This window comes from Mytilus edulis, chromosome 9, assembly GCF_963676685.1.
Source record: "Mytilus edulis chromosome 9, xbMytEdul2.2, whole genome shotgun sequence".
Lineage (NCBI taxonomy): Eukaryota > Metazoa > Mollusca > Bivalvia > Mytilida > Mytilidae > Mytilus > Mytilus edulis.
The window spans coordinates 66,906,214-67,032,599 of NC_092352.1; the positions used below are offsets into that span (position 1 = coordinate 66,906,214).

The 126,386-nt window shown below is 31.5% G+C and overlaps 1 protein-coding gene and 1 long non-coding RNA gene across 2 annotated transcripts; both read left to right on the forward strand.

Annotated features, from left to right (window-relative positions):
* The first annotated feature begins 8,380 nt into the window (after positions 1-8,380).
* LOC139488886 (tachykinin-like peptides receptor 99D) lies at positions 8,381-76,618 on the forward strand. Its single transcript, XM_071274844.1, has 5 exons — positions 8,381-9,383; positions 62,358-62,555; positions 65,115-65,265; positions 66,213-66,406; positions 76,307-76,618. Exons 1-5 carry the CDS (start codon positions 8,995-8,997, stop codon positions 76,542-76,544), a joined length of 1,170 nt encoding a protein of 389 aa, XP_071130945.1. The 5' UTR covers positions 8,381-8,994; the 3' UTR covers positions 76,545-76,618.
* On the forward strand, positions 50,100-56,212 carry LOC139488889 (uncharacterized). The gene is made up of 3 exons (XR_011656106.1): positions 50,100-50,470; positions 53,539-53,627; positions 55,441-56,212. It is a non-coding gene; the product is annotated as an uncharacterized lncRNA (long non-coding RNA).
* Positions 76,619-126,386: the final 49,768 nt, after the last annotated feature.

Sequence of the window (126,386 nt, forward strand, 5' to 3'; positions counted from 1 at the left end):
ATGATGTTAAATAACATTGAATGAAACTAAACATCAAATACTGGTTTCTGTAAATTTTCGCAATATTCAATTTCTATAAACGATGATAAGCAATTATAGATGAAATGTATTAATTGTCTCTTTATCATATCAATATTGATAGAACTTCTTGTTAAATAGGTTGGCATAAAATTGTAATTTCATAAAGATTAAATCTATAACGGGAATGCAGGCTGTGTGTGAAAAGGCCTTACATACAAGGCTGGGTTTGTTTGTACAGTGGTGTAAGCTGATTGTTGCCGTAAAGTCCCTGTATATATTCAGACTTACTTAATGTGAAGTTATAAGATGAATCGAAAGCAATCACGTCTGATCAAGAATATAAAAAAATGTTAATAATAATAACGATAATAATGATGATAATAACAAAACCGATTTGACAAAGAAATTATTGAGAATTTATTATTACAAATTCTACAGTATATAACTGCTTGTAATAAAGAATTGAGTTCGTCATCTATATTATTCCGCTTCGTTATAACTGAGTTAGTTCGTTATTTCACTCCTTCGTTTTGTTGTAAAAGATTTATAATAAATTAAGATTACGAAATCAATGTACCTACAATAGTTAAAAAGAAATGATATATCTAATGACGAATTATAATTGTCATTTTAGTTTTTATTCGTAAAGAATAAATCTTTGAATTTAAAATTTTATCAAAAAAGGTTTCAATTTAGTGCCATTTAAATTATATCAAAAAAGGAGAAAAAGGGATGGGTTATATGTAAAGCCGTAACTTCTTTTTATGAAAATTGCATTCTTAGAATCGCTTGCCTGTTAATTGAATGATAAAATCATTTTCAAAATTCATTGGTAACTATAGCAATTAAAAACACGTAGTCATTGAATTGTCAAAGAAAAGGTGGAGTGTTTTCTTATGATTCAATTTCTTTTTTGTGTTGTTGATTCAATATTGTACAGTTTATAGACGAATTTATTTGCTTGTTAGCTACGTTCTAATCTAAATACCACATGTTAATTAAAAAATGAAGTTAGGATAAATTCGTTACACAGTGTACTAGCTACCCAATACACTATATATGGGTCCATTAATTGCATATAGGGATTCAAGCTTAGCTCTCATCCCATATCCAATTTACTGACCCCATATATATCGTATTAGGTCACTATAGTACACTATGTAACTAAAATGTGATATGTGTTACATGTGATAAGAATTAGAATTTAGAACCATAATAGAATAATCATCACTAAGAACCATAACAAATTATGTTACCTGTTATATTTTTAGAGCCACAATAGAGCATAATTTTGTACAACCTGTATTATCAACTACAACTATAACAGATTCAGATTCAGATTCAATATTTTATTAAAGTCTCACTACTTGCAATACATAATTATACAGTACATACAGAGTTTATACACACTATAAAACAGACAATACACAAATATAAATTACAAGTACCATTCTATTAAGAATTATGAGAGACTATAAACCAATTTCTATATAAAACTAGTTAAAATACATACGAATATTAAAATAATTTCATTTTAAGAATACAAAAAGGTGTTTCTTCTACTTAAAATATCAAAGCAGGTTTTGGCAACCATATCATAACAATTAATGTTTTTAAATAAATAAACAAATTTATCATCATCAGACAAATCATTAAAATCTACATTATATTTCATAGCTTCGCTATATAAACAAAAGCGCAAATCTGCATATAAAGGACATGATAGTATTACATGTTTTTCGTCTTCTATGTTATCATTACACATAAAACACACTCTTTCGTCTACATTTTTATTTTCATACCGCCCTGTTTCAACAGACCATTTGTGTTCTCTTTTATATCAATAAGAACAAAACCAGATATGTAATAGCTATCGGTACAACACCAGTACACATCCGTTACTTGTTATCGATCAGAATATCACCATATCAAATACGTTAATTACTTGTTATCAATCAGAACAACACCAGTTTACTTGCGTTGCTTGTTATCGATCGGAATAACATCAGATCACATGCGTTACTTGTTATCGATCTGAATAACATCAGATCACATGCGTTACTTGTTATCGATCAGAATAACACCAGATGACATGCGTTACTTAGTATCGATCGGAATAACACCAGATCACATGCGGTACTTGTTATCGATCGGAATAACACCAGATCACATGCGGTACTTGTTATCGATCGGAATAACACCAGATCACCTGTGGTACTTGTTATCAATCGTGAAAACACCAGATCCAATGCGTTACTCGTTATATCAATCAAAATTACACAAGTTTAAATGCGTTATTTGCAATATCAATCAGACCAACACCAGATAAAATACTTTTTTTTTGTTATCGATTGGAACAACGCCAGATCTAATGCGTTACTTGTTATCAATACTAAAAACACAAGATCGAGTGCGTTCATGATATTAATTGTTAAAACACAAGATCAAATGTGTTACTCGTTACTCGTTATATCAATCAAAATTGCGCAAGTTCAAATGAGTTCTCGATCTTGATATCTATATCACTAATGGAAAGCTGAATACTAAAATTTATGATAAAAGGGATGATTTTTCATTTCCTATCGTTAATTATCCGTTTTTAGATGGTGACGTTCCCTTGTCACCATCTTACGGTGTTTATATATCTCAACTTGTACGATTCGCTCGTGTATGTAACAATGTTTTAGATTTTAATGAGAGAAATTTATGTATTACTGAAAAATTATTACACCAGGGTTTTCGATATCACAAACTAGTCAAAACATTTACTAAATTTTATCATCGGTATAAAGACATCATTCGTAAATATAGCTCAACATGCAGACTTCTAATACGTTCAGGTATTTCACATCCAATTTTTTATGGTAATATTCTTTATAAAACACGAAGGTGTCAGTATATATTCACCTCAGAAACTTACAAAACCTTTGAATAGACTTATTAAGAAGGGATATAATTACGATACTGTTGTCAAGTCATTACAGATTGCATATGTTGGCGTTAATATTGAGTCACTGATAAGGTCTTTGCATCGGAACTAAACACATTTATTCTAAAAACAGTTGTTGACATGACACGGATTATGTTTTTCTCATATATGTTATGATGGTATGATACTAAACCCCTAACGGGAAGGATTGTGCCTGATGTTCATATGATGAAATCATAATCTTTCAGTCAGTTTAATTAAAGTCTGGAGCTGGCATGTCAGTTAACTGCTAGTAGTCTGTTGTTATTTATGTATTATTGTCATTTTGTTTATTTTCTTTGGTTACATCTTCTGACATCAGACTCGGACTTCTCTTGAACTGAATTTTAATGTGCGTATTGTTACACGTTTACTTTTCTACATTGGTTAGAGGTATAGGGGGAGGGTTGAGATCTCACAAACATGTTTAACCCCGACGCATTTTTGCGCCTGTCCCAAGTCAGGAGCCTCTGGCCTTTGTTAGTCTTGTATTATTTTAATTTTAGTTTCTTGTGTACAATTTGGAAATTAGTATAGCGTTCATTATCACTGGACTAGTATATATTTGTTTAGGGGCCAGCTGAAGGACACCTCCGGGTGCGGGAATTTCTCGCTACATTGAAGACCTGTTGGTGACCCTCTGCTGTTGTTTTTTATTTGGTCGGGTTGTTGTCTCTTTGACACATTCCCCATTTCCATTCTCAATTTTACTTGTAAAACTAACTAGAATCACACCATACCAAAGGATTTACTTGTTATACCAATCACGACAACACCAGATCTAATGCATTACTTTTTATCAATCAGAGTCATAACAGATCGTGTTCATTACGTTAAATCATATACTACAAAAAATCACATTTGTTGCATATTAATTATATTATTCAGATCTACTGCATCAGGTCAAATACTTGAAATGTAATATCAACCAGGTCATGTACCATTATATGAACATCCCTTACCTGGTAAGATCTCTACTTAATGACATATATTGGCTTTATTAATATTCGCTATTGAGGCGAGACAGTTTTTCAAATAAAGATTTTATGAATATCAGTTAACAAATATTGCATTTTGTTATCAACAAAGCTTTTTTGAGTATATCAAGGATTAAATGTTAAGTGCTAATTTATCTTTTATCATTATTATTGATATGTCACTTATTCTGCCTCATAACTTCATTAATCTATCAACTATCAATGACTATTGTTAACAAGAAAGTTATATTTGTCAACAGATGTTATCTATAGTTCACATTATTGTGTACATTGTAATATTTACAAAACCTATTAGATAAATATAAACAGCATGTCACGAAACTGCTGTATAGCATGCTTAAGTATGAATATGTGATTTATATCAATACGGTAGCGACCAAACGACACAATTCAAGCGACATCTAAAGGTTAAAACACACACATACTCAACATAATTTGAGAAAAACGGACACGTGTTTATACAATAAATAATGTTTTAAACTACCCATCAATGGTGAATAAATTAAAACAGAAATACTAAATATCTGTCATCATTATGACGAAGGACATTATTTTTTTTATAATACATGTATATATATACAACTCGTCTAAACATCAACCCAACAATGTTAGATCTGTAAATTTTTGGTTCTTCCCTCGCCGGGATTTTGCTTTCGCAAATTTTTGGTTCTTCCCTCGCCGGGATTCGAACCCATGCTACTGTGATATATATACATAAAAAATAGCACTGAAAGAGAAAACATACAGTCAAGTATTTTACATTTACAATAGGGAAGAAGAAAACAAGTCTTTTACTCAGTATTAAAGGTACATGGACTATTTTAAGAAACTTTATCTGCATTAGTGTTTTCTTATTTTCAGTGATGGAAACATTTGAAACATCATTATCATTACAAGTAGATACTTTCGAAAACTGCAAAAGAAAAACCAACAACATTGAAAACAATTTGGTTGGTATTCTTAAAATGGAAAACAAACCCAGTAGAAATTTGAAGAGATATTGAAAAAAAAAAATAATAGAAGAAACACATACGTCATACCCGTAGCCATGGGTGGGGGGGGGGGGTCGGACGAGCCCCTCCCTTGAAAACAAATAATGACTGTTAAAGTCAACGTTCTGTTCGAATTGTGACTGTTAAAGTCGAGTTTTTGAGGCCAAATAACCCCCTCTGGAAATTCCTGGCTACGGGCCTGTACGTGTACAGCACGCACACCGACATGGACTGACAAATTAAAACGACTTTATGATAAATAACATAGAAAACTAAAGCCGCATCAAAATAATGTGCACGGGAACTGTAAGACATTTATTTTCTAAACCAGCTCCTGTTGTATTGTCAATGGCAAGTACTTTATAAAGAAAAGTGTTGAATGCAGGGATGTCATAAAGAAGGGGGAAGCGAAACATATTCCTTTGATACAAAAAAAACCCCACAATTTAACAGTGCATTGTTTTAACTGTAAAGCCTCGGTCACACCTTCACGGATATCTCGAACGGATGCCTAAAGCCTCGGTCACACCTTAACGGATAGCTCGAACGGGTGCCTAACGGCTAACTTTTTTTCAATCCGTTCATGTCCGTTAGACGTCCGTTCTTATCTGTTAGACGTCCGTCCATATCCGTTGCATGTCCGTTAAGCAGTTTTATCCGTCGACGTCCGTTCTGTCCGGTGGAAAATTTTCAACATGTTCAAAATGTCTAACGGATAAAACGGATGTTGAACGAATGTGCATGAAACGGACTTCTACCGGACGTATAACGGATAAAACGGATGATCAACAGATTTGAAACGGATAAATGCCAATTGAAAATTTTGCGTCAGAAATGCCAATTAGATTTCTTAAGGTTCATGAGTTCTTATTATTCATAATCGATCTTAGAGTAAGGGCGCGTCTTCACAATCAAGCAGCTTTTATTTAGGCCAGACACTGCCCTTTGGCGGCATTTTGAAGAAACTATCAAAACCAGTTACACAGAACATTTTGAATATTAATGCAGTTTACATGTATTATTATTGTCGCCATTAACTTTTCCGTATATCTTGTTCATCTGTTTTATCCGGTACGCTTTATTTAAGTGTCCGTTTTATGCGCTACTCGTCCGTTGGATGGACGTTCGGCATCCGATCTACAATGTATCTGTTTCGGTACGTTTCCGTTTCTCGTAAGTTGCATATCCGTTGCATGTCCGTTATGCATTCGTTAAGTGTCCGTTTTATTTGGTATGTACATCAATGGACTCCCAAAGGATAACAGTTTTGTCAACGGACAACTTTTATGTTCATCCGTTAGCCGTCCATTCGTCTTATCCATTAAGTTGTGACCGAGGCTTTTTGGATAACTTTTTTTTTCAATCCGTTCATATCCGTTAGACGTCCGTTCTTATCCGTTAGACGTCCGTCCAAAATCCGTTTCATGTCCGTTTAGCGCACGTTTTATCCGTCGACGTCCGTTCTGTTTGCTGGAAAATTTTGAACATGTTCAAAACTTTGAACGGACGTCCGTTGCACGTTCGGTAGGCGTCCGTTTTGTGCGGTACTCGTCCGTTTCGTTTCCGTTTTGTATCCGTTAGGAGGTCTGGTAGACAAATTCACCAACGGACTTTTACCGAACGTTTAACGGATAAAACGGATGTTGAACGAATGGGAAACAGACTTCTGCCGGACGTATAACGGATAAAACGGATGATGAACGGATCTGAAACGGATAAATGCCAATTTACATGTATTATTATTGTCGCTTTCAATTTTTCCGGATATCTTATTCATCCGTTTTATCCGGTACGCTTCGGTTAGGTGTCCGTTTTATGCGGTACTCGTCCGTTGGATGTCAACATACGTTCGACATCCGTTCTGTCCGGTACGTTCCCGTTTCTCGTACGTTGCATATCCGGTGTGTGTCCGTTATGCATTCGTTATCGTCCGTTTTATTTGGTCAGTACATCAACGGACTCCCAACGGATAACAATTTTGTCAACGGAAAACTTTTATTTTCATCCGTTAGGCATCCGATTTCGTTCGTGCTCTCCGGTAAGGTGTGACAGGGATGTAAAACATTGTCACTGTCAATTCTTATTTGAGGCCCCTCATGGGGGGTCCTAGTAATCACATAATCACCATTTTTTTGCCAATATAATCACATAATCATTAAATATTTTCTTATCTTTAGTAATCAAATAATCATAAACTAAAAATACAGTCCTAGGTAATCAAATAATCATGAAATATTTGGCTTAATAATCAAATAATCATTAAAAAAACGGCCAAGTAATCACATAATCAAAAACCCCATGAGGGCCCTCTTATTTATTTGACAGAAAATAATATTGATAAAAGTAGTCATAAAATTAAGAATGACATGGGGAATATGTCAAAAAGACAACAACTCGACAAAAGAGCAGACAATATATACATTATTGTAATTTATTAAAACTTAGGTTCACACCTATTTGTTAGCAAAACATTATATTTTTGATTGTTTTGGAAAAATATGAAAAATACAACTAGTAGGCCTTATGTTGATTTTATACTTTTCAACATGTGATCGATTGACACAATACAGGAAATGCATTGAGAGCGAATTGAAATTATTAAAAATATAGAAATAGCTCATTAGAACGGGACCGAATTTTATCCGCATTTTACCAATTTTACCTATACTTTATATTTTAAAAACAAATTGCTTTTGCTACTTAAATTACACTAAGTATATAGATAATAGTGAAATGGAATCAGAGTCGTTTAGTTCAATCATTAACCTTTTATGTCTGGAATATAAAGTTATAAAAGTGTCAAGTACCTTTGTATCGGGACATTTACTAAAACTGACAGGTACACATAATTGCAAAATAATGCAAAGGGAGTCAGACTTACATTGTGTTCATTCTTATAGCAAAGTAATTCACTAAGTAATTCATTTTGAGAAAAGCGGTTTGATAATTTGATTAAGATGGGATATTTTGGATTGAGAATTAAAACAAATACATGAATTTAAATATATATCCCAAAACGAAAAACAAACTGAAACATTTAAAGTTTAATATATTTTTTTTTTAAATGCTGCTGCTATACTTATCTTTTCTCATGTTTTGGACTTGATTGAGTGAAATATCTATTTGATTTTGGATGAGAGACAACAACAATAAACATTAACTAAACTTGTCAGACAAGACTATATTTTATCGTTAAAAAATCGTATAACAGTAAACAAAAATAATCATTATTCTCTTAATACTGTCATGTTGTTAATTAGTTCATATTTGTTAAAACTGTTAAAAACATTTCGTCGGAATTCCAATCCTTAGTATAAGACAACGATATAATGTATTGTTCACCGCTACATAGATGATAGTACTTACACTATCTAATGATCTGATATTAGATGTAGCCATTCATATCTTACCAGATGTTAGAAGTTATTGCAGGCTAACAATTTGATTGGCATTCAAAATTCAATAGCGTGTAGTATTTAAGTATAGTGCTATTGCAGAGCACGTGGTTATACTCTGGAGCTAATTGTCTGATATGGGGTGAATCTATTGCTTTTTAAAAGGTTAATAAGGATAAGAATGTAGTTTTATGAATTGTCTCTCGACGAGATTTTAAGACATTAGTTTGTTTTAACTAAAAAAAAAAATGACGTAAAAAAAAGTATATACAAATGCGGATAAAGAATCGATAAAATAAAAACAATTGAATGGTCTGTTCGGTGGCTTTATAAATAATAATTAATAGAAAGAAAAAAACTTCAGTTGGATTAACTTGGAAACGAATTCTTAAAACTTTGTCATTAAATCGAAGATGTGATTGATAAGGTCTTTAATGTACTGTCATATGAAGATGTGATCGGGTGGACAAGATACTTTTCACTGTAATCAAGGACAGTTGTTATTATCAGATAGTTTTCTATCGCGGATTATTAGAATCTGTAAAAACAATTAATGGACTTGTACACAAATTGTGAAGTGAAAATTCTACGTAAAGATGGTCCATTAAAAGGGTAAGAAGATGAATAGTTCACCAGAAAATTTTGCCGATACTGCACAGTTGTTGCCAAACGAAACTTTCTATGAAGATCCGTACATGATGCCATGGTGGAGTCAACTTATTTTCCTTACTGCTTTTGTAATTTTGATAACTGTGGCTCTAGGTGGCAACCTTATAGTTATATGGATAGTCATGGCACACAAAAGAATGCGGACTGTGACAAACTACTTTTTAGTCAATTTAGCAGTGGCAGACACTTTAATTTCTCTTCTGAACACACCATTTATTTCAGTATTTTTGTTGTATCAAAATTGGTGGTTTGGTGACATTTGGTGTAAATTTGCCAATTTTGTGGCAATCTGTACCGTGTCAGCAAGTGTCCTTACCTTGATGGCGATTGCTATAGATAGGTAAGTTATTCTATATTTTCCTTTTCAAGACTCGCTTACCAAATGATAGTAAACTGTTTGCATTTTGCTATGAGTAAAAGAAGATATGTCAATGAGACATTAGTCTAACGTCAAAAATAACCCAAAGACAGCTACAGGCCTATATACAGTATAAACTTTAGCAATAATTGTATTAACAGTACAATTATAATGTATAAAAAAGTAGATATATTATATCGACAGAGCCATCAGCATCAGTCATATTGAAAAAAAACTGTTTAAGTTTTCTGTTAATATTAGTACATTGAATGAACAATAACCCTACTCATCTGGTGTAGCGCTTGTTAAGCAGCACCTTCAAATTAAGTTTATATTTCTCAATTGAACAGATATTATTTAGCTATCGTACTAGGATTTTATTGAGATAAGATTGATGATAACAAAAATGTTACTGAACCATGGCTCCGTAATAGTATCTTTGCAGTCATCTCTTCGGAAAGTTACCTACATAAAGATGGATATGAACCCAGATGGGTTCGTAGCCATACTCTCCTCGTAATTTCCTGGCGTATGATTATATCAATGAAACGACTAACAACTGTTTGTTATTGACCATGAGAAACATGAATAGTGCAGCAAGTGGGGCAGTAACATATCACTCTTTATGATTTGATCTTAGAGGGTTTTTTTTGTTGGTTTTGTGGCCCTCACTATGTTTTGTAATCAGTGTTTATGAAATTCTTAGTCCTTTCATCTCTTTTCGACTGTTGTCGGCACTCCTTTTAACAAATGATTTTTCTTTGGTCCTTTGAATTTCATAACTTGTGTATTGTTATATGTATTAAAACTTCACTATCTAGACAATATTTCACAAATCACTTATAAATTGCATGATATTAGATTCCTATTAAATTCATATCACACGCATAAGTAAGTCCTAGGTTCTCTGTGGAAATATGATTCATTAGACAGCTTTTTATTACTTAATCAGTAAATTTAGTCTTTTTTATATTAAAACATGGAGCACTAAAACGTAAATTGTTCTACAGAACAATATAAGACAATATATAAGTAAGCAACACAACAGCCCAGCGTGTTCTATGATAGACTGCGAGTACATGCAAATAATATGAGTTCGGATTATATGATACTCTTTTGAATTACTGTGGATTCATTTATTTCGTGGGTACCAATTTTCGTGGATTGTGGAAAACTTGCATGTTTGCGGATATTTGATTTAATAGTTTTTGGCGAACGGAGCTGATACCTGCTGAAGTCTGCATACAAGCCAATAGAAGATTTGTTATTCGTTGAACATTTTATTTCGTGGTTCACCTCTACTCACGAGATCAACGAAAATTGGTATCCAACCAATAATATTGAATCCACAGTATTTCAAATAGTTATCATGAGGACAGTTGTCTGTGTTTTCCGATTGGCATAATTTATACGATATCTTTTTGTTTATGTAGAGCAGAATCTGGTCGGGTTCGTGTTGCTCAGTCTTTAGATTCGTAGGATAATCTTATAATCATAGGATGCTTATGTTAAGCAGAATCTGTTGGGAATCTCTACTGTAGTTTGTCTTTTGGTCTCCTTCTTTTTATTGCCACTGTGTTGTTAGTTTATTTTCGACGTATGAGTTTAAATATACCTTTGGTATCTTTCGCCTCTCCTTGACAAGAATGCCCTAAACGACAAATGTTTATTTTTTTACTTAAAACCTGGTTCATACTTAACAGACATAGTTAACTATTGTTGTTGATTTGGTGAAATTAAAATTGAGATGCAGTTTTGTAGCAAAGTGAGTTGATTATTAAAGTTGCAGAAAAAAAGAAACGATAAACTTAAACGATGAATTTGAAAGAAGATACTTGGATAAAGACGGGCTATGTTAACGCTGAAATAAGTTGTGGCTTCACCTTTGCATGTAAAAGTAAAACTATGTTAGTGAACATTATTTAAAAAACCACAACCAGGTCCTTTTGTTATTTTAAAAAAATGATATCTAAAATATATATATAGATAGAATTAACCCAAATAATTCAGATCTTCCCTGTGATTACATGAAGATGAAGCCATCGGAGAGCATAGGAATACCACTATTAATATTCCTAGAATGAATAGAAATTGAGAAATGATTGTCATATAAGGGAGGTTTGAAAAACCTAGTTCAACATATATGACCTTCGAAAATGAAACAGCTTGACGGGATTGATCAGAACTAGTCAGTATAATTATATTGAAACTGATTATTTTGTAGAAAGTATACATTGTGTATCCTTTCACTTAGTGAGAATATGTCTTACAATATATAGATACGAACTTTCAACTTTAATTACTAGTCGAGATTAGACCTCGTTAGATATTTTTGTTATTACATAATCCTTAAAGTGCAATGAATTTACTTTATCAACGTGTGAAGCACACGGTCTTATTAAACGGAAACGGAAATAACTATTACGTATAGATCAAACGAAAACCCAGTCACAGAATAGTTTAAGACGCACTATGACGTCACAGTACCATAATGAATGTCATTAAAAATTTTTAACCAATAAAAAATATTTAAATAAAAGCTTTTAGCAAAGTTCAAAGATCTTATAAATTACACTAGTCTTCTCGTAATTGTAATGTAAAGATGTCAAACGAGTCTATGTTAGTGGTCGTTAAAATGAAGGTATATCAAGATGCTTCACATATTTGTTTCAAAGCATACATTAAGGCTGTGGATTTCTTCTGAAATTTTTGCTATTCCAGTACCTCCTTGCTATACTTGGAATCTCTGGAATAGATTTCATTAATAGCATTATTTGGCAATGTTGTTTTTTTTCTCGGAATTTTGGATCCTCAATGCTGTTCAATTTCGTACTTTATTAGGCCGTTTTAACTTTTGTTAATAGTGGTTAATATGAAGATTGAGATCGAACCCATGACTTTATGCACCTACATCAATTTGTTCGGTTAAGTAGTTTCTATCAACTGTGCGTGCTTTATATGTTCATATAATTTCTGAACATTCTAAATACATATAAGGTGCGTTTATCATGTAAGACTAGAATACAATTTCATTTCATATAATTATTCAAAAAATACAATGATAACATAAGATATTTCGTTTTCTAATTTGTAAAAGGATTTATATGAGAATAAAAGCCCAAGAAATAGTTTATTATAACCAATATAGCAATGGAAGAATGCTTTTAGTACTAATTTATAAAACTAATTGTCATTTAAGCAGTTGTCTAACGGCTTTCTACGATACTTTAAGTGTAGGTGACACCTTATAGCAACACTGAGACATGTAGTTCTCGTGATGGAATTAGATTAGACTGGACTCTCACGGTTGGACTCTCCACGAATAAATGTCCAAAATAAAACTATCATCGAATTCCATTATCATGCTGCCAAATTAAGATTTCATCATATCATTATACTAAGAAAATGTATCTCCACACAAATGTGGGCTATAACAGATAACTTTTAAATAAATAAAGGTTACTCGAGGAACATTATTTTTATTCTCTTGGAAAATATATATAAAACAAAACTTTAGGTCGGAGTTAGCTATCTGTTTCTTCTATTGCTCTTGATATATAGCTATTAGGTTGGTGTACAGTGCGTTTTTTTTTTTATATATATGTTGTATCTTGTTGTAATACTAGTTTAAGGGTGTAGGGTCATAGATTGCCACTATCGGATCTCCGTGTATCGGTACTCCCTGGAATCAAACGATTAATATACACAAATAAAAAAAAAATGCGCGAATATCTTATTCCAACATCTTCAGTATTTTTTAAAAATATTTTGCTCTTTAAATATTTTTGATTCGAGGAATTAATACAAATATATCATGAGAGGTACAAATTTCCAGAGACGTCAGGTATCATATGAAATTTCGACTTAAATGTATAATTTTTGTATCACTGCAGCTGTGCTATTTGCGCAGTCAAATTGCATTGACCGTAGCAATATTTTTGATTCAAGGAATTACCATTTTAATTCCACCTTATGTAATAATGCTGTATTTTGATTGGATGAGAACCATGGTATTTTTCATCAAAAATTATACATTCAAGTCGAAATTTCATATGATACCTGATTATAATGAACTTTCTGAGGTGGAACATTCGGTTGAATTAAACAATTATATCATGCTTACAAGGGGTATTTGCCAAAAATACCAGTTTCGAAGTAATCAAATTTCCCTCGCCTAACGGCTCTGAAAATTTGTACCTCTGGCAAATACCCCTTGTAAGCATGATATATTTGTATATAACTCTCTAGATGTCTTTTGGCTTTTTTTTTTTAGGTTCCGGTGTTGCTGTCACGATACTGAACATACCCTTTTATTTATTTACAATTGGTCACGCTTGAACATCTTTGATGTATAACAATATTGGTTATGTACTAGTATGTTATATAATGTGGGGTATCTCCCCTTTTAAGTCAAATTTTACATGTTATAGAATGGTTATCCGCAGTTTATACATCAGATCTACTTGCAGCAATACTAAATACTTTTTAGTTTTCTGTGTGGTGTTTTGTGATCTGTTTGTCTTTTTTACCAGGGTTTTGTCCATTTTTCTTTGGCTCTTGGTTTTGATTGGAGCTACATGTCTTCTCAATACAACTAATAAAAAGACCGTTTTGTATTCCAGTAAATGCAGCCTGGTTTGTTTCGATGATTGTTTCTAAGCAGACACAGAATGTTTGCAATTTTTGCCAACAATCCAGAAACCACGAACTCCCGATTATTAAAATTTTCTAGTCTGGTAAAACCCCCAAAAAAGCTTGTATTTCGTGAATGAATATAACCTAGTAATATCAAATATCTTACTCAGATGATAATTATTCTAGACTTATATTTAATTTCAACTTGTGTAACTTGGTTGGTTGTTCCAACAGTTTATATGGACTTCCCCGTTTTGAATTTGCCTTGGAGTATGGTATTTTTGCTATATTTTCTTCTTTCAACATTTAATATATTTCATGCTACGTTGTACATTCTTATACTTAATATATAAAACTCAAATCCTGTATTGAAAGAAGGAAAAAAATGAAGTTCTTTTGTCATTTTAACACAATCAAATCCAATCTGAGTATTATTTTAATAATCCGGGAAAATAAAATTCTCAAAGAAAACCTCACTCTTATCGATCAATTATGACATTTACCGAATATTTATATCCAATATGTGTTTGCTTTTAAAAGATTATTACATTATATAGATTGACGTATAATAACCCAGTTCATTCCATCAAAGATCAGTGAGAGTTTATTTTTTATGATTTAACGCTGTTGTCAAGAAAATAACAGAGAATATCACCTCTTGTCTTTTTATGTTTAGTTAGAGGCTATATGAGTAACGATTATGTGGTGTGATCAATATCATATTACCAAAATGTCTGATTGATTGAGTATTGATTACTAAATGTATAAAATAGCTGATAACTAAATTGTAAAGATGTTATACGCAATGTTTTATATGTATATTGGAATGTATAATGTTATTCAAGTGGTGAGACTTTAATAAACTATTGAATCTACAATAAATTGAAATTGTTAAGGACTGAGTAATGCAAGTATGATTGATTATTTGTTGGTGTTTACGAAACTGTCGACACGCTTGGCTATATTTTTGCGGCTATGTTGAAGGACACCTGACTACCAGGAGAGAACCATTAACCTTTGACAAGAAATTGGCATTCCTAGTCCATAATAAAGATATGAGTCGAACGAACTTGCCGCGAATAAGATTTGAACTCACAGTCAACATTCGTGTTGAAAACTCACAGTCAACATCAGTGTTGAAAACTCACAGTCAACATCAGTGTTGACAGGCTAATAACCACTCAGGTTTCAGCAACCGAGGCCCTCAATAAAAAGGTTTAGTTGTGCAACCTGTAGCGCCATATCTTTTATCCACAATAAGGGAATAACTAAGCTAAACAATGTGAACATTGTCCTCATAGCCACATTCAGCACTACAACATGGCGACCATTTTTATAGTAGTGAAAAAAAATTGGAATACTCGGATAGAAACACCGACCTTGGGCAAGAAATGGGACAATCCCAGCAGTATATAAGTAAGGATTATGTCTACATCAACAGATTAGGTGTAATAAAAATGGTTATATATAAGCAGATTAGGCACTTTAAACCTTTTGATTACTGTTTGTTTTATACGGTATTATAATAATGGATTGAACTTGCAGAGCACAATATGTTTTTTATACGTGAATCGTTGAAAAGGAGGACACTGTTTTCTGTTACACGTAAACGACTAAACGAGAAAATAAAATAGTTTAGTACCAACCTTTTTATATTAGTTTGCTTATCTTAAGTCAGAAATCTAGCCAGAAGTTGTCTTTGTTTTTGTGCATCAAAGTACACCGCGTTGACTTTAAGCAAGAAACAATCAACGATTAAAGTACTTTAGTATGTGGAATTATTTCCATTCGAGCTTTAAATTAAGAAGACAATGTTTATAAAATATAGACAATTGCTGTGTTAACTTTATGTCTTGCTCAAGCAAGTATGATTTTACAAAATGATGTTGCTTAATAATACGAGCAATGGGTAGATATTATTGATAGACCAAATGTAAAGTATTATTCTAAGTCTTTCATCCTTGTCAACGTCAATACACAATCATATATCTATATAAATAACAAGACTTAACCACATTTGTAGTTTTCTTTATTTTGAGTTCAATTGAATAGACACAGTCAACACAACCATCAAAACTTTGTTTCACAGAAATTGTTTTGTACTTGACCTAGTGAAATAAAATAATGCCAGAAAGCTCAAACTACTTTCAATGATTCAAATAAAATCCAACTAAGAATCCTAATAAAAATATTAGTAAGGGAATTATTTGAGAGCCTATAGTTTTACCTTAGTTGATATCTGTTTTATGACAGATATTTTAATACCTTAAGTACATTGCACTATTTTACAAATTCAAAATTAATGGCAAGTCTATCAAAATGAATCCTCCGTTTTTTTTTAAAACGTATTGAATCTTTCATAATATGTTTGACCTAAACAATATTTACATATCTATTAGTTGCAATTGAAGAAAAGAATCCAGTACAACTAAAAGAAAGCAACTAATGGTCTACTAACGGGATTAGTGAAAACCATTGTAAACAAGTACACATGAACTTCAACAGCATTGCAAGACTTTTTTTAATGAATAATTCAAAGAATATATACTTTTTAACAAGGTGAACATTCATTAATTCATTTCTTTATGATATATCACACCTAAGCTGTTATAAAATTACTTGATAGGCATACTTAAGTCTTTGAAACCTTTCAATAAAAAATATGGTTCTTTGATAAATCGTGTCGTGCGTGTCAAGATGATAACAAAAGTATTGAATGAATGTATGTACTAGATGTCGCGCTAAACTGAAAGATGTTAGGATCTTTTCTTCAAATATATTTAATATCGTACACATATCTAATTCCTGTGATAATCCTATAATAAAGCGTCTGCGTCGGAGACGAACCTAATTGTATTTCGTGACCTATCAATATCATATAAATATATTACAAAAAGGTATGCTTTGACCTAAATGACATCTACAGACAAACATCTACAAAATTGATGAAAATAATTGAATTATATTTTTGAGTAAAATAAAATCAAAAACATTCCAAAATTTCTCTCATATAGTTTTATTAAAAACTTACACAATGATGCTCGATTTACGTCTATAAAAAGTCACTTAAACGATTATTTTAAGATAATGTTATGGCAATTTCATAATTACCAATTAAACACTGAAATTATAAACACGTGACGACATTTGCGATTTGTATTATGCGAAAGAAAAAAGTTCAAAACAAATAAAATCAACAATGCACACCTAAAACTTCAGATATGTATGTACATGACGAAAGCATCTAAACAAACACGACCGACATGTTAATATACCATATATGTACAATGTCGTAAAATACAAATTCTATTTATTCCAGCTGTAGAAACAGGACGAAAATCAAGGCTCGCCGAGGTTTCCCCCTGTTTCATAGCGAGTAAATCTACATTTTGTTTTTGCAACGATACACACATATTGTTTTTATCCTGTTATTTTCACCAGACACTTTAATGTACAGTTGGTAAAATCCCCAAAGTTGTGTCTGATTTTTGTACAATAGTTTGCTGATTGCAGGATACAACTATTTCCAATGTTAAATTTTCATGAATAAAGTTATCTAAAAAATTTAAAGAATGACAAGGAAGAATAAAAATTAAAACAAGAAAATTTAAGCTCACAAAGGATCACATGATAAAACATTCCAGCCCCTACTAAAATGGATTAAATATAGCACTACTTTTAAAACCCTTTCACATCTGCATGTATGTCAAATAAATAATCTCCTGTAACACGCCAATAACAACGTCACAATTGTACATATACATTTGCAGTAATTATTAAACAGATTTATTGTATCCATATCTTTTGATGATACTATAGCATGTCTCATAAGTGAATCTGATTATGAAAATCCTTTTCTGTCGTACTATCCCTGAAGACAAATAAAATTGTAATGAAAAGACAATTATTCTAGGGAAACCTGTTTTTCTTTGCTATTAAAGTTGAAAAGAATGACTCAATTCGATTCATGGATTTTTTTGTCTGGATTTTATATGCAATATTTTCCTACTTGTGAAAAAATCTAGAAATTCCCTTATGACACCCTTTATTAGTTTGTTTAATCATTACTAAAAGCATACGATTATCATCAATATCAATGAAAGTGACAAAAATATTGTGGCAAATATTTATCAACCCAAAACCTTCCCTTATTTTACGCAGATTACGAATTTGTTTATTTACTGTTTGATTTAAAAAGCATATTTCATTCTAGTTTCGATCATCATTTTATTCTTAATCCAGTATATGATTTTATATGGCTATACAATAGGGTTATAGTTTCTGTGAAAATAACAAATTCGGGTAAATATACATAAAAATGTCCTATTATAGACATGCAGGATCTGTGATAAGTGTTAACATAAGAGGTCCTTCATTGGGGGATATATTGTGTTGTTCGAAAGTAAAATTGATTTAAAAAATGTATAGCCCTCAAAGGAGTAGGAGCAATAAGGTCCTTATTTGGCCCAAAAATTACTGCAAATTTAAAAGTTATCATACATATTTTTAAATTACTGAAAAGTATCTCAGGTAGAAGGTATTCAGAAAAACAAAATAATTTTGGACATTGAATAGCGCTTTTTGTTCTGTCGTATTTTTGTACCAAAATTTAGGAGTCTATTGGTGAAGTAAACGAGAGATTTGACGTGAAACATCATTTTCCTTTACGAGAAAAAATGAAATTAATATATGATAAATGATTATAAAAATAAAACACACGACAGCAATATTTAAAATTCGATAGTGTACTATGTTCTCTGAACTATCTTTAACCAAAACCCTTTTTACCCATAGGTAAATTAAACCCTATCCTTAACCTAGAACACCTAACCGTACCATAGTAACAATAGATGAATTCTTACCCAAAGTTTAGAGCTGTATATAGAGACCTCTGACGCAAAAGTAGGCCGATTATTTTCTATTTTGCAGTTTAATATCTATCATTAATTAATATGAAGATGAGGAGAGAAAGAGAGAAAGAGAACAAGTTATGACATCTGCATTAGTCTGATTTATTGCATTCACCCCTTTTATAAAATTAATTAAGCAATTTATAAACCATTATCGCGGTGAAATAGTGAAATTTACTTCATGTTAGATTGAACCTCTATTTCTGGGTACAACATCAGTAGAATTGTTAAAATTAGTAATATTAGAATTGTTACAGTCATGACATTTCATAAGAGACTAATGAAGGGCAATACTAAATGACCTTACTTTAAGTTCTCTATAATTTAATTCAACTGTTAAGTTCAAATATGCCCGCTGTAATACGCAAGATTATTTTCTGGTATATTTTTTAATTATAGATTGCAAAACGTATAATTACATCAAATCTATTACTGAAAGACTGAAATTTGATGGGTGTTATATATGTATGATCGAAATCCACTCATAAAATGAAAATAACAAGTAAAGAAGGTCGAAAGACATCCATTAGACTAGGCCATGCATAATTTGATACAGACTGAATGTGGATTAGCAGTGTGCTTGATATCTGCAATGTAACATGTGCTTACCGCATCTGGTCCCGCCCTTTTTTTAGTTCATGCTATTCCTCAGTGTTTAATGTGTACCTTCATTTGTTTCCTCTTAGTGGGTTTATAATCGAGATTCGAACATCGTAAAACTGCTGTTGCCTCTAAAATATCATCATTAACATAATAATAAATAAAAAAATTAGTGTCTACACAAAAGCTGAAATGAAAAAAAGGTTGAAAAGCATCCATTAAGGTTGGGCTAAATTTAATATAATACCGATTGAATGCAGATTCTCAGTGTGCATGATGCCTGCATATCAACAGATGGTTATCATATCGACGCACCTGGTATTGCCTCTTTAAGTTCATGCAATGATCCCTCAGTTTTTGTTTTGCGCCTTTATTAGTATCTTCCTAATGGATTTTTGATCGAGATTTGAACACTAGTAAACTAAATTTGTTGCCTCTAATCTATTATCATAATAAATGATGAGATTAGTCTCTTCTTAAAATCGACTGTATGGGAAAAAAATCTCAATTGGTGTATAAAATGCGCATTTCACTCCATTATTGTAACTTGTGTATAAAGTAAAAAATCAAAAATAATTAACTCGAAGAAAATTTCAAAACGTAAAGTCCGTAATCAAATAGCTAACCAAAATTTAACAAACATATCAAACAACTGACATATTGACTAATCAGGTTGTTATGAAAAACTCATAACTGATTTGTATGATATTTGTTTTCTATTTGACTGTAAAACTGAAAGACACATTTAAGGTGTAGTTTTACATATTTGTTGGTAGTACTTTTTGTTGAATATACAAATGGAAAAACCGTTTAGTGTTTCTTTTATGGGAAGAGAACATACGATAGAGCGTAAACGGCAATACTCTTTCAATCATGATGAAATTGCAGAGAAAAATGCAATCTTTCAAATATAGTTGTGGGCTGAATAAGTATGGGTTAAGATGATACCTGAATAATGAGAATAATCACTAATGTTGATATTACGTCCATCTGATTTTATTAGTATCAGTTTACTTAACCAATAAAGTAACCAATTAATGAATTAATGTAGGTTGTTTTGCTATGTCATATAGACAATAAGCAATTGTAACCAACAATTGTCTTAGTGACAAATAGTGAAATAAAAATGTAGGTTGATTAATTAACAAAAAAGAAAAAAAGGAAAGATAAATCACCCGTAATGGTCACTGACATCCGAATGGTAAAGGCTTCTTTGCCAACTACAACAACATGTACAGTACATGTCTTCAATTAGTACTCGTTAGGTGGATCTCAATCCTTTTTGAGAAAGTTTTCCACGCAAGGGGGGAATTGAATATCGGTTTTGCATAGTCCTTGCAATTCTATGCATGGAGTATTGCAACGTTTTGATGAAGGTTGTATGTTTTTTTGTATATCTATCGCTACAACTATTTAAACACGGTTGCCTTATAGCCTTTTGTTCCAGGAGGTATGACCGAGTAGTGTTTACATAATGTTTGGGATACTTCAATTGCAAACTTGAAATTATATTTTAAGGTAAAAACTTAAAAGTTGCTATTAATTGATTTTGTGACATGTTGAATATCAAAGTATGTAGGATATGTTTTATAAAAAATACAAACATTATGCACAACGTGACGGACAGTTACTAGTAATGCAAGTTTTGAATTTCAGTTTTTTTTTATATGATTGTATGTTATGCTCACACGTTGTCGGTATAATGAAATTTTACGCGAAAGTCATACAAGTAAGAGGTTTTCTAGCTTTAATACCAGGGTTAATCAAACATTTCTATATAATGGAAAGCCTGTAGCAAGTCAAATACATAAAAGTTGTTTTTCATTCGTTTGATGTGTTTGAACTTTTGATTTTGCAACTCGTTAATGAATGTTCCATTTTGAACTTTCCTTGGAGTATTTTTGTTATTTTCCTTTTTTTCTACCAATCTTTCACATTGAATGATCCAAATGACAGTTATTTTGAATCATGCAGTCTGTATATCAAATTAAGTATCGCAATATATTCATTAATGAAACCATCGTGAATAGTTTTCGTTTGTACCTTCACGATAATTGAGTTTGAAAGTACTTTAGATTATTAATATCCCAATTTTGCTCTGCAGTTCCATACACACATTCAGATGTGTTATATGAAGCTTTCCCAAATGAAATCTTAATTTCGGTAATACTAGTTTATTCAAGGACATTGCTTATCTAGACAGAATCATCAAATTTATATGAACAGGGCTCATTTCAGGACTAAATGTTGACGTTCTCGTATCTTTATGAATCAAATGCATATCGATTTACACTTGATAATTCAATCAAAATCTACAAATGCTCCTTATTGTTATCTTGTATTATTACCATTTTATTACATTCCTAGTAGGACCATGTCAGGTATACGAAATGTTCAACTTGTAAAGTCAACTGTAATAATTATAATCTGAAAAGAAAATAATTTGTGTTCCTTTTTGGGTATTTAGCTCGCTATATAATTGCAAATATTTGATTATGATTTTCAAATATTTTTGAATCCAGTATCACTGATGAGTCATTAATTGTCAAAGGGCTTATAAAATAAAACGACTGAAATAAATGCTTTTAGAATAGTAGAAAATATAGTCTGGAAAAAAGCTCATATTGCTATACATAAAAAGTGAAGAAAGTAATTGCTGGCTATCTCTAGTTAATGAAATACAATTTGTTTCTCTCATAGTATTATATGTAGACTATTAAAATTAACGAAGAGAATCATTCAATCATTGATATAAGTGACACATAAGAAGTACATGTATCATCTATGTTACAAATGTCTGAACACAATGTAAAACTACTATACTCATAATCATTCCTGTGTTTTGATAAAGTCAGTCATCATCATTTGCTTGATCGTTCTTCTACATTACATCTGCATAAGATCAGTTATAAACGATACAGACTTTATATAGAATGTCATGTTGCAATATTCATCAAGTAGTGTTTTGACAAAATGATGGCCAAGTTCCACGTAAGATGATGGCTTAAAACTTGAAATCTAATGTTACCATATAACATTACCGTAAACATTTGCTGATGTTAAATCTAAGCTCATGATTTAAATCAAGCTACAACACTAACAATTTCGAATGCTTCGTCAAACAAATTATATATGTATTTTTCTGGAAAGGTAATGCCTTGTTTTGAATCATTAGTTTAGTATCATTTTATCCATAAAGAAAGGGCTCTTCTTGATTATCAGTTATAACGTTACTATACATTTCAACTGAAGGCGTAATATATGTTAAATATTCTTCGAAGGAGATTCATATACTCTCTGTCGTAATTGTAGTTTCTTTTGATTCATGTTATCGTGTTTGTTTGATTGTTTAAATTTATGATTTTAGATTGGTTTGAGTAAAACATTTCACTAATAACTTATTTTTGCTTCTGCAATTAAATAAACACTGCTTCGGCCAGTGAAACCGATGTTTGTAATGGGTGATCCTTTTTGGTTGGCAATTCGCTGGTTTAGACTTTAACAATCAGTGATAATTAAAGACAACTCGACTGTATAGCATTTATTATGCAGTAAAAACAGACGCGGTTGACCAGTACTATGTTTATTGCAAGAAATTTCTCAACAATAAAGAAGGATAACATATGAGAAAAATAGCGAACTTTAACAAAGGCCTTAATATATTATAAGTACGTCTGAACCATTGACAACTATATGACATATTTTATCCATCGGATCACCAGTGACGGTGATAAGACCGAAAACAAATTCTGTATATATAATTCGTCTAAGTTCAAAAATGTTAGATCTGTGAATTTGCGAAAGACGATAACATATAATATATATGCATTGCAAAAAATTACAGGTTCAAATTGACAGTTTCACTTAAATCAGTTTACTAGTAAGACAAAGTAAAGTTTTCAACGTGAGATTTGTTTGTAGAGATGGTTATTGGAAGATATATCATTTCACGTTTTCTAACTGACGGGTGAAAGTGACTAGTTATCAATATAACGATTGGTCATAAGTGTCCTTTTCGTACTTTAGATTTTTCAAATAAATCAACGAAATTATTTCAGGCAATATATTAGCAGAGAGTCTTGATAATTAACAAAAAGTTATTTAACATAAATCACATAACTTTTATTTCTTTGGATTTAAGCTGGCTCTTTTAGTTATACCTCAGAAATATATAGATTTTTCGTCTGGTTTAATACCAATGCAATTCAAACATCCAACAAAAGTAATGATCAAATAAGTTAAAATATCCCTACCATTATTTTCTTAAAAAATAATATGCGTCTTTTTCTAGTGATCTGTCGTTTGTAAAACCACTTGTCTGCCATTTAAAATCTAGCTATTAACCGATTTAAAATGTGAAAATGTGTTGTACGATCCGTTTAATTATATGAAAATGCTTCAAATAAAGGCAACATTAGTATACCGCTGTTCAAAAGTCAGAAATCGATTGAGAGAAAACAAATCCGGGTTACAAACTAAAACCGAGGGAAACACTTCAACTAACTATAAGAGAAAAACAACGAAACAACAGAAACACTAAAATGCAACTAAAAACAAACGACAATGCAACATATATAGAAACGAACTGCCAAATTCCTGACTTGGTACAGCAAAGAACAAATGGTGAGTTGAACAGCGGCCAAACCAAAAAATATTAAAATAGGATGCAGATTGAAGAACTTTTTACTTTTTGAACATTGGTCGCATTTAATTTTGTATGTAGAAACTAATTGTCATAACAACAATCCAGTCCTGTTGACCTCGAATATGACAACTACATTTTATACTTCCACAAGCAAAATAATGGGTACAACATTTAAAACAGGATTTTGTTTGGTTGGTTTCGTTTTATTTAGTCTTTTGTATTTTGTGTTGTTTGTAGATTATTCTGTGTCTTATGATCATTTTTATTTTTATTTTTTCGACTTGAAGTTATCTGGGTTTTTTTATTCGGCTTATGCGTTTGAACGTCATATTAGTATCTTTTAAGTTTGTTTTAATTCCCAAATAAGTATTTCTGTCAAATGACGAAATAAAAGCAAATAATAAAACGAAAATAATATGTAAAACATAAAAATACCTGACTATCATGTAATTTTAGTAAAATTGTGGCCGACCTCATGACGCTTTTTTTTCAATTTCATATTAGTTTGTCTTGCTTTCTCCTTGAGATGCCTGTTAAATATGCAAATTTTAAGTTTAATAAACTTAGACTAGATCAGCGAAGATGGTCTTTCTATAAAAAAACAATCAGTTTTGTATAGTAATTATATGATGCAGAACAATTATTGTCACTTCTACATTGTAGCTGGTTGATAATCTGACGAGCCTCGCTATGAGACTTATCATCATTAACTAATGGTCAATCGGTTACAAGTTGATTACATCGTCATATACAATATTCAATATTGAAAACACAACAAGACCAATGATAAAATGATTGTTCAAATTCAGACATTTTTTTCGCTAAACCATCCGAGCTAGGCTTGCATTTCAATTAGAACCAAGGAGTAAGTATTGAAACATATTTGTTCGATACACTATAGTTATTATATATATTATTTCAAAGAAACAGATGAGTCATTATTTTTGAAAGCATATATCAAAATGTCTTGATATTTGACATGTAAAACATCCTTGACAAAACATATGCAACCAAAGGCGTTACAATGTTTTAATTTTTGATGTACGATTAATAAAATTAACCCCAATCCTTTAGAATTTAGATTTTGAAACAGGGATTTGTCAGGGGTAACGTGAATTTGAGTAGTGGTTTGATTTAACTTAGGCAATATAGTATGTGTCCATTCTACTTGGGATCCTCACCTTTGACACCTTTATTAAAGTTTTGTTCTCAAGCAATTAGACAAAATTTGCACAGTGCCGTTAAATCAAACGTTATTAAAGCACAAATTATACCCATAGGAGGGCAAAAGCTATGACAATTAAATGTAATAACAACAATATAATGATGACATTAAAATTTACATGAAAATAAAAATAAACCAAAACATTAAAAACAACAAATGACCTCAAGTGCTCCCTGTCCTCAGTTTTATAGACTTTATAATAAAGGAGCGTAAACATTTCACTTGATGACTAGTGGTGGGATATAGTATATATTTCATTTTATTATCAGAAAAATCTTTGTATTGAGTTTTTAAATCATTAATGAACGAGACTGTTATCACAGGCACAAACTGACAGATATATTGGTTCCATTGTACTTTTTAACGATTTCCAGGGAACTATTGCACATGTCATGTATGATATAATACGAAATAATAAGCCTCAGACATACATGTCAGCTTGCGAAGACATTTCAATTTAAAAAAAACAATAATAAAGTAAATAAGTAAACGGCAGACAGCTTATATTTTTAGAAAGAAACTTGCAAAGAGAGACACACAATGCGTAATATAATCATATATGTGATGTTTATTTTAACTGAAATAATAGGTCGTTTCGATCGCATCAGCATGACTACCAAGGGAAATAATTAACGCAACTAAGCCTTTCAAGACATGATGAACCTTTTCGTACGGAGTAATAATTAAATAGCCTATTTACTAATATATAGGGTTGTGCGTACTCTACATAGATGTATACTTTCTCGAATATATGCAGCTGTTGTCAAAATAATGGCCATGGGTTACTGTGGATTCATTTATTTTCGTAGGTATCAAAATTCGTGGATTGATGAAAACTTGTATTTTCGTGGATATTTGATTACTTGGTTTTACCTATCTCTGCTTACAAACCCTTTGCAATAATTGTGATAACTTTAAATTTTGAATTCGTCGTTCAGTTATACCTACAAATCCAACGAAAATTGGTAGGCAACGAATAATAATTAATCCACAGTATATGTATGCACTCACTAGCAAATAAGACTTAAATGGTCACTAAGATGACAATGCAATCTAAAATGTCTAAACATGAAATTAAGTCTAAATCTGGTCTTGATTAGTAGTTGGTACTATTGTGCGACTGCAACGTCTAGTATGACGCATATTTTTCGAAACAAAGGAGGGGTATTACACATGGTCACCAAACTTTCTTCTGACTTTAATTTTCGTTCAATTAGGCCAATGGTGTGTTTGGTCTAATAATGGTATCGGTGGTCGCTTCTGAAATTCTTTTTGTTAGGATTTACTGGTCAAAATTGTGTTATCAATGTTGGAATATTGTACCATCTTTAAAACTGGCATAAAAAAAATGTCATGTCTAGTGCATATGTCCGCTAGTGTCTACAAATACCAGCTTTCCTTGTTTGTTCGTTGTGATCTTTGTGTACGTAGGGTGTAATCTGTCTGATATAAGCATTGTTTTTATTTCTGCTAAGCGTATCTTGATCTCTTGTTATATTATTACTGAAGATAACGTTACTCGTGTTATCTACCAATTTCAAATATAATTGATGAGGTTATATTTAGTTGTGGTCACGGAGCAATAACAATAACATGAGTCTTGTTACATGATTTAACTTATAAGCTAAATTTAAATTCTGTCACTTGTCATGCAATCGTTAAGAATTGAATAGCGTTCAACTCGGTGTGGTCACTTGTAATGCTAATCTTTAAGACGATATATTCATTCAGTCACATTGTATTTTCTTTTCAATCACTATCCTATGATACTGAAGGAGTTACTAGTAGTTACCGTCCAGCTCGGTTTAGACACTGTTCATGTATTTCGTACATAATTGCATGCTAGGTGTTGGTTGAATTTTCATGTTCGATTTAGTAACTTTAAATGCAAATTGTGATCATTCAATTTGTGTAGTCCTTAGATCTAAGACTGCTTAAATACGTCTCTATTGAGTTGAGATAGACACATCAAACAGGTCAAGCAATTCGTCATTGTAAGCAATGCGAAGTGACCATGTAAGGAAAATACCATTTGATAAATGTCGTTCATCCGATACACTTTCCTAGTACGTTTAGTACCTTCATCAGAAATACCCAAAGCTTAAAATCAAAAATATAAATTGTTCTTCATTATATTGCTGGGGAAATTTTGAACATGAAGCACTGTCCTTAAAATATCAGCTACAGCAACGACTCATTATTAACTTAAATGTTATTGGTGCTTTATAACAACCTTTCAATACGGGGTTTTCCGTTCCTGTCAATTGCACGTTTTAATTGAATATGCTAATTACAATTTATAAAATCAACAGGAGATTTATAATATTGCACAATTTCAGTGTTGAGGAGGCATGCATGATTCATATTCTTTGGATGTGTATTTCACGCTGGTACATACACAAAACAATAAAGGAACTAAATACAAACATTCTTATTGATCAAAGTGTACACATTAAGGCAAATTTCCTATTTTGAACTTATTCTCTCTAAGGTCACAGTGACCATCAGCCCTTTGAAATATCATGACCTTCCGTATACCTGTCGGAAGATAATATGTGTTTTGCATTTTCGATAGTAGAACAACTTTATTAAATTTGCAATGCATTTTACAGCCGTCAGACACGAAATTTCTTAATGATCCATGTCTCCTTATGCATATCTGAATTTCATGTATCATTAAATGAAAATAAATTTTGACATCTACATGACATATTAAAGATATTTTGATTGTTTTGGCAATGATTTTACTATCAACTGTTCTTAAAATCAAATATCAATTAACATATTTCAGCAACAGACCTTAAATCATCGCGATAACAGTTCCTTCTAGCAAGCACGTAATATGTAGTAATGATAATTATAGTTAAATTTACTGAACACTATAATTTGCTCGCTTCAATATTTTTTAAACAGATAATATCTGATAAAGCTTGTGATTTTTAAAACAAGAACGTGTACTTTAAAAATTTTCTAGACTTTTCTAATTCAGAGGCGAAACTTTTATGAATTTTTGGTTCTCAATGCTCTTCAACTTCGTATTTATTTGGCCTTCTAACATATTTTGATTTGAGCGTCACTGATGAGTCTTTTGTAGACGAAACGCGCGTCATGCGCAAGTACTAAATTTCAATCCTGGTATATATGATGAGTTTATTTAAACCAATCAATAATATATATTAAAAAACATATTTTATAATCAATTAATACTTAATTTTAGACATTACCAAAAAAAGAAGAGAAGATTATTTAATGATCGGCTTAATGAAGACCGACAATATTATGGAAAAAAGAAAAAAAAACATAAAAAAAGAACAATCTACAGAAAAAAAGTTATAAGTTTTAAACATCCGTTAACTACTGTATGAGTATATTTTGTTTCATGTAAGATATAGCGCGGATGACCTGATACTTTACTTTAGATTACCTGGACATGCTACTTGTTCATATGTTTTGATGAGGAAGTAATTTATATCTCAAAGTTCTGAAATATAAGAAAATTTATGTTTGTATTTCTTTATTTTGGCAATATAATGAAACTATGAATGTATGTCATAAAAGTGGGGTAAATCTAGCTATAAACCAGGTTTAAATCCACTATTTTCTTTGGAAAACACCTGTTCCAAGTCAGGAAAATGACAGTTACTTGTCACACGCTCCATTGGTTGATATATAACGTTTATTTTGTTCCCCTTTTTATATACCTTGGAGTTCATTTTTTCAGTTATAATTTTATTCTTCACCAGAACTGTACAGTCAATAAAAAAAATGATCCTCATACACGTGTTTTAAACAATATATACTGAATTGCCTGAAATGGCACTGAAAAAAGGTTAACGTTAATCACTTTTCAATGAATTGCTGATCAAGTGACTGCATCAAATTAAATGCGTACATGTTTCAATGCTTTTATAATAGCAAGATAATTAGCAGCACCAAGTTAAAAGCTACTTTATTCTTAAAAAATTACATGTAAAGTAACTAAACGAACACGAAAAGTAACTGAATACATATAAATTCTCTAAACATTGCATGAAAGTGACAGTTCTTATTCATTATGTTTTCCTACCGCCTTCACATGTGATCAACACAACTCAAAGTATAATTTGAAAAAAAAAGGTTTGAGCTTACATTAGTCGACTATTTATTGAAAGTTGGATTGCGAAATAATAGTTGTTTCAAATAAAAAAGAAGTTATAAATCATCCAGAACTACTTAATACCGTGGCATTTAGTAAAACTATTATAGGGTTAATTGAAAGAAAATAGACAAAAAATATGCTTTTACATGTTGTTGATTTTATTGAAACTAAACAGACTAGGTATTTTTGTAATAGATAAATTTGAATATCAAAGTGCACTAATAAAGTTCTCACCAGTGTCATTTTGCAATCATAATTTGGCATGTGAAATTTGTAGAAAAGTTGATCATTAGTTTAACAACCGTTATTTGTTTTTGTAATAAACATCTTCTTCACTTAGACTCAAAAAGCAACTTACTATAAATTTAAGTCATTTGGTGAGGTAAAATGTAATGTAGTTGAAACAACTCAACTTCTGCATTTTGCCATAAAGTGTGTTGTTTATTACCTAAACTTGTTACAAAGTATGACATTTTCATGTATTATCTGCTGCGATAGAACATTGCACGACAATTAAGTTATCACATACGCAACACGACGGGTGCCACATGTGGAGCAGGATCTGCTTAACCCTCCGGAGCATCTGAGATCACCCATAGTTTTTGGTGGGGTTCGTGTTGCTTATTTTTTAGTTTTCTATGTTGTGTTATGTGTACTATTGTTTGTTTGTTTGTCTTTTTCATTCTTAACCATGTCGTTGTCAGTTTATTTTCGATTTATGAGTTTGACTGTCCCTCTGGTATCTTTTAAAGTGTGTAACATATGCATGCATGCTATTTTTGATTATCAGTATGATAAGATCGATCAATTGAGTTTAGTTTCCCCCTCGAAACACAAGTTACAAAATCTTATCACAAATACATGTGGTATTTCATCATTTCGAACAAAACATATCTGAAAATTACGTGAAGTTCTCTAATTCTAAACTTACAATCAAACGCATGGAAATAAATGCTATTTACGATAATTTAATAGCAATTAGCGTTTAATCTAATTATTGCTGCCTTTTATCTCAAATTGATGTCATTACGGTTTAATTTGCAGAAATTGAAGTAACAGATTTTTCCAATAAATATGCTAAGAAAGTTGCTTTATTGAAACAAATGATGTAAGAAAACCATCAAAATATCATAATGGGAATTTTTATATGTTCCTGATGTATGTAAACTACATTGCAACAGCTAACATAGCAAACAGGATCGAATAGGTAAGGCCCATTGTTCTTGAATTTATTTCACAGGAAGGTAATTTTTCAAAATTTCATCATACTTTTACTATAATTCAATGAATGTTAGATGCACGTGTGTGTTCTTTGAGATTGACAGCACTATATGGCAATATATGGACACCTTCTGCAATGTCTATAGTAGGACGAAGAGTGCACTATTGATAGATGTTGTCACAATTTTGTTGACAAATTTTGAGTGATAATTGGATTTTGTTTTACATTAATCATTGGCATTATTACTTAGAACGCAAGATTATAATTAAAGTTAAGATATTAAAATGTTGTTTTTCTTTCAAACATATATTCATTCATATTGATTCCAAATATTTTTGATGTCCTTTGAAGTAAAGATTCACGAAAACCGGAGTATAGCAATGTCTTTCCCTAACTAAAATATCTTGTTTTCGTTGAAAATTTGAATGTCTAGTCCTTCATCTCAGTAAACCAATGTTGCAGAAATTACCTTTTAAATCTAGTAATGAATTAACCTCATTTTGAATTTGCCTGACATATTTTCCACTGACCGTTAAGCTCATATTAAATAATCAATACTTTTTCTCATGAAACACCAGATAAAAATGGCACATTGTATATATAGCTTATAGCATAAACAATGTAGGACGTCTTGATATTTTAAATTCAATGTCTTTATTAATAGCCATTACGGAAAATTGCCCACTGAAAGAAGATTCATACTTCAAAAGCAAAATACTTGAGTACATAATAACAAATGTAATTCCAAACAGATCAAATTTATATTTCTTTGAAGAAACAAGGATTGTCTTGCATTTATATTAAAAAATTCAAACTACGCAGTATTATTGAGTTCTATTTATTAGTGATTGCAAAATTATTAATTTTTTCTGAATTTACGAACAATCTAATATACTAATGAAATGGTTTTCAGACTGTCATGCTTTATTTAAATTGTCATTTATTACAATCATACATCTTCGAGCATTGTCTGATAGTATTTGACCTTGATCTTAGATCGTGACATTACATATAAGACCCCATTTGAATACTTCATTATTCAGCTTTTGAGTAAATGACAGCAAAATATAAACATGACAAGTCAGGTTCATGTATTAATCGTGCTTTAGGAACAATATACATTTTCATAAGAATAAACAAAATTGGAAATATTTGTAGTAGGCAGGCTATCAACAATATATTGTGTCATTCAGTACAGAACGAAGTTTGTTATTATTATTCAATTTGTCTTAAATATATTCGATTTTTTCGGGGAGTAAGATGTGCTCGTTACAAAATACTCATGGTTACAATAAGTTTAGTTCTATAAGATGCATTCATCTGCTGCTGACGATGTCAATTAATGTATCGTAATCTTTGAAGTAACTTTTGTTCATAAAAGGGTTCGTAACTAAAGAATGCCTTTAGTTTGCTGATTTTTGTAAGTTAACTCGAAGATACAAGTCTAGGATTATACTTTTTAGCTACTAGAACATGTAGAACCGGCGAATAAAATGTTATCACCATCATTTCGTAGAAGCTTAAAAGTGGCTTCGACAATATCAAGATGCATCGTTCTTACTTATAGCCTCTAAATGTGGTAATACATGCTACTGTTTGATAAAAAAAACATTTCAAATCCTCAGATTTTCTACACTGTTGACTGCCTTGACCACATTCAAGTTAAGGCTTGCTATAATGGAAACCTCTCCCCGGATTTATTTTTTCTGAGAAACATTTTCTTCATTATATGGGGATCATGTACATGGTTGCAGATACCATTATAAAAAGGCACATTATTTCGGTTATTTAATCTAGACGTTCTTATTTTATCGAAGCTGTTAATTAGGATGTTAATTATGGAAGCCTGTCGGGTTTTTTTTCTTTGTGAGTTTTAGGAAGTTAAGTTTATAGTCGATGGTTCAAATTTTTAGTATTTGGCACAATTTTGGGGAATTTTTGGATTCCTCAAAGCTCTTAACTTTGTACTTATTTAACTATATAAATATTTTGATATTATATGACCGTCACTGGTGATACTTATCTAGACGAAACGTTCGTCTGGCGTACTAAATTATAATCCTGGTACCTTTGATAACTATTAAATGAGCCATCTTATATCAACTTGATTTAATAGTGGAATATACTGTCTGATGGACACCTCTTTTTCATATGTTGATTAAAGGAAATTAGTGTTCGCTGAACATCTCGGTGCCATTCATTTCATTCATTGTTATCGATAATTGAGTATCCGGTATGTTTAGTTTTTTTTTATAGTAGTAGTCTCCGTTCAAAGCCTTTCAGCAAAGTTTCCACTATAATCGACAGTATTATGTTTTCTGTGGCACCAATTTGCCTTGATACATGTGAAAGTAGTTTGTTCAACTTCAATACAGATGAATATCAATTTGTTATGACCTCGTCTTATACAATTCCGCAGAATTGCTGTCATATCATGACGTAACGGTGATTTCACATGTTCTCGTCAACAGCGTCTTTTTTTAGGGCTGATATGTCAACAGAATGTCGATATCTAAATGGGTATTAATTGTGCACCTGTACTGACTGATTGGTTTTTGTGTTCACTGAAAGCAGAATGTATGCAAAACTCTCTCAAGACGGAAGAAGACTGAATGTCGTTCCAAACAATAGCCCACATTTTAGTGACTGCTTGCATCTCATATAGGTAACCTGCGATTAAGAAACTAGCAGGTCAGCTTCATATTTTGACAGATGACAACACTAGTCAAGAATATATGACAAATGTGATGATTTCAATTTTTCAATTGTCAACTTCCATTTTCTTACTTCATTAACATACCCTTTGCCAATCGTTTGTCATCTATATATCTCAAATCAGTTACACTTGTGCATGTCCACGCTATACAAACTCCATTTAAAGGTGTGTGCGCGTGTCTGAAATATAAACCTCTCTATTAGGGTATCGAGGATAAAAAAAGAATTATCATCACAAATCGGTTGAACACGGGCGGATCCAGCCATTTTAAAAAGGAGGGTCCCAACCCAGGATAAAAGGGGGTTTCAACCATGTGTCCCCATTGAAATACATTGATTGTCCAACACCCGGACCCCTCCTCTTCTGGATCCTACACTAGAACGATACAATGTGTTCGTGTCTCAACTCAGTAGCGAAATGTTTACGGTCTTGTATCTTTAGATACCAGAAATTTCGTCTGATATGTTAATTTACCGATTGTGTTCTATTTTTAATTGTGACTTAAATATGTGTTGTATAATAAATGAGGGACAGCTAATCCGTATTACGCTGTAATCAACATCTTCAGTGATTTATTGTTTTAAATTCAATTTAGTTAATCCAAATTTGATACCGTTAAATTATTCATCAACGCGATAGTCTAACAAATTTCAATAAGACGCTTATTCCAATAGAACTTAGCTTTGTACATGCTTGAAATAATTGAATGGATTTTAGGATTTGCAAATCGCAGTTACTATTTATAAATAATTTAATTAATGTATCATGCATTAAGGACGGTATTGTTTCCGTAAACTTGCATATTAGTATGTCAAGTTCTTTATTTTGCGCAGACGATATGTAGGAACTTCTTATGCAATAAATTTATAAATGATTAGCATGAGCAAAATGATATTAGAATAAGGCCAAATTAGTTCTTAAGTCTTCAGTAAAAATATAAATAAAAGCTATCCTGCTATTCAAAAAAAAAAAAAATAATCTAATCTTGTGGTCTGCTGTATGTCGTAAACTAATAAAATATTTGTTTTTCTTTTTTGAGACGGGAAGGACAGATACATTTTATAGATTAAGACCGGGAGGACAAGTATATTGAAATAAAACGTGTTCATAATCATTCAAGTTCTATAATAAATTGTACTGATTTCAGAACGTTCAAACCGTGATTTCTACAGTAACTGTAAAACAGTTATCTGTTGTGATATAAAATTTGATTACAGTTTTTTTCTTCAAAAGTTGCTTCTGGAGAAGTAACAAGTAAAAATTATTCAAGTCAATGCTGTAGATGGCATTTTTAACCGACTGTTTCACAAAATTGAGCCTGAAGATTACATACAATTAAGTTTCTGAACCATTTGACATAAAAGCATTAAAATATTACAGCACTTGCACTTTTAGTATTATTTCATGACAAAATGTTTCCCATCTGTTCTCGCACTCTTTCCATATATTAAGATAATATTTAAGTAATAAGTAATTGTTGTAGATAAAACGAGTTTAATTTGGCACTGATTGACACTTTTAACCACATGTCCTGAATGTTAGTCAGAATTTGTTTTCAAATAAAAACGACAGTATTCTGCCCTAATTCAGTCATTCCGCTAAATACTAATAATTAACTTATATCTACTAGTAATTTAATCTGGTGACGACTTATTAACTTAAAGATTTCACATGCTGTGCTTTCGCAGGATGCATCTACATTTTGTTTTGGCGCACGGTGCTAAAAGGTTAAAATCCAACGTTGTAAAATGTTTTACAAAACACTTTAAATTTGTTTTAAACCATATAGCAGCTGGAACTACGCTTGACCATACATCTTTTGGTGTTATTTCAAAATTATTTCTTATGTCCCTGAATTAAGCAATTAATAAGACTGGTGGGATAAATGAAACAAAGCAATGTTTTACGACTATAATAATTCATAATATTTCGATTATTTTGATTTTATAGTTAAAAAGTTAATTGCTAAAACATAAAGTATAGGTTATATTATTTTAGATACCATACAGGTAATTTGTAGCATAGTAATATCAAGCACCGAACTTGATAATTCTCATGACCAGGGTATTTAACTACTTAGAATATGAGTTCTTTTTGTGGCCGGTATTTGGTACATAAATGATATAAATGCATTCCAAACAAATGACCACAGTAGGACAAGCAACATCATGAAAGACACAAAAACGAAATGACTAATTACTCCAAAAACCTAATCATAGGTTTGTTTAAAACGGTGAGCGATTTCTTCGGATTTATCTATACCATTAATGTACATTGTTTTTGCCTTTATCTCGTATTTTTTATTAGGTTTTGGATTTTTGAAAAAGTTGGGCTCGATCATTCCCAAATACGCATTAATTGTTGAAATGTGAATCTGGTACTGTACCAGTAAAATTTGTAACGTTAATGTTATTGACATATAATAGCCTAAATTATAATGCTTAGATTCGACAGAAAATGGTAATAACTTCTGACTGTAGAACTCTTTCTATATTTGTACATGTATGTGGGTGTGTAATGGTTAGTTTCAAGTAAAATGTTCATTACTGATTCTTCGGACGAATATCAGATTAAGCTATTAACCTTGTGATTTTGTTCTGATTGTGGTGAAAAATGGGCAAAACACGATATTTTTTTTGTTATTTCAAGCAGTCGCAATGTTCAATCGTAACATATATCAACTTAATACGCTACTTTGACAATTGGAGATGTGTACAGCGTCAATTTGGCAGAGCCTTATATTACAAGTAACCGAAATCGATATCTAGAGGCCACTATTTCGACAACGAACAAGTACATTGTATATATGCCAAACAAACATTCATCCCTTTGTTTTACAGATATATACTAATGAGCTCGTGTTCTCATATCCGTTAGTTAGTTTAGGCTAGCAACTTTTAAAAAATCTGGATTTATCGAATAAGAAATTATTTTGTATTTGATGTCCTTTAACAACCTTTAATCCCCACCTCGAAAAAAAATACGTTAGGTTAAACTCAAGTAGAAACATGCACATATAAGGCTTCAGAAATATAGGCTTGTCGGGCACGTACATGTTTTGACATTTAAAAAAACCCCGAGAAAACAATGCACACAATTTGGTTTAGATACTTTATCATTAAACATGAACTGAAAGTTGCAATTTTTAACTTAAAGACATAAATAGCAATATGAAAAGAAGGAAAAAACTCTGTTTAAAATGCCATATGTGTCAGTAACATATTATAAGATTTATGTAAATTCAGCTCATATTTATACCAGCGAAACAGTCTGAGACATTAAATATTTAACGTATGTAAATAATGTAAATGTACAGGCAAAAAGACATAACGGATAGACAACAATGAGACAATATCCCAACGAGAAAAGACAAACAAATGAAGGTATTAAACAACAGAGAAGTAATAAAACTATGTTTTGCCTTTAATCGCACCAAGTACAGAAAAGTCTTTGAGAAGATTTCATGTTTGATAACAAATTATCATGATAGAAGTTTTTTAAGACGCATGAATTCAGAGTTTAAATCCGTATTAGAATTGAGAAAAATCTTTTGTTCAATTATACATCATTGAAATCTTGTATTTTCTGTTCTTTACATTTGCATTTGCAATTGCTAATTTATACGAGAATGTAGATGCTCTACAAATCAGTTCCTTTAATGAAGAATTATTATTTACCTATTGAGACAAAATATATGCAAATCTGGTTATTTTTTCTCCCTTTTGATCGACATACGTCTGTACAAACGCTTCCATCAAGTCTATTAATTGGCTCTACATTTTGTTGCTTTTATTCTTAGAACCTGACATTGTGACAAAAGAACGGAAATAAATTTACATAAGTAAATGGAATTTGTCTTTCTCATGCTCTGTCAAATTGTTAGTTGTATACTTATTCTGTAATGAAGATTATGTGTTGAACAGTATCGTGTATATTTTACATGAAATACAAAAGAAATTCTATCCAATATTTTAAAGAATTATTAACATGTTCATCATATATCTAAGTAAATCTGAAATTATGGATTTTTCATTGACTAAATTTAAATCGGAAAATTTTCTTTTTTTTTAAATGTCTATTTTCTTTTTTCTATGGTTTAGAATATAATTCGTTAACAGCCTTTACAATTTATGTATCTGTACTAATAAGCTATGTCTGATCATCCAACTTGACTCCGTTATAGTTTCCGTTGATACATTTACACTGTCGCATAAATCACGTTCCCAAGACACGGGGTAAGTGCCAATGAGAATAGAACCTAATAACCTGAACCAAAAAGACCTATATACAGTCCAAATCCCTCTGTTTATTTATGCATCTTAGTTTCTTGCTATTTTAAGAAATGACATAGAAGACCTGTAATCAAAACAAGGCACGGACACATTTACAGGAGCTGCTTTATATTAACTTTTCTTGATGAAAAATACCTACTGTGTGTTGATTAGTTTTTATTAGTAATTTTGAAACAATATTCCGATGATTAAGAAGAAAACCCAAACAACATGTCATAAGATACTTCCGTGAATCTCTATTGTCCAGCAATACAATGCGTAGTTTATCTCTCCAATTAAACCCACAAAAGTAAGTATCGCACGAACTAATGAATCCATATATATTATTAACTCTGAAATGAAAAAAAAAATTGTGTGCTTTCTTAAGATTATTTTTTTAGGTGTAAATAATCATTGGTTTCTTACAATAAAAAGTATAATATAAATTCAAGTTAATCTCGTCAGCCGACACTTATGTCGATAGAAGTATATACTGAGTGCCAATGAAAACGCAACACTTTTGTTTTCCAAAAAACCCTTATAATTTTTATTTTATTTATATTAGAACTTTGTATAGTTGGTTGAAAATGACTTTTAAGACAATTGTCGACAACTTTACGGTAGAGTGAATTTTGGAACAAATGCGAAGCAAGGGTTATTTTGAACGGACATAAACCGAGTTCACCGCTTTTCACCATACGCACCATTTTCACGATTTTGTAATTTAAAGATTGGCTAACGTCGTGAATTTTCCCGCCCTTATTGTTAAGAAATTGCAATAAACATCTGAGTAAATGCCAGGACGTTCTCATAACTAGCAACATGCAGTTTTGGGCATGATCCAATGAAGCCTTTTATAGCATAAAATTACGAGAAGACTGAAGTTGTAGCCTCTACAATAACCCAAAATCATCCACAAATTCAACCAAAATGGATCATTTAATAATAAGCCACATCCCGGGGTACAAAAAGCATGAAACGCTCAGCAAAATCGATACATTTGGTCTTTAACATATCCGAAATTGACTCTGATGGCTGTCCAAAGGTCACGAGAGTTCAATGGTGGTCACAGTAGAACCTTATGAGCAATTTAAATTATTCATTATGTACCAAAAACCGTCAGTGGTGGTTATATGTACATGGACATTTGGCACCCGCCTCGGCCAAATTCATGCTTTTCGCCGGATTTTGGTCCGATCGAGCAAATTTTACATCAGATTTGACATTGTTTAGACGATGAATACCACCACCAACATCATAAAGTCAGCTTGAGTTTGCTTTGCGGGACAAGTGAAATAACATTCCTCGGGATCACATTAAACGTCCGGGATGACCAATTCCACGGCGATGTCGGGATTGCGCTGCAACACGGGGTTGTAACATTTTTTGTCAGAACTGTGAGTTGATGATTCGACATTGGATGTTTCGTTAACCTATTGCGCCCGAAAGATGACAATGAAACATTTTGGTTAATATCGATCTATTGTTAAAATTGCTAATTTTCAAGAAAAAATTATTTTGAAAGATTATCATTTCTAATATAAATTTTATTTTTGAAGAACAAAGTGTTGCGTTTTCATTGGAGTCAGTATATTTAAAGAAAGAAAACATCGATATGCCAGGGACACAGATACAAAATGTATAACTTCTTCTTAATTTTGTGAAAATCGACATTCGTATAAAAGAACTTAGTAGTAGCGCCAAAAAGGTGGCATGTAAAAGTAAAGTTAAAACTCGGTTGTCAAAATTTGTAGCTGCAAAGTCGATGCCTTCTTTTCCTTTTTTCCCGTTTCCCTTCGGATTTTTTTTATATCTTTTTAGCAAACCTTATCTATTGTTCTTTTTCAGTTAGTTCATACATAACATTTGTTGATCATTTAAAATAAATATTTTTTTATTTGTGTACCCTTATAAGGTTAATTTAAAGAAAAAGTAAATTATAAATACTTTACACTTATAATTCAAAAAAGGATCCATCTTGATTTCTGGTTAATTTCAGTTTTCATCACGAAAGTATGAAAAAGCCAGCCAAATAGGTGTTGAAAAAACATAGTGTAATAGATTTTTAATGCGTTGTCGCCAATTTATGAATGGTTCCCAAACGCTTACGTTAGAGCGCTGGCTTGTATTCGTTGAGAAGTATCCCCAAAGGTGTCTGCAACTCGAAAGGAAAATTTCCCAAAACAAATTATATCTTTAGAAATCAGATTTGGTCCCTTGCGATCTGATTTAGTTAGTGTAATGAATTGCATTATGGTTTCAATTGCGTCGTTGGTATTTCAAATCTGTTATTGTATTTACAGAACCTATCTAAATATTCAAGTCTTGACATAATGTACTTTTATTTCATTTTTTCCAAGTCACAGGCTGCTATAAAGATAAACATTTGCACTAAAAATGGCCAAAGTGATGTTTGTTATTTTATATAAAGAGATTGTCTCTATTGTCATACGACATAAATAGATTGAATGTTGTTTGATTAACGTCCAGTGGCAAATATTCCATGTATATTATGTACGAGTTTTAAAGTAAATCTAATAGTTTTGTCGACCGGGATGGAGAAGGAATTTTTGACCGCTACAAAAAAATAAAGTTGAACCCAATGTTGACCTTGCAACAGGGCACCTATAAATCCCTAAAACAGCTTTATGTGGGGAGGGGGACAACAAAAGTGTTAAAATTGTAGTCACATAGAGTCCATTAGCTATTTGACTACTCTAAATATACTTTTAGTTGCTATATGCATTCATATGTTTCTATTCAATTTATCACACTTCATTTTATTCAGTTTTCAATCATATATTCACATGGCCTTAAACTTAAAGCTTGTGTTTTCATTCAGCGTTGTAAATTTATTTCGAAACACATGCAATTGTTGATTATATGAAAACAATAGATGACGCAAACATATTCTTCAGATGGAATATACATATGCGTAAAACAGATGAAAAAGAGATATTGTCTATAAAAAACTGAGAGCAGAATAAAAAAGGAAAAAACCAATTTTCCTCTTTTTTCACTCTTAATTCTGACAAGTGCAATTAGAGGCCAAATTCGGACCAGAACGTAATAAATTTATTCTATAACCCATGTATTAGAGAAAAAATCATGAAAAACAAAGACAATTCTGTTATATTAGTATTTATTTGTTACATTTCAAAATAAATTTATACTGAAATCTACACTTAGCTGTCCATTTTTAGTCAACTCTCTGTAAAGGATTCAACATAGAATAAATTTATTCTAAATGCATGGTGCTTTCTGTATATGATCATTTATAAAATAAATTTATTATATAGAGCCATAATATCTATTAGAAGTTCGAGAAAATCATAGAATAAATTTATTCTACATTCAATGTCATTTATGATTATCACAATATTTAAAATAAATTTATTTTCAAAGTCCAATAATCTGTATGGTCAGGCTGAGACACACAATACATTTATTCTACATTCAATGCGATTTTGGATTGTAATAAAATATAAAATAAATTTATTTTGAAGTAAAGTTATCTGTATGGTGAGGCTGTGACACAGAATAAATTAATTCTATTTGAATGCGATTTCGGATTATTATAAAATATAAAATAAATTTATTTTGAAGTAAAGTAATCTGTATGGTGAGGCTGTGACAGAATAAATTAATTCTAGTTTCAATGCGATTTCGGATTATAATAAAATATAAAATACATTTATTTGAAGTAAAGTTATCTGTATGGTGAGGCTGAGACACAGAATAAATTTATTCTACATTCAATATGACTTTTGTTCTATATAAAAATAATCTTAAAAGTATTACATGATACAAAATTAAAATAATTTAAAAGAAAATTCCAACGGTCTTATTTATTACAGACAAACTGAGAGACAACTTGAAGCTTCGTTATAATGCATCTGGTACTAATCGTTTAGTAATCTGATCTTTAGTGACTTGCAGATCTGTAGTTGGAATTATTCATCTTCAAACTCTTCTTAACTTTTCGAACCGAATCATCTTTGTAAATGTAATATTCCCAAATACATGTTTCCATTTTTCCGTTCAACCAAAGCTATCTGAAAGATCAAATAAAAAGATGCAGTTCATACAAAAAAAAAGTGTCTATGGGCTACAAATGATCCTGCTCGTAAATGTGCACGTGTCAACTTCCACATTCAGATACATGCACAGGATTCAAGTAGTTAAGACAGTTTTGTAATTTTAACATTCGGTTGAGGCAAACTTAAGTTAGAGAACAGAAACATCCAGCATTTTTTATGGTTATAAATGGTCATAACTCAAGATGGTAAAAGTCTTGCAACATCTTACATTAACCTTATCAAAAACGAACTGTAACTTGTAAAGTAAGCAAATGTTTCAGAGAGATGTACAAGGGCTGAAGGAGCAGCCGGATCTGATCGCCGTATAAATAAAATGTGCAAATGATTGTACAACTGAACATCACATATCAGGCCCTCGCTCTAAAATTCATAATATATTCCTTTTCATAGAGTAACCGATACATTGCACGCATTCTTAAAATAATGAATTTTAATTCACTAACAATTCCGACCGAACTACAATTGTCAAAATACATGTATGAATTATATTTAAATTAGCACTTTCAAAACCTTTAGCAATGAGATAAGAAAGAACACTTTTTAAAAAACAACAATCATGAATCTTAATTTCAGCATTCTAAGATACTTCTTTTTTTTTTTTTTTTACCTCTAAAGATTTTCCTCAAAATGTATCCTTCACTAATGTTCTCTGTGGTTGTAGTAACTTCTGCCATTTTGTCTGCCTTCTAAACTTTTGTGTTTCTTTAAAAAAAAAAAAAACTTTTGATAGTAGTGCTGGTGACCTATAAAGAACAGCGTATTATATTTTGACTGAAATGGTCATGTTATCCATGAAGATGCAGGCTTTTTGTCAATTATTCTGTGTGCCAAATAGATTGCATAAGAGTGCGAGTACAGTTCTTTAGGTACTTATGAAAATGTTCAAAACTAGTTTTTTTACATTAAATAATCTCTAATGACTTGCTCGTTTATTCGTTTTTCGCAATGATGTGTTATTTTTTCATAGACTTATGAGTATAAATATCCTTTGGATTCAGTGGCGGATCCAGTTAGGGTTCTGTGCTTTGAACACCCTTTTTTTTACGATCATTGGTTTTAAATTGGAACAAATGTTTAGAACCCTCTTTTAAAAATGACTGGTCCCGCCCCTGGTTATCTTTTACTTTTTGCTAAAATAATAGGTACATTTTCCATCTTTCTATGCAACAATTTTATAGCTAGTATGCCCTACATGTAACAGCTGTTCTAAGACTAAGCGTAAAGAAAGTTAACTTTTTATACGACCGCAAATTTTGAAAAAAATTTCGTCGTATATTGCTATCACGTTGGCGTCGTCGTCTGCGTCGTCGTCGTCCGAATACTTTTAGTTTTCGCACTCTAACTTTAGTGAAAGTGAATATAAATCTATAAAATTTTATCACAAGGTTTATGACCACAAAAGGAAGGTTGGTATTGATTTTGGGAGTTTTGGTCCCAACATTTTAGGAATTAGGGGCCAAAAAGGGCCCAAATAAGCATTTTCTTGGTTTTCGCACTATAACTTTAGTTTAAGTTAATAGAAATCTATGAAATTTTGACACAAGGTTTATGACCACAAAAGAAAGGTTGGGATTGATTTTGGGAGTTTTGGTTTCAACAGTGTAGGAATTAGGGGCCACAAAAGGGCCCAAATAAGCATTATTCTTGGTTTTCGCACAATAACTTTAGTTTAAGTAAATAGAAAATAATGAAATTTAAACACAATGTTTATGACCACAAAAGGAAGGTTGGTATTGATTTTGGGAGTTTAGGTCACAACAGTTTAGGAATTAGGGGCCAAAAAGGGACCCAAATAAGCATTTTTCTTGGTTTTCTCACCATAACTTTAGTATAAGTAAATAGAAATCTATGAAATTTTAACACAAGGTTTATGACCATCAAAGGAAGGTTGGTTATGCTTTTGGGAGTTTTGGTCCCAACAGTTTAGGAAAAAGGGGCCCAAAGGGTCCAAAATTAAACTTTGTTTGATTTCATCAAAATTGAATAATTGGGGTTCTTTGATATGCCGAATCTAACTGTGTATATAGATTTTAAACTTTTGTCCCTTTTTCAAATTGGTCTACATTAAGGTCCAAAGGGTCCAAAATTAAACTTCGTTTGATTTTGACAAAAAATTAATCGTTTGGGTTCTTTGATATGCTGAATCTAAAAATGTACTTAGATTCTTGATTATCGGCCCAGTTTTCAAGTTGGTCCAAATCGGGGTCAAAAATTGAATAAATGGGGTTCTTTGATATGCCAAATCTAACTGTGTATGTAGATTCCTCATTTTTGGTCTTGTTTTCAAATTGGTCTACATTAAAGTCCAAAAGGTCCAAAATTAAACTTAGTTTGATTTTAACAAAAATTGAAATCTTGGGGTTCTTTGATATGCTGAATCCAAACATGTACTTAGATTTTTGATTATGGGCCCAGTTTTCAAGTTGGTCCAAATCAGGATCTAAAATTATTATATTAAGTTTTGTGCAATAGCAAGTCTTTTCAATTGCACAGAATGTCGCAATAACAAGAAATATCTTATTGCAAAATATTGTGAAATAGCAATTTTGTTTTTAATTAGAGTTATCTTTCTTTGTCCAAAATAGTAAGCAAGAAATATCTAATTGTAAGATTTTTTTTTATTTGGAGTTATCTTTCTTTGTCCAGAATCAACTTAAATCTTTGTTATATATACAATATACAATGTATATTCACTTTTTACTACCAACTGATAAATTAAAATAATCTTTACCATTCAGTGATAACAAGCAGTTTTTTTACATCTTAATATTTTATGATGTATTTAAATGAGTAGTTATTGTTGCAAACTCCATTAGAAATTTTAATTGAGATTAGTTTTGGAATAAGGGAAAGGGGGATGTGATTAAAAAAATTGGGTTCAATTTTCTCATTTGAAATTTCATAAATAAAAAGAAAATTTCTTCAAACATTTTTTTGAGAGGATTAATATTCAACAGCATAGTGAATTGCTTTAAGAGAAAACAAAAATGTTAAGTTCATTAGAACACATTCCTTCTGTGTCAGAAACCTATGCTGTGTCAACTACATGTATTTAATCACAATCCAAATTTAGAGCTGAATCCAGCTTGAATGTTGTGTCCATACTTGCCCCAACTGTTCAGGGTTCAACCTCTGCGGTCGTATAAAGCTACGCCCTGCGGAGCATCTGGTTAATTTTTTAAATGTTTGAAGATTACTTCAACTTTCACCAGTAGGAAATAATACTGAGATTACCAATTAGAAACATTATTGATATCATAATAATTAAACTTAAGATAATAAATAATATTTGTCTAATAACTTTACGTTCAAACTTATGTTCGCATGTTTTCAGATACCATCTCCAATATAAAAAAAATCACATCATGAAAAAATTAACTTGTTATGTGTTCCTCTTCTACTAGCTTCAAAATGTATCCAAAATCAAGAATGTGGAACATACTCTATCTGACATAATCATTTGGTAACTGATGCAATTAGTGTCTCGAGCTCTTTTATGCCCGTCTTGAACATAAAAAAACTGAATATAAAATAAACAACTCTGCTAATGCTCAGGTTGGTTTTCACATCATGCAACATAGTTAATAATATAGAAACCAATGGGGATAACAAAGAACTTCTTTAATCATACAAAACACTGTCAAAAACCCAAACATACTATCCACATTGATCTGTGTCCACACTTGTAGTATATAAATTTATCTTTGTGATATAACAAATTGTCAGAGTAGTAAAGTCAAATTTAGTTACAGCATTGAGCTTTGCTTCATGATACACCTCTTTCTTTGATGATATGATTATCGTTATCATAATCAGTTTTTGAGTTCCATAAATGTTTTATTCCAAATTGTACTTGTTTATTCTGGAGTGATCGATATTATTCTTATGCAGTGCTATCGTAAAAAATATGCAAATTGATTCGCAGATGCGGATTGATCGAGGATTTGAAAAGGGGCATAAGCAGAGACTTATTAAACGTCTAGTATGCATTGAGCATATATGTCGGGTATCCATGAGGGGACCCCAGTATCCTTGACCCCACCCCTCACCCCACCTCTAGTAAACTGAGCAAAACTAACCTCCAATTTCTTGAACTGTGATGAATGTTTCATAAACGAAACTGGAAAACTATCCCGTCTATGTTTAACTTGTCTTTTCTCCTTTTGATGTCCACTGTCTGTCATCTTCGTTGCACGTACATAGAGAGAAATACCAAGTGATCATTTTATTCAAAATTACAGATCAGTGTCATATAAACTGGTCCGCCGTTCCATCTATAGCTTCGCACCGTCAGTGTAACGATAAGTAAACACAACAGGGGTCCAGTTTAAGTGTCCTATGTCTTGTCATTAATTATCTTGTGTTTCCATTTGAAGACTTCTCGGCATGTGGTAACACTAGGGGGGCTACAATCAACGTACGCGTGCATTACATAAAATTGATCAGGCTTTTAAGCCGCGTTTGTTGTAATTAGTAATAATTATTTTACAACTTTTGATAGATATGCGGCACTTGTTTGCTAACATAAATTAAACAAATCGAAGGTTGTAAATTATTTGAATCTGTGTCATTTCATAGAGGTTATTAATGTATGGTCATTTTATATCTTTCAAACAAAATAATATGTTAAAAAATGGACAACTACAATTTTTTTTATAATGGTCTGGATGGATGGTCCATCGATTTTGTATTCTTTTAATTTTTAAAATATTTTTTCTATTCTTTATAATTTTGCTCATTATTCTCTATTTGATTATCCTTTTATTTTCTATTCTTTATACATATATATTTGTGTATATGCTATATGTTTTGTCCTTTATTCTGCGTTTCCCAGTCGCGTGATTTGATATTCTGTCAACTCCAACAAGACCCTAAAGTATTATTACCGATAAAATAGGCGTTTGATAATGTGTATCATTTTGCCTTATCCTTTCTTTTATTTGTTTTAAAAGATTGGAAAGTAGATATATATATATATGTATGGGTGCTGCCGATTTTATGGACACTTAATGGTGACTTGGAAATAGAATTGTCTTCATCCGCCAAAATCGAAAAAATGTAAAACCCGTATAAAAAGTTTACCGAACTTCATCCTGGTCTACCCTTTATTACAGGTATTCCCCATGGTATGTATTGTTTTAAAATAGCTTTTCGTTCCGTGCATGCATGCATGAACTATTTGACACTGCACGTTCTACAACCACCAATCTGTCAATCTATCGATTTTATAGAAAAGATGTATCATATCTTACATCAAAATAATGTATAACGCCACCCGTTCATCTTTTTCTACAAAATGATATATGTGCAGATCACACTGCTGACATTACTAGACCAGGCCACATATATGACATTCGTATATACCTGAGGCTGTGTATGGGGGTTTACAGAATAGAGAATAATGAACAAAAAATAGAAAGAATAGTATCGGAAGTATTGGAACAGAATATAAAGAAACAGGAACATAAATTGTACGGCTTCTAATTAGAAATGATTACAGTTCAAACACAGCTGCATCATACATTAAATTTAAGTTAACGGTCAATCAGACAGTCTGCTAAAGGTCACGAAAACAATAAATCTACAAATACTTTTAAACACGCTAGGCCAAAGCAAATTAATCTAGGCAATTAAATACCGATCTTAGATAAGAAATAAATGTGCAAGTTTCACCCTATGACAGTTTTCAGATAAAAAAAAAAGACGATTTTTAAGTTTGCTGAACATGTTGTGGCTAAAATTACGTGCATATTCAGGACTTGAACAAAATAACAATAAATCCAGTAGATATAGGTTCGTAATGGAATGTCTTCATTGACTTTGTCTTGTGTAAAAAGCTCTCTTGAAATCCCCGCGGGTTTAAGCAACTTTGAAGTAAATGCTTTGGTACTTTCACAGTTTATATATATTTTTTAATTAATTCGCCATTTATTATTTTATAATTTACATGTGAAACAATAACCCGGATAAATCATTCCAGAAGCATGATAGTGCTTACATTTTATAAGAGGATAACGAAATTATATTTATTTAGATTGATACATTGTATCCATGATGGAGCAAAGTTTCAACCACTTTTTATGTCCCTTTTTACCATAAAATACTCGCGTCATTATCTATAATACTAAAATTACGAGGTCCAATTTGTCAGCCGTCATCACGTAAAAACGATGAATCAAGGAATTCAACCTTATATTTAACCAATATAATACAAAGGTGTAGATTAAAAATTACGCCACTCCAGGCCCTTTTGTTTTCCACGTAATTAATATAGCCAATAATTAAGAAGTTCCGGGTCGAGTCCGATACCGATACCAATAGTATATTCACCTGTTACCTATTACCTTATCTGTACGTTCCGCATCTGACAGGCGCACCACCAAACGGTGTATTCAGGATTAATATGCTATATACACGGGTAATAATCACAGGGTTGACACTACTAAGTTGTCAAATTGTTACCTAATGTAGTATTTTAATCAGTAAGACTTTCTAAGATAACAAATCTGGACTAAAAATAAGGCGTATAGGTACAGTTTTCAATTTCTTTGTGGGCATGCATGACATAAAACAGCGAATCAAAGAATTCAACTTTATTCATAACTAATATATATTACAATGCTGTTGAATAAAAAATACTCCATTCCAGGACCTTTTGTTTTCCAAATAATTAATATTACCAATAATTGATAAGTTCCAGTCCGACAGGTTCAAACAGAAAGATTTGAAAGCAGATAAAACTGTGTATCTTATAATCGACATGACTTTTATATCAGATGACAATACTAATACTAAAATAAGGCTTGCGCATAGTTATATAGTTTTACAAATAATTAATATTACCAATAATTGATAAGTTCCAGTTCGACGGGTTCAAACAGAAAGATTTGAAAGCAGAGAAAACTGTGTATCTTATAATCGGCATGACTTTATCAGATGACAATACTAATACTAAAATAAGGCTTGCGCATAGTTATATATTTTAATTCATTCACAGACTCGCGATATCACGGGTGTGTTCTAGTTTATATAAAGAATGATGAGGATGACGATAATAACGATGTCTGATGTCCAGTGGTAACTATTACATACATACACCCAGAATGACAACATGCTTTATGTTATTAACACGTTTTGTACTAGACAAACTGAGTCAGATGTTTTGACGCATTTTTCAGCAGATACAAATAACTTTGTAAGAAGACGTGCCAAGACGCATTATTCTAACTTTAATCGTACCAGTATTCAAATGCTTTCATTACTTATAAACGAATGTTTTCTTAACCTTCATTATTTGTTTGATAAGAGCAATGTTACATGTAATATCATGGAAACACCATTGTTTTTTTACGGAAAGCTGGAACAAGAAGCTAAGTCAACAGTGTAGTATTCCGGACGTCAACACAAAAAACAGCATGCAAATATATATATGGGGGATAAGTATACCATTATTTACACATCAGACTGTACTAGTTATATCATAACTTTGGATACACCAAACTAGGTACTTCATATCTGAGTAACAGGCAACGTACGCCCTCAATTTTATAGAACTAATTCATAACTATTTGTTTCATTTGTATTCATCTGTCAAATGTGTGTGTTCTGCAAGGTTCAGCAGTCCTTACCCTTTCATTTGATACATGTACAATGTATCTATATAACTTACCAAAAATTATTCTGCATATAATAGTTTGATTAAAATACGTAAGAACCACTAAATTTTTTAAATACGTACTTCTATCCTTTTTGAACGCGCCCAAAAAGGTTGGTGTAACATCTTACGAAGTCTATTCATTTTTTTTGGCAAACTATTTCGCTCTGGCTGTTGCTAGTGGTCGTCTTACACGTGCAGTGTTGTGAGATACTTTTCGTTCCACGTTGAAGGTTTAATATGACTTACAGCAATTATATACAGCGCTGTTCCTTTGCTTAATTTTTTAATGTTTTTTTTTTAATGTGGTTAAATTCATTTTCTGTCACGGGTTGATACCCAATATTCTTTTGTTTTTCTATGGAAAAAATGTTCCTTTACAAACAACAATATTGGTATATTCCAAACTTCGATTTTTTTTTAATAACGTAAATGATTTTTAATTTTAACAAGGAGGTTATTATGAGATATTCTAACCTAACTAAACGAAAAAGAGAATTGTAATATAAAATCTAACGATTCTAAAGTTTCTTCGAACAAGATTTGTAATCATATGCTAATTACCCATATCATATTTTAATGACCACATACTGTGGCCATCGTGATCATATAAACCCTAATAAATTATAAACATTCGAATGTAAAATTTCGCACGATAGATAATGACAAACAAACGACGGAAATTACATAATAAATCCACAGCGTGTATCTTAATACATTTGTCAGTACATGGATAACCCGAATAATCCAGTCGTTATATTACGATCACTTTGATCACTCCATTAACCATTTTCTCGAGAAAAGTAGTGGATAGGGGCGCTGAATTATTCGAGTTAGTACATAGAGGAAAGATATTCAAAGATTAGGAGCGACGATTCAATATCCATTTGTGTATTGAATTTGTCGTAGTTGAAACGGCACCAGGAACATATCAGGATAGACAACAAAAGTCTGTAAGTATCTATTTTATGTATTTATAAATATTAACATAGATATTATAAGCCTTTCATGCCTTCTGTTGACAAATTTTCTTAACTATGCACAATTTTAGTAGACCACCGATGTCCTTTTCGAACTAAAAGAACCTCTCTGAAAAGACACACCTCAGTCGAATCTTTCTTCTCAAATGAATGCCTGAATGGTCATCAAATTTATACTTGTTATGGGCAGGCATTTTCGAATAATTTAAAAAAAATGTATTAATTCTGACTGCAAGGAATTTTAAATGGTAAATAATATACATTGTATCTCGAGGGAAATGTACACACTTAGACAACAGTGAATTTTTCATAAATATTATATAATGGTAAAAGTGTAGCATACACATGATATATATCATGTGTATTAACGATTAAACTCTGGAAGAAATATAGTCAAGCATGAAAACAAATTAATGGGTCCTATTTGGAAAAAATAAATTTTCTCAGAAAAGTATCTCTTTCTTAAGAGGTTTATATGAAACGTTGATGTCTGTTGTGCAGTGATGTTTTTTTCTTTCTCCGACGCTTGTATGCGAGACATAGTAGGTATTGCAACCCAGCGGCGCCGGCGACGATGGTGTACACTATTTGTTTGAAGCATTATATTTCATAGGTTAGACAATCTAAAGGTTTCATACGATATGTTACGAAATTTCCGTCTGTCATATATCATTGTCCCGGCAACCTCATTTTCATGGTTCACTAACTGCTTGATACATTTTGTTTCGTTAAATAAAAAACTCAAGTTATATATAAATAATGAGTAATATGATAACTATGTTTGGTATATGGGTTCCTAGCAACATTTACATGTTCGTCAGCTAGGTACATGAAGGGTTAACCTGACCTCGACCTTATTCCATGGATCATTTATCAAAGTAAAAGTAACTTAAGCAAGACTGTATCTAGATACTATAACTAGTCAGTCATCTATATTTGCTGTATTGATTATTGAAATGATTGTAAGGTGTACATATCCACCCGATAGGTTCCATCTGACCTTGGCCTCAATTTCATAGTTCATTGGCCGATGTATGGTGTTGTGGTTTGGTCTATTTCTCAGATGCCTTAAGCAGTAGGGGCATTATATAATGTGTATCATGTATGGAATCATTGTCAGATGGAAATGTCCGTCTGACAGGTCTCAATTGACTTCGACCTCATTTTTATGGTTCATTGGACAATTGTTAGTTGTGTGGTTGGGTCAATTTTTCGGGCATTATAAGCAATAGGTCAATAATATGTAGTGTATGGAACAACCATGACAACTGTGGTGTCATGTCTATCTGTCGGGGTTAACATGACCTTAACCTAATTGTTTGATGATAAGATGTTGTATTAAGATCTGATTCTCAGGTATTATTAGCAACACCAGAACACACCCACAAAATCGCAGTCATATACAGCTTGTGAACTGGGATGACTTTTTGTATTAAAAATATATTATGTATGGAGAATTTCATAAAAGGTATCAAAAGCCCTCTCCCTTTTTTCAAAGTCTGATATTTGTTTCCTTTCTGTTAAATTCAATATTTTTGGTGTCTCCGGTCTCAGACCACACTTATTCTTCTCCTTTGCTACAATGCATCTTTTGGTAAAATTTGCACAGCTCCAAACATTGCCAAACATGAAATAAATGTAACTGCTTATATATAGACCATATTAGTCTAATAAAATATGCTTCTAGGACAATCCATCAGTGCTTTTTCTTTTGAGGGCATTATTAACATGTCAATGGTAGGATATGAATCTTGTATAAAAGAGGGACGACAGATACCAAAGGGACAGTCAAACTCATAAATCTAAAACAAACTGACAACGCCATGGCTAAAAATGAAAAAAGACAAACAGAAAAACAATAGTACACATGACACAACATAGAAAACTAAAGAATAAACAACACGAACCCCACCAAAAACTAGGGGTGATCTCAGGTGCTCCGGAAGGGTAAGGGAATTGACTGACCGACTAAGGCTAATTTGAGGGGTGGTCGGAGAGGTCCTGATCCCGAAATCCCGGGCTTAAAAACATGAAATCCCGAGATGCAGAATTTAAAGAAATTCATATCCCGAAATCGAAAAATATATTCCCGGATCCCGCAAGGGTCAATCCCCAAATCCCGAGGTCCCGAAAAAGTCCTGATTCCCTCTTATCCCTACCCTACTCTCTTTTTTGCCAACTCACTACTTTCAATTTCAACAATAAATTTTATGCCCCATCTTTTGGCATTATGTTTTCTAGTCTGCAAATCTGTGCGTTCGTTCGTTTGTTCGTCCTTCCGTCTGTCCCGCTGCAGGTTAAGGTTTTTGGTCGAGGCATGAGGAATAATTTATCGTGGTGGAAGGAAGAGAAGCGACACACAAAATGAGGTCTTCTTGTTTAATAGTATACATGACAACTATCATACATTGTAGTTGTGCATTGCTAATGTTAAGTATACGTGATATTTGTAGTAAAACCTCCATACTAAAGACTTTCAACATAATTTGAATGAAAAGTAAGAAAAAGGCGAGACATTTGCACTCATATTTTTGTAATAAAATGAAGTGTTGACAAAAGGACATGTACCTAAATTTCAATATATTTTTGTATGAGTGCCGAAGGCGCATCTTTAACATTTTGAGAGGAAAATGGATATTTTGTTGAAGGGGGAATGTGTTGGGTACATTACTCATACTTTTGCCTGAGGAAGCTGCTGTTCTTTTTGAAACATGTCTTAATTGTTTTCTGGTATGTTGAATGGGATAGGTAAAAGTATTGTCAACACCGGTCCTGTGTTTTGTTGAAAACTTAATGAAACCTGTTTTTAATTGTAATTTGTGTCTTTAGTTCGCTGTTTCCTAGGCATGAACCATTCATCTGTTTTAAGACTCTATGATTGATTGATTGATTGATCATGACTGACTGAATGTCCAATGGCAAATATTACATGCATATTCAGGAAGTTGGGAACGATTCATGCCAATCCTGATAAAAAATAAAGAAATGTGCCTGAAGAAAAGTAAGTGTTCCTGCATTTTAACTTCAAATATTTCTTGTAGAGTGAGAAAAATGTTATGAAACACCAGCAAAAAAGATTAGATTGTTATTCAGTCCTGACTTATACAGTGTTTCTGAAGATGGAGATTAGGTATGTAATAATGAGTTTTTAATTTGATAGAGTGTTGACTTTTAAATTGTAAAAGTTTAATGAGTTACTGTACGTTAATCCCTTTATTGTATCAAAATTCAACAATTGCTGTTCAAGTGCATAGCATAGCCATCTTTATCTTGCTGTATCCAGAGGCAATATATATATACTAGAACACACCCGCGAAATCGCGGGCATTCAGAGCGTATTTGAAAGGATGTAAAGTGGTGTAGGAAGAATTATGTAAAAGATTTAATGACTTGAGAATTTCAGGAAAAGAAACAAAAGTCATAGGTACTTGTGGACAGGAAAATGTTTTTTTAACCCTCCTCCTTTATTTCCAAAATTCCCATTTTTTGTTTTCGATTAACTTCATTATGAAAATATATTTAGTGTACATGTATTATGAACATTCCAGTCAGGAGCCTGTAATTCAGTGGTTTAGTGATATTTGTTTTTCGTTCATTTTTTGTACATAAATAAGGCTGTAAGTTTCTCATTTGAATTATTTTACATTATCATTTCACGGCCTTTTATATCAGACTATGCAGTATCGGCTTTTGCTTATTGTTGAAGGCCGTAGGTTGACCTTTGAATGTTAATTTCGGTGTCATTTTGGTCTCTTGTGGAGAGCTGTCTCATTGGCATTCATACCACATCTTCTTTTTTTGTAAAACATTTAGTGACTTGAGAATTTCAGAAAAGGTATCAAAAGTCATAGGTTATTTGGGACAGGATAATTGTTTTTCTAGCCCGGCTCCTCGATGCTTTTTCCACAAACAAATCCTTTTTTTTTTTTTTTTTTGTTCTCTATTAATTTTAATGACACATGAATAATTTTAGCGCTTATCTGTATATTATGAACATTCATTTAAGGGGGGTCGGGGCAGAGGCGGATTTAGGGGTCCCTTTTCTGGAAAATAATATGTTGCTTATATAGGGAATCACTAAAGCATGACAGGAGCGGGGTCCTCTTAGGCAGTCAAAGGGCCCCTGCGTATGAAAATTTCTGGATCCGCCACTGCGGAGGGGCCCTGATCCCAATACCCCAGGCTTAAAAATATGAAATCCCGAGGTTCTGAATTTATTATACAAATTAAATATCTCGACATCCCGAAATTCGAAAAAAGAAATCCCGGATCCCGAAATGGTCAATCCTGAAATTTTGATCTTAAAAACACCCGTTCCAGACGTCCCGAAAGTGTATTTTCTTTTAACAGTCGATTCTCAGTTTAATAATTGATCCACAGCGGTCATTGATATTTTATTCAGACCCTCTCTATCAAATAAACCCTGTGACTGCCGTGGATAGTAAACTTGAAAATGATATCAGACAGAAAATACACTTCGTAGTATATGTACTTGTTTCAAAGTAAAAAGAAAAACGCAAACCGGTCTAATCTGACTTTTAATGACGGATATCAGACAGAAAATACACTGTATTCGAAGATGTATCAATGTATGTTCATAGTATACAGAAAAACGCAAATCGGAAGTCTAATCTGACTTAAAATTTCGCCCAATGACGGAAATATATCCGGACATCTAAGAAGATGTGGTATGGGTGCCAATGAGACAACTCTCCATCCAAGTCACAATTTATAAAAGTAAATCATCATAGGTCAAAGTACGGACTTCAACACGGAGCAAGACTGTTATTAATGACAATTAAGAGAGTGAATAATACTATATAAACAAAATAGACATCATAATTAAAAGAAAGACAGACAGTTTCTTCATCAAATATAATAAATTTTGGTATGATAACTAAAAATGTTTGAAATTGTTTTGAATTTGTCGTTACTTCTTTCAGATCAGGCCTATCCAGAAGCAAGAAAAAGAACAATTTATAGCACGTACATCTACAGAGAGAGACATGTTTTAAAAGACAGATTTATTTTCAATTTTAGAAAAACCTGTTCAATATCTGTTTATTTTACATTTATATGTTGATATTTTGTTTTTTAAAATTGCTGCATAGTATTCCTATTCAGTCCCATATAACAAAATCAGCTGAAGAAATTGACATTTTCATATTTCAAGGGAGTGTCCTTTTGCATTGTTGATAGCAGATATATAAGTATTGTCTTAAGTTGGGTTTAAAAACAGTCAGATCGCAACTTCAAATAAAATACATTTTTATGAATGTTATATGTCATTAAATAGACATGAAAGATGGAAAATTATATAGGAACACATTTTTTAATACCTAAATGTATTGTCAAGGTAAATTTATTATGTGAACATATCAAATATTATCAAAAACACTGCTGGTTTAAAATAAAATTATTCTATGTACATTGTAGCCTAATGTAATCATACAGATCAGTGTATTTTTTCCTAAACAAATTTGACATATATTTATAACCAGAATAAATTTCTTCTGTGTCTCAACCTTAACATAATTACTGTACTATCAAAATAAATTTATTTTATATATCATAATACTTTTAATCCACATTGAATGTAGAATAAATTTATTCTGTGTCGCCTCCTTTTATATGATAACTGTAATTTCAGAATAAATTTATTTTATATATTATTATACAAGACAAAAATCACTTTGAACATAGAATAAATTTATTCTGTGTCTCAACCTGACCATACTTTACTTTCAAAATAAATTTATTTTATATATTATTATAATCATAAATGACATTAAATGTGAAATAAATTTATTCTGTATCACAGCCTCAGCATACAGATTACTGGACTTTCAAAATAAATTTATTTTAAATATTGTTATAATCATTAATGTCATTAAATGTAGAATAAATTTATTCTATGATTTTCTCGAACTTATAATGGATATCAAGGCTCTTTATAATAAATTTATTTTATAAATGATTATATACAGAAAGCACCATGCATTTAGAATAAATTTATTCTAAGTTGCATAATTTACGGAGAGTTGAATGAAAATGGACAGTAAAGTGTAGAATTCAGTATAAATTTATTTTGAAATGTATCAAATAAATACTAATAAAACATAATTGTCTTTGTTTTTCATGATTTTTTCTCAAATACATTGGGTTATAGAATAAATTTATTACGTTCTGGACTTATTTTGGCCTCTAATTGCACTTTTCAGAAATTAGAGTGAAAAAAGAGGAAAATTGGTTTTTTCCTTTTTTATTCTGCTCTCTGTTAAAACTAGATTTAGACTTTTTAGAAGAGTCGACAGTAACAGCTGAATAATGTTTAGATATTTTACTCTTTTATTTATCATTTTCCTTTCAAACTTTCAAACTGCTTCAGATTGGCCCGTCTTTGAGGCCTGCCTGATGTTTATACTTATATATCACATATTATAAATAAACCGTTTTCATTCAGATAAATAAACTAAGAGATGGATATATCTTAAGGTTACCATGTTACTGTTTACAAGACAGCTTTCATCGATTGAAATCATTACACGCGACCTACCGCTTGAAGCGATGATGTGTTTTGTTTTCGTTTACCCCTTCTGTTTATTATATCTACTGCATGAAGACATACCATTGAAATTATAAAGAAATTTATTGTCAATAAAGCTTGTTGATGGATGTATTGAATATACAAATGTAGAGTAGGTCATTCAGTCAGTTCTATCGTTAATTCTCTCGACATATCGTCGTTGGGCTTCCAAAATGTTGTAAATTACAAATTTTTCAAAAAATAAATCCCTCACAAATAGGCTTTGAAAATTTGATAGAATTTCATGCTTCCAAAATGTCGTATGTGAACTTGAATATTTTTGTAAATGGTCGTGATATAAAAACTTTGAAACTTCTGGATTAACCTAAAACTTTATTTATTTTCACAAAAATATAGAAATGTACTAGTGTTGGACTCTCAAAGCCATTATACAACAATTTTCAAGTTTAAATACAACATTTTGGAACCAAACTTTACAAACAACTGAGATTGGCAATTTTGTAACGTGTCTTATTTCAAATGTTTTGATTGGTGTAACTGTATGCTATTTTGGAATATCAAAGATTTCCTTCCACCATTTGTGTCAAAAAGTAATTTTATCCAAAAAAGTCGTATACGACATTTTGGAAGCCCAGCACCGATATGCTTCGAAAAAATGTTTTCGAAACAAATCTGTACCAAGGTTTAGATTATCATAAATTGACCCGTAACATTGTTTATATACTGACCATCCCATCAAGCAATACACGTCTAGCATAGACAAATGTTCTTATATCAATAAGATGATAGCGCAAAGTAAATAAACTAAGAGTATTTATCTGATAACCAATTACTAAATGGTGTATGCATTGAACCTGCAACAAAAAGAAATTGGCTATACTGATTAAAACCTGCTGTGGTGGAAAACCAGTAAGAAAACATCAAATGCCATTATCAGAAAAAAACCATATTGTGATATTTACAGCATGCTTGTATTGATACACATGTATGTAATCAAAGATAAGCGTAAGAAAACAATTTCGCTGTTCGGTCTATGACATGCCAATTATAACTTCAGTTTTCTATTTATTTCGTATTTTGACAAAGAAAACACAGTTTGAAGCAATGATTTCTTTAACATTTGTTAGTCGTGAAAAAAAATAACATAGATGAGAGTCTCTCTTTCACAATGATAACCTTAAAAATAAAAACCCTTAGGTGTCACAGAAACATAGGATACTTAGAAGTTGATTTTAATTAAATTGTAAATGCATGTACTCTTGTACATGAGGGAAGTCTTAACGCCAATAAGTAGCCCGGAAAAAAAGTTCATACTTCTTTATTTGTTGATAAGTATTACTTTGATAATTACACGTATACTTTAGTCTAGTATTATTCTACTGTAAAGCGAACAAGAGGTAATCGAATAATCTCTATTCCTACAAAATCGCCTTCCTGTAAAATCTATTGGTAATTCAAATAAAAATGTATTACAGCAATCTTATCACTGAATAGTTTAAATAGAATTAAGGTGAACAGAATTAAATCGAGTTGACACCTAACGTTATGACGCTGGCTAACTTTCCTCGACAAATTGATTCCTTTTAAGGATGGTTTCGGAAGTGATTACCATTTTTTGACGCCTTTGTCCTTATAGTACTTTAAAAAGACACCTCTCTCTGACATTTATTAAAAGAAATGAGCTGTCGTCATTTTCATGTAGTTTTGATAAATACTAATATATAGTCTAGACGCTTGTACGCATACTGCAGTCTGTGTCCACGGTCTTTAAAAGATTATCCGTTTCAGATATATTCGTGAAACGTGTTAATTCCATAGCAAGATTTATCTATAATGTAGGCAGTTTAAAAATATGCAACGTTGTACTTTTTCTGTGATTGAAAAATCATGAATGAATGTTATTGCTACGACTCTGACGATGTCTAAGCCAGGGGATTGATAGTTCCCTAGAGTTGTACCATCCCGATATTCAGTACTGTGGCAATTGCATGAGAAAAAAAAAGATTTTGAGTTATTAAAATACAATGTATGCTGTTACAAAATTTTGGAAATTAGAATATATCTCCCTCATGCAAATATCGGATTCCTTGCCCCACTTTGGATATTATATGTTATTCAGGTCTCAGACAGGGTATATACTGTGACATTCCCGGCTTAGAGTTTATATCCCCTGAGCCGAAGGCGAAGGGGATATAAGCCCTAAGCCGGGAATGTCACAGTATATACCCTTTCTGAGACCTGAATTACACATATATTACGGATTACCCCTGACTTAATGTTATTTTCCAGTGCAGGTATTTGTTGACAACACATATATATTGAAAAACCCAACCTGATATGTTCGGCATACGTGAAGGATTTTCTAATTTGCTGTGAACATATTTTTATCGTGTATGTAATAATTTATAATAACACTTTTAACATTAAATTTAAGTATTAAAAGTGTAAAATGCGTGATTTTGTATCAAAAATGTATTATTGACTGAAGCACGTCATTATTTTCCCTCTGTGAGCCTCTGACAGTCTGATAGCTTTTGACTACGTCACATAATAACCGGTGTTATGATGACGTTATTGAGGTTCCAATTGGGGATAAAAACGTCGTATATACCCCGGCAGTTTCCTGAATATATACTGACATCTCTGTGTTGTTATCCAATCACAAACCTCGACACATTTGTAATCCGTAATATACTTCTTTGTCCCTTTTACATTACACACACACACACACATATATATATAACTCTTCATATTTTTGATAATCTTTGAATTTTCAAATACTTTGACCTTGAACATCACCGAAGAGACATAGATAGTAAAAATGCACAGCTAGTGCAGAACAAGTGGTACCGTGTATGTTTTCATTGTTCAAGTAAGAAAATAAGGTGATGTGACCCCAACTGAGAAAAATGTCTTTCAAAGTTTTCAAGACGACCACTGTATTACGATTTGTTTACACATCTAAAGGTCACCATACGGCCAATAATGGTCAAAGCCCCATTCCTTGAACAAATACATAAAATACTCGGGTGAAAAATATAAAAATGTCAGATTATTCCAATAAAAGTCAATGGTTATTAGACCCTAAAACGGTATATTCATTCAAGAGAATGGGGCCAGATTCTATTTATTAAATGTCATTATATAAAAACATTTACCATGCCATCGTATTACATTTACTTTTCTTGTGTTGATGTTTATTCAAGACCAGAGAATCATTAATAAGGAATAAAAAGACAATAAAAGACTTGACTTGTATACTTCTGCTTTCCCGATATTCAGTCACAGAGTAAATACTTTTACGGATAACAGTATGTTCCAATCATACCAAACCTCACTTGTATTATCACAATGAAATTCCAGCGTTCCGAAAATATTTTATCCAAAATATTTGAAAAGGCCGGGGAATTTTTTAATAAGCAAAAACAATTAACTGATCCCGTTTTTAAGGAACAAGAATTATCATAAGAAATTTCTGATTTTAGAGTATACTACATGTAATGGAGAGGTACATACATGTATATATAACCCTTTTTTCTAATTCACAATCAAATTGCTATAAAAGAGGGACGAAAGATACCAAGTCAAGCTCATAAATCGAAAATAAACTGACAACACCATGGGTAAGGATGAAAAGGACAAACAGACAAACAATAGTACACATAACACAACATAGAAAACTAAAGAATAAGCAACACGAACCCCACCAAAAACTAGGGGTGATCTCAAGTGCTCCGGAAGGGTAAGCAGATCCTGCTGCACATGTGGCACCCGTCGTATTGCTTATGAGATAATAAATCCGGTAAATAGTCTAATTCGGTAGGTCACATTTATGAAAGGGAAGAGGATTGTAGTTACGACGTAAGAAACATATCCGATATCATTTGTGAAACGGTTATTCCATAACGGTCAACCAACTCGTGATGGCGTCCGTAAAATTTACGAAGAAATGATTTCAACTTCACAATCGGAAAGCTGAAATTGTTACCACATGTAATGATACATTTTTTAATTTTTTTTTAGATTGCGTTTCAACTAATAACACAAGTATATTTCGAACATTTTGTTTTCAAATCAGCTAATAGAGATATAAGAATAAATGCGGTGTTATGTAATCAAAACTGTTGAACAGAACTTTTTAGTTTTGACTCAGTTTACTTATTTTCAGATAAACCCTGACAGTGTGTTGAAAATTTTGCCTTTAATCATTTCATTTTTGAATTGTTAACATGCACTTTTGACAGACAATCCACTAAAAACTTTAAAGGTAATGTGAACACGTTGCAAGATGTCGCCACATCATTAATCTTTATCTCTTTTTCTCTGATTTCAAAGTATTTGTCACAGTTGTAAACACGGCGTGTACTTTGTAATTATGCAGGATTCAGTCTAAATTACTAAAACCGTAAAAGACAAACTGAGAAAATGTATAGAAACCGAATAGTTTGCGAGACGATTAGTAGGCGGTATTCAGTACAAGATTATTTTACGTTCCGGTTCACCAAGTTTAACTGTAATTAACGAAGAAACCTTTTCAGTGATTCTTTTAATTTTCTTTAAAAACATTCCAGTTGGAATTGATGATAGCTTTTTATGTTTCAATCATATAATCAGATTAAAAAGGGTATCAGATAATCAAATCAGTCAGTCAAGAAAGATTTAACCAATCGAACTTTTGAAAGGTATCCTTGTTTTTGTTTATACTCTTGTACTTGAGATGTAATGTTAACAGAAAGTGCACTTAAACGCAAACAAGATCATGTTATGTTATTTTAGTACGTAGACAGCAAATTCTTAATGTCATGCTTATATGCAAAAAAATTTAATAATAATTATTTAATTATTTTATGCATATATATTGTTTGCTTCCGCTTCCGTTCGGCGTAATGATGACAATAAAGAAATGTCTGGAATCTGCCTGTCTGTAACTCGTCAATTCGTGTGTTGAAAAAGACACCTGAAGACACAAAAACAAAAATGCATGCATATCTGTAGGTATCTTTAATAGAAGGAAAATCATTCTATTAAGATGGAAAAAAGTAGCAACACAGATATTTCTGCAATCCCATCCCCTCTCATTCTAACAACATTCTGAAAAAGGTTATTAGAGAAACTTTCATATCTATTAAAAGAACTTTCAAAGCTTTGAAAAATGTAAAATTTTAGACCTTTAAAACTTCTTTTGTTTTGCTGTTAAATAGGGAGCAGAGGAAGATATATGTTTTTTACGCTATCTTTAAGGTGGACCAGATCAATTTCGTCTTTGTTTTTGTTCTAGTGCCTTTGTTAACCTTTCTTTATTTGTATTTGCAGGTATATGGCAATTATTCACCCGCTGAGACCAAGAAAAACCGGAAGAGTAATTGTCGCCATTATTGTCATATGGATTGCCTCGACAGTGTTGTCATTTCCAAATTTGATATACTCAACTACAGTGAACTTTAATTACACTGAAATTTGTACATTTGAATGGCCAGATGGCAACTCGGCTAATAGCAGGATAGATTTTTGGTAAGATATTTTTATTGCGTTTCACCTACTTTTTGTAAACTTTAGTATTTGTAGTCATTTTATTTATTCTGTCGTAGTAATATTTGTATTTTACAAACACAATATTCCTTATTTTTATTAAAAAAGCAACCAGCAGGATACCTTTGTCAAGAGAACAGATATATACTAATCTAACAATTTTGTAGAATTTCAAAGAAATTATGAAATTCTTTATGACGTCGTTCTTAAAAAGTTCAAGAGAAGTCAGAGATAAAGCACAGCAATATGTAAAAAGACACAAAACAAATTGAAAACTCCATGTGTATTGAAAATTCTACTATATTATGACGCAGCCGAGGAAATGTGACCATCTTTTTGAAAGAATGGCACAGAGAAGTGACATAGTTTTTATCATTTTACAGCCATAATATGGTAGATTATTTTCTCATATTGAATTGAAAATGAATTTATAAAAGGGATTGTGGGTTTAAAAAAAGACTTAAGAAAAAGATAATGAAAATCTGCTGTTGGAATAAGGTTCAACGCACTATTTCATGGTTAGGCTTTTTGGTCAACATTCAGGAAAATATGGCGGAGGTCGTTTGAGCGCACCGATAGGACACATTGGCGAAAGATCGCATTCCCGATGAAAATAATAAAATGTACAGACATGACAGTAACAGGAAAAAACACCAAACGTGCTTTATGATTTTATTAATAAGTTCAGATATTGAATAACTTGTGGTCTTCTATCGAATCATGGTTACTATCTGTATAATTTACTCTTAATAAAGGGTTGAAATATTTGCACTTCGACATATATGACTTGTTCACATGGTTGTCTAATGATAAATGTTCACAAAAATGGGAAAATATGCCTTTTTAGAAATTATTTCAGATTTAATGTTAACTCACTACACATAGCACGTGTAATTTAAGATATGAATCGTGATGGTACACATATTCTCACCTCGTTATGCCTCTATGCATTCTCCTTAAGTGTAATCGGTATGCACTGTACCTATCTTCACCCCGTATTGCCTCTTTGCATTGTCCTTCACAAGGAAGTGAAATCGTTATGCTGTATATCTACTTGACACATTAAAGGACACCAGAGTATTACGTAATTAAAATAATTTCGTATTCTGAATAGAGGAAATATGAATTTAGAAACTTCCTCTGGGAGAAAACATGTCATTTATTTGTTTTCTTTCTGAAAGCTAATGCGAACGGATTTTGAATAAACATTCATTTTCACAAAATGTCAACATGAGAAATTGAAATTTAGGTGCAACGGGAATACATTCAATCGAAGGGCATTTTAATTTGCTGTTTACATTCCATGCAAACGGAAATTAGACTGCTATGGCTTGTTGATTAATTTAAAGAAACAGTCAGGCAACAATCACACTGATTGTTTCAGTTAGAAAAAATAAACGCCCACAGACAAACGGACACAGATTGCCGATCGAACTCTAGACTGAAAGAACAACGAATATACAAGCAAAATGTTTTGTTGCTAAAAAGACTTTTAATTAGTTAATGCTTCTATGAAATTGGTGCTCACAAAGGGAATTACAAAATAAAAATGAATAATCAAAATATATAAATTAATATATCACATAAGCTAGATTGACATATATAAATATTTCAGAATACTGATTTCAAACGATCACATATTCAATTTACAAAATGATGTATATAGTTCTAAAAAGATATATTTATTTTTTCAGAGATCGCTATCCTTATTTGCATATAAGTTTACACGTTGTTTTTAGGGTAATTTTAGATAAAACCTGGGTCTTTTTTACAGAGGTATTTTCAGACTTTTTACAATGCACAACTCCGATTGTACGTTACATTGTATCCGAAAAGAAACCCTATTCACAAAAATTTACACGGGGCATAAACTCCAGTAAATTTTAAGAAAATCAAATGAATAGGGATTGTATAAATAGCGCGGCACTATTTTTTCTCACAACAGCTTGTCTAATGATAAATGTTCAATTTATACTTTCTGTTCTTTTTCTAACACTATTGTGTAACAAGTACAGTCATAAACATAGTATCACCAAGTACCATGATACGATGTAAGAACTTTCTTACGTATTTTATGTTGTATTGCACACACTTATTAACGAACACAACACCGTGTATGGAACACAAAATTGTATGAACAATATCGAAATAAGGAAACGTGGTATAATTGACTATGACACAACTCTCAACCAGAAAAATTATCAGTAAGATAAAAGGTAAAATCACAAAAATACTGAACTCAGAGGGAAATCTAATCGGAAAAACCATAATCACATGGCAAAATCAAATGACAAAACACACCAAAAACGAATGGACAAGAACTGTCATTTTCCTGACTTGGTACAGGCATTTTCAAATGTAGAAAATGGTGGATTAAACCTGGTTTTATAGCGCTAAACCTCTCACTTTGATGACTGTCTCATCTAATTTCGTTATATTTACAATGATGCGTGAACTAAACAGACATAATAAATAAAATAAATGATTTAAATTTCTTAATCTTATTCGTCATTGATAGTCAGTATATTATTTCTATTCCAGGTATAATATCATTATTTTGCTGGCGACATACTTGATTCCAATGGCTACATTGACAGTAACCTATACAAGAATTGGTGTTGAGCTCTGGGGTCAACAAACAATAGGTGAAAATACACCAGTGCAGTTTGAAAGGATGAAATCAAAAAGACGGGTACGTTTTACAATATAAAAAAACTTTATTCAGTCCAAATAATTTGCAAGATACTGGTTGATAAACTATTGCTATTACTATCTTTTATCAAACGAAAAACATTGCTTGAACTATGTAAACATATTACATGACACAGGCGCGGTTGATTCCTTATAAAGTTTTCCGACGTGGTCGAAGTTGATAACAATTATTAACATGAGTATACCAGGTTGATAACTGACATGGCAATATAGGTGAAGTTAAAATCAGTTAAGTTGAAATCTGACGTTGTCGAGGTTGATAAACGATGGGTTTATATATTGTATTTCTATACATCTTTCCACTTAAGGGACACAACTATCATCACCAACGAATATTGAGTATCTATAGCTGAGGGTATGGACAAAATATATCAAGAACATTTTGTCAAGGTTAAACCTTATGAAATTATTTTCTCATATTTAATGTTTTCAACTTTTAAACCTTAAAATTAAAAAAAGGCAAGATTGTGTTTTATCCTCGAAAATTGTATAACTGGTACCTGAATATTTCGAGGCCGCGGATGGTACTGTGTCGTTGTTCAATAAATCGCTTTTTACTATCTGTATAGATGAATTCAATGAGAACAGTAAGACATCACTTACATTGAAAAAGGTTGTTCTTAATAATATGTTTCAAAACAACTCATTATGCTAAGAAACTAATTTACAGTGTTGTGAGACCCAACCATAAATTATTTATGTTAAGACGTCGATAAAACTGAATCGTCAAACACATGTAGTCTATGTTTTATGGAATAAATCAATTTAATGCGTTATTCCGTTTATTGAAATTTCACCATTTCTTACACATTAAAAACAATGTCTTTGTGCAAAACAAGAATAAAAACATACCTTTTGCATAATTCAATTCAAAATATCAATTTGTCTTATTACAATTTTTATTAGTCTTTTTAAAATTTATTTCAGGTTGTAAAAATGATGGTAATGGTTATCATAATATTTGGTATCTGTTGGCTTCCATACCATCTATACTTTGTGTTAGTATCTACCACTAATATAACCCGGATGAAGTATATACAGGAGTTCTATTTAGTCATTTATTGGTTAGCTATGAGTAATTCAATGTACAACCCAATCATCTACTGTTGGATGAACGCAAAGTAAGTAGTTTAAATTTACAATGACTGTCATACAAGTGAGAAGTTTAGCTAGCTATAGGTTTAATATACAATATTCTACATGATAAAATGCCTGTACCAAGTTAGGAATATGACAGTTACTATCAATTCGTTTGATGTGTTTGTGCTTTTGATTTTGTTATTTGATTAGGGACTTTCCATTTTGAATTTGTCTCGGAGTTCAGTTCTTTTGAGATTTTACTTTTTACGTTGGTTGACTGTTATGAAATATCTGTTTCACAGATGAGAATGGATCTGTTCGAGTTGTCGTAATCGCAAGTCCGTTCACTTTTCTTCGAATGTGACATGATCGTATAGGATTTATCAGCGAGTGTTTACTTTATTACACATACAACGCGACAGGTGAAGCACATTACTACGAATCACACACTGTTCCTTTAATTATACATATTCAGTTCATGAATATACCTGAATACCTTGCTTTCTTACGGGAAATACATGTTAAAAGTCAAAATCACCAAAATACTGAACTCCAAGGAAAATTCAAAACGGAAAGTCCCTAATCAAATAGCAAAATCAAATGATAAAACACACCAAACGAATGGACAACAACTGTCATATAACTGACTTAGTACAGGCATTTTGAAATGTAGAAAATGGTGGATTGAACCTAGTTGTATAGCGCAACAAAACTCAGGTGACATTAATCTTTTTGATTTTCTGATAGAATTTTACCAAAATCATATTTCTAAATCATAATTTGAATATATTGTTGTTAATGTTGTTCTGTTGATATATTTCATTCATTTGGGTATTTGTTGTATCCATCCCTTCAAGAGACGAATTATACGTAACCAGTAAAGGTGCTATACTGTTCATGTGTCCTGTTGGCTTGCTGTGATTGGAATAAATCCCAAATCTGCTTTGATTTGTATCATTCATTTATTGGTTGTAAATGTCTTAAATTTAAGAAAGGAAGTCAATTATATAAATCTGGGATACCTACATTTCTCCTGATATAGCATATGAACAAGAGATCAAATATTTTTCTGATTCAATAAATCAGATGTTTGAATATTAAGCTGATCTTTCTTATATGTTGCAAAAGAAAATCATTTATTTAAAAAAAAACATTTCGCGTTCTGGTATACATGAAAATAAATAAAAAGTCAATATAATTTTGTTTAATGTCAAATATTTGAACGCAAAATATGTTTAAAAACTCAAAAAAAGTGAAAACTGGAAGAGACATACAAATATTTTCCGAATGCATTTTATGTCAACTTTACCTAAATAAACTCATCATTACCTAATGTAGAAGGACACTTCGTTTGTAAATACAAAAACATCAGAACATCTTTCACATACCAACAAATAACTTATGATGTCAATAGTCTTTCATACTTTTACTCATTAATACCAGCAATGAAATTCAATGTAATAACGTTTTTTTAATTTATTGTTTAATTTGGGTTTATGACTAACTCATGACTTCAATTATAATCTATTTCCTTTACATAAATGAAAAAAATAATTTCAAACAAGATATAAAGTGTATCAAATATTAATATATGTCATCTGTCAAACTATGAAATTGGTGTTCTTTTTTATAAATTCATGTCTTAACAAGAAACGAAGAAGTTGGGTATTTATGTCAAAATGAAATTAATATATCATATATCATGGGAAGAACAAATTATATAATTATTGTTTTTAGCTAATATCACATTCACATATCCTATCCTTTTTCACATCACTAGAAGAAGATATAAAACAGTACAGTATTCTTCAAAAATGTTTAAAACAAAACTGAAACAGGTTTCCGTGCACGTAACATGTTATTCTGGATTAACCTTCGTCATTTAATCCCCGATGTAGTGGTTGAGAGTTGCCTTATTGAAATTATACCATAATTTCTTATTCTTTATTTACCATATGTATATACTTAAAGTTAAATTTTTGTATCACCGTTGCCAAGTTCTTAAATTTTAATTCAGCCTTCTGCTTCAATTTCAATGGAAAGCCATGAAGTATCTCTGATAGAACTTTCGTGCTAAGAACTATCTGAAGTCTAGAAAAAAAAAATAATTTCGTTCAATATAAAAATAGTATAAAGACAAGAATGTCTAGGAACTGAAACACTTGAAAGATGTATGACAAAAAGTGACCTAAAATGATAGACAAATCCATCTAAGGTATAAACTTTGCCTGAAGTAAATAAACTCAATTTTGTATTTGCGCCAGATCATTTTTCAAACTGTATATCTAGACAGAACCACACAAACCTTCTGAAGTCATGTCTAGTTTATCAAGTATTCACTACAGTCATATATAATTTTATCTTATTAATATCAAGAATAAAGTCAATGTTATATATTTTTTTCATCATTTGGTTGAGTTTATTAGTCTCCAGACTTTAATCATAGAGCTATTTCCTCCAAAATAAATTTAAAAAAAAAGATCTATAAAAACATATTGAAGTCTATTAAATAGAAATATATGTTATCGGTCAAAATATAAAATCGTTACTTTTTTTAAATTTAATTTCGTGATATGAAATACTTCGTATTGATGTGATGCTGCGAAAAGGTTAAATGTTGTATTGAAGAACACAAATATTTCATTTGTGTTGCTGTATTTTCATAATTATGATATATCAAAAGTTATATATTTTTTAGTTTTTTATTTAATCTCACAATGTATTTATATCAGCATGAATACCATACTAGTGTAAGCTGTTTTAGCGAATAAACATGGTAAAAACATATACAGAGTATTCGGTCGATTTTAAAAATATCCCAACATTATCAATTTTTTTCTTTTTACTGATATACTGAAGGATTTCTCCGTAAATATCATTCACATTTCAATACAACCTTTCGATTGCACTATGTTTTGATTATTCAAAAATAATGTGGTATTTAACTTCAATACAGAACATTTTGGGGCCCTTTATAGCTTGTTGTTCGGTGTGAGCCAAGGCTCCGTGTTGAAGGCCGTACATTGACCTATAATGGTTTACTTTTTTAAATTGTTATTTGGATGGAGAGTTGTCTCATTTGCACTCACACCACATCTTCCTATATCTATGAATGATGGACAATGTAAAATACATAAGATATAATTGTGTATTTCTAAATTGTTTTTACATACTACAGCTATGACATGAACATTTAAAATATCTCTTACTAAATTCCATACTTGTACACTTTGCATCAAACCCATCTCGAATGTCTAGACATTACACAAGACAAGTCAAATGAAATAATGAAGTATGTGACACTACTGATTATATTTTATTTTTTTATTTTATAAAAAGATATACACGTGTTTGTCAAGAAAAATATAGATCTGCTCTCTCTTCCCATACTCAACAAGAAAAATAAAGGTCTGCTCCCTCTTCCCATACTCAACAAGAAAAATATAGGTCTGCTCCCTCTTCCCATCATTCAACAACAAGAACCATATGCACTTTAACCAATATTAAATCACTATATAATGTATCATAGAAAGCACAAATCAGATCAATCTATTCTAACCAATACCAAATCTGTTATCAAGAGAATGCGTATTCTATCCCGTTTCTCCACGTAAGGGGGAAAATTTGGCCTTTTAAACTTTTTTTTTAGATTCGAGCGTCACTGATGAGTCTTTTATATACGACGCGCGCGTCTGGCGTAAATACACAATTTAATCCTGGTATCTCTGATGAGTTTATTCAAAACCACTGGGTCGATAACACTGCTGATGGAGTTTTAATTCCCCGAAGGTATCACCAGCCCATTAGTCAGCACTGTTATACTGACACGAATTATCATTGATATGGTCATAATTATAAATCAACTTTTTACACAACTTTTGAAATTTTGAAATACTATGGCTTTTCTACCCCAGGAATAGATTACCTTAGCTATATTTAGCAAAACATTTAGCCATTTCGGTCCTCAATAATATTAAACATCGTACTTTATGTGGCCTTTTAAACGTTTTTGGATTCGAGCGTCACTGATGAGTCTTTTGTAGACGAAACGCGCGTCTGGCGTAAATAAAAAGTTTAATCCTGACATATATGAGGAATTTTTTTATCGAGCCGGATAGCAGTCTTCATTAATGTTTTAAAATATAACTGATACGGTTTTTGTTTGCGTAACATGTAAATCAGGTGAAGAGGTGCCTAATACTACCAATCATCATATGAAAATAACAGTGAGGTCTTCAAAGTGGAGTAAAGTAAAACTCTCAACTCACTGGAAGATTAAGACGCCACCTAGAACGAGTTTTGATCTGAATACTTTTCCTTTTTATAAATTTTTAGAATATCATTGTTAAATAGTATGATTAAAGAAAAATAGATATATTTACCATGCCAACAAATAAATGAAAACAAAGATGACAATCATAAACCAAAATGAGCGAAAGACTTAAAAACACTAATTTAAAGAAAAAAGTTGTACAGACAAAAACAACACACAAAACGCGTCAAGTATTAAACCCGGTTTAGGTTGGGATTATGTTCTCAGGTCTAAAGGTGTTATAGACGAGTTCGAATGTTTTCGTATATCGTTGTTTGTGCTTTGATGTTGTTCCATTTCACTTGTTATTTTCCTTTGCTAGGTATCGAACTCCTTTTTTATGAACTAAAACCAAGACCTCCCAACAAAAAAACTCTAATAAAAAAAACCAAACACACAAAAACGAAGATAACGTTTTTTCAAAATTGGAATACTAGAAAAATCTTGACCTAATTTTCATGAATAATGGTACAGCATAACTGAAATACTATTAAAATCTGACTTTTAATCAATGTTACAATAACCTGGTAATTAAGAGACCAAATGTTTATTTTGTATAAAAAAAAAGTCTCAAGTTACAGTAGGAAATTGAAGGATAAATATAGGATACTAGAACAAAAAAGTAAATACCAAAAAACAACATTAAAAAGAATACAAGGATTATTCTTCCTGTTATGTTGATTATATTTTTTATTTAATGATATCGCCATTTCAATAATGTTTCCCATTTTGCTTTTGATAGAGTCTTTTTTAATTTATGAAACTAAAATGTCATTGTCAAAAAATCGAACAGTTGACTGCTGAATATGTTAACAGTCTTGATTGTTCTTTTCTTTTATGTAAAACTAGAAACTTCTTTTGAAATAGTGCATGTTCATATATATGTTTTGGAGTTTAGTACGAAGTCATTTACTGAACTAGGACACAGTTTTGTTTAGGGGCCAGCTGAAGAACGCCTCCTGTTTTTTCACATTTGTTGTCTTCCATTGTTCTCTCTTTTCTTTATATTTTATTATCCATCCTGTAAACCATATCTAGACCTTTTATGAGGATAGTCGAGTATTAATGAGTCATTTGTCTTGCTTTTGTGGAAGCTGCTGTAATTCTGTTAAGTAATAAACCACATGAAAATGAAAGGTTTTGCAACAAGAGATTTGGGCTAATCTTGCTTTTCCGAAAACTTACTTATCTCCATTCTGTCTTTGGCTTTCTTTAATAACTTTATTGCTGTTAAGGGGGCTCACGGGTATAAATCATTTTTTTTCTACTTTAGTATTTCGCTATATTTTTTTTATAAACGAATTTTATCATATACTTGATGGAAAAATAAAATGGAAAAATAGGGGCACCGTTCATTTAAGCTCACAATCTGCCTTCGACAGGAGCATACATTTTTGTTAATGTCCTTTTTTTCTCTGTTGAACTAATAGGAGAAACAGAGGTAATATCGAAATAGAAAAAGAACTAAATTACAGAAATCGCTTACATTTGACAATGACAAGTTTATGTACAGCTTAATTGAAAACAATAATAAAAAAAAATGTCACCGACCAGTTAAAAAAGATATTTCACTTTTAACGTAAAGAAATGGCGTTTTTGCATCAAAGGGAGATAATTTGGAGGTTTTTCAATTATATAAACATTTTAAAAGTCATCTAGGGCCAAACCGAATCGATTGTTTTTGTAGATTTTTGTACCATATTATTAAGTAATAACTAATAGTGTAACAAATAAAATTTGTAATGTAAAACAAATGTTTAATTTTTCGCTGAAATTTCTGTAGCCGCGAGACTCCTTCAGCGATGATCTGTTTAAGAGTGTAGTAAAATATTTGTTTAGCTATGTTGCTCAGAGTTTTGTCTGAAACAAATTTAACAGATACAATTAAAAAAGGTTTATTCTTTGATTTTCTACATCATTTGATGTGCCGAAATAATAAAGGTTAGATGAAAGGCATCTGAGGAATAATGAGGGGTATACTATGGATACCTTCATGACGAATAACGGTAAAAATTCTTGCCAAATGGCGTTAACGTTTATTTTTGGAAAAATGTACAGTTTATTTTAGACGATGTGTTTTGAGGAATGAATATTTTATAAAATATAGGCATTCCAAGAAAACACCATTTTAAGGAAACGGTGATACATCTACATGTGAAGACGAATGTGTAGTGTGCTAGAACTGAATGTGTCTTTAAATATATTTATGGAAAACATACATAAACATTTACGAAAAACTTTCAAAGATACCAGTATATAGAGTATGAAGGGCTTTTGTTCTTATAGATATTGTCTGCACTTCAAGTTTATGAATTATTCTCATCTTATTGATATGAACCATCTTTCCGATAGAGATTACGTAGGCACTTAATGCATATTTGACATTTTGAAGTACTTTGAAGTTTCATATGGAAACAACAAGTACCCAACGTTATATAATTCTGCGTGCATTGAAATCGTACGAGTTAATTGAAGTATCCTATATCAGTAGATACAATTGTCTAAAAGTCTTATTCTTTTTTAAATTGTGCTTTATTATAATAAATTAGATGAATTATTTTGCATTTGACATTATTACACCAAAATCAGTTTTAAAATGGAATAACTTGATACTTAATTATCAAATCTTATAAGTACTTGTTTTACTTCATAATAGTAAAATACGTTTACAAACTGCAAATCTGTTTTTGAGATTTTATATGCTCTTACAATCCTGTCTGTGCACTAGAATTGTTTATCGTTGACAGAACTTATTGTACTGTAATGTCACAAAAACACAACGATAAATATATTCTGTAAACCAAAAATTTTGACGTTATGTCTGGAATGTACCTCTGTGTTTTCTATAGTACAACATCGAAGTACCCTCAATAAACAAAGTTCAACGTACATGTATATACTGTGATTCTCATTGGATGAATTGCTGGTTGGTGTTAAATGCCTCTCTCAACATTTCAAACTCTATCGTGGCGATGTTTTTTTTTATGAAAGAAGCTGGAATGATTAGATAGAACCAGCATCAACAGGGAAAAATGACAATTCTCGTTTATTAGTCACCAGCACCTACATAGAGTGGGAATTGAACTCACAATACCATAATTGACATGATTGTGAGACTTGTAGATGAAAAACTTAGACCACATGGTTACCGAGCTCCTGATTCCAACTTAACAATACTATTGACACGTATATACTTCTGTAACTTTGATATCTTCAAAGTTCTAGGTGTGAAATATCTTTAATCATATATTTAATGTCATATTTTCAGTTTATAAATTTTATGGTTGTAGTAGGAGGAACTCCCTAACGCAAAATTAAAGAACGATACGTTTATGTTTTGTTTGCTTTAGTTCTATTTGCATTTATTTATCATTTAATCATTCTGCATTGCAATCTGAGTTCTACAACCCTACAAGGCTTTCTATTTATTATGACTGATAAGGTTGCAACCAAAGGTGCCTATGAACTCATAAGAAATCATATACTAATATTCTTTTCTGATACTTTATATTTTACTTGTTTGACATTTGAAATGAATAGGGTATCATTTGCAAGAATTTACAGCATTGAACACCTTTTTCGTTCTGATCTATATAGCTATAAAAAAAATGTTTTAAAAAATGCAACGGACAAAAAAGTAAATTTTGTTTAATACAAATTGCTGTCAAATTAGGAGACTGGATAAATATAGCGGGATTGAAGTGTTGTAATTTTTACGACTGATCGTCGATCCCGATAAGTACCAGTCTATTTAGAACCTTTAGTTTAAATTACGAAGCAGAACTAGTAAAACAGTAACAAAGATACATTATTTACAGGGAATGTCTGAATTTTATAGGAATTATGTCTTTAGCATGTATAAGATATTTTAATGTCACTTTCTACTTTATAAAACATGACTTGTATTGAATATAGCTGGTCATGTAATGTATGCTATTTTATGACTTCGTCAATAATATAAGGATTAGTGAGTGAAATTTATGCCTCCAGACTATTTTCTTGGATTATTTTCTCTCATTTGTGAAATGTTTTATTATTGCGGAGAAGACTGAGATGGAACTTATTGATATGACTATAATATAGCATACAAATCAGACATTTATCTCTTCTGGTCGAGATTTCATACAAAGATATGACATTTGAAAATGGCAAAGTGAGTTCTTATATTAAAATTTACAGACAATAACACCGTTTTCGACATAAGAAAAATTGTCCATGGAAATACAGCATTGCTTCATTAGAACACCTACATGTTAGTTCTATCCCCTCTTCTTTTTTTGAAATTCGGTATTTTAATCATGAACATCTAAAATGTCACCATGATTAAATTCTCTCTACCAATAATTTAGTCTAACATTAATTACGCCCAATCTCATGTAGATATAGCTTTTCATGTAACGAAAATTGATCTAGAATTCTGTAACATAAATTACTGTCTAAAAAAAACTTCTCTTGCATGTGAATTTGAGTGAATTTTTATTTTAAAGATACACTTTTAGACAATTTCACAGAGTTGAACAAATAAATCAGTTACGACATGGTAATTTGAAACATTCAATTTAGTTTATTCAGGAATGACGTATACATTTTACAATGTTGAACGAAGATGTAACACAATTAATGTAATAACGATTTTTTTATAGTATTGTCAAAGCAATTGACATTGACAACTCTCATTGAATTCTTGGCGCTCTCGTTTCGTGGATTTGGTATATCCACAAATTATACAAATGCTACTTCCGAAATGTAGAGACAGAAAGGTCACAACTTATATGAGTATTATAAACTTCCGGGTTCACAAATACTTCTAGCTTAACTAGATCGGAAGCATCTGATCTTTGATTATTCTTATCTTTTGAAATCTGAAAGTGCATTTAAAACAATGAACTTAGTAAGGAAATGAAGAATGATAATTAGACAAACATGATATCAAGACGAAACTGAAGTTTTGACAGTTAATGAATTATTTGCCCCTGACTGGAATAATTAAACACCTAGCAGTGCGAAAATGTACTTTAACAATAACCACCAGATGTCTAGATTTGAAACAAATATTGGAAAACAAAAACCCTTGTGAGTTAGATAACAGAAAGTGGTTGCCAACATTGTGTGATTCATTTGTTTAAAACTTTCACAGATTTTACAGTCAAAATAAGGCATCAACAAAAAAATTCATCAATTACTTTATACCAAATCCATTAATGGAACAAAATCTATATTTCTGTAAAGAATACAAATTTTGTATTAATTAACTATGTATCAGACATAACGGTTTGCACTTCTTTTGAATGTAGAAACGAATAGAGAATAACAAATGTATTTAACTTATACAGGGTCTATTTTTAAATTATCAATGTCAATATATACAGAGATTTTGTTAAGAACATATTTTCAGACAATTAGAACAACTGTCTGATAATTGACTCTTATTGTCCTATCTTCGGGCAATCCTTTTAGAGTTAGTCATTGGTTCAACATTTTTTTATTATACTCATCCTATTTTAGTTTTATTTTACAGTATCCCAGAACAGCTAGAAAACGATAACTCTAAAATGTGTCGTATTAGCACAAACTTATTGTTTTATTATATGAAGCTTTTTTTTAATGAATAATAAATTGTGTATTTCAGATTCAGACAAGGATTTGTTCGTGCGTTCTGTTGTTGTCCATGTGCACCATGTAAGAGAATTCGGACAAGAATGTATCATGTTCGTGCTTTATATCCGGCTGGACAATTTACAATGTCAGAAAAGTTTTATCACCGGAATGGTTCATCAATGCATACAGTAACGGAGGACATGGATGACACATCATCCTCGTTGGTTAGAAAAAGTATCAAACATAATCCACACAAATTAGTGGACTAAAAACGGTGTTGTTTATTGTTATATCAAAACTTGAATGTTATTGTTGTGATCTCATTAAAGTATTTGTGTTTGTAGATAATTTTATATAATTCACCAACTACAGCGGTCTAAATACCAAATGAAATACATTTGTTTTTAAATCTACACAAAAGATAGATCAAAACCATATACTAAGAAGACCACTATTTATAAAAATATCAAAACTTAGCAATATGCAAATGAAGATTAACGATGCTCAAAACTAGTAGAGTCAATTTTAATACCCAAATCTGAGGAATTTAAAACGAGACTTCAAGTTAAGGTATGAATAATTTCCAGTATAAAACATTATTGTGAGAGAAAGTTATCAAACATGGATGGGCAACTTAAATAATGTTTTAGAGATCACTTCTAACATAACTCATTAATAGTGACAATGTCAATAATTGATAAATTAAAAGTCCGAAAACATCATGTTGTATATTCGAAGACGAACAAGCAAACATGATTTATGATCTGTACGTGAAAAACTTTTTGTTCTAAATGATTAATTATAGGTACTTGGTATCAGTAAAGAGAAAGACATCCATAAATTGAAAAACTTCAATTGTAACGAATTTACGATTTTTTGTACTAATCAATTGGATGAAAAAGACTTGATTGATTAAACAGAGATATGACACTAAATTGTCCAAATAACACAACACAATCTAACATATTTAAATTGTGTGTGAATTACACAATCTTATAACATATGTTATAAGCATGACCTCAAGAGTCTATGATAAATGTGACGTCATCAAATATAATAACAACAACAACAACAACAACAACAGTTAAAGTCAATAAGCATAAAAGATAATCTGAGACATTGTCTTAATCTTTTTAGGCAAAGCTTAACAGTTAGAAGTGCAAGGATATGAAAGAAAACACAAGTGTGTTTGTTCAAACTAATATTTATTCTCGTGTTGTACTGTAAGTGCAAGTAAGTAAATTGGCAATCCGATTGTTTTCAGTTACTATCCATGGATAAATGTCAGACAGATCAAACAACATATTGCTTGATTTTGATTTTAATATGACGTCCTTATTACGCTTTGTAAACAAAGCCGTGTTCTAATGAGCACAAAATATGTTTGACACATGCGCACGAACTTACTGTTTATATTAACGTTATTTCCATCGTTATCCTTTAAAATATATACATTTAAGCAGCTAACATAAACTTTTATTATATTTTTTTATGAAACAACATATATTTACCCTGCTCGTAGTTTTTAAACTTATCAAATTTGAAATGCAATGCACAGACTCTGCGAGAAGGAAACGAGAACAGCAAAACATTTTTACGGTAATTTCGTACGCTTCGACCTATAAAAATACTGTATTTGTCCTATTAGAATCGAAATAATTCCTTCATGTCATGCTCTATGCTCATTTTAACATGGGTAGGCATTATATTTGACCACATTTTACACCTCGCTAACGCTCAGTGTAAAATATCGACAAATATAATGCCTACCCATGTTAAAATAAGCATAGAGCATGACATGAAGGAAGTATTTCTTAAACAATACATGTAGCTGTTTATTTCAGACGTAACCTTGCGAAATGTATTACCTTTTAATAGTCCTCTTTGCTGTTTCTTTTTCTCGTCTAAATTAACAAATTGACCATAATAAAAAAATATAGGATATCCATTCATGGAAAAAATAACTATATTGACAGCTAAAAGACACAAAAAGCATATGAACAGCACGTTGTTCTTCATACGAAAGTCACAGTCAGGCCTTGAATGACGATGACTGATCGTTGGCTTCGCCTTATGGTAATATTGTTTTGAAATCTATAAGGTCAATTGGAAAAGTACGCATATTACCTTGATTTCATCTTAAATACAAAAGTTATAAATTTGAACCTTTAAGACACAATATATTATGTAAAAAAGGCAACAGTTGCTTATCAATGCTCAAATCTCATAAATCGAAAAAAAAAAGAATAAAAAAGTGACAAACAAACAAAGAGGGAATCACATACACGTCAAAAAGAGTGAGACCGAGTTTGTCGACAAGGTAATCGCAAATCGTGTTAATAAGTAATAGAGAGATGGTACCTTCGGTGACTGAGATTCTACAAACAGTGGTTCATTTGATGGCATAATTTCTAAATGTTTCACATGTTTTAGTCGGGCCTATTTGTAGTGACGTCTTATAATTTGATAAACGTAATATTTTCTGTGCAAAAACCAAGTTGCATCAGACATAAAAATATCGTATCATATAATTTAAAATAAACTATTTATTTTAGACCAAATTGAGGAATCCATTGTGGATTTGTTTTACTTCAATTTCAGGAATTCAACGAAAATTAGCATTTTGATTTTCAAACCTAGCTTTTCGGAATATTATTTAAAAAGGAAACTAATTTAGAAATTGTCCCGAAAATATTAATTGTGTTTGTCCTTAGGTTGTTAGTAAACTTGAGGTATTATTCACATCCAAATTATTCATCTTTTCCTTGTAATGCAATGTTATAAAAGTTTTAGACCTTTTTTTACCAGGAATAGATGTCCTGAGATGTTTTTAGCAAAACCTTTCGGCATTTTGGTCCTCAATACTCATCAACTTCGTACTTCATTTGGCTTTTGTCACATATACGATTTATATTTAACATTGTAATTCCATGTCAGGAAAAAGGCCATTGTTATATTATAGTTCGTTTCTGTGTGTGTTACATTTTAATGTTGTGTTTCTGTTGTGTCGTAGTTCTCTTATATTTGATGTATTTCCCTCAGTTTAAGTTTGAAACCCGGATTTGTATTTTCCTCAATCGATTTATGAATTTCGAACAGCGGTATACTACTGTTGCCTTTATATAATGTGTAATGTCAGTAGTGATCGTCGAAAAGTTTTTCATTTGAAAAGTTTCACACAGTTTTGGAATCTTCCAAAGGGTCTAATATACTGCCTGTTCGAAGGCAGAACTGAATTTTAGATGATCTTTCAAGAGGCATAACCTCTGACAATACAATCTCATAACTTTTTTAATCTTTTAATTAGCTCTTGTCTATTGAAGTATAATATATAAGCAAGCTCATTTCAGAAATTGCCTAAGATCACATTGTTTTGCACAATTTTTGACGTGATTGAATGAAATCTAGTCGAAATAACATGATTATGCCGAATATACTGCATCAAAACAAATTAAAATGTCAACACTGACGACAAAATATTTGAAAATCCAAAATATAATACAAGCTAAAGCTCGATTGCTTCATTCAAATACTAGTACATCTTAAACCTGCATTCAGACAAAGCACGATATATATTATGTATACCGATTACAGTACGTTTATAATATCTACAATCGTTACTTAACAGTGTTTTCTCAAATGATTTGTTCTATACATTATCATACCTTACTTTTGTTTTTTCCACATAAGTGTGTATTTGTATAGGTGTTACGGCCGATTGAAATATAAATCTTTGCCTATTAACCTACCATAGAGTAACATCAGTAGGTATGGCAAAGATCAAGTTGCTCCCTATAAATAAAATTTGCTAAGAATCACGTTTTAACTTAACTATAAACTACAATAAGCATTGAAAGCTAATATTTGAGCTTTAATATGAGAACCAGGAAATAACGAATTTAGTTTATCTTTTTTGTCGTAGTAATTCAAATACCTCAATAAAGGAAACAGTAGTATACCGCTGTTCGAACGTCATAAATCGATTGAGAAAAAAACAAATCAGGGTTACAAACTAAAACTGAGGGAAACACATCAAATATAAGACGAGAACAACGACACAACAGAAGCACTTAACTGAAACACACACATAAACAAACTATAATATAACTATGGCCATGTACCTGATTGGTACAGGAAAGTATGCATTTTTGTGACGTTGTTGTGCAGTCATGGATGTTGCGTTTTGTTGGGACATAAAACGTCATTGTAAAGCTTCACATGAGTGTTGCCTGCCAACCAAAGTGAGGGAATCATTACGTAACATCAATGTAATTCAATTAAGTGAAGGTTAAATGTGTAGAAACATGGGATCAACAGTTATCTTATATACTTAGGAATTTTATCTATCGAATTTCCCTCATATTATTTGAACGAAGGGTAATCTAATAAAAGTATATTAAGAGGCTTCCATTGACGATATCTGGGATTTTGACTAGATAATATCGTTTTACTGCTACTTTGGTCTATCTAATTGTATTAAGGTTTCACTGGCTGTAAGTTTATAGCATTGTCACATGCAGAAGGATGTATAGGATAACAGATGATGACGAAAAGATTTTGTTCAAAATCAAATTTTTCGAAAACACTTGAATTTAATTAAGAGGTTATATGAATGTCCTCTTTGTTATCATGAACATACTTTTATGCACATTTTTATAGATTTATGCAGTTTCATTCATCTTATCATTTATAATTACTCATATCAGTATGAAGCCTTTTAGCAGTAACATGTATTAATATTTATAGGTTTCAAAGCAAGTGCGAATTGGATGATATCAGTTCGAGATATTTAATATGATATGAATATAAAAGAAGAACCTTTTCTTGTTAACAGTTTTTACTGAAATAAGATAATGCGAGTAAATATCCAGCGATATCCATATTTACGAGTTTTTGAACATTTGTCTTTTATGGTAAAAATGCACTTTATGTAACAAAGAAAATTCCGCAAAGCATCGACCTTCTCTTTCACACCTAAAGTGTCTTGGCGTCATTAGTCCGCTCTCTGTAAAATACAATATAATCAGACTTTTTGAGCTGTGTGTACGCTTCAGAATGAACTCAAATTGACCAACAGAATATTTTCCAGTGTTGTGTATAACATTGAAAAAATACCCATCTCCTTTGTGAAATCTGATGTCATTGACTGAATGAGTCGATGGAAATGTTGTTTTTTCTTAACAAATTGAAGGATAGGTCGACCAATTAACGCTTATGTCGTTTTTATTAATAAATAAAATTGAGAATGGAAATGGGGAATGTGCCAAAGAGACAACAACCCGACCATAGAAAAAAACAACAGCAGAATGTCACCAACATGTCTTCAATATAGCGAAAAAATTCCCGCACCCGGAGGCGTCCTTCAGCTGGCCCCTAAACAAATATATACTTGTTCAGTGATAATGAACGCCATACTAATTTTCAAATTGTACACAAGAAACTAAAATTAAAATAATACAAGACTAACAAAGGCCAGCGGCTCCTGACTTGGGACAGGCTAAAAAATGCGGCTGGGTTAAAAATGTTTGTGAGATCTCAACCCTCCCTCTATATCTCTAGCCAATGTAGAAAAGTAAACGCATAACAATACGCACATTAAAATTCAGTTCAAGAGAAGTCCGAGTCTGATGTCAGAAGATGTAACCAAAGAAAATAAACAAAATGATAATAATACATAAATAACAAAAGAGTACTAGCAGTTAACTGACATGCCAGCTCCAGACTTAAATTAAACTGACTGAAAGATTATGATTTCATCATATGAACATCAGGCACAATCCTTCCCGCTATTTGGGGTTAAGTATCATACCACCATAACATATATGAGAAGAACATAACCCGTGTCATGCCAACAACTGGTTTTTTGAATAAATGTGTTTAGTTCCGATGCAAAGACCCTATAAGTGAATCAATATTAACGCCAAAATATGCAATCTTTAATGACCTGACAACAGTATCGTAACTATATCCCTTCTTAATAAGTCTATTCAAAGGTTTTGTTAGTTTTTGAGGTGAATACTGACACCTTTGTGCTTTATAATGAATATTTCCATAAAAAAATGGATGTGAAATACCTGAACGTATAAGAAGTCTGCATGTTGAGCTATATTTACGAATGATGTCCTGATACCGATGATAAAATTTAGTAAAAGTTTTAACTAATTTGTGATATCGAAAACCCTGGTGTAACAATTTTTCAGTAATACATAAATTTCTGTCGTTAAAATCTAAAACATTGTTACATACACGAGCGAATCGTACAAGTTGAGATATATAAACACCGTAAGATGGTGACAAGGGAACGTCACCATCTAAAAATGGATAATGAACGATAGGAAAGGAAAAATCATCTCTTTTATCATAAATTTTAGTATTCAGCTTTCGTCATTCAGATTGTATAGAGTACAAGGTCTTTTTCTAGATTAACAGGACTTGAGAAGTGTGATACAATTTAAAAGAAATGAACACGGATTTTGATTTTCCGAAAAACTTATGAGTATTTCAAATCTTTACGAAGTATTTAAGATAAACACATTAGTCTATTTTATTTTCTGTCGGGACTTGAATCAAAGATGAAGAACTTCTCGCATTCTACTTAATACATGTTAAAGTTTAATTGTGTGGTCTCTTAAATATTCCACGAAATCTCTTTCCAAATAAGTAATAAATATTTCACCAACAGTTCAAACTGGACTTCTCGTTATTGTGAAATTGCCAATCATAGAGGTGGTGCAAACTATATTTGAGAGTTCATAAAATTAAAGTCTCTACTTATGAAATTATATTCATTTTAACTTATTTCTTATACACCAAGTAGTCTTTATTCTACGATAAAAATGTATGAGATGATCAAGAAAAAATGACAAAGTATTACAAGTATTTAGTTTAAGTACGCCCAAACAAATATTTTTTTTGATTAAAAACAAAAAGATACAAAAAAATAACCCACTCTAAAAAGCTCCAACTGTAAAGACACACACACACACTTTAAAAAATAACATCACAAAGACATACTGGTAATAACAAAAACGTTTAAGTGTTCAATAACTGATGTGGGGGTTGGCGTTTGTAGACGCTACTTTCAAAATGGTTCTGTATTAATTCTGACTCAAATGAACGATGAGTTACTTTGCAATGTACACATAACATTGCGTCGATGCCAAAAGCTGCTTTTTAAATTTGAACAAGTAATATCATAACGACAAAATTGCCAACAGGCTGCCTATCATGTTTATCTTTTTTTACATGTATTATCAGTGCAAAAGTAGGTATAATTGAATATAAACCATTATTTGTACTTCGTCTGTTTTATAACTTAATTTGCCAAATCGGAGACCTGTAGGAGTGGCACTTAATTCGATAACAATACTTATTTTTCAGCTTGATATGATTTCGTAAACATTACAGAATAAAACATATTAAGGATATAACTGTATCATCCCTTCTAGCAGTTCTAGTCTACACTGTAATTTTTGAAAACCTATAATGTCATCACATGAAATCTTGTAATTGCATTGCCAATTTCTTTGTATATCTTATAATGTAACACATTGCACATAAGTAATAATCATTTATGATCTGCCATAGTTCTTTAATTTGAATATTTTTAGAAATCTGAAAGGTCAAACTGCAGATACAAACTGCAATCGTCATCATTTAAACATTTGTATTTCCGGCAATATGCTTGAAGGTTTAAACTTCAAGTTATTTTATCTATAAATCTGTAAAGCTTAACCCAACCTCACAATATTTCGATAATTGTTATGCGGCTGGCAGTTCATTCTTCATTTGAAAATGCAGGTACCAAATCAGGAATATTCAAAGTTGTTGTCCATTCGTTTGATGTGTTTTGTAATTTGATTTTGCCATTTGATTAGGGACTTTCCGTTTTGAGTTTTCCTCGGAGTTCAGTGTTTTTTGTGATTTTTCTTTTTATTCCTTCTTTTACTTTAGCTGTTATTGGTCTTAAATATTTATTTACAGTGCGGCTAGAGCACGCATTGGAAGAGATGCAAACTCTGTCGACTCACCCGGGTCTCGTTAGCAAGAAATAATAACCAACCGATCAAGACTTCCCCAAAGAGTCCTGAATTTCTTTCTGAATGTTTACTATAACATAAGATAAGATAAAATATATCAAATTAAAGGGCACATGAAAAGCAAATTAAATATAGCAATGATTTTTATAATTGGCTTTGAATATACGAAAAACGTTAACTTTATCAATCGCTTGTATTTAGCTTGATCGCCGTCAATAACAAAACCCTGACAACGTATCTTCATATCCCTTAAAACCCTTATCACATGTCTTACTGCTCGATGCAAGTTTAATAAATTACGTTAAGCGAGAACCAAAACCACCAAACTGCATATCTTTAGAAGTAATACGCGAGTACATTATTCCTTAAAATCAACATGTTTAAGGGACAGTCTCAAATCCTTATCAAGGACATTTTTACCAATCAATTTGATTTGGATAGTTTTGAAATAATTGTATCCATATTTTTAAAACGAAATGTATGCATCATAAAGCAAATGGAGACTCTTTATACATAGTGATTCTTCGATGAGTATAAGTATATTCAATTCGCCTTTTAAGAATCCAAAGAACTATGGGTTATCACATTGTTCGTTCATCAAAATGAAAATAACCTCACGTTATTTGTTGAATTGCAATTGTTTAGAACGTTTTAAACCAATCAAAATGTTTTGGTGTACGCTTTTGCAAATATTACCCAGAATGCATTGAATTTCTAAACGGCGAATTAAATGAAAAATATACGCCATAAAATTTCGTATGTCCGAAGATCCTTTCCGATACCTTCATCAGAAACGCCCAATCCTTATTACTTGTAAGCAAGGAATGCAAAAAGATGAAGAGTTTGTTAAGCGCTATATGACCAAAATTGGAAATAAAATGCATAGCAAAATACATGTTAAGTCAACTTTGCCTGATGAATGTGAAAACGTAACGTTGTTTAACGTTTTAAATATATAAATATGTTATATCTCTATATCTAAATATAATAATTGCGTTTAAGATAGTATTTTAAAAGATGTTAATATGTATATTTCTAATCAAAACTACAAGTCAGGAGAGTATACGGGACAACATTTGATAACAAAAAAATGTCTTTTGAAATATTGCTTAAATTTTCCAATTTCAAACTTGTTGGCACCATTTTTGCTGCAGGGGTTATTAAGCACATCTCTATAAGTTAATATGTTTTACATAATGGAGAGATTACCTACCAATACGAATTGAGTGGGATCAACTTTAAGAAAGATTGAATGTTTGTTACACTGTACAGTTTTATATATAAAACAACTTGAAGTTTAAATTCTATGCATATTTCGGGAAATACAACTGTATATATGCTGATAATTGCACATTGTATCTGTAGATATACCTTTCAGATTTCTAAAAAATATTTAACTAAAAGAATTATAGCCGTTCATAGATGGTTATAACTGATGGGCAATGTATTACCTTACGATAGATACAAAGAAATTTGCAACGATTTCATGTACATAACTAACAGATGTGAACATCCCTGTATTAAAATTTGTATTTAAAATTTAAATTTTGAAATTGCACAAGGTTTTACGTTAAATCCGATGCCATGTGAAAAAAAGATTTCTGCAATCTTTGCAAGTGAAAAATAGACATCTAGCCGATGTAGAAAAAACACAAGCACATAGCAATACGCACAGTAAACATCATTTTAAAGAAGTGCGAGTGTGGTGTCAGAAGAAACTAAGCAACATGACAACGATACATAAATTAACAAAGGACTGCTTGAGGCTACTGACAATCCAGCGCAGACCTCATTTAAACTAATTGAAAGATTATGTCTTCATTATATGAAAATCAAGCACATTCCCTCTCGTAAGGGGTTAAGTATCATACCATCATAATATATATGAGAGAAACACAAACTCGCATCATGCCAATAACTGGTTTTAGAATAAATGTGTTTATTTTAGATGCACATACCCTATGAGTGAATCAATATTTTATAACTGGTTTAACAGTTATTATATAATACTGATAAGTGAAAATGTCAAGACGATAGTAATTGTTATCCTTATCTTTATTTTCCTTCTTTATAATAAAAAAACAAACTATGTGAAGGCAATATATTTGGCAAAACTATTAAAATATTTCTGCCTTGTACACTTTGTAATTTCTTATATCACATTTGAAATGGAAACCTAATTACTGTGCTGTATATAATGATTGACAGAGGTTGTAATTTTTCAACGCTGATTAAAAACACACAAATGAAAACATGCAGGCATACACGGTTAAATTCCTTACCACAGATGTATGGTAATAAAATCATATTTGAATAGAAAGAAAAAAATCTGATCAGGAAACAAAAAATGTCATAATGATCTTGAAACTGACATTAATTATATAAATCAATCAAAATATTTCTTATATCTGTCATTGTTGTTTGTTAGTTTCCTTCACGCAACAGATTAACATGAAAGTAATTCCAAGGTAGGTGCGTATTCAAACTCGATAATTAGACTATAAATTATCCGTGAAGTTGAGAAAAAGAAAGAGACCGAGAGAAAAATATAGTGATGAAATAAAGTTTCATCAATTATCATTTTGCAAACTTCGAAACCAGGAATTGCTTAAAACCTTTATTAAGTCATACCACAGATTCAGACTAAACATTATTTGAATCCACTAGCGGGAACTAAATAAAACGTCTGCCTTTGCATTAATTTAATTAAACATTATTGCGAATCCAGTTGTTACACAATAAATATATATTCAAATCGACTTCTTGATCTTCCTAGTTGTTCAAATCTACTTTTTTTTTAAAAGTAATCATAATATTATTATTGTTATATTTGGACATGCTATACTTAATGCTTTGTGGATTGATATCAATTTTGTAAGAAACACATTAAATATACTTAAAATGTTATTATTCCCACTGTAATTACTTATATCACGTTTTGAAATGGACAACTAATTACTGAACTGTATATATTGATTGACAGACGATGCAAATCTTCAAAGATGATTGAAAACACACAAAATGAAAACATGCAAGCGTACACAGTTTAATGTCTAACCACAGATGTATAATAATAAAATCATATTGCAATAGATAAAATTTTTTATTAGGAAACAAAAAAATATCAAAATGATCTTCAAACTGACATTGATTATATAAAGCAATCAAATTTTTTATTATATCTGTCGTTGTTGTTTGTTGGTTTCTTTCACGCAAAAGATTAACATGAAAGAATTTCCAAGGTAAGTGCGTATTTCAAACCGGATAATTAGACTACAAATTATCCGTGAAGTTGAGAAAAAGAATGAGACCGAGAAAAAGAGATAGTGATGAAATAAAGTTTCCGTAAATGTTAATCAAATATCATTTTGCTAAACTCGATATCAGGAATTGCTTAAAAACGTTTTTTAGTCAATGACTTAAATTATTTCATTTCACTAGGGGGAACTCAATAAAACGTCTGCATTTGAATTAGTTTAATCAAACATTATTGCGAATCCAGTTGTTACACACTAAATATATATATATTACGACTTTTAGAGCTTCCTAGTTGTCCAAATTAAATTTTGTTTTAAAGTAATGATACTATTATGATTGTTATATTAATACATGGTACCGTTTTTCGGGTTAATATCAGATTGAAAAGAAACACATAAAACACTGAAAATGTTATAATTCATCTTTTACTCTAGTATAGTGCATTAAGGAGTTAAATAAAGCCATTATAAACTCAATTTCTCCTCATTGGAATGTAAGAAGGTTTAATGTCGCAGTCAACATTGATTCCACTTTTCTCTTTTCAAATTTAATCGTGTTTTATATTATACGACACATTGTATGCACGTGCTTATCCTTCATGATAACCTTGAGTCGGTTTCACGAAAAAACTTACGACTTAGAATTTTCTTTAATATACTGAATAGTTCATGACTTACGACTAATCTTACTCGTATTTTGTTTTGTAAAATTTGATTCTTCCGTCCCCCTGGTTTTGTTTGTCATGTTATTATCAGATGATGCTTCCAGGAACAAGGCAGCGAATACAGAACTCGACGATTGCGTAATTTCAATTATTTTATCGCGTAATAATAGTTCATATTTTTCTGTTTTAAATATATCATCGGGTGAAAATATTAACGTAGATATTCATTTGTGTTAATCAAAATGGTATATTTGATTGCCAGTTTTTACTTTTATGAGCAACATCATGAACAGGATCGGTTTACTCTTGCGGAGCACCTGATATCCCCCCGTTTTTGTTAGATTTCTGCAGTCACCAGTTTCCTATGTCATGTGTTTAATTTGTACGGTTTGTTTTCAACTTATGAGTTTGAATATCACTTTTGTATAATTCGCCTCTCATCTTTTCATATCGTGCACTGAAATATGATAAAAAAAAATGCGAAAGGGACATTCCAACTCAAAGTCGAAAATAATCAGACAACGCAATGGCTTAAAATAAAAAAGACAAATGGACAAACATTTGAAAAAAAAAAACATAACATAGAGAAAAAAAACCGGAGCAACAAAAACCCCGTCAAAAACTGGGAACGATCTCAGATGATACAGAGGGTTAGTAGATCTTGTTCCACATGTGGCTCCCGTCGTGTTTCTCATTTAAGTGTAAACCCGGAAAATTTTAAATCGAGAGGTCACATTCGCAAACTGCATATCTTTAGAAGTAATACGCGAGTACATTATTCCTTAAAATCAACATGTTTAAGGGACAGTCTCAAATCCTTATCAAGGACATTTTTACCAATCAATTTGATTTGGATAGTTTTGAAATAATTGTATCCATATTTTTACAAACGAAATGTATGCATCATAAAGCAAATGGAGACTCTTTATACATAGTGATTCTTCGATGAGTATAAGTATATTCAATTCGCCTTTTAAGAATCCAAAGAACTATGGGTTATCACATTGTTCGTTCATCAAAATGAAAATAACCTCACGTTATTGGTTGAATTGCAATTGTTTAGAACGTTTTAAACCAATCAAAATGTTTTGGTGTACGCTTTTGCAAATATTACCCAGAATGCATTAAATTTCTAAACGGCGAATTAAATGAAAAATATACGCCATAAAATTTCGTATGTCCGAAGATCCTTTCGGATACCTTCATCAGAAACGCCCAATCCTTATTACTTGTAAGCAAGGAATGCAAAAAGATGAAGAGTTTGTTAAGCGCTATATGACCAAAATTGGAAATAAAATGCATAGCAAAATACATGTTAAGTCAACTTTGCCTGATGAATGTGAAAACGTAACGTTGTTTAACGTTTTAAATATATAAATATGTTATATCTCTATATCTAAACATAATAATTGCGTTTAAGATAGTATTTTAAAAGATGTTAATATGTATATTTCTAATCAAAACTACAAGTCAGGAGAGTATACGGGACAACATTTGATAACAAAAAAATGTCTTTTGAAATATTGCTTAAATTTTCCAATTTCAAACTTGTTGGCACCATTTTTGCTGCAGGGGTTATTAAGCACATCTCTATAAGTTAATATGTTTTACATAATGGAGAGATTACCTACCAATACGAATTGAGTGGGATCAACTTTAAGAAAGATTAAATGTTTGTTACACTGTACAGTTTTATATATAAAACAACTTGAAGTTTAAATTCTATGCATATTTCGGGAAATACAACTGTATATATGCTGATAATTGCACATTGTATCTGTAGATATACCTTTCAGATTTCTAAAACATATTTAACTAAAAGAATTATAGCCGTTCATAGATGGTAATAACTGATGGGCAATGTATTACCTTACGATAGATACAAAGAAATTTGCAATGATTTCATATACATAACTAACAGATGTGAACATCCCTGTATTAAAATTTGTATTTAAAATTTAAATTTTGAAATTGCACAAGGTTTTACGTTAAATCCGATGCCATGTGAAAAAAAGATTTCTGCAATCTTTGCAAGTGAAAAATAGACATCCAGCCAATGTAGAAAAAACACAAGCACATAGCAATACGCACAGTAAACATCATTTTAAAGAAGTGCGAGTGTGGTGTCAGAAGAAACTAAGCAACATGACAACGATACATAAATTAACAAAGGACTGCTTGAGGCTACTGACAATCCAGCGCAGACCTCATTTAAACTAATTGAAAGATTATGTCTTCATTATATGAAAATCAAGCACATTCCCTCTCGTAAGGGGTTAAGTATCATACCATCATAATATATATGAGAGAAACACAAACCCGCATCATGCCAATAACTGGTTTTAGAATAAATGTGTTTATTTTAGATGCAAATACCCTATGAGTGAATCAATATTTTATAACTGGTTTAACAGTTATTATATAATACTGATAAGTGAAAATGTCAAAACGATAGTAATTGTTATCCTTATCTTTATTTTCCTTCTTTATAATAAAAAAAAAAAAAAACTATGTGAAGGCAATATGTTTGGCAAAACTATTAAAATATTTCTGCCTTGTACACTTTGTAATTTCTTATATCACATTTGAAATGGAAACCTAATTACTGTGCTGTATATAATGATTGACAGAGGTTGTAATTTTTCAAAGATGATTAAAAACACACAAATGAAAACATGCAGGCATACACGGTTAAATTCCTTGCCACAGATGTATGGTAATAAAATCATATTGCAATAGAAAGAAAAAAATCTGATCAGGAAACAAAAAATGTCATAATGATCTTGAAACTGACATTAATTATATAAATCAATCAAAATATTTCTTATATCTGTCATTGTTGTTTGATAGTTTCCTTCACGCAACAGATTAACATGAAAGTAATTCCAAGGTAAGTGCGTATTCAAAACTCGATAATTAGACTACAAATTATCCGTGAAGTTGAGAAAAAGAAAGAGACCGAGAGAAAAATATAGTGATGAAATAAAGTTTTTCTATATGTTAATCAATTATCATTTTGCAAATTTCAATATCAGGAATTGCTTAAAACCTTTATTAAGTCATACCACAGATTCAGACTAAACATTATTTGAATCCACTAGCGGGAACTAAATAAAACGTCTGCCTTCGCATTAATTTAATCAAACATTATTGCGAATCCAGTTGTTACACAATAAATATATATTCAAATCGACTTCTTGATCTTCCTAGTTGTCCAAATCAACTTTTTTTTTTAAAGTAATCATAATATTATTATTGTTATATTTGGACATGCTATACTTAATGCTTTGTGGATTGATATCAATTTTGTAAGAAACACATTAAATATACTTAAAATGTTATTATTCCCTCTGTAATTACTTATATCACGTATTGAAACGGAAAACTAATTACTGAACTGTACATAATGATTGACAGACGATGCAAATCTTCAAAGATGATTGAAAACACACAAAATTAATACATGCAGGCGTACACGGTTTAATGTCTAACCACAGATGTATAATAATAAAATCATATTGCAATAGATATAAAAATTTGATTAGGAAACAAAAAATTATCAAAATGATCTTGAAACTGACATTAATTATATAAAGCAATCAAATTTTTTATTATATCTGTCGTTGTTGTTTGTTGGTTTCTTTCACGCAAAAGATTAACATGAAAGAATTTCCAAGGTAAGTGCGTATTTCAAACCGGATAATCAGACTACAAATTATCCGTGAAGTTGAGAAAGAGACCAAGAAAAAGAGAAAGTGATGAAATAAAGTTTCCCTAAATGTTAATCAATTATCATTTTGCTAAACTCGATATCAGGAATTGCTTAAAAACTTTTTTTAGTCAATGACTTAAATTATTTCATTTCACTAGGTGGAACTCAATAAAACGTCTGCATTTGAATTAGTTTAATCAAACATTATTGCGAATCCAGTTGTTACACACTAAATATATATATATTACGACTTTTAGGGCTTCCTACTTGTCCAAATTAAACTTTGTTTTAAAGTAATGATACTATTATGATTGTTATATTAATACATGGTACCGCTTTTTGGGTTAATATCAGTTTGAAAAGAAACACATAAAACACTGAAAATGTTATAATTCATCTTTTACTCTAGTATAGTGCATTAAGGAGTTAAATAAAGCCATTAGAAACTCAATTTCTCCTCATTGGAATGTAAGAAGGCTTAATGTCGCAGTCAACATTGATTCCACTTTTCTCTTTTCAAATTTAATCGTGTTTTATATTATACGACACATTGTATGCACGTGCTTATCCTTCATTATAACCTTGAGTCGGTTTCACGAAAAAACTTACTACTAAGATTTATCTTTAATATACTGAATAGTTCATGACTTACGACCAATCTTACTCGTATTTTGTTTTGTAAAATTGAACTCTTCCGTCCCCCTGGTTTTGTTTGTCATGTTATTATCAGATGATGCTTCCAGGAACAAGGCAGCGAATACAGAACTCGACGATTGCGAAATTTCAATTATTTTATCGCGTAATAATAGTTCATATTTTTCTGTTTTAAATATATCATCGGGTGAAAATATTAACGTAGATATTCATTTGTGTTAATCAAAATGGTATATTTGATTGCCAGTTTTTACTTTTATGAGCAACATCATGAACAGGATCGGTTAACTCTTGCGGAGCACCTGATATCACCCCGTTTTTGTTAGATTTCTGCAGTCACCAGTTTCCTATGTCATGTGTTTAATTTGTACGGTTTGTTTTCAACTTATGAGTTTGAATATCACTTTTGTATCATTCGCCTCTCATCTTTTCATATCGTGCACTGAAATATGATAAAAAAAAAATGCGAAAGGGACATTCCAACACAAAGTCGAAAATAATCAGACAACGCAATGGCTTAAAATAAAAAAGACAAATGGACAAACATTTGAAAAAAAACATAACATAGAGAAAAAAAAACCGGAGCAACACAAACCCCGTCAAAAACTGGGAACGATCTCAGATGATACAGAGGGTTAGTAGATCTTGTTCCACATGTGGCTCTCGTCGTGTTTCTCATTTAAGTGTAAACCCGGAAAATTTTAAATCGGGAGGTCACATTCGGAGAAAGGAACGGGATTGTAATAAAAATATTTGGAACATTTCAGTTCGGTGCCTTTTTTGTAGCTGACCATGAGGCATGGGCTATATTAAACCGTCAATGATCATATACTATTGTATCTCAAAATATAGAACTTCATATTAATAATTTTAAATTTGTTTGATAGTTGACAATCCCGTAAACTAATTAAAGGATTAACACCTCCGAATTTTGTATACTTTGCATTAAACAGCTGAAACACGCGCCCAATGATTGGATTAATATGATTTTTTTTTTATAGATAATCATACATAATCATAAATAACGGGTTGAGACCTTTAGCATATTAACAAGACTTATTCGAAATAATAGTCAACCACAAAAAATAAAAAAGTTATGTTGAATACATTTTTTCTTCTCAAAATAATTAAGAAACGATAATAAATTAAAACAATTCTGTTGAACACACAATATTTAAAGAAACAATACAATAACCTTTATGGACCTCAACCTCCATATCTTGTGTTATGCGGACACATTCTGCACAGTGGAAAATAATGTCGACTTTTTATGGTTACTTTTATAAAGCAAGGTCGGTATATCAAAAAGACTCCTTAAACAGCTTATATTTTTACAAGAATTTCACTACCCAATGTATGTTTGCACTCTGCTTGAACTCAGCTTGGGTGCTGTGTTTTTATAATGATCTCGAATTTTATTTCCATTACAATTTCTTGACAGAAGCATAATTAATACTTGTGTCACCGATTTACACCGTATTGTATATTCTTCAAATTCTTATTTGATTTGGAATTCCTACGGCTTTGATTCAATAGCCACTAAAAGTCAAATCACTAAGATATATAGTGATGAAACGTGCGACCAGTGTATGAAATTCAAAGCCTTGTCTCTAGAAAGATGTTTTCGACACGATTACGATGTTATACGAGTTAAGAATAAGTCCTACTAGTAAATTATAAACTTTTTAACATAATAGTGAATCTTGGAAAATTCCCGTGTGTAAACTGAATAAAACCTAAATCGTCAATAATGCATGTATATAGATATATAAAAAGAACTATGTCGTGCTTAAACCAGCACCCACTCGATCTCTATTTTTGCAAAAGTCTGTTTTTATAAATGTCTAGTGAAAATGTTTGATGTGCTATTTAATCATACTTTCGCCTACGTTGGTTATCTTCTAGTTTATTATATGTTTAGAAATTTTCCTGAAATGATATACACTAACAATTTCAAAAATAAATGTAGGTACAATTTAAACAACCTATTCAAATATCGATTTTACATTTGAATACGACGTAATAATATTACCATCTTTGAAACTGGAAATGTTTGTACTACAAAGAAAAGTACAGATATCTGAATATAAAACTGCCTTCTCCCATTCGAGAGAGAATAAAAAAGTTAAATTGGTTTATTGAGATTACGTTATAAAAAGATTTGGTCGTCAGACATTGGTATACTTGTTTTGCCGGTTTTGATTCGTTCACTAATGGGGTACATATTTTGAAGGCTTCATAATAAACTTCAAATTTTTAATTAACAATAAAAAAAAATCTGATTGGATAAGTCTGAAGTAATGGTCCACTTCATGTAACCAACTTAACCACGAATAACATATATAAACAGAAGATTGTATGCATTTACTTTAAAATTCTGCTTAAAGATTTAGTTTAAAAGTCGATATAAATGAATTTAAGGTGCAAACAATGTATGTGTTTGTAGGGGATATGTGTTAAGTCAATTCCTGTAAATCAATATCGAATATCAACTACCTGCTTTCGGGATATTCTTCTGAGTGTTGCATTTAACATGTCACAAGCCAGAGACTTCTCATCAATCTATTGGCACAATTGGCAATATACATTATAAACGGAATTGTAATATTCCTGTTTTGTTGTGTCTAATCGTTATTCAAATCAAGAACTTTCACCATAGCTGCGTAGTAGAGCTTACCTTATTTTAAGGCTCCGTCAGTCTTTTAATTTCAAAACAGTGTTTGTAGACTTAATTGTTTTGGTCGTGTACCGTTTGGTGTTTGCCATGGCGATTTCAATATCTGTTCAACTTGTTATCTTTATATATCCCCTCTGTATTTACCGCAATTTCCTTTTATTTGTGTCTTTTTAGTCAGCATTCCTGTGTTGACTTGAGTTATCATTGATATGTTTATAATAATAAACTAACTGTTAACAAAACTTTGAACTTATGAAATACTAAGGCATTTCTACCTCCAGAATAGATAACCTTAGCTGTATTTGGCAAAACTTTTATTTGGCCTTTTAAACATTTTTTGATTCGAGCGTCACTGATGAGTCTTTAGAAGACCAAACGCGCGTCTGGCGTAAATATAAAATTTTATCCTGGTATCTATGACGAGTTTATTTTGATTGATTTGTTGTACGAAAACCTACGTTCCTGACCCAATTTTTACCTTACCCTCGATGTGTGAGCTAGGATCACGCTAAGTATGAAATATCCCAATCTCTTACTGTGTCATCATACCGGATTTTTAATATTTGTACTCTTAAAAACAATTTCGCCATCACAATACATTTTAAAATAGCAACATTTTTAATTCCTGATTAATGTGCCATATGAAACCGTGTGATTCGGTTTGTTTTCAATCTCTACTAAGTAATTATAAAATATGAAAAATTATAAAGCCAATTTTGCTGCAAAATAAAATGATCAATTTTTTAACAGTACAGGAAACTGCCTTGTGGTAAATTGTTTCTGCAACAGAGAAACAAAATCAGTGTTCTTCACATTATTCACCGAAGCTCTATACTTATATATCATGTAAATACTGTAACAGAATTATAAGTTTAACATGCTTGATTGTTCCTTACATGTACTGTCGAAAATCTATCTTTCTTAGAATTTTCATTGACTTCATTCAAATATAATATTTCTGTGGCTTCCAATTAGTAGCATTTGTTTTTTTTATTTGAGCGTCACTCAGTCTTTTATAGACGAAAGCTTCGTCTAGGGTACATAATTGTACGCCTGGTATCTTTCAGAAGTGTTGTGTTACCCAGAAAGATTGTTTACATATTTTTTTTATTTTGTCTCTTGCCGAAAGCCTAAATACCCGTGTCGGAGAGTTAGGCATGAAAAGAGTCATGTACTACTGAATTTTTGATAGTTTGGTAAACAAAAATAGGCAAATTTGTTCTAAAAACTAGATCTGAATATTATAAACTCAACTGGAAATATTGAATGGAAAATTTGTCTTCAAATATAAATCAATGTAACATAATTGTTTCTTATTTTTTTTGTTTTTTATTGGATTTTAAACTTTTTGTTGTATAATATGTGTATACATAATGCAGGACCTCATTTTATACAAGCCGTTATAATAAAATAAATCATGTTGGAATAAAGGAAATATTATTACAATTGAAGTCGGTACATATAAGTACCATTTTAAGTTAATTTGAACACAATCTAAACTAAAATCGTATACCATTGTTAACAAAAGGAAGCATTGTAAAATATTCCTTTGAAAGCTATTTATTTCTAAATATTGTTATTATCATCTGTAAACTACTGTCACCTTAATCCTTTACCATACTGTTGCAGTGTACAAAGGTAGACCCTTTTTATGCTTTATATACTCTAGAATGTTTTGGGTCGAATCGTCACAACACAGTAGCAGCATCTGTTTTAAATGTAAAGATTTAAATTCGTCTACACTGGAGCAGCTCTCAAATCATCAGTTAGAAAGTGTCGCCTTCATTATTTAAAATATTATTGCAGGATAAAATTGTAGATGTAATTTATACTAGAGAAGTTATTGCGTAGAACCGGCAGATTACAATAGAAGCGCATCTGTTCTATGGTATAGCAGCTTAACATTTCGTAAATTATAGCTGCTCTCAATCATGAGATAGAAACTGTTATATGTGTATAAGAACATATCTAGAGACTTTCTAATGACATATCTCCTAGCATATCTTATTACAGGTTAAAACTGATCCACAATGTAAATAAAATTAAGAGGTCTTTATAAGATTTTTCAATATTATATGGTAAATGTTTATACAGTATGTCCTTATTCAACCAGATTTAACAGTTAAAGGTTTTTAATCAATTTGGGAATACCTTACACTCAAAATTACAATCCTCCCGAGTTTCTTGGATTAGGACAGGGACACGAACATATAGCAGGATTAACCTATATATTTTCACCTTTCAATACCTCTTTTTTGATATCAATCAGTGGAAATGCTAAATCAAAAGTACAATAAAAATGCAAGCAACCGATTTCCACTTTTAAAAACAAATATTTATGAAATACAAAATATGCGGTTGAGAGACATCCTATATAAAATTTAGGCACAAAAGGTACCAATCAAAATGTAATTTTCAGTAATCTTGGTAATTGTTTTTGAGATGAAAGTTTCTTTTTATAAATTACTATGTACCACAAATGAATTGAAAAAAGCTACAACAAATGCTGAAACTATTTATTTCTCATTATCCTCCTAATGCACAGTACGTAATTCTATGAAAATTAATCATCTGAAACAAAAAAGAAATCAGATCTGTAATTTCCAATAGAATGACCAAATAAGTGTGTAGCAACTATTAGTTTCTCGACTTTTTGTATGTCCAATATGCATTATTCCATTAAAAATAGATCAACCTAAACCAGATCGAACATTCATCTAGTATAATGTCTGATTACTACAACTGTTTTGCAAAAGACAAATTAAAAACTGACCCGATAACACGAAAAATGTGGGAAACGAAACGGTAAATACTTATGGATTAGGACAGACAGCATGGAATATTCTTTGCAAATTTTTCATTTATTAATTTAGTTTATTAAGATATCACCCATAGCTATATATTCATGATACCGTAAGTGCTGCACATTCTCAAGAATGATTGCAAATCATATCAGTTAAAAGCCATTTTATATCCATATTGAATTTGAACTACAGATTTATAAAAAAAAACTCATCAAAGATACCAGACTATCAATTCAGTACACTATCCGCGTGACAAGAAACATACGAAAAGTGTATTAACACAACATTCACTACAGGGAAAATTCACAGATGTTAAAATCAAAAGCTCAAACACAACAATCGAAAGGAATATACCTGTCATGTTCTAGAATCAGTATAGGTATTTCCTTAGGTAGACAATTGTTGATTAAACCTGGTATTGTAGCTAGCTAAACCTCTTAATTGTAAGAAATAACAAAAAATTGCGAATGTTTAAGTACCAATCACGACAAATAAATTGTTACAACCATACATGTATCATCCCAATGAAAAGGGTAATAAAAAAAATGCTGTGCAAATCTTTCTATTGATTAAAGAATAAGATTGGTTTGCAGTTGATGAGCTAATTGTTTTAGGAAAGTCATTTTATAATTTATATTTGGGTTTGTCCAATACACTTTAAAGCTTTGTTCATTTTATTATGAAATATATACACTAGAAAGAAGAACCCAGGGGAAAAAGTGAACTACTAATGATATCATCACTCCATAAATCATGGTGCTTCTCTCGGACAGCTAGTACATTACAATAAAGTTTGATACTTATCACAGTGAAATCTATTGAATTTAGAACAGAAAAATATTTTTTTCCTAATAAAATCAAATCCAAAATGAAGTTCATTTGGTTTAAAATGAAACGAGAAAAGAAATCTGTCCTTTCCAATTGCTATTGAATGTTGAAAAAAGTGTGTGTTAAATATAATATTTTCCGACTTTTTGTTAGTCCAAAGTGCTTATAAATACATGGTATCATTGAATTAGACCAACTTAAACCTTACCAAACATTCATCTGGTATATATTTGATGACTACGACTGAAGTGCATGCGCAAATAACAGATCCAACCCGATTACACACAAAATACGGGAACGGAAGTGTAAAACGTCTGACGGATCAATTGGTTAACTTTCGCTGCAAATTTTTGTATTGGCAAGCGAATAAAAACTTACACAATGAAGTAGATATTGGTGATATCTTGCGTAATGCGCATTCATTTACATATGAGTTACAAAACAATATTGGTTTAACAGTAATTATATCGAAACTTTGTAAGACGTGTATACAAAAAGTCATCAAAGATATACCAGTATTTAAAACAAGTACGCTATCCACGCTTTGATATAGTTAAAAAGTTGTTAGATACGTACATGTACATGTAGGTGCTTTTCATTGTGTTGTTATTTCATGGTAAATGGTTGTTTATATATCTTTTCTGTTTTATATTGATTAAGATCATAACACAACGTTTTCTGCTGTACCCCTATTTTCTATTCTTTTTACCTATTAAGTCTGGTCGTTTTTTTCACACATTGTTGTCATGTTAATGGAATTTTAAACGACTGTCATACAAGTGAGAGGAATAACTATATATTAAACCAGGTTCAATCCACCGTTTTCTACATAAGAAAATGCCTGTACCAAATCAGGAATATGACAGTTGTTGTCCATTCGTTTTATGTGTTTGAACTTTTGGTTATAATGCCTTTTGATACGAACTTTGGATCTTCCTCGGAGTTCATTATTTTTGTGATTTTCCATTTTTTAAAACATTAAAACTGTCATGTATCATAACAATGAACAGAATAATAAGTTTCTTGAAAAGGTATGATACCTATTAAACTGAAGTTTGATATACAACTGATTCAGTTTAGATTTAAGACGAGTTATTTCATTATCTTTATTTCATTTTGCATAACTTCACTAAAGTTTTATTTATTAAAAAATCATATAACAGAATGCAGAAACCAGAAAAAAACCCCAGATCTAATAATATGAAACCATCACTCTATTCATCATAGCGTTTCTGTCTGGCAGGTAGTACACTGTATTAAATGTGTGTCTAACATGTATTTAAGTTTTGATTTAGAAACAGAAACAATAAGTTGTCGTTATTAAATCAAATGCAATTGACATTTATTCGGTTTTCGAGAAAATGGATAAATTTTATTATATCGTATCGTTTAGAGAAAAGGGTTCCAATACCCACAGGAACAGCGTTGACTATTGATAGCTGTGACTGTTTTATTTTAAAGGTCTCGTTTGTTTCTATAACTCGTCAAGTATCAATACGTCTCTGGCTTACACATTTTGTTAAAAAAAATCAGTTATCGATGAAGGAAAAAAGAAAAGCTCTTCAAATGAATGTATGATTATGTTCTTTTTTTATTATCATTATTGCATATGTTAAAGACGTAAAACTAATTTCAGCTGAATTTGATTTACACCTGTGCCATTGTGAAGACGTATTTCAATTTCTATTAAAACTCACATGGGTAAGCTTCATTTGCGTATACCCTAGAATAAACACTTCATATTTAAAACCATGCAATAAAACGCTTATGCATAAAAATGGTCGAACAACTGCAGTTTGATAGGTATATGAAAACTGTGTGTAATTGATTAAATAGATAATAAATGGCAATTCTTATCTTATTGTTCGTTTTTGTGTGTGTTGCATTGTCGTGTTCTTGTTGTTGCACTCTAGTATTTTGGTTGTTTTTTTGTTGCACTCTAGTATTTCTGTTGTTTTGTTGTTTTCCTCTTATTTTTGAAGTGTTTCCCTCAATTTTATTGTGTAACCCTAGAAGAAGGACATTCATTATCAAAACCATAATCCTTCGGAAGACTAAGTATTATTTAATAGAGTATGGATATGGGTCCAATATTCGAAAAATCGTTTTACACATAATTATATATATGCATGTTTTATATCTAAAGATAACGAGGTTTCATAAACTTTTTTTTATTAAAGCCTTTTAGTGAAACAAATACAGAGATACTGATCGTTACAAGTGAACTCAAAACTGTGTGTACGTCGACGAGGCAACAACTCATCAATGTAATTGTTAATGTCTGTGTCATTTTGGTCTTTTGTGGATAGTTGTCTCATTGGCAATCATACCACATTTTCATTAATAGACAACATTCCAGCAGCAGGTGAATACAGAGAATATATCGCCAGATTGATATGATATTCCGGGGATTTTACTATGATTTCCTTGATAGAGGGTTGCTGGACACAAGGAAAGTAAGAACAGGCACATAAATACATAATGTGGCGGGATCATAAATACATAATCTTAGCATGATCCTAACGCTCCCCTAACCTGGGACAGTGTTGTACTGTTCAACATAAGAACTAACTATAAAAATTAATAGTTTGTGAAATCAACCCTATTCTTCTTAACAAGGTTTTAGATTTTTTTTTTTATATCAAACGTGACGACATTGGATTAATATATTCAATAGATGTAAATACTGACCAACTTTCTCGCGTATCTTTCAAAGTTGTAATCATTAAGGGAAAAAGCAGAAATAGATTATTTGTTTGCTAATGAATCGTATCCTACGCCTTTTCTCCATTACAAGTCTACAACAATATAACAAAGGATAAATGGTTATTAACAATATAGCTAATGATAAACAAAATGTATGAATAAAAAATTCCGTTTATATACATTAATATATCATTTATATATAATACATTATGAAATTGAGAATGGAAATAGGGAATGTGTCAGAGAAACAACAACACGACCACAGAGCGGAAAATATCCGAAGGACACCAATGGATCAAACAATTGTACAAATATGTGTGTAAAACCAATTTGTATACGTAGACAAGTATGCATGTACCTATTCTCTCTTATTTAAATCTTTAAAGATGACAAAAAGCGGTGCAAAATAGATTTGAAATAGAATGGTCTTGTACAATTCTAGCAGTATTAGTAATTTATAGAATGGCCAACGTAGATCCAAGTACCTTTTCTTAGGGAGGGATAAATCATACTTTGTAAAGGGTCACATTGATTAAAACAAAACATTCTCTGAAACTGACGTTTTAAAGATGCCTGATTTCTTGATTGACAACATATTTGTTACGTTTGGAGGACGTGTTGTACAACACAATGTTGGCAATCCAATGAGAACCAATTGTGCCCCTCTTCTTGCCGACTTCTTTCTTTATTATTATTTCGTATCAGTTAGATAATTAAAGGGTTCCAATTTCCACAGGCAAAGTTGACAGTAATTTTTTGTGACTGTTTTTTTTAAAGGTCTTTTTGTTACTATCATTCGTTAAGTATTTAATCTATTGCTTACCATTTTTTTTCTTCAGTTCTCGATGAAAGGAAAAAAGAAAAGCTCTTCAAATGCACCCAAGTTTAAAGTGTTATTTTCGTTGCTTATGTTCCAGACATAAAACTACTTTCTGTTGACTTTGATTTACACAAGTGCCATTGCGAAGACTTATTGCGGAAAAATTCAATCACCATTAAAATTCATATGGATAAGCTACACTTGCGTATACCCTAGAACACAGGAACTTCTAAGAATGAATAATAAGAAGTTAGCAATATCCTTTAGCTTTACTTTCCGATATATAGATGATGTTCCCTCACTGAATAATTCAAAATTTGGTGACTATGTTGAACACATCTATCCTATCGAACTAGAGAAAAAGGATACAAAAAAATACAGTTAAGTCCGCCTCATATCTTGACTTACATCTAGAAACTGACAATGACGGTCGGTTGAAAACAAAAATTTATGACAAACGAGATAATTTCAGCCTCTGAATTGTGAACTTTCATTTCTATGTAGCAACATTCAAGCAGTGCATGAATACGGAGTATAATTATATCTCCCAATTGATACGATATTCCCGCGCTTGTATTTCCTATCATGATTTTCTTATTAGAGGGTTGCTGCTCACAAGGAAGCTGTTAAACCAAGAAATCCAAATGGGGAAGTTGAAATATTCCCTTCGTAAATTTTACGGACGCCATCACGAGTTGGTGTATCGTTTCACAGATAATATCGGATATTTGTTTACGTCGTAACTGCAATCCTCTTCCCTTTTTCATGAATGTGACCTACCGAATAAGACTATTTACCGGATTTGTAATAGTATAGCAACACGACGGGTTCCGCATGTTGAGCAGGATCTACTGACCCTTCCGGAGCACCTGAGATTACCCCCAGTTTTTGGTGGGGTTTGTTTTGCTCAGTCTTTAGTTTTCTATGTTGTTTCTTGTGTGTTGATTTTTGTATGTTTGTCTTTTTCTTTTTTAGCCATGGCGTTGTCAGTTTATTTCGATTCGTGAGTTTAACTGTCCCTCTGGTATTTTTTCCCCCTCTATTATATCACGACATACGTTCTGTTAATTGAAAACGATACCCCTCTTTTTTTGGTTTGATTACATATGAAGAGTATTTATACCAATTTTCAAGAAAAAGTCAATATCGTTGTTTTTTTTTTAATTTGAAAAATATACAGCAAAAAATGACGTTTTTTTCTAGAGTCATGAACATTTGATAAATATGAGTTATTTGTAAAAATAAAATGCATAAACTTATATGACATTTATATAAAACAGAAATTACAAATAATTTAACAAAAAACAGCTTGCGTTTATCTTTTAAAACATAAAAGTTATGTATTTCTTTCGAAAGGAAAAATACGTCCCCAAATCCTAGTTTTGAGCAAATATCTGAGATTTCGACCTCATTTTATTCAAAATGTAGCAGATGAAGGTAAAACTATAATTTTTATTACATAATTTGATTTAATCAGGTAAAAAATTGCCTAATATGGAAATTTTCATCAAAATTTCATCAAAATTTCAATACGGGATGAAAACTGTATATATAGTATGCCCTTAAAATCCAGTGGAAAGTATTTCATGACAAAGGATACACAAATAGTTACTCTTCAAAATAAATTTTAAGGTATGTTGAGATTCCTGAAAAAATTAAGATAGCTGAATTTCTGACTGTAGTTGTAACGTTTTTAAAAAAAAAAGAAAGTGTGTGATAAGTTTATAACTTCTGTGTCAATATCACAAACTTAAGATCACACTTTAATTTACAGTGGCATGTTAATCCATAGAGTTCTTACAATGCGAATGTCGTTATTTCTGTTTAATTTCGAGTGGTAGTTTCGTATTTACATTTTAAAATGTCGAGGAAACCTTTCAACAACAAATCATTTTGACTGCAATATTTGTATAATAATACGGTTGTAAGTGTATAAATAGAAAACGGTCATAAGACTTCCAATGCAAACAAACAATTTGAAAACACCATGTGCACTTTGCGGTGAAGCAACCTACTTTTTTCGTTGAGGGATTCTAACATGGATGCGAAACATCCTCCCTCCCATTATTTTCGTAAATCTTCTGTTATGGTTATTTGTATATTTTGGTGAACTTTATGGGGCCAAGTGTGACAATGTCTTTTCGAGGAGTAACAATCTGCTCTATCCCCTCTTTCATATATATGTTAACTGAATGCTCTGTTATGACTTTTTATTGAATTTCAAATTCAAAGTTAATCTTGTACATGTACATCTAACAATCATCCGTATTCATCAAAGCGCAGTCTTGATTGAGTGTGTCCACAAAGGGTTACAGAATATTCACCAAATGACTTCCTCGTATTAACCAATCAAAATCTGGCATTTTGAAATAAGTACTAGTCTAGTATAAAAAACAAAAAAATTAACTTCTTGGTTTGTTATTGTGATTGAGAAGAAACTTAAAGTTTAGATTTTTTTAAGAAAAAAAAAGTGATATGATTGCCGATGAGACCACTCTCAACCAGAGACCAAATTACATAGAAGTTAAAAATGTAGGTCACCGTGCGGCCATCAACAATGACTAAACCCATACCGCATAGTCAGCTACGTAAGACTCCGACATGACAAATCTTAAAACATCTCAAACAAGAAAGATACCGGTCTGATGTGTGTACAAAACGATTAACGAAAAACAAATATCATAGAATCAAATTCAAAACAGTGTAGCTGTGGCCATTGATTGACACATTAAAACCATCCATTGACTGGGACAATTTAGGTGAACGTTTGTATGTAACGACCAATGCTCACTATGTACTTTTTAAACTATGGGGTCACCAAAGGTTCTCAACACCTAAATAAAGTAATTCGAAAAATTAATCATAAATAACACGATATTTTGATTTATATCAATTATATAAATCAAAATACAAAAGTTATTCCTGATTAATTTTTCGAATTATTTTATAATTAAAGGCGTTAAGAAACCTTTGGTGACCCCACAGTTTAAATGTCTATCGTAGGTACGTCGTGAACAGTGGTCGTTACAGACAAACTTTCACGTAAATTGTCCCAGTCAATGGATGATTTTAATGTGTCAATCAATGGCCATAGCTACACTGTTTTGAATTTCATTCTATACTACAAGAAAAGAAAAGCTATGTTACAAACAGTGTGAGAGAGCATTCACACATGTAAAAACAATCTGAATGAACTGTAACTGAAGACCAACTAAATCATATCAGGTCATACCTCAATTTTCGCTGTAAGAAAAAATCTTATTATAGTTTTGTAACAGACAGAACTTTATGAACTAAAAGTAATCACGAATTATCTGGGACTGGTAGTCACTCAGCCACGGTACCACGTGAACAGTACAGACCATGTATAGGCGAAAAACGGATATATAGTATTCGTGCACAGAAGTAGATCGTATTTTGTGACTGGACCTTGTGAGCATACTACTACACGTTTGGTTTGAAGTTTTATTTACTGTCTCAAAATGTCTGCACGCATGAACAGGAATGGAAACACAACACATGTTTTGGTATCTATTCATTTACTACATACTAAATATCAAAGCCTGTATTTACAATGTTATTATAATAAGTTTCGAAGTTCCTTAGCTAATAATCATAATATTAATAATGACAATTAAATCATATCAATTTGCCTATAAACTTTTTTAGGTAAAAAGAAGAATCTGAAAAGATTCAAACCTCAGTAGAACATCTCATAAAGACTGCATTCAGTTCGGATCACAATGCCAATTTAATTCTTAGACGAGAATAACTGATTATGCCAGTGTTTTCTCCTCAACTTACCAAAAAAATGGACAGTGTTATAAATCTATTAGTTACTCTAATTTAGATGAGTATCATATATATTTCGTATCAAATTAACTATCTCCATATATTCAATTTGTATGTTTTTTATTTTTGAATGCATACTAGTATAATGAATATGTTCTCATCCCGCATAGTTAATTTATAGAAAACTGCAAACAAAACCTGAAGATCACTTTTAAAATATCCACTATACTATTGTCCAAGGAACAGCGTCGAAAAAAGGAGAAAAAAAGAAAAGAAGAAGTTTTTACTTGTGTATGTGGCTTTCCATGAATGCCTCTCAGATATTTTTATGAACGATTAAGAGCTGCATGCTCATATTGTTTCTTCATCTAGCTGCTGTCCATAACTGAAAGTTGCTCTGTGGATGTCAATTTTGACGTTCGTTTGATGTCCCATTGTTTGTTGTCCCTACTTCTTCCTCATATTCTCATTAATAATTATTTCAAGGTGAAAAAGAGCAAAACATGTTATTCAATATTTCTTTTGTACAGTTTTACTGATGATCAATTTTAAACATTAACAACATGATTTATCAACACCTATCGAAGAATTGAAAATCATGTACAGTAGCTAACAACATTCTGCTACAGTACAATAGTTATGTGTATACATGTGTAAAAATACCACAGTGTGATAGTCGAAATTAATTATATAAATGAGACTACCATCTATGAATCGTTTTAATTGGCTATGATGCCATCAAATAGAATTCAAATAAAACAATAAATAATGACAAATCAAATCAGATTTTCATATCCTTTGAAAGTCAAAAACTTTCAATACTGATTATTCTTGATTATGCTCGCTTGTTTCATAATTAATTGTATTATAATGATAGGTTAATTGAACTCCAACTCGAACTTGTTTATTCTCGAAACAAAGGAATTTTATCCCGAAGTTTTCAATATTTAGATGGACATAACAACTTGCGAAATCCTTGATCAATTGTGTCGATTTTGTTTTATTTCAATGAAAGCAATACCACACTCATAGAAAAATGTTATAGTTAAACAAACATTTTTTTTTGTTACTTTGCGTATTTATCATTGTTCTTAAAAAAAATTAAACTCCAAATTGAACTTGAACTCGAACTTGTTAACTCTAATGTTGACTCGAACTCGAACTTGTTAACTCTAATGTTGACTCGAACTCGAACTTGTTAACTCTAATGTTGACTCGAACTCAAAGTTAAACTCTTACTGTAACTTTAAGACTTTTGGTGTATCTCGAACTTCAGCTCGAATTCGAAGTATAACTCTAGCTTGAACTTGAACTCTAACTCGATGGTAAACCACAATGACCGTAAATTTAAAGGGAACATCAGGGCTCTAGACTTATGTGATCCTCTTTTCCAATATTTTGTTAGTCAAGACCTGTGGTAACTGGTAACAGCACTTTCTTTTGAAACGATCCATAAAACTTCCTACTTTTACGTAATCCTCAATTTTCAAAATTCATCTTACAGACTTATAAAATGTAAAGTCTTCTTAGCGCCTCAAATAGCAGGGGAGCTCTTTAAATTCTCACATAATTGACAGTTGGATACAATCTGAATTACCCTCAATTATAAGTCATCCATTTGAATCACTGCTTCCCTTCGAATAATCAGATTAAGAATTAGATGATTTGTGGGTTTGTTGAATAAATCACCATCTTATAATCTAATCATTTCTATCTGATGTCGTAAATTTTGTAGATATGCAAGTTTTATCCTGGAAGGGTCATCACGAACATGGCACTAAAGTCATTATCATTAAAACACTTTATTATAAACAAATATTTCATTATTGTTTGTCAATAAAACAATTGAAAGATCATAATTAATAATTGTAATGGACAATTATTATTCATTTTGATTGTAACAGCGGATATAAATTGCAGATCATTGATTCACATTATCTGACTTATAATGTCTGCAGACGAGTTTTCTAATTATGAATAACTCGTCGTATTTATTGTACGTTTAAATAAAAAAATATTAAAATTTGTTTAACATTTAATTGATAATAAATTGTGATCACATAATAATTATATGTCTGATTATGATTGAAAAAAAATGTAATTATCAGCATTTGGAAAATAATGGCTGCAAAGAGGTTTAGAGGATGATATATGTGTATAATGTTGAACATTAGGTCTCTCTCATATAGCATATTTAAAATGTAAGATGAAGCTTTTCTATGTTAGAAATCTCGTGAGTTTCAAGAATATTCTTTAAGAATTTCCAATGCCGTACTCTGTCATACCGTACAAAAGTACGTTATTTGCATCTGATAATATCCAATTGTATTTATCAAGTTATAACTCCCTTACTTATCAATGCTCAATCTTCTTAATAAGCGGAAATGTCAAATGTGGTTGCAAAAATAACTCGAAGATTAAAATTTTATCTTTTCCTTTACAAAACGACGAGTACAAAAATTGCATACGAACGGTTTCACATGCATGTTTGAAACCATAAAAAGTTAATTAATATGCAAAAGTACCGCCGACATCGGGAATGATTTAATCTTATTTGTTTTTCTTCGTTGTATTTTCTATACTTTTTTGTATTATTATATAAAGTTATATTGTCTTGTGTTTAACAGCAATTGATATACACATTGAAATGTTATTACTCGTTTTCTAACGGAAAATGATTAAAGTTTACGTAAATTCGGGTTTCCAATATTGTTTATTTTCATATCTGGTTGTCTGGAATCAGAATAACATACTAGTACATATTACAATCTGTACGTGTGCACATATTACAATATGCACGCGTGCACATACTACAATATGTACTAGTGCAAATATTACAATATGTACGTGTGCACATATTAAAATATGTACGAGTTGCATTGGTAAATTTCGAAGTGGACTGTCTTATCAAAGTACCAGCCTACCTGACAGTGTATTCAACAATGTAGCGAATATCAATTGTCACTCAAGCATACATTTTGTGACTAATTTTGATATCACTTTTATCCTGCAATTTAATTTTGAGGCGTTAAAATTTGGTTTTTACTTTCAATCCTTTGTCTTTCATTAAATACATATTTTCATGATTTCAACACGGAAATCAATATTGAGTTAAGCTATCTATATTCTACAGTTGATCATAAATCGTACTGTTACATCACTGTACCATGAAATAGTTGAGCTCTTACACATCACTGACTCATGAGATGGTTGAGCTCTCACACATCACTGACTCATGAGATGGTTGAGCTCTCACACATCACTGACACATGAAATGGTTGAGCTCTCACACATCACTGACTCATGAGATGGTTGAGCTCTCACACATCACTGACACATGAAATGGTTGAGCTCTCACACATCACTGACTCATGAGATGGTTGAGATCTCACACATCACTGACTCATGAGATGCTTGAGCTCTCACACATCACTGACACATGAAATGGTTGAGCTCTCACACATCACTGACTCATGAAATGGTTGAGCTCTCACACATCACTTACTCATGAGATGGTTGAGCTCTCACACACCACTGACTCATGAGATGATTGAGCTCTCACACGTCACTGACTCATGAGATGGTTGAGCTCTCACACATCACTGACTCATGAGATGGTTGAGATCTCACACATCACTGACTCATGAGATGGTTTAGCTCTCACACTTCACTGACTCATGAGATGATTGAGCCTCACACTTAACTGACTCATGAGATGGTTGAGCTCTCACACACATATTTAGATAAGACACATTTTTGTGTTTATGTCCCAAAGCAGGAGCCTGTTATTCAGTGATTGTCTTTGGTTCACGTCCCGGTTCATGTCTTGTTTTTGGTAAATTGTATTGTAAAAACTAAAGTCGTTATTTTTCTTAACATCAACATTCTTACATCAAAATCATTTAACAAGGGGAAGGATTTGTGTGTTCGCAAACATGTCTAACCCTAGGCTATCTTATTCTGGCATGTGACATGTGGCATGTGGCATGATGTGCAGGTTCTAACCAGGAACCTTAAATTATGTGACTGTCGTTGTCTGTCAATGTTTTGCTCGTTTATTGATTTTTAAATTACATAAATCAGTTTGTTGGTTTTCTCGTCCGAATTGTTTGACGTCTTGTCATTTTGGATCATAGAGTTTTGCACATTGTTGAAAGCCGTATAATTACTTTTAGAGTTGCATCCATCCATATCTTTTGAACACTAATGGATAGTTGTCTCTAACACATCTCCTTATTTTTATGTTATATATGTGTAGTTCACTAAAAATATAAGCAGGATACCAGTGGCATTTACATGTATCCCTGTTACTTATATACTCTTCATTTGTACAGTCGATGGCTGATTCCAGAATACATATATATACATGTACATTTGTGTACTTTTTGTAGTATATACAACGGAAGATGTTTGATCCACATTTTTCTTTCAAACATTGGATTGTCATGCAAATACAGTCGTGAAAATACCCAAAAGGTGCTAAAAATCACAATGCGTAACATATGCCATTGCAAAAGTCTTTATAATGTGCTTAAATGTGTAATTTATATCTGAATTATAATTCATTTTTTATTCAAACACACTAAGTTACAGAGATCGGTATTCAAAGATGCCATTGGGTTCATTTCTTTAATTTCAGAAATTAAGTTTTTTTCTTCAAATTGTATAATTATAACAGTCACTTGGTATAAACTTCTATTAATACTAATACTCCTTCTATGACAAAAGCTTTTTTTCCATATTGAGTACAAGTCACAGAGAAGCACAGGTAATTTGTCATGATTATTATTTTCATTATATAAACCTTAAAATATTGAATACATCAAAATCTAAATGAACAAAAAGAAGTCGTAATTTTTAACCAATATAAATGTAATTTATATTTTTACAAACATATCCCTTATGGTTATATAATTATGTCTTTCTATTCAGTGTTACCAGCCCATGAGAATAACTGAAAAATATCCTTATCAGTTGTAATCATGCTTATAATATCTAATCCATTCTTGATGCTTCAAATGCCTGCATTGTCAAAAATATCAGGATGGCTGAAGGCTGTATAGAGATTTCACCTGACATGACCACAATTATCCGCTCATACATACTAAATATAAGTGCAAATGTTCATATGGGTTATTTTTGATTAAAAATAAATAAGATGAATGGCCAAATTCATCAGCTCATACAAAGTGAAATAAAAGTGCAAATTTTCATATTGATTTTTTGTTAAAATGTGACGGAGATGAAGGGGTTAAATGCTTCAATGAGACAACAACACCAACACAAATATAAAGACTTAAATTTTTTTTGATTATTTCATCATCAAGGCTTTTTTTTTTTTTTAAAGAACAAATGAAAGATCGGTTGCAGCTCTGATTTGCGATAGCAAAAAAAAAACTTTACAATTAGCTCCGAACTAGTATAGGGATGTGTGTCTTGATCCTGTGAGTAAACAAACAAACATCAATATCATAGAAAATTGAACCTATGTTGTACACCACAGCATGAATTATTTAAGTCCATGCGTCATAGACATCGTAGCACCATATATAGCTAGAGCGCATCATGAAAAAAGAGGTCTAATGCCTTTTGCTGATCGAGTGAGGCTTTGCTTCATCCACGGCCCTTACAAACTTTTACTAATGCGGCTCGAGTGCTACCTGCAAGTGCAATATAACGCCTGCACAAGACCACAACCACATTTGCATTCTAAAAATAAATGATCAAAAATCTAATAGGTGTCATGTGCCGTGTTATCAAGTACATGGAATGTAATTGCATAATGTTTATATTATTTATATTATTTATAATATTGAATATAAATGTTTTGTTTTGTTTTAATTTCCGTTTACAAATATATACACAAGGCATACATGTATTTATTTTGTAGAATTTGGTACCTCTTATCCGATATGCAACTTCTTTGTTTTTTCATATTCATTTGAGCAATTTTTGAAGAAACCGAACAAACAATAAGTATTAAATGCTTTAATGAAAATATCTGTAAAATGTAAGTAGATCAAGCTGTACAAATAAAAATTGTTTAAAAAAAACCCACAAAAACAATAACATGTATATTGGTTTTTGAGCTAGAACAAACAAGACGTACGGGCGAACAAAACTAAAACATGATACACCGACTGCACATAGAGCAACACACAGAAAAAGTCTACAATATTCGGTCAAGAAGTTTGGGAATAGAAATGACAGACAAACAAAAGAACACTTCCTCTCTATTTACCGCCCGCATCAGAAAGATGGTATTAAAGTGAAAATGGAAACGCGGAATACGAGTGCCTCGAACAGCACAGGAAATTAACGGGAATGTCTTGTATATTACAAAACCAACCGATATACAAAATTAATTTACTTCATATAAAATTTCGATACCATCATCTACTGACATTTTTCCGTCTTCGTAGTCTTTATATTTTTTATAGTATGTTCTTTACTGTTGTATACGTGACGTTTTCGAGACATTAAATGGTGTAATCAGAGAAATTACTTTGACGATCTTTGACGATATATAATAAATTTCTTAATAAGGAATCAAATAAAACGATGGTCGTCTGATAGCTTAGCACTCACGTAGACAAGTTTTATTAATATTTTTGGCCGAAAGAAAAATGTGAACGTATGGGAATTGAATGTCCTGTCAATCTGTATCGTGGTTAGTCATGCGGAAAATCTGAATTTAATAAATGATCTTTCAATTGACAAGAATACAGCCGTGAAATTTCAATATGAATAAAAATGACGCAGAGGCTGTATATATCAATGCAGACCATAAGTAAAGCTTCGCTTTTTAATTGATAGCATAGAATGATCTAAGATATCCATGTCTAGATACAAAGATACAATGTAAAGATTCCAATGAATTGTTAGTCTTCTGGGATGCGCGTTAAATGTGAAATGCAAACATCTGTTGCAATACAAAACAGGTGTTTTCAAAACAATTTCATTTGAAAAACAAGAGGCTGTCACAACGAGAGCAAACCGGATTTATTTACATTTATTTGTGTCCTGGCAATATCACAAGAACCATTACTGATGAATGGTGAAAGTGAAAATCATCAATATCAAATTTGACCTCCATTTTGTCATCAGTATCAACATTTTGAAATAATAATATTTGAAAAGCTTAGATTGAATGGTTCATGAGTAAATGCAACAACGTAAATGGAAACGCCATTTTACGATCTTTCAAGAACCATAACTCCTGATCAGTAAAAGTCAAAATCGACATTATGGAACTTGACCTCTATTTTGTCATCAGTAACAACATATTAAAATTTCAAAAGCTTTGGTTGAATGGTTCATGAGAAAATGCACGGACACGACAGGAAATACCATTTTTCAATCTTTCAAGAACCATAACTCCTGAACGGTAAAAGTCAAAATCGTCATTATTGAACTTGACCTCCATTTTGTCATCAGTAACAGCATATTAAAATTTCGGAAAGCTTTGGTAGAACAGTTCATGCATAAATGCACGGACACGACTGGAAACTCCATTTTTCAATCTTTCAAGAACCATAACTCCTGAACGGTAAAAGTCAAAATTGTCATTATTGAACTTGACCTCCATTCTGTCATCAGTAACAACATATTAAAATTTGGGAAGCTTTGGTAGAACAGTTCATGAGTAAATGCACGGACATGACTGAAAACTCCATTTTTCAATCTTTCAAGAACCATAACTCCTGAACGGTAAAAGTCAAAATCGCCATTATTGAACTTGACCTCCGTATAGTTAACAGTAATAACATATTAAAATTTTAAAAGCTTTGGTTGAACGGTTCATGAGTTAATGCACAGACAACATTTGATTGCCGCCTTTCAAGAACCATAACTCCTGAACGGTAAAAGTCAAAATCGCCATTATTGAACTTGACCTTCGTATAGTTGTCAGTAATAACATATTAAAATTTTAAAAGCTTTGGTTGAACGGTTCATGAGTTAATGCACGGACAACATTTGATTGCCGCCCGCCCGCCCGCCCGCCCGGCCGCCCGGCCGCCCGCCGTACATCCCCAAATCAATAACCGACATTTTTGTCACAAAAATCCGGTTAATGAATGTGTTCTTGGTAAAATGCATCTGTTAATCATAAAATCAAATGCAGTTGCATATGGCATACACATGAACCCCAAAAAAGGAGGTAAAGATTCTAGAAAATTTTACACACAAAAAAATACTGCTGATCAGTAGTAAACATATACATGACGGTAAGTTGTTATTTTTACTGCGCCTTTTTAATAACAGAAAAATGCAGTCATAATAAACTGGTGCAATATTTTGAAACCGTTGAAATATTAATTAGATTCCTGCCGAGAAAAAATATCTGCATACGAATTAGTAGCCAAATAACGATTAAACGTATCGGATTTCAGTTGTTAACAAAATCTAAAAAAAAAAAAATAATAATAATTTAAAAGGATCGAAAATTGTAACAATTTGAAAAAAAATTTACGTTTTTTTGTTAGACTATTGAAGTTTATGTATAGTTGATTAAGTTACATGTATATCAATTAATGTTGGTTTATCTGGTCTGCTGTACTGTACAGTCATTTTTTTCATAACAATTATACCTTTTCATATACATGTGAATTACCTAAAATCGTCAAAACTTAATTAATGTCGCATCAGATCTACTACTATAAAAGTGAAAAATTTTCTTGCGAATAATCCACTGATCCGGAATCTATTGTATGAAAAAAATACACAACAAGGAATTGAATAAATTTAATTACAAATATTCTGTACTCGTTTTTTTCATGAAAAATTTATCAAAAATGACTTGTTTACAACAAGCATTAATTTTACTGTAATTTACGTCTAAAAATTAAATTTCATCTGTCGAATAATGTAGAGAATATTTTATATCCCTGTCCATGCCGAATTATTATGAAATCAGTAGTTATGGTTGTTAATATGACCGTCTATTGACGGTAAATAAAGACAATTACCATTTCGTTTTTATGCCCATAAAGATATACAAAGTCATGTAGATTAAAATCCTTATATCTGTGTATTATTACTGTTTTGTTTTGTATATGATATTGATCATATCAAGAGTATCGGGTGAATTGTGATAATGACTCGTGCTTAATTTGTTTATTTTTTCGCTTCTGTATGTCAAAGCGAGATAACTCGAATTTGTAAACTTCAGTAACCAGTACTTGCATATATAAAGTAATCATATAGGCATTTATATATAATAATTTTAACGACCACCCACTCACTTCATTTACATAATATTATGGTTTCAGAAATCGTAAATATAGATTAATAAAATTGAGAAACTTTTTGGAATTTTTATTTGATTTCATTTAATATGATGTTTTAAATTGTATTATATTTATTAACATTGATTTTTTTTTACATTTTTGCACAGAACGTTCAGTTTTATATTCTCAGTGGCGGATCCAGGGGTGGGGGGGTTCCGGGGGTGCGCACCCCCCCTTATTTTTGCCGATCAATGCATTTGTATCGGGACATATGTTTTGCACCCCCCCTTTGCCCTCCAGGGCCTGGGTTAGCACCCCCCCTTTCGAAAATTCCTGCATCCGCCCCTGATTCTCTTTAGTTGCACCAGTATAATCATGCAAGTTACACATTCAAATGGTTTATTTGCAAGTTTCAATCTTTTATTGAGAATATTTCTTCCTGGACACGAGACAACATGAATTTTTAGTTGATTTCATGAAGGCTAGAATATGTCTCATGTATTTAAGGCGCAAAACCCCTACCAGCTTTTCAATAATTCCAAAGCATTAACGCACTTCATAGATGCTCTTCATCTAAAAGTCACAACTAGAAATTTATATTATGAACACATACCAGAAAAACTAATGTTAACGCTCGAACCATAAAACATACGCATTAAGCTAATTCTATCTAAAACTGAAAGACCCATTCGCTATGTTAGACAAATGCAAAAGAATAGGCCCTATCAGCGACATTTGATTAACAATAGTTTGAAAGATAACCAAAATACGAAGTTTAAGAAAATTAAAATACGAAAATTCCGAAAAATTGAGCCAACTTGTTGTGACAAAGCTTCTAACTTTGTACAATGCAATCCAATAGTTGTAACAGTTGCTGGTTGCGGTTTGACATAATAGTTTTACGGACATTGTTTTGCTTTTAATGAAGTGAAATCTCAAAGGAGAAAACTGAACTTATAATGATGTACAATAAAAATCTGTTCAGAATCGTTGACTGATAATACATTTAAAATCGACTACAAAACGTATGTACAATTGATCAATTTATATATTATACGGTGTCAAAGATTGTTTGCAGTTACTGAAATGAAACTCAAAGTGCTTAAATGGATCAGGTCTTACCCCTCTTTCGAACTGTCAGAATTATCTGTCAGAGAACCGTGTTAGGGTTGAATAGTTAGAATCAGTCCCAGGTAAGAACTGTCCAAATCTGATATGGGGTAGAACAATATAATAAATAACAAATAGCTGATGTTACGAATTTACAGTTTGAGAATATTATAATATTTCTACAGTAATGTATTTTTAATTTCTCCATGCATTTTTCAACTTGATCTTTTTATCATTGAAAACGGCATAAAAAAATCATCTCTTTACCCTTGGTTGCATTGCTATAAGACGTTTTACCTGTACAGCTGTTGCTATGGTGCTCTCTTCGAGGTTCACGTTCGAAGTATAAATAGTGGGTAGGTATTCAGTTCAAGTTGTCCGACCGTGCAAGGGATGTATAGCAAGTCAAGGTCGTTAATAACTGACATTTGTGTTGTTCAAGTTGTCATTTGTAACAAAGACAGCAGACAATGAACATCGGAAAGATTAGAAAGGAAGTAGTTTCAGCAGGTAGAAGGTTAAGTTTAAGTGAAGTGTTTGAAACATGCTAAAAATATATATAAAGACCGAGGCAATTGGTTCGGTACAATCTGGTGCTAAGGTTTTGCGTATCTAATCTCTCACTATTGCCGTGACTCTGAGTGTTTGCTGACGTACCATTCCTTAGTGCTACCCTGTTGTTCTGACATTTATAGACATATTTTCAATGAAGTTTCATACGAAAATTAAACCAGTTCAAATAGTTTCCAAACATTCGTTTTAATAAGTTTCATTCAATTGGGTTTCAGCCCAATTTCATAATTTAGGTTTCAGCACAGTTTCATACATTTTAATTTCAGATCAGTTTCATACATTTAGGTTTCAGCACAGTTTCATACATATAGTTTTCAGCCAGTTTCATACATTTAGGTTTCAACCTAGTTTGAAACATTTGGTTTAAAAAAAGTATCAGACTGAAATGTTAAACTGTTTCAATTTACCAGGTTCGGGTTTAGTTAATAGGTGTTGAAATTCGTTTTATGTAGTATTTGTGTTATGTTTTGTAATATTGCATAAACTGTTTGTCTTGAAAAACTTTGCATTGCTCTTCAAATCCCAGGAAACTTTCAATGCCCAGGAAACTGGTACGAACCCGCGGATAAACCTATCCAAACGTCCCCGCCGGGTTACACGTTACACTGAGAAGGCGAAAAAGCAGATTGCTACCCCTACAAAACAAAGAAAATCTACTCTATCACCATCTTAGCTATGTGTTATACTGGATGTTCTGTTATTATTATCTAAAGAAAACCATTACAAAACCAAGTTATCCTTTGATAATCACCATACAAGTACAGTGGAGATCACTTCTAACCTCTCATTAAATCTGTCAGGAGAACTGTTCTAGAACAGTACGTAGAACTGTCAGCCTGACACCTTTTAGTCAGTTCTAGGTTAGAACTGTTCTAGCTAGAACTGACTTGGTCAGTTCTACCTAGAACTGATTTGGACAGTTCTACCTAGAACTGATCCTGACAGTTCTACCCTAGAACTGATCCTGACAGTTCTACCCTAGAACTGATCCTGACAGTTCTAGCTAGAACTGACCAGATATTTGGTCAGTTCTACTTCTAGAACAGTTCTACGGTTAGAATTGATTTCTAATTCTGCGGCTAGAATTGATTTTTATAAATTCTACGGCCAGAATTGATTTATAAATTCTACGGCTAAAATTGATTTAGAAATTGTAGGGCTAAAATTGATTTATAAATTCTACGGCTAAAATTGATTTTTATAAATTTTACGGCCAGAATTGATTAATAAATTCTACAGCTAAAATTGATTTATAAATTCTGCGGCTAAAATTGATTTATAAATTCTGCGGCTAAAATTGATTTAAATAAATTCTTTGCCGGTTTTATTTCAGATTTATAATCGGCAAGACTTAGGCAGCAACCATTTGATTTTCTGGGGGGAGGGGGGGGGGGGGTATGTTTTTTTAAAGTTTTTTTCCAGTTTTTGGTGAAAAAAATAATTTGTTTTGGACCCTGAGAAAAAGAAATTGTTTGTTTCATCCTCAGCTGCCATATGTAATGCTAAAATTGAAGAAAAAATTTGTTTTCGGTTTGACGCTAAAAAAAAAGATTGTTCTTCGCTGAAGTCGAAAAAAAAACCCATAGCCCCCCCCCCCCCCCCCCCCCCCCCCCCAGAAAATCAAATGGTTGCTGCCTTAGAGAACATGTTTAACCTGTTAACCCCGCCATATTCTGCATGTAGAATGAAATTCAAAACAGTGTGGCTGTGGCCATTGATTGACACATTAAATTCGTCCATTGAATGGGACAATTTACGTGAACGTTTGTATGTAACGACCACTGTTCACTATGTACTTTTTAAAGACACTTAAACTATGGGGTCACCAAAGGTTCTCAACTCCTCAATAAAGTAATTCGAAAAGTTAATCAGAAATAACACGATGTTTTGATTTATATCAATTATATAAATCAAAACATAAATGTTATTCCTGATTATTTTTTCGAATTATTTTATAATTAAAGGCGTAAAGAAACCTTTGGTGACCCCACAGTTTAAATGTCTATCGTAGGTACGTCGTGAACAGTGGTCGTTACAGACAAATGTTCACGTAAATTGTCACAGTCAATGGATGAATTTAATGTGTCAACCAATGGCCACAGCCACACTGTTTTGAATTTCATTCTATGTGCCTGTTCCAAGTCAGGAGCATGTAATTCAGTGATTTTCTTTTGTTGATGTGTTACATTAATTTTTGTTTTTCTCTCAATTTTTGTACATAAATTAGGCCGTTAGTATTAGGGGGGGGGGGGGGCATTATTATTTGAATTGTTTTACATTTGTTATTCCGGGAGTCAGGATGGCTCAATATCACATAACAAATTTATCGGACCTCAATAACCAATATAATATCTGTTTACGAGTAGTTTTCATACCTCGGACGACCTGTTTAACAAAAATCTTTTGACCGCATCAATCTAAACTGCCTTTATTTGCTTTTTCTTTCTGCGAATCCATATAGCTGCACAGTACTTCAGTTTTAATTTTAGGTCTAGAGGGACTGTAATATACAAGTAACAGCAATTTTGGAAAAAAAATGTAATTTTTCACATCAATTTATAGTGCCAGCATGCAGGGGCAGCTAGATCCAGGCTGGGAGTCGAACTATATGCTCCCATTCATATGCATTGATGTTTAAAAAAAAAGTGGGGTTCCAACCCCTGGACCCCCTCCCCTTGATCCTCCAATGAGCATGTTCTTGTTTTATTCAAAATATTGAATCATAAACACATATCAGTAGTTTTTATACTTCAGACTGAGTCGTGTAATAAAATCTTTTGACTGCATCAACCAAAACTTACCATATTTGCTTTTTATTATGGAAATCTATATAGCTGCACAGCAATTCAGTTATAATTTTAGTTCGAGAGGGACTGTAGTATATAAATAACTGCAATATTGGAAATCAATGACCACAAATTTTTTTTCGCATTAATTGAGGGTGCCAGCATTTCCTATTTTTATTCAAAATATCGTAGTTTTCATACCTCAGACTGACTCATGTTACAAAATTATTTGTCTGTATCAATCAAAACTGACCATATTTGACAGCATCAACCAAAACTGACCATATTTGACCACATCAACCAAAACTGACCATATTTGCTCTTTTTTTATACAACTCTTATAGTCGCATATTAAATCTAATATTTTTATGTAAGGATGGAGTGTATAATCATTATAATACAAATGATCTATATTATAGGGTTATTGCATGAATATTGGGGAATATTGTTCCGAGTAGAATTTTATATTGCGCGTGCTTATATTTTTATATCAGGATGGATTGTTCAATATAAACATGATAAAGGAAAGCAACATTGGAAAACAAAATTATGCTCGCATCAGTTTAAAGTGCCAGCATGTCCTCTTTTTAATCAAAATTTTGAACCATGAAAACTGACCATATTTGACCGCATCAACCAAAACTGACCATATGTGACAGCATCAACCAAAACTGACCATATTTACACTTTATAATGTAAATCTTAATATATATATATATATATATATAGCCGCATAGTAAATCACTTATACATTTAGTTACATATCACGATGGATTGTATAATTCAAATGACAGCAATATTGTCACATGATTGTAACACATTGGCTAAAAAAAAATTTTCACATCAATTAAGACATGTAAGAGTACCAGCAATTTTCTGCAAGTCCTCTTTTTATTCAAAATATTGAATTGTAAACAAATTTCAGTAGTTTCGATATACATGTATCAGACTGAGTCGTTTTAACAAAATTATTTGACCATATCAACCAAAACTGAACTTATTTACACTTATCATGTAAATATATATGGCCTCATTGTAAACCAATAATATTTCTATGTCAGGACGGATCGTATGATAAAAATGACACCAACTTTGAAACACAATACACCTATATTGCTAATCCTGGCTGACCCAGCCTCTTGAACTATTGAAGCATACAACAATCACTTTTCCATTATGGCGTCAGATATTTTGTTTTATTATGTCAAATTTTTACGGGAACCTGTGCGATATCCAGTAATGGCAGACAAATAGGGGTAAGGTGTATTTATACCATATCTAAAAATTTAGCGCACCCTTATTTTCTCTCTGTATCCATAATTATTATTATAATGAACCGTCACTAAAGTGACTTTTTAAGTCAGTTAGTTTGTGATGTTTTAATTTTTAAACAAAACTATTTTACGGCATCATTCAACACTCACATGACTGATTCATATACTTTATTTTAAAATAAAAAGTACATGTATTGGAAGTTCTCTTCTTGGAATAGTATACTGTTAATATAATTTGAAGACAAATGGAAGAAGGCAAAGAAAAATGCATGATTTTGTTTGTAGCCGAACGTCCAGTGGCAAATGCTTCATTCATGGTCAGATGAGTATATTTTTCTGAGTTTCAGACTCCCAGATATTTAGACAGTTCTACCCTAGAACTGATCCTGACAGTTCTACCTAGAACTGATTTGGTCAGTTCTACCTAGAACTGATTCTGACAGTTCTACTTAGAACAGTTCAAGGGTAGAACTGTTCTAGGTAGAACTGTTCTAGGACAGGTTAGAACAGTTCTATGACAGTTCTCCTGACAGTTCTAATGAGAGGTTAGAAGTGATCTCCACTGTATATTTACACTTCTGTCAAATAACACAAATATCAAAAATTTCTCATATATGAATGACTTTTTTTACAAATTTGATGCATAATTCATATGAATTGGTGAAAATATAACAACAAATAAATGCGTTTTCAGGTTCACAATCAGCAGCAACCGGGTTAATGTAATAGCCATAAGACTTTTTTCAAATGCGTTTTCGGATGAAAATAAAGCTTCTTTTTCAGATGAACTAAGTCCAAACTAACATAATAACTGTGGTTCAGATTTACTTTCAGTATCGACAGGTCAACGTCATCACTATTGCACATGCTGATTTATCCGTGTATGGGCTCATATCATTTAACAAATGTAATTATTACAAGAAAAGGGGGACAAGCCGTGAAAGTACCAGTTATATATTCTCTTAAGAAATACAACCACAAGGCGCAGATCAAAGAGCTGAATTCATTACAGTAAAAATATCAAAGTTAGTTCATACAATGACCATAACATTTTCGTTTTCTTTTCCATTTGCATAATAATACTTCAGCAGTGAGGACATTTTCTACTTATTTTCAGTGCATTGAATTATCATATTTAATAAAAATGGCAGTTATATATTCTTGTTAGAAAGATAATTACAAGACCACAGGTCAAGTAGATGAATCTGTTTGTCTAATTTCAAATTACTAATTATTCAGATGATTGTCTTTTAACGTTCCTACACAAAAACTAAAACTCATAGGCAACTTTTAATATATATCTTAAACTAACAAAACAACCTTAATGCAGTCAGAATTATAACTTGAAATTCTCTTACTCGTAATTTTTTATCTTCATCATATTTGATAAGCCACAGTTTTAAAAACTCTATGAAGACTGATCTAACATTACTTAATGCAAATCTAAGCAAACGCAATATGCTTAATTGAAACCAATTTAGTTCGTATTTAAAGCATTTGAGTAGTCTTTCTTGGCATGCCAATTATTAAGTACAAAATGAACTGATAGAAAAATGGAAATACGATTTATTTGAACAACATAACTAAAATGTATTTACATCGCCGTTCGAGTGGTTGTGATCAGAGTTAAATTTCTCAAATTTAAAGTTTCAATGATATAGCATCAGGACAAATTACAGAAGTAAATTTGTGCAACTGTATATATAGTTTTATTTAGCATGCGAATAATTTGTCTTTCATCTGAACACTGACAACAGTGTCTGTATGAGTGATTAAACTAGATTCTACTAACAGTAAGATGTGATAAGAAATATCATTAAACAAAACTAATGATGCGTATTCACAATATCCTTAGTGGTCGTGATCTTTACTTTATATTTAGTGATTACAACGCTCTCTAAAGGTGTAAGAATATCAGCAACAACGTGTTGCAAGTCAGGAATATGACAGTTATTATATAATATTTTGTTTCTATGTTGTTTGTTATTTGTTGCACTTCAGTGTTTTTGTTGTTTCGGTTTTTTTCCTCTTATAGTTTATAACCCGGATTTGTTTTCTTTCAATCGATTTATGACTTTTGAAAAGCGATAAACTACTGTTGTTTTTATTTGACAAGTCCATAGCTGGTTAAAAATCAGAAATAATCTGATCTCATCTTCCCTCAGACACTTTTTGGAAAGGATGTCATAATTTCACCTCATTCACACAAATCGACCATCTTTGGAAAACATACCTTCTGGTTTATTGGAAATTGGTTTAAACACCTCCAACTTCAATCTCCGTACAGCGCTCGTTTTCAAAATACAAACAATTTTCATCCCAAAAGAATGTTTTACTTAAGCTGTATTCGGCAAAACCTGTTAGAAAAAAAAATGAAAACAACACGTTTGATAATTCTATGCGTCCGAAGCGCTTTTATGGATTTACCTTCATCAGGAACGCTCAAAGCCAAACATTTGAAATCCGAAGATGTATAAGTACCGAAACCGTTGAAGAGCTATATGACAAAAATACCTAAAATAAATAGCCAAATTCATTTAAAGTCAACTTTTCCTGAGGGAGTTGAAACCTTAGTTTCTTAATAATTTCAAAATTTATGAATGGACAGTTTTAGAAAAGTTTGTTAAATCATGCCGGTACGAAAGTTCTGACTACTGAGCTGATGATACCCTCTTGGAATTTAAGTTCTCAAAAAGAAAAATAAACCCCCCCCCAAAAAAAAACCACCAAAAAAATACGAAAATTTATGACCGAGTTCGGGATGAGGTGGGAGAGGGTCATATGACAAAACCAAAAGCCGAAACACCTCACACGAAAGAACAACAATGTCGTTTTCCTGACTTGGTACCGGAATTTCATTGTTGGACGAAAGTTGGATTTGTAGCAAGCCAAACTACTCACTTGTATGACAGTCGCTTTAATTCTATACAATTCAACTTTGTACTTTATTAGATCTTGTTACATTATTTTTTATTTTTTATTCGAGCATCTTTTGCAGACTAATTAAAATGCTCGTCGGCGTACAACAGCCTCATTTCTCTGATGAGTTTTTATGTATCCAACAAATACACTCATCATAGATACCAGGATTGAATTTTTAAATTTATATTTCATATTTCACTAAAAATATTGAAAAACAAAGGAGATACGCATTCTGTTTTTTTTTCTTGTAAATTTGTATAATTGTCCAATTCGACAAGTATACATTATACATTTAATGTTAGAATAAAATTCAAAACAGTGTGGCTGTGGCCATTGATTGACACATTAAATTCATCCATTGACCGGGACAATTTACGTGAACGTTTGTATGTAACTACCACTGTTCACTATGTACTTTTTAAAGACATTTAAACTATGGGGTCACCAAAGGTTCTCAACACCTTAATAAAGTAATTCGAAAAATTAATCAGAAATACCACGATGTTTTGATTTATATCAATTATATAAATCAAAACATAAAGGTTATTCCTGATTAAATTTTCGAATTATTTTATAATTAAAGGCGTTAAGAAACCTTTGGTGACCCCACAGTTTAAATGTCTATCGTAGGTACGTCGTGAACAGTGGTCGTTACAGACAAACGTTCACGTAAATTGTCCTAGTCAATGAATGAATTTAACGTGCCAATCAATGGCCACAGCCACACTGTTTTGAATTTCATTCTATTGAGTAGTTTTGATAACACATCTAAGTTATCTTGCAATGGCTAGTTGCAGCTATAAGTGGAAACTACATTATGTAAATAATGGATCGGTACGCTCTGTCTAACACTTTATTGTTTTTGCTGAAGTAAATGAACACTTTAACGCACTTTAGAGATTAATCGTTTCTTCCTGCCTGCTGCAGCATTAATTTCCTCAATAAATTACACGACGGTTTCAACCTTGTAACCTTTTATGGCATTAGTTTGGTACAATTACCAAACTAGCTGATTGTAATGTACTTTTCGAGTATAAATTATTTGCGTTGTTCGAATCAATCTCGTTATAGATAAGCTGGGTATTAACATTCTCGTTAACGTTATACTTTATCACAACGAGCCTGAATGTTGACCAGACGTAAGATATCGCATTTGCAAAGAGTTGTGTAAAATATTATTGTTCAAATTTATACAGGATATCTTAAATACGATGATTTAAGATAATGACAGACTACCAAATGTCACACAAAGTTATTTATACCCATTCTGTAAACTGTCTAATTATATTCACCCGTCCATCTTTGTCTCAACTTGCTATTCATCTCATCATTATATTCTGTAACAGACAGTTGACGAGTCTTGCTTTGTCGGAAACTAACACAGCATGCCAAGTATGGCTAAATCATAATCTAGATAATTATGTACAAGTTGCGATATTTTTGTAAGTATAAACGTTAGATGTCTGTATCTATATATTGATTTTAAGTCATTTTCTCGAACTTTCCACCTCACGCTAAACGGGTGATACGAGTTTTTTCGCGGTCAATACAACAGTGTTCACGGCATCAGCGGCCTCCGTCATTGACGACCACCATTGATGAAAGCGATAAATCGGTTGTCATTCAGACTCGAGGATGTTTATCGACCTTTGCTTAGATTTTAGTAGACAAAATCTCTCTCGTTTGAAGATCTGAATACTAGTATTTGAATGTGTAAAGATAAAATAACCATTAAAGATTGCATATTCTGGCTTTAATATTGATTCACTTATAGGGTCTTTGCATCGGAACTAAACACATTTATTAAAAAAAAACAGTTGTTGGCATGACACGGGTTATGTTCAACTCATATATTTATTGATAGTACGATACTAAACCCCTAACGGGAGGGATTGTGCCTGATATTCATATGATGAAGACATAATCTTTCAATCAGTTTAATTGAGGTCTGGAGCTGGCATGTCAGTTAACTGCTAGTAGTCTGTTGTTATTTATGTATTATTGTCATTTTATTTATTTTCTTTTGTTACATCTTCTGACATCGGACTCGGACTTCCCTTGAACTGAATTTTAATGTGCGTATTGTTATGCGTTTACTTTTTTTTCTACATTGGCTAGAGGTATAGGGGGAGGGTTGAGATCTCTTAAACATGTTTAACCCCGCCGCAATTTTGCGCCTGTCCCAAGTCAGGAGCCTCTTGCCTTTGTTAGTCTTGTATTATTTTTAATTTTTGTTTCTTGTGTATAATTCGGAGTTTAGTA

Bases quoted from the DNA above. Each gene is read 5' to 3' on its own strand.
- LOC139488886 (XM_071274844.1), top strand. From the start codon at position 8,995: ATGAATAGTTCACCAGAAAATTTTGCCGATACTGCACAGTTGTTGCCA. The intron at 9,384-62,357 runs GTAAGTTATTCT...TTGTATTTGCAG, and splicing joins ATGGCGATTGCTATAGATAG to GTATATGGCAATTATTCACC. The intron at 66,407-76,306 runs GTAAGTAGTTTA...TGTGTATTTCAG, and splicing joins TACTGTTGGATGAACGCAAA to ATTCAGACAAGGATTTGTTC.